General features: G+C 51.9%; 3 protein-coding genes and 1 long non-coding RNA gene across 11 annotated transcripts; 2 read left to right on the top strand and 2 right to left on the bottom strand.

Moving 5' to 3' along the window:
- The first annotated feature begins 2,551 nt into the window (after positions 1-2,551).
- NDUFV3 (NADH:ubiquinone oxidoreductase subunit V3) lies at positions 2,552-12,867 on the top strand. 2 transcript variants are annotated; one of them, XM_060010266.1, is made up of 4 exons: positions 2,552-2,709; positions 3,933-4,053; positions 9,011-10,102; positions 12,624-12,867. In XM_060010266.1, exons 1-4 carry the CDS (start codon positions 2,656-2,658, stop codon positions 12,785-12,787), a joined length of 1,431 nt encoding a protein of 476 aa, XP_059866249.1. In that variant the 5' UTR covers positions 2,552-2,655; the 3' UTR covers positions 12,788-12,867. The 2 variants fall into 2 exon arrangements, with proteins under 2 accessions (XP_059866249.1, XP_059866250.1); XM_060010267.1 differs by lacking the exon at positions 9,011-10,102.
- A 10,732-nt stretch (positions 12,868-23,599) lies between these two features.
- On the bottom strand, positions 23,600-42,273 carry LOC132424530 (uncharacterized). 3 transcript variants are annotated; one of them, XR_009519211.1, is made up of 6 exons: positions 42,044-42,273; positions 41,375-41,428; positions 28,202-28,331; positions 26,467-26,777; positions 24,159-24,303; positions 23,600-23,969 (listed from the first exon to the last, which is right to left on the bottom strand). It is a non-coding gene; the product is annotated as an uncharacterized lncRNA (long non-coding RNA). The 3 variants fall into 3 exon arrangements; XR_009519212.1 differs by having other exon boundaries at positions 42,053-42,273; XR_009519213.1 differs by lacking the exon at positions 28,202-28,331.
- A 62-nt stretch (positions 42,274-42,335) lies between these two features.
- PKNOX1 (PBX/knotted 1 homeobox 1) lies at positions 42,336-93,926 on the top strand. Of its 3 annotated transcripts, XM_060010262.1 has the most exons (12): positions 42,336-43,175; positions 62,215-62,283; positions 63,236-63,342; positions 66,830-66,957; positions 68,970-69,141; positions 70,932-71,102; positions 74,825-74,924; positions 75,811-75,908; positions 81,833-81,961; positions 85,623-85,699; positions 87,846-88,018; positions 90,360-93,926. In XM_060010262.1, exons 3-12 carry the CDS (start codon positions 63,292-63,294, stop codon positions 90,569-90,571), a joined length of 1,311 nt encoding a protein of 436 aa, XP_059866245.1. In that variant the 5' UTR covers positions 42,336-43,175; positions 62,215-62,283; positions 63,236-63,291; the 3' UTR covers positions 90,572-93,926. The 3 variants fall into 3 exon arrangements, with proteins under 3 accessions (XP_059866245.1, XP_059866247.1, XP_059866248.1); XM_060010264.1 differs by lacking the exon at positions 42,336-43,175 and having other exon boundaries at positions 62,151-62,283; XM_060010265.1 differs by lacking the exons at positions 42,336-43,175; positions 62,215-62,283 and having other exon boundaries at positions 63,117-63,342.
- Positions 93,927-109,042: 15,116 nt separating this feature from the next.
- CBS (cystathionine beta-synthase) lies at positions 109,043-139,363 on the bottom strand. 3 transcript variants are annotated; one of them, XM_060010261.1, is made up of 16 exons: positions 139,266-139,363; positions 135,423-135,630; positions 132,135-132,241; positions 130,048-130,182; positions 128,602-128,681; positions 128,388-128,522; positions 127,778-127,847; positions 126,432-126,523; positions 125,538-125,663; positions 124,813-124,897; positions 124,402-124,507; positions 116,605-116,682; positions 116,307-116,441; positions 115,491-115,599; positions 111,779-111,863; positions 109,043-109,890 (listed from the first exon to the last, which is right to left on the bottom strand). In XM_060010261.1, exons 2-16 carry the CDS (start codon positions 135,620-135,622, stop codon positions 109,745-109,747), a joined length of 1,689 nt encoding a protein of 562 aa, XP_059866244.1. In that variant the 5' UTR covers positions 135,623-135,630; positions 139,266-139,363; the 3' UTR covers positions 109,043-109,744. The 3 variants fall into 3 exon arrangements, with proteins under 3 accessions (XP_059866244.1, XP_059866242.1, XP_059866243.1); XM_060010259.1 differs by lacking the exon at positions 139,266-139,363 and adding an exon at positions 136,928-137,031; XM_060010260.1 differs by lacking the exon at positions 139,266-139,363 and adding an exon at positions 136,928-137,031 and having other exon boundaries at positions 132,144-132,241.
- Between the last annotated feature and the right edge of the window lie 910 nt (positions 139,364-140,273).

The following is a 140,273-nucleotide window of genomic DNA, read 5'->3' as shown; positions in this document are numbered from 1 at the left end:
ACTGTACCCAGCATTGCTACATGTTTTGTAACCCGAGGGTTCTTCATTACGTCTCGTGGCCACATACTGCCAGAAATAGAAGTCATTACATATGTTTTAAAACACAGTTTTAGGTACATCCAGTATAACTTCAACTTTATTTTCTTATTTTTTCTTTATGTAAAAGCTTTTAAATTTACTTTTCCTGTTTGCTGAGCAATCTGTTTTTTTATTCGATTATTAAAAAGAAAATTATCTTACTAACTTAGGCATACTATGTATGGTCATTCTAAACAATAGTTTTAAACTACACTGTTATCATATACACACTACTATACATAAAATAAACAACAAGGACCTACTGTATAGCACAGGGAACTATACTCAATATTTTGTAATAATCTATATGGGAAAAGACTGAAAAAAATATATATATATAACTGAATCACTTTGCTGTACCCCTGAAACTAACACAACATTGTAAATCAACTGTACTTCAATAAAAATAAATTTAGAAACTACACTGTTACTGAAAGCTTTGTTTTAAAAAAATCTTAATTTAAGACGTAATTAAATCATACTTATTTACATAGGATAATGCCATAATACATTTCCTTTGGGGCTTACGAAGTATGTACATATTAGCCCAGGATGCAGAGTGAGGTCATGCGTATGGAAGGTGTGATAGCTGAGTATGTTAATTTTCCTCTTTGGCCCAAACACCTTTGAGTTCAGGACCCATCACTGGGTCCAAGTGATGCCCAAGTGATCCAGTTATCTTAAAAAGAAGTTTAATTCACCCTTGGTTGGGTGGGTGGTGGATTCCTAATAGTTTAGACAGAATTTTATGTGATTCCTTAAGGAATATAGACAAACACAAGTTTTTGAGGTTTTGCCTAAAAACACTGGATCATCACTTGCTAGAACCTCAGGCACAGGTGACGGTGCCTGCAGAACGACTAGGGCAGAGAATTAACAACTGACGAACAACCCCCGCTGGCAGCAAAATCTAGCCTACACTTTTCCAGCTGACTGTGAAATAAGATATAATCTCCTCTCCACAAATACCTGTGAAACCACCGGCCCTTTCTCTGGCCCCTGCTTGATTTTTCTATTTCCTATTTGCCTCTTGCACTTGGCACTGTTGCTTCTGTTCCTTCTGGCCAAATGTCGTGTAGGCCTGCTTAACCTCCCCACCTGACTGCAGCAGCGTCCAAGGAGGTCCTGCTCCCCCCAGGCTTAGGTGCTGGTGCCAACTACAAATTGTCCCTTGCCATCTGCCTCTACAAAGATGAGGTCATCCTCCGCTGCAGCCACTCACCTTCAACACCCCCTGAAAGGAGCTCAGGGTGGAGATCAGGAATGAGGCCCTCTGTGCTCTGGGAGAAACTGGCAGAACAGGCCCTCAGATAGTTAGAGATTTGCAGCAGATGTTATGAGCCAAATATCTAGAAAAGCACTAAAATTACTCACGGTGACATCTGTTCCTCCTGATTAGCAGGATCTGAGGGTGGAGTTTTCCACCCTCTGATCTCAAAAGGTCATTCGTCCGACACCTGGCACGGGCCCAGTTTTAGGGTTGGTGATCCCAACCAGTCTTAGCCGGCTTGAACTGGACAGGAGCCCACCCCAAGTTCCTGAAAAACGGCGCTGGCGGCCTGGGCGCTGGGTCACAGAAGTGGTCATTGAAAAACCACTAAAGTTCTTGAAAAACCACTAAAGCCTCCATTACTACAGTGACCCATAGGTCAGAGGTGTTATCTTTAGGCGTGACTAAGGAGTCAGAAGTAATTAAGGTGAGCTTGGTCAGTGAAGGCACGTTAGAAGCAGAGTTTTTAGCGAGCTGTTCCTTTAGCTGCTGTTCTGTCAGACAAGCGCAGGTATTTCTGTTAGTCACCAGTTTCTGTTAATCCTATGGGGATGCTTTTTTTTTAACCCTATGGGGCACGGTTTCACGGGGTATCTGTTTTACCCATTTATCTGGCACTTGTATGAGTCTCCAGCCTTAGCCACGGTGGGGAGCCTCTCCCGGGTGGAGTTGAGGTGTGGGTATGCTCCTCTTGGTTGGAATGCTTCCCGGCACCGGGCATGGGCAGGAGTGGGGAGGCACGATCAATGGGGGAGAAGGAAGCCAATAACTAACTACACCTACTCCATGTCTATGCCTAACTTGGGGGGAGTCTGCACCGCAAGTTATAAACACTCAAGTAAACTAAAGCTTGCACTTCTGATCTGTTTGGCTACGGGACTAGTGCGGTCACAGGCCAAAAGAGCGTCCACGGTCCCACCTGAGGCTGCCCTGCAGGGTGACCACAGGTGACCACTCCGGACGGAGTACAGGAAATGGCACCCACAATGATCACTTCGGTGACCCAGCGCCCAGGCTGCCGCGCCGTCCGGGTCCGCGGGCCCCAACCGCCAGTGATTGGTGGCTCTTCCCGGGGGCGTGGCCTCGAGGCGCAGCGCGGGGAACCTGGAGGCCGCCAGGATGCGCGCGCAGGACCTCGGCCGTGGTGCGCGCGCAGCAGCCGGAGCCCCGCCCCGCCCCGTCCCTGCCTGTGATTGGCGCCTTCATCCTAGGGGGCGGACCCTCAGGTGGCAGAGGGCGCGCTGCGGCCGCGTCTGTTAGGTGTGACCTTTTTCCGCCCGGCCTGTTCCCCGGCCCGCGCTCCCGTCATGGCCATGGCGGCCTCGTTTCTGCTGCGGCAAGGACTAGCCGGGGGGCTGAAGGTAAAGGGGGGCCGGGCCGGGCCGGCGCCCGGGAGCCCGCGGAGGGCGGGGCGAGGGCCGCGGCCCTGACGGTCACCTCCAGCCGTCCGGGGACGCCGCTGACCCCACTTCCTGGGCCGAGGAGAGGACGTCTGGTCGGGGGCCGGGCTCGGGGAGTGGCGAGGGTCCCGGCGACCCCGGCCACCGCTCCCTCTGGTCCTGGATCACCGGGAAGCTCCGGTGTGCGGTCCGGGCCTCCGACAGACGTGGGGGCCGCTGGTGCCCCGCGCCGAGCCCTGTCCGAACCCTTGAGGACAGTGTCTCTACTGCTTATTTAACCCGCGAGGAAATAAGGGCACTTTCAGGCACCTGGTTGACCCGGTAACTTACGAGGCAGCCATGTGAAGCCAACTTAGGTTACCTCATCTGTGAAAAAAAAGGAAGAAAGAAGGGCTTTCTCCATATAGGAAAAGCGAAGTCCCCTTCACTATCTTTAAAATTAAAAGGGGCTCTTATTACAAAAGCAAGAACTATTCGTGGCAAAATAAAGTACAGATGGTTGGAGGGGAGATCTGTTGTCAGAGAGGCCACTATTTACCTCTGCATATCTAGTCCCAGTTCATTTCGGGTTTTGCTTTCATGTATACATATACGCACGTGCTGACGTCATGACCATAGGAAGCAAATGTTTCACTCTCGTACATGGGCTGTGGGCACCTCTCTTCTGTGTCCAGCATCTGGAACAGTGCCCGGCACATAGCAGGCCTTAGTAGATGTATGCTGAGTGAATGAACGCTCTGTAAAATGCTTTCCACTTACGACATATGGTAGGCAGTTTGGAAGCAACTATTATTCATCTACATTATTTTTCATGGCTAGATAGTGCTTCTACTTTATATTCTAAGTACAGGAAAACATTTTATGAAAAGAATCAGTGCTTTGTAGGTTGATAGGTAATTGGAGAGTACAGAACAGTACGCTCAGGAGAAAGTCTGGTTGGAGAAATACCCAAATGCTAAGCGTGACTGTCCTTGAACTCAGGTGTTTTTTCCTTGCAGCTTTTTTTGTATTTTCTCAAATTTCCATAATGCACATAGGTTAAGAGAATTGTAATAACTGCTAGAAATATGCCATATGTATGCAAAGCATTTATATGTCATCATAATACGTAGTATTCGTGTCGTAATAGCTGTTAAAAACGGTATTACTCTAAAATATTCGTATTTGTGCCGTTCTTTTGTCAGACTGTGCTCCTAGAAGCAGGAGTGTTTCGAGGACTTGCTTCTACAGTTTCTCTCTCTGCAGAATCAGGAAAGAAGGAAAAGGGATTGCCACCGAATCCCAAGAAGCAAAGTCCACCAAAAAGTAAGATTTTAGTGGTCGTTTTAAGGGAGACAGAATACAGAGTAAATCAGTCAGCTTCCCAAGCAGGAAAAGGAGTTTACTAGCTACATAATTGGACTCTTTGTTTCTAGCAGTGTCCAGGTTATAATCAGACATAGGATCTGTAACAGGCTTTAGACCAAACACATCAGTAACATAAGTTAACTCTGTTAAGGCTGAACTCGACGATTAGCCCTGAACTGTTCTCTCTGCATTTTCTAAATGCCAGACTCCACGGATAGCAACGGGCTGCAGCGTATGCAGGCTCTGTGGCATTTAGGTGGCCCTAATACCGATCCCATACTCCCGTGAAGTAGCTGTGACCCCTCCTCTTTTTCCTTCCCTGATTGTGACTTTTCAGTGGCTCTGGGACTTATCCGTAGTCTCCCAGGCTTTGCCTGGGCATAGCCCAGGACTGCAGGCACCCTTTTACGACTGTGGAGAGAGAGTTAGGAGTAGGTACCGTCTTCCATTAGGACTCTGGGGAAGCATGATTCTAATCTGCTTCCAGCTCTGTCCACAGTCATTTTGACTTTTATCACCAGTTTTGACTTTTCCCTCTGAATCCAATGTCGTGTATCCTCATAGGAGGAGAGCAGGAAATGCAGCAGTGTAAACCTGGTTATAATCCGGGTCCACCGCGTTTAGTCTTAACTGATGAAACCCTAGTTAACTCTTAATACATGCATATGATATATACAGTCTCTTTATAAAGCTTTGACTGTGTGGGGTTTAGAAGGATAATTGGAGTTTGTCTTGTTTTCATCAAAATATCATTTACTCAGTTTGAATGCTTGAGAAGCGTGTAGACACCTGTCCCCCTTCATCTGCCCACGGAGACATGGGCAGCCTATGAAACGTGCGCGCGCTGTTGAGAGAGCCAGCCGCCCACCGCCTTTCACACGCCATCCGTCCACGCTGAGCAGGTGTGCCCTCCCCGTGGTGTCCACGCGCTCCCGTCCGAATGCAGCAGGAGCGTTGTTTTGTGTCCTGTGCCTGCTGTGTTTTTAGAGCCAGAATTCCATTTTCATTTTAATCTGTACGTTTCTAAACAGGTATCTTAAACATAAGGACTCTTCTTTTTTCCAAAGATCCCCCTTTTTACAAACATGCTTCTGCATATGAGTGGAAATGGAATACTTCATCCTGTGGCGGTTTGGGGTGCAGTTACGAGAAGGGAACACTGAGCTGGGAGTTGGCCTCGGGCTCATGTAGCTTCTGCCTCTGGGCGTGGCGGGCCCTGCCGCCCTCAGCGGGATCAGCATGCCAGTCTTGGCCTGGTCGATGTGAGACTGACGACCGGCGTGTCATGTGTATGTGCTGTCAGGTGGGAGGACAGTTTTTAGAGCTACACCGTCTTTAATGCACATTATGTTTGTATCTCAGAATTTAAAAAATAATTACAGTCCCTCCATGAAGAAAAAGACATGATGCTTCTAAGTCAACATGTGCAGGCCTCAGTATTTCTCCCGAAGTGTCAGTGATTGGCGAGCGTAAGATACAGAAATGCTTTGGCCCGCCAGTGGCGCATTGCCACTGCGGGTGGTTCTGGAAGCTCGAGGGAAAGCTCCCTGCGTGCAGACCGGGCCCCGAGCGCTCACCCTTGGGTTCACATCCAGTCCGGGGATCTGCATCTGGGGTGAACACGCTCTCCATTGTTCCACCTGGGGCGCAGCTCATCGTAGCCAACGCTTCCTTCCTGAGGGGAGCTGCCAGCATGGCGAGCACAGACATCAGAATCCGGGTCTCCAAGTGGGTGCCTCCCCTGCACAGCTGCCTGGCTTGCCAGCTTTGATGTTCTGGTGAATTCCATCACTAGGCTGAATTTTGCAATAATCAGTAATAAACCATTGACAGGATAACTCCTATGTGGCTTTCTAAAGACTCTGTCAGGAAGCCAAAGTTCATTATCTGCTTCAAGCCCCTGTTCCAGTTTGAGAAACGAGGAATCTCCGGAAATAGGGATTTGATGTATTTAATTCTAACCAGTGTTGCTAGGCACTGTTTTAAGCACTCCGTATCTCCCCTCCACACCCCGTGAGAAGGTACCATTAGTATCCCTGGGTTATAGATGAGAAAGTGGGCGGGGGACTCCTGGGCTGCCCAAGGTCACACAGATGTCGGTAGTGGAGCCCAGTCTGAGCCCAGGCAGTAAGTCCCCACAGCCCATATTTATAAACAATGTGCTGTCTTGCCTCTGAAAAGAGTCTCGGTTCTCGCATGTTCATTAAAACCAAAACCAAAAAAAACAAAACAAAACTTTTTTAATAGTAAAAAACATGTAAAAAGAGGTTTTAGTTACCATACAGAATTTGAATAACTAGTCTTTCACATCTTGTTGAAATGCACCTTTGTTTCTGAATGTGCTTTGTTTCTGAAATTAGTTTTGTGACCCACTGACAAGATGTGGCGGTATTGTAAGGCTGCTGACCTGTTTCAAACACCAAAGGCGTTTTTCCTTTCAGTAGGGGACTATTAAAAAGTTGAAGGTCATGCCCTCCCTTGCTTTTCAATGAGCAGGAAAGAAATTCAGGAAATTCAAATTGAGAGGAGATAGAGAAGCAATAAGAGAACTCCTGTCTCTGCGCTGTCACTAGTGTTCGTAGACCTTTATTTACGTGGGTTGTGATGGTCTCTGAGGGTTCGAAACCGTGCCTGAAAGCCCCCCTCTTGTGCTGGGAGGGGTGTCTCCATGGCTAGTCTTATTTAAGTAGCTTTGTGTTTTCGTATATTTATCTTTCAAGGAAAGTCACACTGAAACTAAAACGTTTTCAGAGTATGCAGGCATCCCGCCTCTAGACACGCAAGAGGTTTCATGAAAACAAACAGGTAAAGTCATACTTACATTCAAAGTGAGAGCCATTGTTCCTGTACCCGATGGTTGTGTCTCCAGGTGACATCCTGCACTGTGAATGCAGGTGTGGTGTCCACACTGGCACTTTGGCACAGAGGTCACTGGTGGCAGCTACAGATCGTCGTGGCAGGCTTCCTGCTGAGTCACAGAGGACGCTGGGCCTGTGCTGCAGCAGGTCAGAGGTTGGCTCTTAATAAAAAGCAAATATGCTACTGAGGCTTATTCTATTAGCCTTTCCATGGAATTGTCCCAATAACTAAGCCTGAATAAAAGATATTTTAAAACATTAATATTCTTATTAACATTATATGTTAATGTTAATAAGAGCATTAATGTTCTTATAACATTAAATAAGACAAGTTTCCTTTTTCAAACAAAATAAACTATATCATTTGAAGTCTTCTTCCTGTTTTCAATAGGTGATAAACTCTAACGTTTTAATAACTTATTTACATTTTTAAAAATCTCCACAATAAATTTTAGAAGATTGAGGCATAATAATTAGATAGCAGCCTATCTAAAATAAGCCTTACTTTTAGTTAATTTTTCACACTGGAAAATTCATGCTCAGCCTAAAAGTGTATTAATGATACAGGTGAGCAGGCTAGCAGGGTTTGTAGACCAGCCTATGTTACCCATTGCTTATAGGAATTTCTGGGCTATATCAGGTATGGTTTAGAAAGACAGAGAGAGAGTTCAAGTGCATGTGGATGCCTTTGCCATGCTTTATGTTTAACACGATCCTGGAGCTCTGTTCTGCTCCTGTAGTCAGAATGCAGATTCTGGGGTGGCACACGGCCACAGAATCAGACAGGGCATGGCAGAGGAGGTGGGGGGGGTGGAGGTGACACGGTGATGGTTTTTTTAAGCAGTGACCCACTGCTCCAGCTGTTCAGTCATATCCTCTTACACTGCCCATTAACCTCTCTCTGGCCCATTTCTCATTATTTCTGGTTATTCCTCAGTTTTCTTTGACCATTTTCTATCATTCTGTTTTAGAGAGAGAGAGAGAGTTCCTGAGCTCAGAAAACAATTAGAAACTTTTTTGGATACCAGTAAGATGGTAAAGTTAGAAATACATTTTTTTCCACTTTAAAGAAGTAGTATACTCTTTAGTATAAAGTAGACTCCTAGACTTGAAAGTAAGGAATGCATTTAGCGTTTGCTCATCTGAAATTCACTTTATAAAGTTTTGCTTTAGATTTGAAAAGTAATTTTAATTTATAAACACTTGTCCTGTATTTTTCTTCTAATCTGTATGGTTAAAAGAGATTTAGCACCTGAGAAAACTGAATGAAATGAGCTCTCATGAATGTACTGTGGCGGGCTTTCTGACTCTACAAAGTCTAAGACGTTTATATCAGCATCTTTTTGTAACAGCTTAAAACTCATTGTTTCCCATGATATATATGATACTAAATTATTTTAGACTTTTCTGGTCTTGTAATACTTTTCCTTGGCAGAGGAAATCCCCAAATGGTATGATTTTGCAGGACTTCCCATCCTCTCCAGCATCTTCACTTGAATCACATTACCCCCTCCGTCTGATCTCCCACTCTTAGACTCATGCATATGCTCACCCCAGGCCACTGTCTCTACTTCTGCTTTGCCGTTTTGTTCAGAAAGTTCAAATTCATACAATACGGGTAATTTTTTAAAATATTTGAGGTGCACCAGTTTTTTTAGGGATTTAAGAAATGATACATTTCTAAAACTTCATTATCTGAAAATACCTTTATATTATAGTTTATCTTAAATTTAGATGAAAATAGTAGCTTAAAAAATTACCATCCAGAAGCTCTCGCTGCAAAAAAATGGAGACAAGATTGTTACTTCTATTGGTAAAAATCCCATCTTAAAAAGTTTCAGCTACCAAGAAAAACATCTACGTTTTTTACTGTTCTCTGTCTTGTGTGGCTTGCCTTTCACTTAAGAATGGGTTTCGACGGAACAGTTCCTAAGATGATTATGTTGAAGATATTATCAGTAACAAGGTGATATGTAATGAAATGTCTGTGGCCTTGGTGAATTTTCACTGTTTTACTAAATATTAAAAATAATCTTCCTCTTTATGCCATTTCCTAGATGTAGTGGAGCCAAAGGAGAGGGGCCAGCAGCTAGCCACCCCAACAGCAGATGAATTGTCTAAAAACGTACCTTCACCCACTTCTTCCCCACCAGTTGTGAAGCAAGGCAGGGTGCTAGCTGGCCCTAACCCCGATGCCAGCATGCCGCTCACAGACCAAGGGGTTCTGAAGTTTTTGCCAAGAAAGACTTTGGTAGAGTTTCCTCAGAAAGTTGCACCTCCATTCAGAAAACAGGGTTCTGATTCAGAAGGAACCCAGCAGGGCAGGAAAGGGACAGATGATTCATCTTCGTCTTCATCTTCGTCCAGCTCCTCTGATTCCGAGTCAGATGAGGAGGGTGACAGCTCAGAAGCGGGTCCTCAGGCAAAGAGCAAGCTCAGAGGAGGGTTCCCCGTAGCACAGGCCTCCCATTCCTCTGCAGGTGGGGCCCCCCAAATTGAAATATCCGCACAAGAGAAGAGTGTATCACAGCAGCCGCATCCGGACCTCGTCTCTGCACAGAGGCCCCACGGGGCGAAGAAAGGGGCCTCCCGTCAACCATCAGAGGACAGAAAAGACCCCAAACCAAAAACCACAGCACCCAAGTCACACGCAGGTGGAAAGTTTATGGAGCAAGATGTAAAGGAAAAACAGTGGCAGGAAGTATCTGCGTCCAATGAAATAGATAAGGAAAGCCAGAAGCCACTGGAAGTTAAAAAAACCTCATCTGACCGTACGAAATCAGGATTATCCACGCGACCGCATGGCAGCCCAGCGCCCACTCAGTCTGCGGAAACCAGAGCAGGACGACGGCTGCCAGCGACTCCTGAGACCACAGAAAGGCTTTTGGAAAAACAAGTACCAGAGCCTGATGGGGAAGTGGCTCTTTCCCTGTTCCAAAAGGAAAATCTGGGAAAGCAAGTAGCAGAAGGAATCTTGAAGGCTAAGGAAGAGGTTTTGGAAGATCAGTTACCAGTGAAAAATTTGAAGCCAGTCCCTGTTCACAATAAAGACGTTTTTGATGAAAAGACAGCAGTACTAAAGCTTGAGGAAAAGGGCGGAATCATCGAAGACTCAGCAACTCAGATGGAAGGCCAGGACGGCACACAGGGTATACCTTGATTTGGGGCTGAGAGCTCTTGTCCTGTGGTGGTGGGTGAGACTGAAGAGCTGTGTGATCTGAAGAAGCCTTACGCTTGATCAGATTCTGCAATAGGAATATGGCCTAGAGCACTGTCTCAGATAAGCTGAGGGATATATGTTAGTTATGGATAAAAATTCCTGAAACATTTGAAATTTATATCACAGTGGAAGAGTATGCCCTTGGCACTCTTGGACTGTCCCTTAACCAGTGTAACTTATGAAAATAGGCAATTTAACGTCGTCACCCTTAACTTTTGAGGGTGTTTAAGTGTTCATTTCTTGAACCTGCAGAGCATGTCACTGAGTGGAGGGGGGGGGGGGCTGTCCTATTAAACTCCCACAGGTGAGGAGCGATAGTTCCAGCTGTACTGATGGTCTTCAGGTGAGCCAGACAGGCTGTGGCTTTCAGCATCTTTATGCCTAAGGGAAAATCGCATTTTAGGGAGTAAAGCCGTGACATGGAGGCAGCCATGAAATGCACGAGTCTAATTTACACTAGACAGTTCCTGCTCCTAAAAAGCACAACGGGCTGCTTTTTCTATATTGAATTTTTATGAAGGGCTTTTTTGCTACCCTAAATTATTATTATTATTTTGCGGTACGTGGGCCTCTCGCTGTTGTGGCCTCTCCCGTTGCGGAGCACAGGCTCCGGACGCGCAGGCTCAGCGGCCATGGCTCGCGGGCCCAGCCGCTCCGCGGCATGTGGGATCTTCCCAGACCAGGGCACGAACCCGTGTCCCCTGCCTTGGCAGGTGGACTCTCAACCACTGCGCCACCAGGGAAGCCCTGCTACCGTAAATTTTTAAAGGGAAACTTTATTCCTATTATTTTACCATTTTCTTGCCCTTTGAACTTCATAAAATGCAGTGTGCTCTAGGTGGATCATGGCAAAACTGTAAAGCAGGTCTCCTGTCTTAGGATCTGTGGCCCTTGAAAACGCATCACTGATAAACCCCGCTCCTTCCTGTTTGCTCTCTTCTTTTTAAAGCACCCCCCTTGCCTAATTTACATTACCTGTAATTATACTTACGGGTTGCACTATGTTGACAGGATTGATGTGTTTTCTTCCCTCTCCATCTTCTCTTTCATAAATGTGCGAAGTACCAGCCCCTGCCAGACTTCTCCAGACGTCAAGAACCACTTTCCTGATGCTGCTTTAGTCATTCTGCTGTAAATTTGTAAAACCTTCAGGATGATAACATGGAGAGTTGGGGGTTTTCAGACTGCAATCCTTTTGAAAACAATTTGCCCCTACTTTTTCATGGTTGTGTTATTTTTCCAGTGTTCTCTTTGCCCTTCAGAGGCTAAAGACACTGCCCAAGAGTGCAGCTCACTTGCAGGGGCAGCGTCTACAGGGGGGCCGACTTCGTAGCTCTCCCAGCCCAGCTGCCTGGCTCCTGGCCCTCCCGGGGGATTGGTGTTGGACAAGCGTTCTCCAGACCCTCGTTCCCTCCAGTCAGCACCTGCCCCACCTGGGCTGTAAGAGTGCATCTGCTTGGGATGTCCCTGGACCACATCGAAGATACTCTGCGTGTTGAGATTGGAAAGACAATCATTTATTTAAATAAGACATCATTTATTCTAATACAACCAAAAAAATGAAAACCAAAACTTTTGGTATGAATCCAAATAGTGGAAAACTGTAGTTATTTTTTGTGCCGCATGAGTAGGAGTGGCGAGAGTCCCGACGGCAGTGGTTTAGGGTCAGTAAGAACTTAACCAGGCTGAGCCGTCACCCACGCCAGCTTCGCTGTGCCTGCATCGTGTCGCGTGTCATGTTGCAGGAGAGCCGGGCGTCTTGTGCTTCATCCACGCTCTTAGTTCTAAGATCAGCAGTTGTGTAGGCGTGTGGATTTTAATTCTTCTTTCCACTTAGAGAAATAAGGCTAAGTATTAGTCTGTGAATCTAAAGTATACCAACAACTTCTTCAAAAAAAGTTAAACAACAGAACTTACACATCTCATTTCCAGTTCCCCTTAACTGTGTCATTATTATTATAACCACTGGGCTTTATCTAATTTTCTTGCGTTTAGAGACTTAAAAGGTTCACTTAGTTTCTGCTTTTAAATTTCTCTTCTGTGAATGGTTTATTTCTATTAGAGACATTTTTTAATAGATCTGCTTTTTTTCTGCATCTTTAAATGACCTGAAAGTCCCTCCATAACTGTTCTTGGCATCTTCAAGGCTAGAGGTATACAAAGTTAAGATGTTAAGGCACGTTGTAAAAGCTATTCCATTTCTTACATTATTGAGGCTGTATGTTTTAGGATAAATTTTCAGCTAATTTCTTTATTTTGCTTTTGAAGACAGTGTTGCTTTATGGGCTTTTCTAAGTAGACAGTGCATTCAGGAAAGGTTCATGTAGCATGCTTGGTATGTGAGTGTGTGTGTGTGAGTGAGCGAGTGAGTGAGTGTGCGCTGACTCACTCAGAAGCTCCCTCCCTGCCGGAGGTCCTCACCTGCGCTGTGTGCTGTGTTTCCCCCGCAGAGTCCCCGCTGGCCGCCACCCCCGCTGAGCCATTTGACAACACCACCTACAAGAATCTCCAGCATCATGACTACAGCACGTACACCTTCTTGGACCTAAACCTGGAGCTCTTGAAGTTCAGGATGCCTCAGCCCTCCTCAGGACGAGAGTCACCTCGCCACTGAGAGCTCAGTTTAAAGATTAACCTTTCGGTGTCTTTCTGCATTCTTGCATGCGAAAATAAAATCTGCTCAGTGGTCATGCGGCCTGGTGTGTAGGATTGCTTTCCCTTCCACACCATTCATAGTGAGTTGTGAATTGGCAGCAGTCCTGCTGATGATTTATTCACCATGTGTTTAGATGCATCTATGTGCAGGGAATTTTTCTTTTTTTTAAATTAAAATTTTTTTTAATTAATTATTTATTTCTGGCTGTGTTGGGTCTTCGTTGCTGTGCGCAGGCTTTTCTCTAGTTGCGGTGACAGGGGCTACTCTTTGTTGCCCTGCCCAGGCCTCTCATTGCGGTGGCTTCTCTTGTTGCGGAGCACGGGCTCTAGAGCACGGGCTTCCGTAGTTGTGGCTTGTGGGCTCTAGAGCTCAGGCCCAGTAGTTGTGGCGCATGGGCTTAGTTACTCCGTGGCCTGTGGGATCTTCCTGGACCAGGGTTTGAACCTGTGTCGCCTGCACTGGCAGGCGGATTCTTAACCGCTGTGCCACCAGAGAAGTCGGGGAATTTTTCCTTAATTATAAAGTATGGGTCACTGGACAGATCCACACAATTAGAGAACTGCAGGTGCTTTCCCTCTGTGATTCTGCTGTGCTGGGCCCCTGGTCAGTTCAGCGTTTTCTGGTTCACCAGCAAGGTGTTGATAAGGGCAGCAGGGCCTTCTGATTTGGGAGACCTAGTTCTTGATGAATTGGAAATAGGAGTTTTACACATGTTAACTACCTGCTGCATTGCAAAGAAGTTACTAAATCATGGCATTTTATTATCAGAAGGATGGGAATTCTTTTGCTCACTTGAATTAGGCATGGGATGTAAATCGGGGAAGTTTTGAGCGGCGGCATTACAGACAGGTGAAGGTCGTATAGGGTCCAGCAGCAGCTGGGTTCCCAGGTGGCCTGGCAGACTGAGCTCATTTAGCCACAGAGGGTTTCTGGGTTGGCCGAATAACTCTGTCATTTGCGGGAACATTACCCAGGCTTGGGGACGTGCACTGTGTGAGCAGGCTCCCGTGTGTCACTCGGTGCCTGCACCAGGCCCCTGTGAGGCCGGAATAAACAGTCCGCTCTGAGAAGTTAACAAATCCGGATGAGGTGTTGCTGGGCTGAGAGGCTGCACCCATCTGTTGGGGCCTCGCGTCCCCCCCTGAAGCAGAATGTCCGTCTGCACACCGGGGACGTTTCCTGGTTTGCCTGTTCTCACACTTCCCTGATGTTTATGTGCCCAAACTCGTGGGCCTTATTTCATTTCAATTCTGGTTCTTGGCCTCTAGGCAATTTATAGCAAACAGTACAGGGTATTATAACTTCTGACTCACATTTCTGTAATCCTGCATTTCTTAAAATGAGTCCAAGTAAGGATACCAGGACCGAAAACATGGTGTTGAAAACTAATATCGTGATCACATGTCTCAGACTTTGTTACCACCCTGGAGGCTTAGCAACTCTGCAAGATTCTTCTAATCACGTTTTTTATTATAATAGCACTAAAACCCCATTACCAAAAGAAAGAAAACGGGGTTTCCCTGGTGGCGCAGTGGTTGAGAGTCCACCTGCCAATACAGGGGACGCGGGTTCGTGCCCCGGTCCAGGAAGATTCCCACATGCCGCGGAGCTGCTGGGCCCGTGAGCCACGGCCGCTGAGCCTGCGCATCCGGAGCCTGTGCTCCGCAACGGGAGAGGCCACGACAGTGAGAGGCCCGCGTACCGCAAAAAAAAAAAAAAAAGAAAAAAAGAAAGAAAATGGAAAATACTAAGATTACCTAAAATCCCCTCTGCTAACCCAACCATTATTAACACTGAACAGGTTTTCCTGGTGGTGGTGGTGGTTTTGTTTAGATATGACCATATAATGTATGTACAGTTTTCTATCCTTCTGGGGCTTTTTTTCATTGGATAGCTTGCTTCTCACACTGGCCCACAGAACCCCTGTGCTCTGTGGTGTTGGGGGGGTGGGCATGGACTCTGATGCCACGGAGTGTGTTTCCCTGGGCTGTTAACACCACGGAGAGTTGAAGTTCTTTTTACATAAAAACCAGTCCAAATATATTTTAAGTTGCATGAAGCTTTCCCTTGGAACCAGTGCTGTCGGGCTCATCTCTCAGTCTCTCTGGGAGTTTGGTTCCCTCTGCCCCGCCCCCTGAAAAGGCTTCCTGCGGCCACGATAAACAGCACCGGGTGTGGCTCTGTCTTCAGACCCCCTGGTCCTCCATCTGGGGGCAACACCGTGGTTACCCGCCAAGTGCAGCGTTTTGGATTTGTGTAATTTCCCATGTTCTCCTTTAAAGAGTGCTACCAGAAACACCTTTGTGAATGTAACTCATTTTGTATTTTGTATTGTTTCTTGACGATGAATTTCCAGAAGCGAAGCTGATGATCATAAGTGATTCATGAGCACAAGCATTGCTCTCATTTCTGTGAGATTTTTAAACCGGCTTAATATGCTTTTGAGTTCAATAAGGTAACGATTCTACCTCCTTTTATATTTTTCCCATCACGTCACCTGAACTCTGACATCTTCCTAGATGTTGGTTCTCTTACACCCGTTACAACACATACCCTGGGACCGCAGGAGGCTGTACAGAGACCCTAAGTCCAGGCCCTGCTTATTGTGGACCCTGGTTCTAATGCTTACTGGCCTCTGCTTAACCTGAAACTCAGCAGGTTATCGTGTGGCTTTTCTGATGCTGCTTCCAAGCCCGAGGTTTGTGTTTTGATAGTTTGTACGTTCTGTTTGTCTCCCAACCCAAGAAAGTGCTCGGCGCTTCCTCGCTCACCCCCAGTGCTGTGTGACCGTGGCCCCGTACCCTGCGTGCCGGATGCAGGCAAAGGTTTGTAAAATGAGTTCGCCAACGGCACGATGTGCCTCACCCTGCAGGGAGGCTGCATGAGCTAGAAACGATGCACACCGACCCAGTCTGTTAAAGCAGGGGGGGTGGCACGCTTTTCCAGAAATGGGCCGGATGGTAAATATTTTTGGCTTTGACACATACAGTCAGTGCGGCTCAGTCATTCTTTTTTTTCAACCCTTTAAAGATGTTAAAAACCATTCTTGCTGTGGGCCTTACAGAAAGACGCGGAGAGCGGGGTTTGTCTGAGGGCTGCAGTTTTAAGTGTTAATACCCCAGTGTTATGCGGCGGCCACAGATCATTTGATTCAGTGAAAGGCCAGCTAAGTGGCGTTCTCCACATGCTCAGCGCCCCAGCTCTACTGCCCTCTCCCCTGCCCTCCTTCCCTCCGCCCTCCTCTGGCCTTTATTCTAGAAGGGTCTGAAACAGAGACTAAGGTGTAAAATATTAACCACCGAAGTGATGCTCCTTTGGGAGTAGTTTTCTCTCTGGCAGGCCTGGAATCCACATCAGTCTAAATGTCTGCTCCACGCTGGGCTCGGGTCCGGGCCTCGGGTTCACAGATGGTAAAGGCCGCCGGCCTCTCCCGAGTTCACAGCCTGAGAGAGAAAGGAGGCCTGTGAGGCACATTGTAGGCCACGTGCCGAGTCTCACGACATGAGTCAGCTGTACGGAGAAGAGATGAGGGTGGGCGTTCATCAGAGGAGGCTCTGTGGGGCGTGATGTCTCACCTGAATGCTGGAAGGGGGCCAGGGACTCACCGGTGCAGGTGTAGCTGGTGGAGGGAGCCCTTGAAGGTCGGTCTCCGAGGCACGGGGGATGGGGGGTGTGATGCACGGGCCTGGATGCTGGAAGAGCGTTGTGTTTTCAGGAAGCTGTAAGTCCTTTGGCATTGCTAATGTGGTAAGTGCTGGTGCTGAACCAGGCAGCCAGGGCTCCGCCTGCCACGGCAAAATGCAGCAGGTTCAGTGGCTAAACCACACCCATTCACTGTCTCACAGTTCTGGAGGCTGGACGTCCAAGATCAAGAGATCTGGTGCCGGCTGATTCAACGTCTGGTGAGAGCCCTCCTCCTGGCTTGCATGTGTCCGCCTTCTCCCTGTGTCCTCCCATGGCAGAGTCAGAGAGTAAGATTCTGGTGTCTCTTTTTATAAGGGCACTAATCCCATCTTGGGCCCCCCTGCCCTCCTGGCCTCTCTAGTCCTAATTCCTCCCATCACATCGGGGGTTAGGGCTTCAACATATGAATTTGAGGGGGACACAAACATTCAGTCCACAACAGGCTCTGTCCTGTAGGAGAAGAATTTCACTGTCTGGTTTTTTTTTTTTTTTTAACTGGTAATTTGTTTGAAATATTCTGACAAAAAGTATGGGAAGGGCTGAGCTGCAGAGATGATAAAAGAATGGGAAAATGATAATTGCTGAGCCTGGGTGATCGACGATTCTGTTCTCTGCAACTTATTAAGTCCTTGGGAACTTTCATAATAAAAAGACTTTTACAGGGCTTCCCTGGTGGCGCAGTGGTTAAGAATCTGCCTGCCAAGGCAGGGGAGACGGGTTCGAGCCCTGGTTCGGGAAGATCCCACATGCCGCGGAGCAACTAAGTCCATGTGCCACAACTACTGAAGCCCGCGTGCCTAGATCCCGTGCTCCGCAACAAGAAAAGCCACCGCAGTGAGAAGCCCGCGCGCCGCAACGAAGAGTAGCCCCTGCTCGCCGCAAATAGAGAAAAGCCCGCACGCGGCAACGAAGACCCAACACAGCAGCAGATAAATAAATAGATTTATTAAAAAATAAATAAATACATTTCCTTTTCTCTTTCTTTTCCATGTGTTTGGACATCTAGCCTTCGGTGATAGCACTTACGTCTGTCCCCACGTCTACCATCTTCTAACTCCTTTCTCCAGACAGCATATCACCCCGCACCCTTGGTGGGAAAAAAACTAGGCAGTGAAATCCAGCTGCTCGGAGATGAATGAGCTTGTTTCCGACCCAGGGATTGGAGAGCGTGGAGGGGGCCGGGCTGACCACACAGCCCCTCTGCACAGAGCTAGGACAGAGCACGGGGTCAGGGTGGCAAGACAATGGAACTGTCAGAAACCTCGACTAATCAAACAAGTCAAGGGGTCTGGAGGAGGCAGGGGGGTCGGGGGGAAGCCTGAGAGGGTGACTCAGCTGGACCTTCAGAGCAAGTTGGCTGGGGCCTAGAGCAGAAACCCGGAGAACAGCCACGGGGCTCTGCAGGGCTCGCACGGGCTGTTTCTGGATCCAGTGGGATTTTTAGGAACCAGTGTGTCTTGAAAAAAAATGTGTTTCTGACGTTTAGGCACTCCTTTTTTACTTCAATTTCTTTCCATCTGTTAAAATTTAATAATTTAATGCTTTTTATTTTTGAAAGTGTCAGATGAGTTCTTTTATGTCTGACAGATTCTTGTACAGAAGAGACTTTTTTAATTAATATTAAATTTTTAAAAAAATATTTTAAAATTTAAACAATTTTTTGAAAACATTAAAGTTTTTAAAATACAGTATTCTTAATAAAAACCTAATTTTTCTTAAAGCATTTTTTTACAAGTCTCAGTAACTTACTTATAAAGTCCAATTTTAACAAACATTTCTAAACTTATAAAGTAAGTTTTTACTGGATACGTATTTCTTAGTGACTTGTATTGAAACTATTTTTTTCAATTAGTTCCTATATCCATGAATGACTAGTACTTAAGGCTAGAAGAGATTCAATGAAAATTAATGGAAAAAAAAAAAGAGAGAAAGTATAGCGCACTCTTGAGGATTGATTCAGGTTTTGTGGGGCCTAAATCTGACAGAATATGGAGCGCTCTTAAATAAAAATAATGCACAATTATGAATTCAAAATTAGGTATGAAGGTGATATTATTGAGAATGAGGAAAAACTAGCTTACAAATTTTAAAATTTGGTAGATACTGTAAACCTCGCAAAATCCAGAAAAATAACATGATCTTTTGATTCATGGCTTGACATACCTCTTTATGTGTCAAGCAGTTAATAAAAAAATAATTTTTGGTCGCACACTTTTTGAATCCTTCTTCACATGGCATTTTTATAGTACTATTTTGATAGAAGAGAAAGATAATTCAGTCTTTCCACCTGCAGGCTTGATCAAAATTTGTTTTTAGTCTGGACACATGAAAATTGTGACCGCACACAGACATCCTCGCTGTTTGTAGCACTGCTTCAAGCACAGGAATTCTGATCAATATAATTTCACATGATTCCCATCAAAAAAGAGAAAGCAAGGCCTGTGTTTAATTGCATGTACTGTATTATGGAGTTTGCTCCCCACAGAGAGAAGTTCTGTTCGTCTAGGTATGGAGGGGAATCAAATCTGATGCCGTATTTCATGATGTAAAGAATTTTCCACGACTAGTTTCTGGCTCCCTGCATTTCAAAATTTGCTTCTCAGGACTTCCCTGGTGGTCCAGTGGTTGAGGCTCTGCCTTCCAAAGCAGGGGACTCGGGTTCAATCCCTGATCCGGGAACTAGGATCCCACATGCCTGCGGGGCAACTAACCTGTGCGCTGCAATTACTGAGCCCACGTGCTCTGGAGCCCACGGGCCACAACTGCAGAGAAGCCTGTGCGCCACAAGGGAAGATCATGTGTGCCGCAACTAAGACCCGATGCAGCCCAAAATAAATAAATAAATAAACGTTAAAAAAGACAAAAATAAAAACTTGCTTCTCCTCCTTCCCCACCTACCGCTGCTGCCAAACCTCTCAGGACGTGGTCACAGCTTACGTTCACGTCACATGTTTGTAAGCATGCTACATGTTCACGGTCATGGGACACGGTCATAGCACATGTCCGTGACGCTCATACTGCAGTCTCCCCTCTGGTCACCACCTTCACATCCGCGTGCCTGGCGGGTCGGCTCGGTGGGAAGCAGGAGTGTCCCCGGAGGCCGTGCCCACGGCAGACAGCTCTCAGTAGCTCGGCCACACAGGAAGTCGGTGTGAACCCATAGACATGCCTCTAAACCCAGACAAAGTGTGCCCCGACAGCCACTCCAAGCCGGCCAGGAGCGGAAAGTGATGGAGGGCCCTGCAGTGGAAAGAGGCTGTGGCTTGGTTTGGTTTTTTTGGCACGTGGGATCTTACTTCCCTGATCAGGGATCGAACCCGTGCCCCCTGCAGTGTGAGTGCAGAGCCCTAACCACTGGACCTCCAGGGAAGTCCCAAGAGACTGTGGTCTTAAGTGATTGTGGTCAAATACCCTCCTTTCGCAAGTCTGACGCCACCTGACTGTGTGAAGCCTTGGCCGGCCCCTCCACTGCTCCCGGGAGGGGCCTGAGGCTTGTCCCCTTAGCCACGGGGGAGCCGCCCCTGGGCTGGGGTCAGCGTCCAGCTTGCACACGTGCCATGATGATGGCTGAGTACATCTTCACACAAAAGCCTCAGCACTTCCCATTAAGCTCATTTAAATGTAACACACACATTCGTGCAGGCAGGAGTGAGTGAGAGCAGGCAAGATTGCCCCATGTCAAAAAGAAAAATAAGAGTGTGGATTTATAGTAACCAGTTACCTTTTGGCAAAAATCAGTGACTGTTTTCCCAAGTCTGGAGAACACGTGAAACATTCAGTTTTCTCCGGTATCTGCTTCTTTTACTTGAGGATGTTACCTTGATCTGTCAGAAGTGAGGACTTCTCCCCGCCTCCTTGAAATCATGAAAACTGTGCAGCTGAACCCCAGTTAGTGAGAGCACGCACCACACACTTCCTTGTGGGAAACGTGCAGCAGGTGCCCCTGTATCCCGCAAATACTGAGTATCCCAGCTCCGCGACGCACACACGGCTAGGTGGGATCTCCGACCTGCCAAAGGTTATCGCCTGGATGAAGCCGGGAGTCGTACCCTCGAGCCAGGGGAGGGGGTCTGACTTTGAGTCTGCTCTGCTGTCTGAGGACCCTCGTCCTTCTTCCCTAATCGGAGATGGAAGGGGCACAGCTACATGGGACCACTGCTTTCAAGCCCACCACCCCCCTCAAATACCCAACGTCGTGACACAGGCCAAAATGTCTGTGTCTAATGCTACATTTTGTTCATAACAGAAATACACATATAAGCCCAGGGAAGATGGGAGCCCCACTGTGCGGTCCTAGGGCCTTGATTAGTGGGGCGTCCTCTGACATTGTGAGTTGCTTCTTTGAGGGGTGCCCCGGAGATTTCTTTTTTTTTTTAACACCTCTGGGATGATGTATCCGAGCAGTCTCCCAGATGAGTGAGAAGCCAGCCTTTCTTCTGTGGGGGGAACAGGGTGCTGGTGAAAGGGGAGGTGGACAGGGCAGGCACCCACCACAGGCTTCTCCAGACATCAGGGCACAGGAAGACCCAGGGGAAGGTGAGGGGTGCAGACTCTGCCCTCCAAACCACCCACGCCCTATGCCCCAAGCGGTCCCTGCTGCCCAGCGCATATTAAAATACCTTTCATTTATACCGGGTTGGACACTTACAAATCAAGTCTTAACCTAAGTAATACCGGAAATGAAACAGTAAAACCGAATCAGCTCCTCGGCCACTGCGGGGCTGGGTGGTGGAGTACCTCAGCCGGGCGGTGGGTGAAGACGGAAATGGGTCCCAGAAAGTGGGCTGCTCGGGACCCGGTTAAGCAAGGTCTACGCACACGCAAGGAGAGGACCTTCCACAAAACAGATACTAGGGCAGCATGAACGATTAGGTCCATGTTAGAACTATGCCTGTGGCAGATGGAGACGTGGGTTGGAACACAAATTCTCCACGTATGTTCCTTTTATCCATTTGGATTTTTGAAGTATGAGAATTTATTACTCAAAAATAAAATTTTAAATCTTTGGAAAAAAATTTTTAAAGAAAGAAAGAAGCAACTCTTTTTACCAAATGAGGTTGAAGCTATTTCTTCTGTTGACCCCGCCTGCTGAATCCCCAGCTGAGCAGGGACGTCATGGGTGGAACAAATCAGGGACAGAATATGGCTAGGCATAGCCGTGCCAGTCTAACGTCTAAAACAGGCAACCCGGCAAACACATTAAAGGGGCAAACGTGGGCAGCCTGGAGAGAAGCTTCTTTGCGCTTTCTTAGGTGGTCGAGGCCGACCGACCACCTGCACCCCCTTGGCAAGAGCTGCCTCCAGGCTCTGAGGGCCACGGAGCGGCTTCCTGGACCACCACGCTCTGTCCTGGGATGCCAGTCCTGCCCCGGAGCGGGACCAGCCCTCGAGGGGTGGAGTCCGACCTGTGGCCCGGGCTCCCCCAGTCCTTTCTTCTCTCTTTTAAGCACTGGTGTTAAAACCTTACAAAATCCAAACTACTCGGGGCCCAGGTTACAAGTGTATCTTGATGTCTTTTGTTCATCAGAAGTCTTGCCAAGGTTTTTAAAGCGTGGGGCTTAAAATACATCATCCTCTGCTCCGAGCCAGCTGGGGGAAGCCAAAGGAAAACACCGTCTCCCTCTGAGCATATGGCCAGTCGCTGCTGCCAGCATAGGGAGAAATCAGGAAAGAAAGGACGCTCTGGCATGAAATTAAAATGTGGGTTTACTGCATGGAAATAGACAAAGCTTCATGCCACCAAATGCTGTTTGCAGAGCGAATTTTTAAGCTGAGATTTCTTTTTTTTTAATTTATTTATTTTTGTCTACACTGGGTCTTCGTTCCTCCACGTGGGCTTTCTCTAGTTGCGGCGAGCGGGGGCTACTCTTCGTTGCGGTGCGCGGGCCTCTCATTGCGGTGGCTTCTCTTGTTGCGGAGCACGGGCTCTAGGCGCGTGGGCTCAGTAGTTGTGACTCACGGGCTTAGCTGCTCCGTGACATGTGGGATCTTCCTGGTTCAGGGCTCGAACTCGTGTCCCCTGCATTGGCACGCGGACTCTTAACCACTGCGCCACCAGGGAAGCCCTTCAGAGTGAATTGTTAAATGACAGAGTTAATGAGAAACAGCAAGGGGGAAAGGCATTGCTGAAACCTCACTTGGGTGCTGGCGACCTGACCGTCCTACCTGAGATGGCGACCGGGAAGGGAAGGAGATAGATCTGGATAGAGTTAACATGTGCTCACTGCACAGCGAGGTTTGTGGGCAGGACGAGCTCCAGCCTGGGCCTCGTGGTCCTCCAAGCAGATCCTTTTCTTTCTTTTTTTTTAAAATTTATTTTATTGACGTATAATTGATTTATAATGTTGTGTTAATTTCTGCTGTACAGCAAAGTGACTCAGTTACATTTATATACACGTCCTTTTTCGTATTCTTTTCCATGATGGTTTATCCCAGGAGATTGGATATAGTTCCCTGTGCTCTACAGCAGGACCTTGTTGTTTATCCATTTGAAATGTAATAGTTAAGCAGGTCCTTCTCTGGCTCACGGCTTTCGGTTCCCACCTTCCCCGTTCTCACTGTGCCACCAGGTCCTTTAAAGCATCGTGATGGCATCGCCAGGTGTACTGATGCAAACGAAGGTCACCTGCACGCGGGGCGCAGCTTAAAGAGCTTGTGGTGCTTCAACCATATTTAAGGTTTATTTTTTTATTTTTTATTTTTGCGGTACGCGGGCCTCTAACTGCTGTGGCCTCTTCCGTTGCGGAGCACAGGCTCCGGACGCGCAGGCTCAGCGGCCATGGCTCACGGGCACAGCCGCTCCGCGGCATGTGGGATCTTCCCGGACCGGGGCACGAACCCGTGTCCCCCGCATCGGCAGGCGGACTCCCAACCACTGCGCCACCAGGGAAGCCCTATTTTTCAGCATCTTTTGACCCTGTATTTCTGCTCAGTCTTTTGGTTATTTAATCTAAAACGCATAATTCTCTTTTCCACACTTTTAGCATTCCTGGGGTTTCCACCTCGCTCTCCTCCTTTCACTGAATGTTAGACTTGTCATTGTTATTAAGGATTTGACAACACAGAAGGAGGAAATTTTATGTAGTGTCACTGGAGTCAACGTTTTACTATTGGAGTTGGAGCGTCCTTAGGAAAATATGTGTGCAACAAAAGACTGCTGGTGGTGTAATTGTAGAGGTATTAGGTTAATATATCATGCATACGTCTGTGTCATGGATCGTTTTTATTCGTCATAAAATTTTCAAATGACTCGAGGAGGTGTGGCCCTCGCAGCTGTTCCCCCGCGCTAATGGCCTCGGGCTCCGACTCAGAGAGGAATTCCGTGCCAAAGCGCCTGGCAGCCACCACAGTTCTTGGGATCCTCCCAGGGAGATCACTCGTTGTCAGCAGGGGTGATGATGGCAAACCAATAAAAGGCTGCATGGGCAGGACCTGGTGAGCATAGAAGTCTGGGTCCCTGGGGAGTGAAGAGGCTGTTTTGACCCCAAAATGCTTACCGTTGATTTACTTACTTCAATCAGTTTCTATTTACAAAGTCCAATTTTTGCCCCCTGGAGCAGATCAGAGAGGCCCGTGAACACGAGTCCGAGGACACACCTGCATCTGGAGAGCGGATCCCCCAGCCTGACGCCCGCGTGCCCCTCACCTGGCTGTGCACAGTGTCCGTCTGAGGTCAGACCATGCAGCCCTCGAGATGCTCTGATGCTGCTGCCTCTAGGGCTGAGCTGCTCAAACTTGACCCCGTAGGAATCACCCAAGGGTGCCGGTGACTCGTGGGCCCAGGGTGGGAGCTGCGGGGACAAAACAAACGAGAGTGGAGATTGATTTTATTCAATCTAATAAAGGTAAGGGGACGCCCAAGATCAGAGCTGCTCAGCGGAGGGGGCCTGCCTTGGGCTTTACAGGCAGGGCCATCGAGAGACGGCTCAGTTCGCTGAACGGAAATGTTTGTCTCTGTGTCCAGCTGGTTTCACAGGGACAATTCTAATCTCAGCTCACCCTTCACAAGACAAAGAACGGGACATTGGAGGGCCTGTGTGTAAAAGGGCATCTTCTAGAAAAAAAAAAGGGGCATCTTCTGCGAGTCCTACGGGGTCGTGAGGAAGCGCGGACTTACCTAAGTCGTGTGGGGCAGGGGGTTTCCTGGGGCTCAGCACCAACGATCCGCACCTTAACAAACGCTCAGTGACTGAGAGGCAGGTGGGACTGGACCAGACGTTGAGAAACTCCCCCTGGAGCACCTGAGAGAGGCTGGAGGGCCCGTGTTGCCCTGGTAACACCTTCGCCATCTCCTGGTCCTGTGACAACCTGAGACACCGGGGTGCAGGTGTCCCAGCCTCTCCAGCGTTTGCTGCTGTCGGCCCATGAGGTGGGTCTCCCACGTCTGACACTGGGGAGACCCCAGGCCCACGATGGAGGCGGGGCCTCCCCGTCCCCGCTGCACAGAGGGTCTGCCAGCCTAGGGTACCTGCCCTCTGCCCTCTGTCCTCAGTGACCTTTGCGGGCCTGCCCGCTCTCACCCCAGCCTGGTCGGACCAGAACCACCCGGGCTTCCCCGCCATGAGCCTCAGCGCTGGGCGGACGGCGGCTGCTCCCGCGGGGCGTAGGCTGCTTTCTGGGCCCCTTCCCTGTTCCCAGCGGGACACAGTCCCAGTCATCTGAGGACACTTCCTGCGGGCACTGGCTGCGAGCTGGGGCCGAGGGATGAGGCACCGCTGGTTCCTCACATGGGGTTGGTTATCGAGAGCTGAGAGCCCCCAGAGGGAGGGCAGGGGAGGGGCGGTCCCAGAACTGGGAGGCAGGCGGATGCCTGGGGCTGTGACAGCGGGCGAGGACCCTGCACCCACGGTGACCCAGGCATGACCCCTCGCTTTCTGCCGACCCTCTGCCTTCTGAAGGTGCCCACATCGGCCAGCCCACCCGGGAGCCAGAGGAGGATCCTGGGGGCAGCCAGTGCGATGGCCCCTCAGGGCACAGAGCAGGAGGGGGCAGGGGGAGGGTTGGGGGCGGGTGCGGAATCCCCGCCTTCCCTGCGGGAACCGGGCCGGCTTCCTCCTTCTCCCCTGAAAAGGGCACCTCTTCCAGGGCACGGCGACAGCCCATGGGGACACTGGGGGTATTTTCATTTATCGGAGTCTATATTTTTGTTTGCTTCCATATTTGAGCTTTCAACGACGTGTGTTATTCGATAACAAAATCTACTACAACTGGTCCATTCCCAAACGTACACGAAGCGGCGACGGGGGGAGACGTTAGGGCAGCTGGCCCATCCCCGCCCATCCCCGCGCTCGCGGTGAGGCTGGAGGTACTGCCTCCTCTTAGGGCGTGGCCCCCAGGCCCCCGGGGTGCCATGCTGAGACCTGGGGGTGGTCGCAGGACAGATCCGGACCGGGCGCCTGGGCCCAGGGCGAGTGCGCTGGGGTGAGCGGTACGACTCTGACACCAACTCCGGGCTCAGCGCAGACCCTGCAGGTTGAGGACACGGCCCCCCACAAGACCGTCCTCACTCCGGACACCAGCTGCACTTTGGGGGTTCCAGGCCCCTCGTGCTTCTGACCAACTGGCTACAAATTTGGGGGTTCCCGGCACCCCCTCCAGTTCCATGGTTCGCCAGAATGGCTCACGGAACTCAGGAAAGCAGGTCCCGATGACTACAGGTGAGGTCCGGGAGGGCCCTTGGGCGCGCCCTCCGCCCATCAGCACAGCCACGTGATCCAGACGCCCATCTGAGTTTCCAGCGCCTGGAGTTATTAGGGGTTTGTTACACACGCGTGATTTAACTCTGATCCTGTGATTGAATCCAGTTTCCAGCCCCCCCCCCTCGCTCTCCCTGGAGGTCAGAGGTCAGCCTGATGTCACTCGACACCAGGTCCCCACCCTCTAAACCCAGATCTTTCTGGCATGATGGGCCCCCCGCCCACACCTGAAGCTCTCAAGGGGCCACGGTTAGTCACCTCATTAGCATAAACTCAGGTGTGGTCTGAGGGGTTGAGCCGGAACCGGAGACAAAGACGGCTGAATTCTTGTCGTACGACAGCTGCCCAGGGGGTGCCTCGAGGCGCCGAGGAAACTCCCGAACTGGCCTTCTAGCCTCTGGGAGCTGCCCCGGAAGCCCCACCCTTGTGGGGAGGCCGGAGGGGGCGACGCGTCTGGCAAAGTTTCCTGGATGCCACGGCATCCAAAGCTCAGCAGAAAACCCCACACACTCAAGACGTCTTGGCGGGAGATGGTGTTTGCTGTCATCCTCCTCGCAGGAACGTTGGAGCTGCCAGTGCAACAACAAAAATAAGTATTTTTAGGGTTGCAGTTAAACAAAAGGTCATACATTTATTCTTTATGACTCCATATGTTTGGATTTTAAATAACATTCTTCTGAGTAAATGCAATTTGGGGCGTTTAGCTTCCTAGTTATTCTTCAGAGGGACTCTGATTTTTACGTTCTGGAAGTAAGCTCTTAATTTATTTAAATAGTTGTGGGCTGAGATAAATCTCTCCATGTGATGGATCTGGTTGAAGACCTCTGTCCCAGCTGACACTGTGTCGTGGGTGACATGCTCTCTACATGCCCGAGTCAATCTGTGTGTGGGATGGCTGCGTCAGTTTGCAGGAGCACAGTTAGGACGGGGGAAGTTGAGGACGGGGGCAAGTTGGCTTCTGGTGCCTACCTTCCCCCACAGACTCAGTGTATCATTCTGGGCGATACTTTTCAGTGCTTCTATTTTCCCATAAAGTGGAATTATTAACACTTGCATCCTAGTGCAGTGAAACAGCATGATCTCTGGGATTTGCTTTAAACTATGTAAGGGGAAAAAAGGATGGGAAATAGATGAAACAAGATTGGCAAAATATCGACAGATGAATGAAGAAAGAAGATGTGGTGTATATATATAATGGAATACTACTCAGCCATAAAAAAGAATGAAATAATGCCATTTGCAGCAACATGGTTGAACCTAGAGATTATCATACTAAGTGAAGTAAGTCAGAAAAAGAAGGACAAATACCATATGCTATTGCTTATACGTAGAATCTAAAAAAATGATACAAGTGAACGTATTTACAAAACAGAAATAGACTCACAGACATAGAAAACAAGCTTACGGTTACCAAAGGGGAAAGGGTGGGGAAGGGATAAATTAGGAGTTTGGGATTAACAGATACACACTATATACATAAAACAGATAAACAACAAGGACCTGCTGCACAGCACAGGGAACTATATTCAATAACCTGTGATAAACCATAATGGAAAAGAATCTGAAAGAGAATATATATATATATATATACGTATAACTGACTCACTTTGCTGTACACCAGAAACTAACACAACATTGTAAATCAACTATACTTCAGGGAATTCCCTGGTGGTCGGTCCAGTGGTTAACACTCCAAGCTTCCACTACAGGGGGCATGGGTTCGATCCCTGGTCGGGGAACTAAGATCCTGCAAGCTGCATGGAGCGGCCAGAGAAAAAGAAAAGAAAAAAACCTGCAATAAAGGGTTGTCTGTTTGGGGGGAAAAAAAGAAAGTCGTAAAAAAAGATTGGCAAAATGTTGGTAGTCTTACAGCTGAATGATGAGTCCACACAGGTTCATGATACTCTTCCCTCTACTTCTGCGCATGCAAAAAATTTTGTGAATTTTTGTGAAAATTTCCGAAATGAAAAGGTTAAAAAGATAACAGTAATACCTGCCCCTGTGTACCGCACATGAGCTGTCCTTAGAGCACCTTGCTTCCCTTGGAGAAGGATGCCTCGTAAATACAGGACCGAGTCACTACTCCGTGGCCCTCAGATTACTGCATCACACCTTGAGGTATTCTTGACAAGGAGACAGAAAATAGATTAGACCCCACGGGAAGCATGGCCATGAAAGAGGAAGATAAACTTTCAAAGCATCGGATGCTACGAGGAAAGAGCTCATCTTCAACTGACAAACTGGAGGGCCATCTGGGCAAATCGTTGACGTGGGAAGTACATTTGCAATACATCAAAAATATGTTTCCTGGTCGCTGACAGTTTATTTCTGGAGTTCCATAAATGTAACATTTCCGAACTTGTAAATAATAAATGTTTATTTATAAATCACTGGTTCCCAGAGGCAGATGAGCACACAGAATAAAAACAAGCTGCAGCAGCTGGTTAATTCCCAGCAGCCTGACTCACGGTGGGGATTCAAGAGCCCGCGGGAGAGGCCAATACATCCAGGAAACTGCGCTCATCTCAACACCAAGGCTACCAAGCGTGGTCGGCGACACACAGCATCAGCGTGCGTGCAGCAGAGGAACGCGTGTCCTTGCAGATCAACAAACCTGCCCCTGCTTGGAAAGATGCGGACAGGGGCACGAACCCGTGTCTGCTGCATCGGCCGGCGGACTCTCAACCACTGAGCCACCAGGGAAGCCCCCTAATTTTTAAAAACGGCTAACATGCCTTTGGGAATGCAGGATGGCTGAGGATTGGAACAAGGCATGAGTGAAAGCTTATCTTAGTTCGCAAACCTTTTGGCCATGAGATAATACGATGGTGTAGATAAGCCTATAGTGGAATCAGAATAAGTAAGAAATGCTTTATTAAAGCCTTTGAAAACTTTTACGTACAATTGGCAAAAGCTTAGCTAATTTTAAGTGATTCCACCCCACTGCTAAACAAGCCTTCTGAATCCTTACTAGGGAAGCGTTTGTATTCTTCGTTCACTCTGAAGGCAGTAAAAGGGGACGCCCAGTTAGTTAAGCCGTGAAGACCACTGCCCGGGATGAGGGCCCGGCCGGCTTCATGGCCCTTCGGGACTGCTGGGAGCCCTCAACTTGTCCAGTTTTCTTCCCATGAAAGGACCCCGGGTTTCCTTCCGGGTCTCTAATTACATGAGCACTTTCTGTTTTCGGGTAACAAATCTATTCTTTAATCTTTCCACTGATCCTGACTAATATTTGCACGTAAGAAAAGTGCATTTACATCGCACAGGGAGATCAGCTCGGTGCTTTGTGACCACCTAGAGGGGTGGGATAGGGAGGGGGGAGGGAGACGCAAGAGGGAGGAGATATGGGGACATATGTATATGTATAGCTGATTCACTTTGTTATACAGCAGAAACTAACACACCATTGTAAAGCAATTATACTCCAACAAAGATGTTAAAAAAATAAAGTAAAAAAAAAGTAAAAGTGCATTTAGATAATGTCATACATGGTGACACAGCCAAACATGGGGCCACCCAGCCCGACGGGCAGCGGGAGGGCGGCACAGCCCACCACCCAGCCAGGCTTGGTTCTTTCTTTTCTTCTCATTGAAAATATGTTGCAGAAGCAGCAGCTCTGTTCTCTGACGTCTCAAGAGATGGTAAACATTCATTTCAGCAAGATCAGGAAGAGAGCCAAGAATGAGGCGGCAAGAAGAAAGAGAAACGTTTTCTCATTTTCATGCTCCTTTCTGTGCTAATTTCGTGCTTTCTGGGGGGGGGGGGGGCAGGAGGACAGCATGCCAGCTCCGCCTCCCTCTCCCCTTGGGCCTCCATCATCAGCCTCCCCGATGAGCCACAGAGACGCCAGGCCCTGCAAAGGCCAGTGCAGCCAGCCGGCGGGCAGGGGTGGGAGGGAGAGGGGCCCGCAGCTAGGCCACCATCTCTCTGTCCCCCCTCATCCTCTCTACCCGCCCCCACTCCTCCTCAGGCAGGAGGGCACCCTTCCCAAGGACACGGATGGCTGTGGGCAGAGAGGAAGGAGGACTTGAAAGCACGTCTTCTGAGGCCGAGCCTCAGCTGTATCATTCCTGTAGGAAGAACCTGGAGCTGAGCCTCCCAGGGTCCTCCCACGGCCACCTTGCCATCCACGGTAGGGAAGGACGAAATGGTGCAGCGAGTAAATGGAGCCTGCCTGTTCTCGTGGTGGCCTCAATGTGCCATTCTCAGGGCCTAACTAGAGACAGAAAGGGTACTTGTCTTAGGGGTCTCCAGAGAATCAGAACCAATAGGATGGAGAGACAGACAGATAGGTAGATACAGACACACACATAGAGAGAGACAGACACAGAGACAGAGAGAGATTGATTTTAAGGAAGTGGCTCATGCCACGTGGGTACTGGCAAGCCTGAAGTCTGCAGGCAGGTTGGCAGGCTAGAGATTCTGGTAAGCAGTCGGCTGGGAGAATTCCTTCCTCCTCAGGGAAGCTCAGTCTTCTCTCTAAAGGCCTTCAGCTGGTCGGATGAGGTCCACCGCATTACGAGGGCGCTTGGCTTTACTCCAAGTCAGCTGATTCAAACGTTAATCACATCTGAAAAATACCTTCACAGCAATATCTAGACGGGTATGTGACCACACAACTGGGCACCCCAGCACAGCCACGCTGACACAGGAAACTAACCATCCCAGGTGCCGAAGCCCAGGAAATCCTGTCCTGACCCAATGCAGCTGAGCCCATGCCCAGTGCCAGCTGCATACACTGGGTCATCTCACAGCTCTTGCCTCTGTCTTCCTCCGGCCTGAGGGCGTTGTCTCTCTTTTAAAATGAAGCACAATCGGGCTTCCCTGGTGGCGCGGTGGTTAAGAGTCCGCCTGCCAATGCAGGGGACACTGGTTCGAGCCTTAGTCCGGGAAGATCCCACATGCCGCGGAGCAACTAAGCCCGTGCGCCACAACTACTGAGTCTGCGCTCTAGAGCCCGCGAACCACAACTACTGAGCCCGTATGCCACAACTACTGAGACCGCGCACCTACAGCCCGTGCTCTGCAACAAGAGAAGCCACCACAATGAGAAGCCCGTGCACCGCAACAAAGAGTAGCCCCTGCTCGCCACAACTAGAGAAAGCCCGTGCGTAGCAACGAAGACCTAACGCAGCTAAAAATAAATTTTAAAAAAATAAAAAATAAAGCAAAAGTATTACTCAGCCTTAAAAGGGAAGGAAATTCTGACCCATGCCGCAACACAGATGAACCCTGAGGACACCGTGCCCAGTGACATAAACCAGTCACCAAAAGACGAGTCCACTCAGATGAGGCCCCCGAGAGGCAGAGACAGAAGGCAGAGCTGTGACGCCCAGGGGCTGGGGGGTGTGCGGGGAGCTGCCCTTCCAGGGCCCAGCGCCTCAGCCTTGCAAGACGACAGAGCGCTCTGGATGTGCGGTGATGGCAGGACTACAGCGCGCGTGCGCCAGGCCACTGACCTGGACACCTGCACACAGTCGGAAAGGCAAACCTTGTGTTATGCGTATTCTACCCAAGCGTGTAATACGGTGTCCAAATATTGGGGGTTTCCCACTATCTCTCTGTTACTGATCTGTAGTGTAGTTCCGTTGTGGTGGGAGGACGGGCTTTGTACGACTGGAATCCTTTTAAATTCCCGGACACCTGACCGCACTTGCTGGCTTGCTCCGTCCTGCTGTTGTTGCCATGTTTCCACTGCTCAGAGACCTCCTCAGCAAAGGGTCTCTTACAGGATTACAGAATCGAGTGATACGCAGAACGATTGGAGTGGACACGATATGACGATATTTGTACGGTTCCCGGCGTGTGGAGGGAGAGGCCCTGGAGGGGTGTATGAAACGTGGGCTCCGCTCAGAATAAAAAGAGGGAGGGTCACACCGATCACTGAACACCCGCACGGGACCTCACACCCCGCGGGCTCTCAATTACAGGACAATAGCAGGTGAACGATGGAAAGGAGGAAAAGACGATGCTGAAGAGGTCCTGCGGGGAACTAACTAGTCTTCCGTGCGGCACGCACGTCTAACCAGCTTCTCTCAATGTGTGGCCCATGGGCCCCAAGGGCCCCCAGACCCGTTCAGGGTTCAGCAGTTTAGGGTCAAAGCTACTTTTTTTTTTTTTTTTTTTTGCAGTACGTGGGCCTCTCACTGTTGTGGCCTCTCCCGCTGCGGAGCACAGGCTCCGGACGCGCAGGCTCAGCGGCCATGGCTCACGGGCCCAGCCGCTCCGCGGCATGTGGGATCTTCCCGGACCGGGGTACGAACCCGTGTCCCCTGCATCGGCAGGCAGACTCTCAACCACTGCGGCACCAGGGAAGCCCATAGCTACTTTTAAAAATTAGGAGTTTGGGATTAACATACACACTACTATATATAAAATAGGTAAACAGCAAGGACCTACTGTATAGCGACTATAAGTAACTTATAATGGCAAAGAATCTGAGAAAGAGTAGAAATTTGTATGAGTGAATCACTTTGCTGTGCAGCAGAAATTAACACAACATTGTAAGTCAACTATACTTCGGTAAATTTTTAAAAATCTGAAGAAGAATATATATACGTATAACTGAATCACTTTGCTGTACACCTGCAACTAACACAACAGTGTAAATCAACGATACTTCAATTAAAAGATAACTGGTATTAATAAAAAAACTACTTTTCTAATAATACTAAGACGGTCCTTGCCTTTTTGCGGGGACACAATGGTACATATATATATATATATCACCATCTTTATCCATTCATCTGTTGATGGATACCTAGGTTGTTTTCACATCTTGGCTATCGTAAATTATGCTGCCATGAACATTGAGGTGCATCTATCTTTTGAAATTAGTGTTTTTGTATTCCTTGGATAAATACTCAGATATGGACTAGCTGGATCATATATGGTAGTTCTAGTCTTAATTTTTTGAGCAGTCTCCTTACCGTTTTCCATAGTGGCTGTTCCAATTTACATTCCGCACAACTGTGATTTTTAACATTGTCTAGTGAAATGGGTCAACATTTGGAATAACTGCACCATTCAGTGAATTAATATTTTCCAAATGACCAAATGGCCATGTTACAAAATCATGTGTGGGTCATAGATCCATCCAAAGTGCCAGAGAGACCAGTGGGTTTTAGTCTAACAGCAGGAAAGGTACATTGCAGCGCTGCTGGAGTCCACATTGCAATGAACCTGTAAGGAACATCCATGTGTCAGTTTTGGTGGAGAACCTATATAAACGCTCCTCCACTTTCCTGCTACACATCCCTGCGAGGTCAAATTTTCTTCACAGACATCAACTAAAACAACATATTACAAGAGACTGAACACAGAAGCAGCTATGAGAATCCAGCTGTCTTTTATCAAGCTAGACATTAAAGAGATCTGCAAAAATATGAAACAAGTCCCTTGTTCTCACTCATCATTTTTTGAAAATAATGATTTTTCATAAAATGTTAGTTATTGTTGAGTAACATGGAATCGGTTTCTTATTGTAGGTTTAAATGAATGAATAAAAATCTTTTAAAAACAATCTTTTAGTCTTAATTTCTAATATTGTATGTGTTTTCATGAACCCAAAGACAGCTGTGAAGTGAGACAGGGCAGGCTCTGGCTGGGAGAATTCGGGGTGGTAAAAAGGGACTCATTCTAATCCCTCTGGGAAATGTAAGTCTAAACTTCCCAATTCCTCATTTTTGGGAATTTCCTTATCTTATACATTTAACCTCTTAAGTATTTCATAAGGTAGGAGGGGAGAGAAATTGGGAAGCAAAGGAGTCTTAAAAATCACAGATACCGGGCTTCCCTGGTGGCGCAGTGGTTGAGAGTCCGCCTGCCGATGCAGGGGACAAGGGTTCATGCCCCGGTCCGGGAAGATCCCACGTGCCGCGGAGCGGCTGGGCCCGTGAGCCATGACCGCTGAGTCTGCGCGTCCAGAGCCTGTGCTCCGCAACGGGAGAGGCCACAACAGTCAGAGGCCCACGTACCACAAAAAAAAAAAAAAAAAAAAATCACCGATACCGCCTCACGCCCACGAGGGTATAGACCCAAAAGAACCGAAAGCAGGAACTCAGACAGATATTTGTACGTCCACATTCAGAGCAGCATTACTCACACTAGCCAAGGGGTGGAAACAACCCAAGTGTCCACTGTAAGGTGAATGGATGAACAAGATGTGGTCTATCCAGACTATGGAATATTATTCAACCTTGAAAGAGAAGGAAGTCCTGTCACCTGCTACAACATGGAGGAACGCTGAGGACATTGTGCTTGGTAAGATAAGCAGGGGCCTTCGAGCAATGCTTAAATCAGATCACTCTTCACAGCAAACAATAAAGAGAAGTTGTATTCTGCTTATTAGTTCTGTTTCTCAGACCAGGACGTGGATGCACAGCCTGGCTGGATGCTTCGGGCAGAGGTGGGCTTCATCCACCCACCGCCCTGGACCCCCTACGCCGGCGGCAACGATCAAAACGAAGCGAGCTCGGCCCTGCGAAAGCTCGTGTTGCCGTTACTTTTGTAACCTCAACGAGAAACAGATTTTTAAATACGTGACAGCACAGACCATGCCTCTTGACCGTTACCCAGTTTAGAAACTGGCCCGATCACAAAGGAAGCTGAAGCAGCTGCTGGTTTGGGAAAGTCGCCGGCTGCAAGCGAGCAGCTGGGCCACGGTACCACTTCCAGCTGCACGGCCCGAGGAGGCCTGTTCTGGTCCCGCTCAAAAAAGTCGCCACCCGCTCTCCTCGGGGGCAGCCAACTCCAGCACCTGTGGTCCCTCTGAGGGGTGGGCAGCCATCATGGTGCGACGCACAATGAGGCCAGGGACAGGGACCGCTGGGAAACAGGAGCTGCGGAACGAAGCGTCGTGCCATCAGCACGGCTGCGCTGGGGCAGGTGGTTGGAACAGAGCTTTCACTGGCAAAGTTGTCCAAAGGCTGTGCAGTCAGGGGACAGCCAGGAATCGTCCTCTACCACGGTGTTTCGTACTTTGTTTTTTTAACTGGACAATACAGTTTAATGTAGCAAAAATCTAGCGAACGATCCGGTATTTCAGTTAAGGCTCCGGGTGCCTGAAAATGATCAAGAGAAAATTGATTTCACGGCTTAAAAACGTGAGGTTGCATCAGGGAACGTGTTTATGTAAGAAGACTTAGTTTAAAACATTGGTTAATGAAAGGTCAGGATAAAACCAAGAGGAAGCTGGCTTTTCCCTGTAGCATCTGCTGTTTGTTTTGACTGGTATTTCGTATCCTTGGCTTCATCTCAGGGGAGCATGCCTGGCCAGGAGGCAAGCCTGGGAGACAAGGACCACTGCAGCGCCCCTGCCCCCAGAATGCCTCAGGAAACATTTTCCTGATGAGCAGATTTTCAGTTAGTGACAGAGAGTCACCCCAATAAGCCGAGTCGTTCTGGTGCCAGGGCTGGAGCCCACTGGCCAGGAGAGGCCACGGGACCACGCTGACCTATCGTGGGGAAGGGACCCACACAGCACAGACCTGGTGCGATTTGATGCTGTGACCAGAGCTCAGGCCCTAGTCTCCCTCACAATTCTGCCTGGCCAGTTGTGTTTCCAGGGTAGGATTTCCTGGTGTGAGGGTTGGATTGCGTCCCCCCAAAATTCATATGGTGAGTCCTAACCCTCAGGGCCTCAGAATGTGACTGTATCTGGAGATACGGGGTCTTTATCAAGTTACAGTGGGGTCACTGGGGTAGGCCCTAATCTAATATGACTGATGTCCTTAAAAAAGGGGGGAAACTGGGCACCCAGAGGCACACGGGGAGAACACCACGAAGGCAGAAATCAGGGTGAACTTCTACAAGCCAAGGAGTGACACAGCTTGCCAGCAAGCGACCAGAAGCTGGGGGAGAGCTTGGGACAGATTCTCCCGCTCAGCTTCGGAAGGAACCAAGCCTGCTGACACCTTGATCTCGGACTTCTGGCCTCCAGACTGAGAGAGAATAACTCTCTGTTGTTTAAACCACTCAGTCTGTGGCACTTTCTTACGGCCGCCCTAGCAAAGTAATACACCTGGTGTAAGGACACCTGGAATAAGCAGAAACGTTGCCTGGGCGTCTCCAGTGGGCAATTGCGCATTCTTTGGAGCTCACCCTTCTGGGTCATCTGATTCTAGCTCTTCCTTGCCTTTGAGCTATCTTATGGTTGTAGCGAACGAGTGACGATGCAAATTATTTTTGCCTCTGGACTCTGTGATGGAGGGACAGCCCTCACCCCATGGTCCCCAAATCCTCCCACCCAAGGCCAGATTTGCACAATTTGCAAGTTCCCCCAATATTCCTGCCTATATAGGTGTGTGTTCTTTGCATTTTCCTTTGAACTGGCTGGAGCGTCTTACCAGTTCCCTCGCTCAACTAACAAGCTCAGGAAGCTGCTGGCCACCTGCTGATTGCACGTCTGCCTGAGAGTCAGATTCCTTCTTTGGTCAACATTATCTTTTGACATTGGCCGTGGCTGCCACGTCCCTGTTGCGCTGTGCTGGGATCCTTGAGGAGGAGCCGTCACAGCTGGGGGCAGCGTCTCCCACCCTGATCTTGTAGGGACTTAATTGTTGGAATTGTCCCCTTTAGAAAACCCGGGCTCCGGGGGGGGGGGGGGGTGGTGGGATGAACTGAGAGACTGGGATTGACATATATACAACTAACATGTATGAAACAGATAACTAATAAGAGCCCGCTGTATAAAGTCAATAAATAAATAAAATAACCAGTGGCAAAACACTCCCCCAAAACAAACAAACAAAAAACCCCAAATTGCTGACACAGGTGAAAGTAAACAAATAAAATTATTGTTAATTTTTTAAAAATTTAAAAATAAAATAAAAACAAAACCACGAGCCATGAAATAGAGAGAGACACAGAGAGAGAGAAAGTAGATAGATAGAAAGATAGGAACGCACATCTTTCTTCGGCGTTCTAGTGACTGATTCCTCTCCCTTTCCCTTCAGCCTAGGAGTTCACAGTGGTTTGCTGTTAATTAGTCCCCTGGATACTTAAGTATCTTTTTAAAATAGTACTTTTATTAAACCGCTCTTGAAATCTTCCTGATTGATACAACTCCCAAATTTGTATCTCTACCTATAACCTCTCTCACAAACTCCAGATTTGTTTACAAAACACTCACTTGTTATTCTCAGAAGTCATTTTGAAAATACCTCAAAGTCAGCATGCACAAAACTGAACTTTCGCATTTCCCCCAAATACCATCTCTGCCAGAGCCTTCCCCGTGTTATTCAATGGCAACTTCATCTGGGAGTTTCTTTAGCCACTCATTATATCTTATGATCCAACAATTCTTTTTTTTTTTTTTTTTTTTTTGCGGTACGCGGGCCTCTCACTGCTGTGGCCTCTCCCGTTGCGGAGCACAGGCTCCGGACGCGCAGGCTCAGCGGCCATGGCTCACGGGCCTAGCCGCTCCGCGGCATGTGGGATCTTCCCGGATCGGGACACGAGCCCGTGTCCCCTGCATCGGCAGGCAGACTCTCAACCACTGCGCCACCAGGGAAGCCCCCAACAATTCTTTATTAGATGCACACCCCTGAGAAGTTCTTGCACGTGTACCCCAGGAGACATGCAAAAGAATATTAATATCATGTCTATAATCCTTGCAAAGAAAGAACAGTCTAAACCTCATTAAGAGTAGATTGGATAAAATGCTGGAGAGGGTGTAGAGAAAAGGGAACCCTGTTGCATTGCTGGTGGGAATGTAAATTTGTACAGCCAGTATGGAGGTTCCTTAAAAAACTAAAAACAGAACCACCATATGACCCAGCAATCCCACTACTGGGCATATACCCCGAGAAAACCATAATTCAAAAAGAGTCATGTACCACAATGTTCATTGCAGCACTATTTACAATAACCAGGACATGGAAGCAACGTAAGTGTCCATTGACAGATTAATGGAGAAAGATGTGGCACATGTGTACAACGGAATATTACTCAGCCATAAAAAGAAACGAAATTGAGTTATTTGTAGTGAGGTGGATGGACCTAGAGTCTGTCATACAGAGTGAAGTAAGTCAGAGAGAAAAAAACAAATACCGTATGCCAACACATACATATGGAATCTAAAAAAAAAAAAAAAAAGGTCCTGATGAACCTAGGGGCAGGCCAGGAATAAAGATGCAGATGTAGAGAATGGACTTGAGGACACGGGGAGGTAAGCTGGGAGAAGTGAGAGTGGCACGGACATATATACACTACCAAATGTAAAATAGATAGCTAGTGGGAAGCAGCCGCATAGCACAGGGAGATCAGCTCGGTGCTTTGTGACCACCTAGTGGGGTGGGATAGGGAGGGTGGGAGGGAGATGCAAGAGAGAGGGGATATGGGGACATATGTATACATATAGCTGATTCACTTCGTTATACAGCAGAAACTAACACAACATTGTAAAGTAATTATACGCCAATAAAGATGTCAAAAAAAAAAAGGGTAGATTGGATAAACAGTGGTTATACAGATGGAATAGTAGACAGCCCTTAAAACGAGTGAACCTCAGTACTGTGCAGACTCATAAATGGATGTCTCAAACCAAAGATTAGGTTAAAAGAACAAGACTCAATAAAATTCAAATATTGTTTTAAAACAGTGAAAAGTAAAATATATATATTATTTGAGATTTCAAATCTAGATGGTAAAACTATAAGGAAGGGCAAAGGAATTACAAAACAAAAAACAGAAGTCAGGATATGTTTATTTCTGGTTAGAGAAAAAGAAAAGCATTTAAGAAAGGAGACAGTGGGTTTGAAAGGTAATGGCATTGTTCTATTTCCCAAGATTGATAAGTATATTTATATTCCTTTTATTATTATATAAATGTACGTATATGCTATCTGCTCCCTTGCAGATAGATAATGTTTCATAATAAAAAGTTACACAATTAAAAAAAACGGGGCTCAGGCATGAAGAACCGTGGTTCCTCCAGTCTCGGCCCTGGGCACCCACTGTGTGCTGGGAGCCTTCCACACGCAGCTCATTGCCTCCTCTGCAGAATCCCCTGAGAGATGTACGAAGTCCCCACTGAAGGCAGGGAGCTGGATCTCAGGGAGGTCAAGCGCTCTCATCCACATTCACACGGCAAGTGGCAAAGCCAGACTCCACCCCCAGCACTGGGGACTGCAAGCCCAGGGCTCTTCTGACTACACCACAGTGCTCTCTTTTACACAGAAAAAGAAATACCACTTGGGTGGGCCCTAAGATGGTCCTGGGGGATCCTCTCTTCCTGGTGTTTGTGTCTTCCTGTGATCCCCTCCCCTTGTGTGTGGGCAGGACCTGAGACTTGTTTCTAACCAATAGACTAGACAAGGGTGATGGGAAGATGCTTCTGGGATTACCTTACATAACAGTGTGACTTCTGTCTGCCTAGCAGACTCTCTTCCTTGCTGGCTTGTATAAAGCAAGCCGCTGTTTTCCTCTCTGGACAGGTCCATGTGGCAAGAAACTGAAGGGGCCTCCAGCCAAGAGCCAGCAAGGACCTGAGGCCCTCAGTCCATCTGCCCACGATGATGTGCGCTTGGAAATGGATCCTTCCCCAGTGAAGCCTTCAAATGAGACCCCAGCCCTGACGGCCACTCGTGACAGGCCCTGAGGCAGAGGACCCAGTCAAGACACGCCCAGATTCCTGACCCACAGAAATTTGAGATAATGTATGTTGTTTTCAGACACTAAGTTTGGGATAATTTGTTATGAAGCAATAGCTAACCAATACACCATGCCTCAGAAGCACTCATTCATGCATTCAACAAATATTTCCTTGCCAGGCACTAGTACAGGTGCTCGGTATACATCAGTGAACAAAACAGAGTAAAATTCTTGTTCTCCTGGAGAGTAGATTCTAGTGTTTATGTGTGTGTGTGTTGGGGGTGGGAGTGTTGGATGATAGACATAACAAACAAGCTACATAGTTATACAGTTACATCATATGTTACATGTATCTACACAAGTACCACAGAGGAGGAAGCAGGGTGAGGACAGGGAATGGGAGTTTGCAATTTTAAACCTCTTCTGAGAAAGTGATGTTGAGAAAGATTTCAGGGAGTGAGGGAGAAAGCCATGCAGATATCTTTGGGAAGAGTGCTTCAAGCACAGGGAATAGGCAGTGCAAAGGCCCTGAGGCTGAATCATGCTTGCAGAGAGCAAGGAGCCGCAAGGTGGCAGACTGGAACACAGTGGGTGAGGGGAAGGATGGTGGGAGCTGAGGTCAGAAGTGCAGAGGGGAGAGAGATCCGGGAGACCCTCAGGGGCTCTGCATGGACTTTGCTTTTGCTCTGAATGAGATGGGTAACACTCGATGGGTTGAGCACAGCAGTGATGAGGTCTGACATATTTTTAAAAGGATCATCCCCTACTCATCGCTGGTGACTTCCTGCTCACCTATGCAAACTGAAGCAGCTTACACACATCAGCCACACTGGCCGCCATAACAAGCCAAGAGACTTGCCCTTATTTTTAGGTGTTTTTCTCACTCGCTTTTCTTACCAAAGCCCCAGATCCCAGCCATCCTGTGAGGATGGCCCAAGCCCTGCCTGCCCCCGTCACCTCCTCCAGCCTTCACCCCGTACTCTCCCCCACACAGTGCAGCTCCCTGCACCCCATCCAGGCTGCCACAGGCTTTGTGCACTGGCTCATAAGCTCCGCCAGGCAGGGTCCAAGGCTCGCCTTTCTCCTACGTTCTCCCCAACCCGCTCCAGCTTGAGACAGCGCTGCACAGGGGCTCTGTCAGGCTGGCCGGCGCCTTGGCAGAGTTCTTTCTGCCTTTCCTGTGGGTCCCTCAAAGCGTTCCTCCCCCTCCCTGCCTGTGCCCACCTACTGTGCCCTCCCCTCCCGGCCTCACAGCACCTACTGTCATCTGGACAGTTCTAGAAACAATTATATGAGGGTTTTCATTTCACACACCTAGACGTGGTCCTTGGGAAAACAGTAGCAAATTTTTATAAAAAAGAAATTGGAAGGAAAGTACTCAGAAGAGCTGCTGGTGCACAAACGTTCCTTTTCTGTTAGTAAACCACCCTGGTGCCAATACTAGGGGGCAGGCTGTGGAGGGAGGCAAATGGAAGCAAAGGAAGCCTTGCCCTCCGTGACCCCACTTCTACCTCATTTTAAATTATTTTTCCTAAAGAGGGCCCCCAAATGTGTGAGCCTCAGAGCCGCAAACCTGGAGGGGATCACCGACGGCACCTGCAGCTCTTCCTCTTTTCTGGAGATGGCCCTGTAGAGAGAAGGAAAGAAAGAGCGGCCAGATCATGGGGGGCACGGGTAGAGGAGACCAGGCGCAGAGGCCAGACTGGCGTGCAGGGCCTGGGCCTCAACTGCCTGGTGACTTGTACCTGGCTATCAGGGGGCTGCACACCCCCAGGTCTTCCTGGTCCGAGACCCCTGCTGCCTCACACACTTGATGGGAACCAGGTGAAAGCTTCAGCCCTGGGCCAGCACTAGGATGAAGCCAGTGAGGCCAGGGCTGCTGCACCGCGCCTGTGACCAGTGCAGACGGTTGGGCCCGAGCTTCGTATAATGCTCTGCTGTCCCTGCCTTAAAATTCTTAATATCCTTTGAATAAGGGACCTGTATTTCCATTTTGCACTGGGCCCTGCACATATAGGTAGCTGGTCTGCATCACTGAGATTCTGGGGTCCCCTCCCTCCAACTTTCCACTGGTCAGTGGCTCACTGGCCTCCCCTGAGCCCAAGCGCTGCTACAACCTACTCTCTGGAAAACAGAGCCGTTCTGCAGGGCCACACAGACTGTCTGTGGCTTCCTGGTGTTGCTGGAACCCTGAAGACTTAGAGGAGGGATGTCCTGACGAGCTGTTCACAACTGAACCCACCCCAGGCACCTTTCAGCCACGTGTTCCCGTCCTGGGTCTGCTTCTTCCCGGAGCAGCGCGGGAGCCCTTCTCCAGACAGCGATCCCACACAGGAGGAAGGTTTCTGCAAAAATGGACAGTCAGCCAAGCCCCGTGCCTCTGCACTAGGGAAGGCCTGCCCTTCCCTTCACGTCTTGGAGCGCACGGCCACCGGCGGGGCCCGCGGACGCAAGGCAGCACCGCCTTTGAAAGTCCACCTTGAAATACGACCACACTTTCCGGGTCGCTCTAAGGGAGGCCACTTCACCTACAGACTGGGCCTTGCGTGGATCACCGGGGGACAGGTGCCTGAGGGCAGAGCGCGAGACCAGAGGCGAGCGTGCTGCAGTGGCTGGAGCCCGGACCAGGGCTAAGGGCGCTCGGGGTCAGGCGGGTCTCTGGGCACAGCCGCCGCGCTCGGGACGCACGTGCGCATCCGCGGGGAAGAAAGCGGGGGGCTGCCGCGGGCCTGTACACAAAGAGGGCGCTGCGCAGAGTAGGGGCCTGGGCGCCAAACGCCCGCGCGGCCCGGCCTCCGAGGGCAGCCCGGGGGGGCCGGGCCCCGCGGCGCCCTGGCGCGCGAAGAGGACCCGAGGCTCCTCCCGCGGATGGTACAGCCCGCCCTCCCCGCCGGACCATCGCGAATGGTCTCGCCCACCCGAGCCCCACCACACACCTCCCCTGGCCGAGGAGGGGCGAGCGGAGGGGGCATGGCGAGATAAGGCCACGCCCCCATCTGCGTAGTAGTGAGGCGGGGCTCGCGGCCAGCGGGGTGGGCCTCTCCTCGCGCCGCGGCGCAGCGGTCGTGGGCGGGGCCCGACTGGGGAGCGAGGCGGGGGTGGGGCCGGCCGCCGCCAGCCCCCGGCTCACTCTCCGCCCCCGGCGCCAGGCCCCGCCCCCGGCCGCCGCGGCGCCGGGACGGGGCGGGGCCCGGGCCCGGAAGGCCCCGCCCCCTCTGTGAATATTGATGCGGCGCGCGTCGGCGTCGCCCTCCTCCCATTGAGCGAGGCTGTGTCGCGTGGCCCAGCGTCGGCGTGACGGTTGGACGCGGGCGCGGCACTGCGGGTCCCGATTGCTGCAGCCGCTTGTCAGTGTGATGAAGATTGGCACCCAGGTAAGCTGTCACTCAACCGCTCTGCCGCCGCCGCCGCTCCGCCGCCCCGTCACTATCAATCACGCCGGCCTGCAGGCGCCGCGGCCACCGCCCCGCCGCCGCCGCCGCCGCCCGGGTCTCCGCGGGTTGCCGCCGCCCGGGAGGGCCGCGCCAGACCCGCCGCCCGGGGCAGGGGGCGGGGAGGGGGCGCGGGTGGGGGAGGGGAGCCGCGGCAGCGGGGAGGGGCGCTGTCCGCCGGGCCGGCGCGGGGGCGCGCCCCGCTTGTTTTTCGGTGTGGGCTTAGGGACGCGGAAATTTCTGGAAGGCTCCGCCGCCGCCGCCGCCGCCGCGCGGGGCCCGTGGTGAGGCGCGCGCTCCTAACCGTCCCTCTCGGAGCGCGGCGCGCGCCCCTGCGCGGGCGGGGCGGGGGGCGCGGGGGCGCGCGGCGGGGGCGGGGCCCAGGCTGAGGAGGCGCGCGGGGGCGGGGCCTGGAGCGGGCGCGCGCGGGGGCGGGGCCGGCGTCGCGGGGGCGGCGGGGGTGCTTCGGGGGGGTCACCGAGGCACTGCGTTGGCCGTCGCCGAGTCCGAGGCTGGGAGGGAGCCGGGTGCCCGGTGTCTGGAATGAGTGACAAATGCGTCGCGAGTAATAAACAGCCGATGTGAAGTAGAGGCCTGGGCGCGTCAGGCATGGTCCGGCCACTCGCTGGAATTCCACATTCCTTTAGAAAGAGATCGTGAGTCACTTCAGAAAAGGCAGGGAGCGTTAGTCTGCTTTATATCATCGTCAGGGCTGTTGAAACGCCGTTTTGTTAGCGGTTACGAGGCTCGGCCAGCCAGGTTCTCCTTCTTGAAGTTTGACTCCTAGAATGCGTATCAGCGCGTGCTGCTGGGGTCGGAGTCCCGGACGGGGGCGGCGCGGGGCGGGGCGGACTGGGGGCGCAAGTAAGGGCAGAAGGCAGATCCTTGCGGGGGGGATACCTATACATGCGCGAATATGCATTTGGTAAATTTGATCGCACACCTGCAACCATCCAGGATAGATTTGCCATTCGTAAGAGGGTTAAAATTAATTTTGATCCCAAGACTTAGGTTTTTTTGTTTTTGTTTTTTTGCGGTACGCGGACTTCCCACTGTTGTGGCCTCTCCCGTTGCGGAGCACAGGCTCTGGACGCGCAGGCTCAGCGGCCATGGCTCACGGGCCCAGCCGCTCCGTGGCATGTGGGATCTTCCCGGACCGGGGCACGAACCTGTGTCCCGTGCATCGGCAGGTGGACTCTCAACCACTGCGCCACCAGGGAAGCCCCAAGACTTAGTTTTTAATAGAAACTACTGGTTTTTCCTTAGGAAGGGAGTGCTTTCTACTTTATGGTAAATGAAACCCTCAGCTTTCGTTGGGTATACTTGTATGATTTTTCCTGACATATTGAAAAGGGATTTATGTATTTATATAATACATAATTTTATATGAAGTATTTTGAATATTGTATGGAAGAATCGCAGTGAAATGTAAGCATTTTGCCAGTCAGTTACTGGTGATACTCTCAAGTCTAGTTGCACATGCATTTGGAAGATGGCTCACTGACTCAGATCTGCCTTACATCATTTTTTTTCTTAATATACCGAGCGTGGAGAGTGGTATGTAGATCGTTCAGTTACAGTATTTGGTTGAATCAGCGATGCACGGCTGTGTGATATTGACTGACACAGGGCTTTCGGAAGGCAGCAGTGGAAGGACTCTTCCACTTCAGAGATTTACAAGTGGGAATTGAAATATGGTAGGTGAAGTACGATTCGGAAGATTAACGTTCTGTGCTGAGGATTTAAGTGTCAGCACTAATGGAACTGGGTGCAAACAGCTGTCCTCAGTGTCCTGCATTTACATTTCCGTATCAGTGTCTTGTGACTTTAGGAAAGTATTACTTAGGATTAGTGAAAGGTAACATTCTGGTTGTAACTTTCGCTTTTGTTTCAAACTAATTGAAACTGTTTAGAAGAAAACCTTGAAACTTCTGGACTGATGCAAATCATGCGCCCCAGGGGACCTTTCCCTGCGCTCTGCTCGTCTCCAGACTCCTCCTCTCCTCCTACAAACGGTTTAGAAAAAATAAGAGAGGATCAAGAAGAGAACCTATTACACTGAAAGACAGTTATCAAAATACTGAACCGAACTGGTGATAAATCTCTTTACATGCTTTTTAGTAGCTCACTTAGTAACAGATTGAACACTGGCTCTAATAGCTTCTTCTTGAGTATATGATGCTAATGCTTTGTGCAAATACCTGCGGTTTCTGTTGGTGAAGAGTCACAGGTGCTCTCCAGGGTTTCACGTCTGCCGGTGGAATTGAGTGAGTGTTAACTTTCAGCCAGATGTTATTGCAAATAAAGATGTGATTTTTTTTCTCATTCAGGTTCACAGAGACCAAGTTAAGAACCTCTGCACTGGAAGGCTGTTTCCTCTCAGCCCATCCCTTAGTAGGAATATGTATGTGCCTCCTTCCTTCTTCAGATGCTTATACTGATGGCAAGGGTGACGAGGAAGTAAAAACAGTGCAGCGAGGGAACCCAAAGCTTCACAGTATGGGGTCATAGTGGGGTGAGGCCACGTGGGTTTACTGCCTGACACCAGTTGTGATGACTCACAACTGTGATGGGTTACTGTTCTGTCTTGTACAATCTGTTTAGGAAGACGTGGAAAGTGAAATATAGTGTAGAAGAGGTTCAGTTTGGAAATTGTTAGAATAAACATTCAAGGGCTGGGAGGCATGGTTGTTTGGTTGGAAAGGCCTGGCTGCAAAGGGCCGCATCAAATGAGGCCCCTCCGGCCGTGCTGTCTGCCCTCCAGCAAGTGGACAGGGCGCCTGGCTGCTGGGTGCCCTCGCCAGCAGCCGCGCCTAGTGTCGGTGTGTCAGCCCCGCTGGTCTAGTCACTCTTTCTGGGAGTTTCACTCACAGAGGGCCTGGTACTGACCCAGCAGACCTGCCGTCTGACGAGGTGGTTTTAGACTCCTGATGCAGAAGCACTGTGGCCCTGAGGATGCGTCTGGGGGACTTGGGGAGGGGACAGAGCGGCTGCTTCTTTCCATCTAGGATTCCTTGGGGAAAGGGTCCTACAGCTTTGTCAGAATCTTGAAAAGTACTGATCAGTCACGTTGCAGGATTGAGGGCCAGTGAGTTAGTGAACCTTTCAGACGCCCTTTGTCTTGAGTCTTCCCTTCAGTGTTGGCGTGTGCTCGTCCTGACGGGTCCAGCAGCAGGCCTTGTCATCCCTCCCCTCAGGGTGAGCTGCTCAGTATGGGGTGATGCGCTCCTGTCTGGGGGATTATTTCTGTTCAGGGCGACCCTGCCACCCAAACGGTGTGTGTCATTTGGTGTAACCTCTGGCCTAGCAGAGCCTTGTTGGTGGCAGGCTGCAGGGCACATGGTGGGAATTGCCTTTATCGTTTGTGTCTGTCTTTGATGGACACCTGGCTGTTGTAGTCAGGCCCCAGGACGGCAGGGAGCGGGCCGACTTCAAGTCCGGGGGTTTAGGGTCACACAGGAATAAGGAAAAAAGGAATCCAGCGGCGTCCAGGGACCAAGGTAGTGCTGGGCCTTGGGGCTGATGGAACTGCGGCTTGGGCCCTGGCGGGATCCGGCTGCCACCCTGGTCTTGACCTTCCCTGTCCACTTCCACTGTTGCTCTTAACCACTGACTGCTTCTGCACACTGTCTGCTGCATGTTCTCTGTTTCCCAGCTCTGCCCACCTCATCCTCTTCCTGTTTCCCAGCGCACATCCTGGAGACAGGGTGACAGCTCTCTCGCCTTCCACCGTGTCCCCCAGGTGCTGACCTGGGCGCCAGGGGCTCCTGGTCCCCGAGCTCTCCCCAGGGAGGGGTGGGCTCCTTTCAGCAGGATCTGCAGTGGTGGGTGGGGTCACTCGGAAGGGACTGTGGATGGTAGGAATTGTGATCGCAGCTTCCTGAACAGTCTGATCGGACTTGCAGAGACAATGCCTTCACGAGAGTTTGGCAAGCCCTCACTATATGTCACATGTTGTCTGAGACATTTTACCAAAGTTTGTATTTTTTTTTTTTTTTGCGCTACACGGGTCTCTCACTGTCATGGCCTCTCCCGTTGTGGAGTCCAGGCTCCGGACGCGCAGGCTCAGCGGCTATGGCTCACGGGCCCAGCCGCTCCGCGGCATGTGGGATCTTCCCGGACCGGGGCACAAACCCGTGTCCCCTGCGTCCGCAGGCGGACTCTCAACCACTGCGCCACCAGGGAAGCCCCCAAAGTTTGTATTTTTTTTGCATTAAAAATCAGGAATTTAACTTTGCGATAGTCTAAGTTCAGTTATGTGTTTGTAAACAGTTTTTTTAAAAAACAAATACGTGGGCTTCCCTGGTGGTGCAGTGGTTAAGAATACGCCTGCCAATGCAGGGGACACGGGTTCGAGCCCTGGTCTGGGAAGATCCCACATGCTGCAGAGCAACTAAGCCCGTGTGCTACAACTACTGAGCCTGTGCTCTGGAGCCTGCGAGCCACAACTACTGAGCCCACGTGCCACAACTACTGAAGCCCGTGTGCCTAGAGCCCGTGCTCCGCAACAAGAGAAGCCACCACAATGAGAAATGAGAAGCCCACGCATCACAATGAAGAGTAGCCCCTGCTTGCCACAACTGGAGAAAGCCCGCGCGCAGCAACGAAGACCCAACGCAGCCAAAAATAAATAAATAAAAAAGAACCCTATAAAACAAATATTTATTTCAGTACAATTTATTGCAGCCTAAGTGAAACACCCCTGTGATCCTCTACGGCAGGCGTTCAAAGCTGGGGCCCCGCTGACATTTGGGGCTGGGTACTTCGTGTCCTGTGCGTTGTGGGATTTTAGCAGACACCAGAGGAGCCCCCACCCCCAGTTGTGACGACCAACAATGTCTTCAGATATCGCCAAGTGTTTTCTGGGGGACAAAAATCCCCCCTGGTCGAGAAGTACTGACCTAGAACAGCATTTCCCAAAATGCCTTGTGTGGAACCCGGGTTTCATGGGATGGGCATAAATTTTTACAAATTCATCAGTTCAGCTCCTTTGAGTTGTGTTTTTAGTCAGTGTTATTACATATGTTTTCATGTATTTACATAATTGACACATTTCTCATTTTAAATATTTGCCTACAGTCTCTTTATTTTCTGGCCGTGCCCGATGTTGTGAAGCCTTTCAAGCGTTTAGGTCTTGTTGTTTCCCATGTTTATTTGATCATCCTCTGGGCTGCCAAGCTGAGCGCCAGCCCGATCAGGATAGGGATGGTGCTGCCAGGCCGACGTCCACGGTGCTCTGTCCCTGAGCTCAGACGGTGCCCTAGGGAAAAGATGGTCCCAAGAAAGAGCCCTTGCCTTGAAGGGTGGGGGTTCCTGTTTTTCCTACAACATATTCATTGACCGTCAGTAGCAAGTATGTCATGAAAGTTTTAAATAGCAGTGTTTAGTGATGCCGGTGATAGTCATGGCCCTAAAGACAGAGCTGTGGTGTGAATCGAATCTATCAGCTGTGAAAGGCCATTCAGCCCAGAATTTACTGAAATGGGTTCTGAAACCATTAAACACCTTTGTTGTTAGAATTTTGCTGTGTCTCTTGGGGACATAGGTGGTTGGCTTGGAAATATTTTGGGGGGATAGATTTTAACAGGATTTAACGTCTGATTTTATTTGAATATTAAACTTCAAGTGGTACCTCCCAAAATCTTGCTTGAAAAATAAAGTGATATCTTGATAACTGTTTTCCTCAGAATGAGTTCTTGACTGAACACCGCCCTGGGATGGGACATGGAGCCAGGACAGAAAGCAGGGGACATCTGGCTGGTGTTCTCGAGTGGCCGTCACCTCAACCCCACACACAGGAGGAAAACTGATTGCACTGTAGTGACGTGCAGCTGGTGTCCTGCAAGGTGTCTCAGAAAGGATCTGGTGTTTTGAACATAGGATTTTGAGAGTCTTGGGTTCCTTGACAGCTTTCTTAGCTTTATTAGTGCACAGGTTGGTTTAGAAAAGGATCATCAATTGAATGTTTTGGGAAAGATAAGCAACTGCCCCCTAAAATCTAGAGATATAGTTTGTATTGTCTCCCAGCTCTTTTCTGGCTTCATAACCAGTGTCTCACAGCCACTAAGACTGAAATTACCCCAGAATTTCCTGTGTTTCTCGGTTAGTGGAATTGGTGGAACTCTTAGAGCAGCTTCTGAGAGCAGCTGGGGAGGTGCCCTGCTGGGAAACTGAAGCCTAGCTGGGTGGGCGTGGCAGCCTGGGAGGGAGGGAGCTGCCTGGACGCACCAGCATGTGTGTGGATGAAATGAAAAGTGCAAGAGACTTGACATCACCGAAACTGAGTTAGAGAGTGCGCTGTAGCTGGGGTTATATTTGTCAAGTATAACATGTCTCTTGGGACAGCTAAACTTTAGGCCTGGGGTTGGCAAACTGCAGGCCTATGGGCCACGTCCCACTGTGGCCTGTTTTTGTACAGCCCTAGAGCCATACATAGTACATTTTAGAGGAAAAAGAGGATGGGGACCTCCCTGGTGGTGCAGTGGTTAAGAATCCGCCTGCCAGTGCAGGGGACACGGGTTCGAGCCCTGGTCCGGGAAGATCCCACATGCCGCGGAGCAGCTAAGCCCGTGCGCCACAACTACTGAGCCTGCGCGCCTAGAGCCTGTGCTCCGCAATGAGAAGCCCGTGCACCGCAACGAAGAGTAGCCCCTGCTCGCAGCAGCTAGAGAAGGCCCACGCACAGCAATGAAGACCCAACACAGCCAAAAATAAATTAATAAATTTAAAACAAAATAAAAAGGGATATGACTACAAATATGAAAATTTTACAAGTGAGAACATCCATGTACAATTTGATGGCAGTAAATTTGAAAAGCTGTGGATAGTTTATGAAGAAGATATAAATGATCAGAATTGACCTTGGAGGGACTTCCATGGTTACGCAGTGGATAAGACCCCGAGCTCCCAATGCAGGGGGCCCAGGTTCGATCCCTGGTTAGGGAACTAGATCCCACATGCATGCCGCAACTGAGAGTTTGCATGCCGCAGCTAAGGAGTCCGCCTGCCACAACTAAGACCCAGTGCAACTAAATAAATAAATAAGAATTGAACTTGGAGGTAGAAAACTTGTACAGACCAGCAACTTTAGATGAAATGGAGAAAGGTAGTCAAGATTTATCTTTTTAAATTTTTTTTAGTAATTCTTTTTAAAAAAATTTTTATTTATTTATTTATGGCTGTGTTGCGTCTTCATTGCTGCGCACAGGCTTTCTCTAGTTGCGGCGAGCGGGGGCTACTCTTTGTTGTGGTGCACGGGCTTCTCATTGCAATGGCTTCTCTTGTTGTGGAGCACGGGCTCTAGATGTGCGGGCTTCAGTAGTTGTGGCATGCAGGCTCAGTAGTTGTGGCTCGTGGGCTCTAGAGCACAGGCTCGGTAGTTGTGGCGCATGGGCTTAGCTGCTCTGCGGCATATGGGATCTTCCCGGACCAGGACTCGAACCCGTGTCCCTTGCATTGGCAGGCGGATTCTTAACCACTGTGCCACGAGGGAAGTCCCAAGATTTATCATTTTAAAAAGGCACTGGCGTGAGTTAGGTCAGATTTTCATGGAACAGATACTTACTGTGTTACATGTAACAACCATTCACTAACAAAATGACTGTGCACCTGCTGTGTACCAGACATTGCCACGGCGGTGGGGAGTATAATGGTGAACAAAGACAGACACGGCTCCTTCCTGCCAGGAAGTAGTAAAGGCACAAGTTAATCCGAGGCCCATCGGAATAATGTAAGATTACAGCTGTAGGAAAGACTGTAAAAGGGAGGCATGTTTTGCTCTGAGATGTGGGTCGGAGGTCAGGGGCAGCTCTTCTAAGATGGGGATGACTGATGTGAATGGTCCAGGGGAACAGGAGTGGGCGAGGGGACGAGGATTAGGGTGACCAGTCCAGATGGGGGCGGGAACTGTGCTCAGAGGCTTTGGGGGTTGGGGGAAGCCCAGGGCTCTGAAGAACCTGGAAGGGCCTGGTATGCTTGCGGTGCGGAGAGTGGGGCGATGGGGGGCGGGGAGGGAGGAGCACAGTAATGACCCAGTCATGCTGCGTTACAAGTTATCATCTGTATCTTGTAGGCAGTGGGAATCCTCTGAAGGGTTTTAAGTGGGTGTGTCTTGATCAGATTTGGGTTTCCAGAAGATCCCTTTGAAGACTTGGAAACACACCCATGTCCACAGAGGGGCTGGTTAAATAACTGCACTGAGTCTGCTACACCTGTAGTACTCACTCTGCAGCTGTAAACAGGAGTGAAGGTGATGACAGCCTGCTGGGAAGCACCTTTAGGATGTGGTAAGTGAGAAAAGGAAGGCCCGGAGCTGAGAAGAGTGTGCACTCTTATCTGAGAGAGGATATGACTATTTGCTTATGATAAAAAAGCTTAAACCCCAGACTATTAAAATGAGGTTCCTTATTGGAGAGGGAGGGGACAGGGTTATAGATTAGGTTTCAAACGTATCTTCTATAGTAAAATTAAATCAAAAGGAGGGGGGAGGACTACCTAAAAATTAAAGCAAAATGAATCAAAGGAATCTAACTAGGGCTCCCTTGCCTCCTTGCTTCTAAGATGACCAAGAAAAGAAGGAAAAATGGTCATGTCAAAAGGGGCCGAGCCAGCTGTGCCCAATGCATGCCCAAGAATAAGCCCATTAAGAAGTTCGTCATTGGGAACATAGTAAAGGCCGACGCCGTCAGGGACTTTTCCGAAGCAAGTGTTTTCGACACCTGTGTGCTTCCCAAGCTATATGTGAAAGTACGTTACTGTGTGAGCACAGCATGGTAGTCAAGAATGGTTCTCGGGAAGCCGGAAGGTTGGAACACTCCCACCCTGACTTAGACCTGCGGGTGCTGCCCCATGGCCTCCACCAGAGCCCAAGTAAGGAGCTAAGTCCTTAAAGACTGAAGAAATACTATTCTCTGAAAACACAATAACATGGAAATTATACTTAAAAAAAAAAAAAAGAAAAGAGGACTTCCCTGGTGGTCCAGTGGTTAAGAATCCGCCTGCAAACGCAGGGGACATGGGTTCGATCTCTGGTCCGGGATGATCCCACATGTCCCGGAGCAACTAAACCCGTGCACCACAACTACTGAAACCTGTGCACTTAGACCCCGTGCTCTGCAGCAAGGGAAGCCACCACAATGAGAAGCACACGAACCAAAACGAACGAAGAGTAGCCCCCGCTCGCCGCAACTAGAGAAAGCCCACGCACAGCAACAAAGACCCAGCACAGCCAAAAAAAAAAAAGAAAGAAAGAACAAGAACCTAACTAGGAATTGAATTGGTGGCTTAAGTACACAGAGAATTATTATTTCCAGTGACTTCAAAACAACTTGGATTGTACATCTATCCTAGTGGGATAAATCCTAAAGACAAAGAAACTACAAAGAAATCTTAAACAATTTTTAGTACTTGTATTGTTAGTAGTAATATTCATATTATTTTGAAACTATATATATATATATATATACACACACACACACATATAAAGTGATAAATAGGTCATTATGTTACTGTCATTTGGAAATTATTTTCAGGGTAAGAAAAGAGATATACAAATATTAATTTGAAGTAAAGTAAATACCCTGTAATCCCAAATTTGAATTGGAGGTATCAGTGTTATTTTGTTTGTACAAAATTTTTATGAGAAAACATTTCTTATCCCTGTCCATTGGAAAGGCTAGAAACAGTGACCAACCAATAGCAATGAGCACACAGCACCTGGATTGTGGTTTCTACGTATCATTTCCCATTGGAATCAAAGCCCCTTGGATCAATGGCAAAGTCTGGGTTTGACATAGAAAATAAACAATATGAGCCTGGAGTATCTCGTTTTACCTGAAAGCAAGAAAGCTATCAAGAATTACTAGAGGGCTTCCCTGGTGGCGCAGTGGTTGAGTGTCCGCCTGCCGATGCAGGGGACGTGGGTTCGTGCCCGGGTCCGGGAAGATCCCACATGCCGCGGAGCGGCTGGGCCCGTGAGCCATGGCCGCTGAGCCTGCGCGTCCGGAGCCTGTGCTCCGCAACGGGAGAGGCCACAACAGTGAGAGGCCCGCGTACCGCAAAAAAAAAAAGAAAAAAAAGGGCTTCCCAGGTGACGCAGTGGTTGAGAGTCTGCCTGCCGATGCAGGGCACACGGGTTCGTGCCCCGGTCCGGGAGGATCCCACGTGCCGCGGAGCGGCTGGGCCCGTGAGCCGTGGCTGCTGGGCCTGCGCGTCCGGAGCCTGTGCTCCGCGGCGGGAGGGGCCACAGCGGTGGGAGGCCCGCGTACCGCAAAAAAAAAAAAAAAAAAGAATTAGTAGAGTGCGTTAAAAGCTGTAGGAGGTAACTGAAGGGGCTTACATTGGAAAAAGATGGGATAATTTGGAACATCAGAAAATATATACATATATAAAAAAGCTGTACTTATTATTTTTTTTTTTTGCGGTACGCGGGCCTCTCACTGTTGTGGCCTCTCCCGTTGCGGAGCACAGGCTCCGGACGCGCAGGCTCAGCAGCCATGGCTCACGGGCCCAGCCGCTCCGCGGCATGTGGGATCTTCCCAGACCGGGGCACGAACCCGTGTCCCCTGCATCGGCAGGCGGACTCTCAACCACTGCGCCACCAGAGAAGCCCTGTACTTATTTTTTACATGTTTAAACCCGTGGATCACAGCCTCACTGGTCACTATTTGAGAACGCTAGGGAACCAGCACGTTACTCTGAAAATTGATAGCAGAGGGAAAGCAGCAAAGCCTTAAGAAACCCCATCACTGGGGCTGCAGTGTGGAGAATGGACTTGGGGGACGGGTGGGGTTGGGAAGAGTGGCCATGGGGGAGAGGTCCGGAGGCATTACGGGGAGCTCAGGGGATGGAGGTGTGATGGTTGGTGATTGTTCTGTAAGCTTAGTTGTTGGATCAACACCACCAGATGGCTCTTCTCCAAAGTGAAATTCTGGAAAATAAACTTTACGGTTGCAATTGGGGTCTTCATCGCCCAGCATTTCAACTCTTACATGCTCATGGGTAGTATCGTTACCATGTGCTGGCAACATACGGTGGCTGCATCATGTCTTTCTCATACATGTTGATCGGGCAGGAAGGAGGAGTTCCTTTCCTTTTCAGTAATTGTTACGATATTTTGGAGATGTCTGACTTGCAAACCTTGGCTGTTACTGGGAGATGCCACTTGTACACTTAGCACCGGGCCGTCATTTTCTTTAGACTCGTTACTGTTTGCAAAGCAGAGTTACCTGTGTGTGCAGCGTTGAATGTTACATGACTGGAGGTCATTTGTGGTGTGTACCTGGTGGTTCACCTTCTTCATCCGTTCTCTTAGTGTCTCCCGTTTTGAATGACACTATAATTCATAGATTGACTTGAGGTAATTAACATCTGTAGGCATCAGAGCTGTCAGATTGTCAAACATTTGCCTGATTTCCTTGTGAGTTCTACAGTTATCTTAGAAACGGTTGCCATAAAACAGATAGACTGCTGGTTACTTCTCCAGCAAAATGGGTTTATTCGGGACCAACGAAGAATTGAAATCTGGGGTCTGCAACCATGGGGCGCCCGTGCAAGTCCCTGCGTGGCCAGGAGAGGAGAGCTCTTTTAAAGAGCTTGACTCTGGAGTCGAGAGTCCGCCGGAGGAATGGGTCCCTCCGGCGGCTTTTCCCTGCTGGGCTGGGCTGGGGCAGCGTCTCCTGGGCTGAGGCCTTGCCAGGCGGGAAGAGGAGTCTGTCCACTTTCTGTCGGGTGGCCCTACCGTCGGGGTGTGGGAGTGCGCCTGCTGGCCTCCCAACTCTATTTTTTTTTTTTTTTTTTTTTTTTTTGCGGTACGCGGGCCTCTCACCGTTGTGGCCTCTCCCATCGCGGAGCACAGGCCCCGGACGCGCAGGCCCAGCGGCCACGGCCCACGGGCCCAGCCGCTCTGCGGCACGCGGGATCCTCCCGGACCGGGGCACGAACCCGCGTCCCCCGCATCGGCAGGCGGACTCCCAGCCACTGTGCCACCAGGGAAGCCCCCAACTCTATTTAATTAAGGGTTCTGTTTATTAATTTTTACTAGACAGAGTTCTGTTGTGTTCTCTGAAATAGCACATAGGGGAATGGCAGGGCCTGGGAGCCAGGCAGATCGGCCTCTCAAAGGCGCTCCACCTCTTTGCACCTGTTCGCTCATCAGCAGGGCTCCAGAGACTGCCGAGCGCTCCGGTCCCTACTGGCGGGGGCACAGGAGGCTGCACACCTCACTGCTCACGGGCCTGGGGGCCAGGAGTTTGGAAGGGCTGCGGTGGGAACGGCCCGTCTCTGCCCCACAAGGTTGGGGTCCTCAGCTTGGAGGGCGCCGGGCCGTGGATGGCTGGGTGGCTGAGGGCTGGAGTCTTTTGGAAGGGTTTCCTCAAATCTGCAAGTTGCTGCTGCCTGTTAGCTGGGACGTGAGCTGGGCTGCTGAGCACAGCACCTCTGCGTGGACTCTCGCTGTGGCCTGGGCTTCCTCACAGTGAGCGCAGGGGGCGCTCTGTTTAGTCAGACTTCTTACTTCTCGGGGCTCCGGAAGTGAGTGTCCCGGTGAACATGGCGGCGGGAGCTTCCGCAGCCCTGGAGTCACACAGCGTTGCTGTTGCTCCGGATGCGCTCTCCTGCTTCCCAGCAAGTCGCTGAGCGTAGGCCACGTTGAAGAGGAGGGAACAAAGACCCCCATCTCGGGAGGAGTGTCGCGGTTTGGGGATGTGCTCTGAAAGTGCCTCCCTTAGGTCTGCACATATATAGACCCTGGGAGATAGCTCCTCCCTCGTTTTCCTTCCTGCCCTCGCTAAGCCCCGCTGTGATGCTGGCAGTGCAAATGCAGATGGACCCTCCCGGACCAGTTCTCTGTGCGTCTCTGCGTTAGCGTGGGCCCCGTAAACAGGACTCTGATGCAGAGCTCTGATCCTGCGGGAGCTTCTGCTTGGCCCGCCCAGGTGGCCGAGAGTCCGCGTGCCCGTGGCTGAGCGGGAGCGCGTGGTTGATCACGTACAGTGTGTGTGTGGAGCAACACCGAAAGCCCACGTTCACCAGCACTTCGCAGCAATTGATGAGTTCAGAGAGGTGTTTGTAAAAGCATCAAAATTCCAAAGCTTTTTGCATCTTTGGTACTTTTCCTTCCAGCCCTGACGAGTCCAGCGTCTCAATTCTGCTGTTCCATTGGCCTGTTTACCTGTTCTTGTGCCGTTAGCCACTTCTTAGTTGTTACCTGTGGCCTTGTAGGATGTTTTCCAATTTTTTGCGTTTTTCAAAAACAGCAGGAATCTTGATTGGGATTGCATCTGCGTGTGCTGAGAAACACCAGCAGCCTCTCCACGAGCTGTTAGGAATGTTGACGGGTACAAGGTTAGCCTGCGCAGACTGGGGGCATCTCTCACCCAGCAGTCCACCAGAAAGTCGAGTGACAATGAGATACTTTTGACAGTAGCAAGAAAAACCATGATGTGTTTCAGGATTAATTAACCAGGGCTACAGAAGACCTCCACAGAGAGGACCATCAAACTTTCTAAATTTTATTTTATTTTTTAAATAAATTTATTTATTTTTTATTTTTGGCTGCGTTGGGTCTTCGTTGCTGCACGCAGGCTTTTTTTAGTTGCGGCGAGCAGGGGCTGCTCTTGGTTGCGGTGAGCGGGCTTCTCATTGTGGTGGCTTCTCTTGTTGCGGAGCATGGGCTCTAGGTGCATGGGCTTCAGTAGTTGTGGCTCGAGGGCTCTAGAGCGCAGGCTCAGTAGTTGTGGTGCACGGGCTTAGTTGCTCCGCAGCATGTGGGATCTTCCCGGACCAGGGCTTAAACCCTTGCCCCCCGCACTGGCAGGCGGATTCTTAACCACTGCGCCACTACGGAAGTCCCCGGACCATCAAACTTAATAAAGGATGTAGGAGAGGACCCCACGCTCTTGGTCCTAGAGAGCTGTCTCTTCTCCCCACATTAATTTCCAAATACTTTTTCAACATTGTTGTAAAGTTGTTTCTTTTTTTTTTCCCGGTACACGGACCTCTCACTGTTGTGGCCTCTCCCGTTGCGGAGCACAGGCTCCGGACGCGCAGGCTCAGCGGCCATGGCTCACGGGCCCAGCCGCTCCGCGGCATGTGGGATCCTCCCGGACCGGGGCATGAACCCGTGTCCCCTGCATCGGCAGGCGGACTCTCAACCACTGCGCCACCAGGGAAGCCTGTAAAGTTGTTTCTTGACAGCAGGGACTGTGTTTGGTTTGCTGCTCCATACCCAGCATTTAGAACAGAGCGTGGGCCAGAGAAGACTTTCAGTAAACATTTGTGGATTGAATGAAAGGCACAGTTCCGTGCACAGCAGATTGTGTGCCCTGCTTTTCCACTTGACAGCACCCATGAGACTTTTCCTTGGCCTTAACCTTCATGTTCGTGATTGATGGTGGGAACCGTAATGGATTTCACCATCCCCTATGGATGACTTGCACGTTCTTGTTCTCTTTTCTATCAATGTGGATAAGAAACATTATTTGCCTCTGACTTTCTTGCCATGAGTTGTTTTTTTTTTAAACAAAAGGCTTCATTTTTTTTTTTAATTAATTTATTTTATTTTTGGCTGCATTGGGTCTTCGTTGCTGCGTGCGGGCTTTCTCTAGTTGCGGCGAGCGGGGGCTACTCTTCGTTGGCCTGCCCAGGCTTCTCATTGCGGTGGCTTCTCTTGTTGAGGAGCACGGGCTCTAGGTGTGTGGGCTCAGTAGTTGTGGCTTGTGGGATTCAGTAGTTGTGGCTCGTGGGCTCAGTAGTTGTGGCGCACGGGCTTAGTTGTTCTGCTTGCCGTGAGTTTTTAATGCCCTTTGAAATGAGGCTTTTGAGCTTTTCTCTTTTGAGAAGAGATTATTTGAGGTTATTTTTATTTATTTATTTTATTTTTTTATTTTTCTCTTTTTGCGGTACGCGGGCCTCTCACTGCCGTGGCCTATCCCGCTGCGAAGCACAGGCTCCGGACGCGCAGGCCCAGCAGCCACGGCTCATGAGCCCAGCCGCTCCGCGGCACGCGGGATCCTCCCAGACCGGGGCACGAACCCGTGTCCCCCGCATCAGCAGGCGGACTCTCAACCAGTGCGCCACCAGGGAAGCCCTGAGGTTATTTTTTTCTTTTTTTTGCGGTACGCGGGCCTCTCACTGCTGTGGCCTCTCCCGTTGCGGAGCACAGGCTCCGGACGCGCAGGCTCAGCGGCCATGGCTCACGGGCCCAGCCGCTCCGCGGCATGTGGGATCCTCCCGGACCGGGGCACAAACCCGTGTCCCCTGCATCGGCAGGCGGACTCTGAACCACTGCGCCACCAGGGAAGCCCCTTGAGGTTATTTTTAAATCAACATTTATTAAGGCTACAAAGCTACAGCCCTGTTTTTCTCTCTATGCTTTTACGTTAGAATTTATAGATTTCATTTTTCTCTTTATAAGTTTAGTAAATTTTGATCTTTCACCCATAAGACAGCCTTTGATCAACTCAAGATGATCAGACTACATGCACCATTTTTAATGATCAGTCCCATATACAACTTAAATCTCCTTATGCATTTTGAACCCTAGTTTTAAGTTTAGTAGATACACTTTTTGTTTTAAGCACCTTAAATATCTGACCAAATAAATAAAACCTTCTCAGTAGATCTAGTAACTTAGAATTGCACATGTAGTGAATCTCAAGTTCTCAAACTTTCCAGACCTTCTACCAGGGAGTGACGTTGGTCGGATGAGGAACTTGGTTTTGCTCACTGCTGCACCCTCAGGACCTAGAATAGACCCTGGCAGTCGGTAAACTTGCATAAATGAAGTAATGTTTACAATCTTAGTAAATTTCTTGTGCCTTTTCACTAAAAAAGAAATGTGTAAAGCCAGTAACTCAGTTATACTTTTAAACTGGAATCAAGGCTAAAACCTAAGATTAATTTGCCAAAATTTCTTGCGTACTGCACACAACTTAAATGTCAAATACATAGATTATTCTGAAGCTAAACACAAAAATATTAAAATCTAAATCTCCCACAGGCCTTAGAGACACCACTAAGGCAGGAAGGAAGTCATCTCAGGCGAGTCGGGCTTCTCATCTCAGGGACCACGTGGGCTGGGATGAGGGGAGCTGGGGTGCTGCTGACCTGGGGCCCCCTCCACCATCTGACCCGCATGCTGCACCTCCTCTTCCTGTCTCTGCAGACTGAGCCGTCCTGGACCTTCCCGGACTCACCGTCTGCTCTGAGCAGGAAGGCCTTCTCCACCTGGTGGGACTCAGCCAGTCTGTCTGCCTCTGGTTCTTCCCTGACTTGTCAGTCGTCCTTGACTAGATGCTTAGAGATACTAAAACACCTGCCTGTTAGATTTGGCTCACCTTTCATTTTTTTGTCTGCCTTTCAGGTTGCAACACTAATGCTGTCTTCTTAGCTGAGTTTGAGAAGAGTGTAACTTTTTTTTATGGGTAACTATACATGTGGTCAAATCGCCTTCCAAACCAATTGTGAGACCTAGGATTCCTGCAGGGTGCTGGGTTTCACTTCGTCTTTGCTAGCAAAGTGGCGCACTGTTGTTTTAAAGTTAATAATTGCTAGCTGAGAAAGGATGTATAATTTTAAATTTTGTATTTCTTTAATTACTTTTAGTTTTAACGTTTCTGTACATGAAAATTGGAAAGTTGTGTTTTCTTCAAGTCTGGCTGGAACTCTTGAAAGGGTACCAAAGTGACAGTGTCCATAAATGTGTTCTTTTTTAGCTGGATGAAACTTGTAGCAATAAAATGGACAAAACTGTGTCTCGCCCTTCAACACCATGGTGTTGTTAAGTCTGTTGGGTTGGCAGTTCTTTGACTTGGATTTTAGAGCCTTGCGTGACGTTAAGAATTGAAGACAGTTGGAGGAAAGGGAACCCGTGTGCACTGTTGCTGGGGATGTAAAGTGGTGCAGCCACTATGGAGAACAGTATGGAGGGTCCTCCAAAAACTAAATATAGAGCTACCATATGATCCTGCAGTCCCACTCCTGGGCGTATATCCGGAGAAAATGAAAACACTGATTCAAATGTTCATAGCAGCACTGTTTCCAGTAGCAAAGATATGGAAGCAACTGAGGTGTCCATCAGCATATGAATGTATAAAGACGTGGTATATATTTACACGATGGAGTACGACTCAGCCATAAAAAAGAGTGAAATCCTGCCGTTTGCAACAACATGGAGGGACTTGGGGGGTGTTACGTAAGTGAAATAAGTCAGAGAAAGGCAAATACTGTACGTTTCCTTTATACGTGGAATCTAAGAAATAAAATAAACTAGTGACTATAACAAAACAGAAACAGACTCAGAGATATAGAAAACAACCTAGTGGTTACCAGGGGGGAGAGGGAAAGGGCAGGTAGGGGTAGGGGATTATGAGACATAAACTACTAGGTATAAAATAAATAAGATACAAGGATACATTTTACAGCACAGGGAATGTAGCCAATATTTTTTAATAATCATAAATGGAGTATAACCTTTAAAAAAAGAAGTGAGGACACTGTTGTTGAGTTTGAATATAATAGAAGCTTACTTTTCTATGTAATGGGGGAGAGAATTAGGGATTAATTGATTGTTTAGAAATCTCAAGTTAACCTTGGTTTTCATATAATGCCTAAAAGAAGAGTTTTTGCTAAACAAAGATGAGCCTGCTGACCTTTCATCCTTGGGTTGGATGCTTTATTTCCCAGTTAATGGTAGGTTTCCCTTAGTCACTCAGGTTCTGTCTTGGGCCTTCCTTGGCCAGGGCTGGGAGGGCCTGTAGCTGAGTAGCTGAGGTTGCCAGAGGCCTGGACCAGGGCACGCGCTTCCTCCCAAGCCCAGGCAGCTCTGCGGGATGTGTGAGCCTGTGAATTCTGCTGGGGGCTGTTTGCCCGCTTGCAGGTGCCAGGCTGTGTTTCTGCCCCAACATGGAGGACCATTTTGCTGCAGCCTGGAATTGAGCACCTGAGGACTTTGCAGATAGATGGCTGCCGGCGGGCCTGGACCACCCTTTCAAGCGGACGGCGCCATCTGCTGGCAGCTTCTTCCAGGCGCCTTCGGTGTCCTGCGGGAGTGGGACCTTGGCACTCTGTCCCCACCTTTTTACTCAACAAAATGTTAGTCATATGGAGTTGCCTCTTTTTCCTTATTTTTCCACTTCTTGCGTGGTGTTCCATTGTAGAGGAAGTATGTATTTTCAAAGCTTTTGACGCAAATTTCAAATTTTTTCCTTTAGAACGGTTGTACCAAGTTATGTCAGATATTGAAGTTTCAACCAGGTTGGTGGAGAGAAGGACTACACATCTATATGTTTTTAAAATGAAACGTTGACTTGTCCCCACTATTTATTATGGGCATTTTGAAAGCCCCCAGAGTTGGAAGAGTGATCCGCCACTGCCTAGATCCCGCAGCTGTGGGCTCGACCGCAGTGTCATCTCGTGGGGCGGGCCGGCCGGATGCTGGAAAGTGACCGTGGAGAGTCGGCCCCCAGCCGAGACCCACGTGGCTGTGGCTCTGCCTTCTTGGTCGAGGCCCTTCCAGGGCCTCTGCTGTGCATTTTGTTCAGGTCAGCTGTTGGGAAGCCACTGTCAGGTGGACGCCTGTAGGTGAGCAGCTCGGGCCCCTCCCGGCACTGGGCTCAGGACCGGCTCTGGGTGTCCTCGGCCTGTGTCAGCACCACTCCAGGCTGCTTCGGATTCACACAGGTTCACGTGGCCACGCCCTCGGCGCCTCTCCCCTCCCCCTCTCGGCAGGACACGCCTCTCGAGACCCCTAACGTGATTACCCCTGTAAAGACCCTGTGTCTAAGTAAGGCCCCACTTGCAGGGCCTGGGGGTCAGGACCTGGGCTATCTTGGAGGACACGTTTACACCGCTGCATGTGCTGGCCACGCCCTGACGATTACCGGGCTGGTACTGGTGGCCCAGACTCGCTCGTCCAGAATTCCCTCGTGGGTATTGAGAAGCGTCTCAAACCTTCAACGTCCCATCTCTCGCTTTCTCCTCCCAGGCCGCAGACCCCGCTCCCCGCCGTTGGCTCCACCTCGGGACATGCGGCTCTGCTCTGCTGGTGGCTCAGGTGGGAACTGTCGACCCTCCCCGGACCCGCCCCCCTGCCCATCCCGGGCCATCTGCACGCCCTGTGCTCCCATTGGCCCCGGCCACACGGCCTCCGCCCTCCTCGGCCCTACAGTCTCTCACCTGCCCTGCACACCGTCAGAGGGACCGTCCCGAGCCGGGAGCCTCAGGGCCCTTCTTGTCAGACTTTCCTGGGGCTTCCCTCCCCCGCCCCAAGAAGGCGCACAGTCTCCACGTGGCCCATGAGTGGGTGTGACCTGCTCCCGTGTCCCCCACTGCCCCCCAACTCTGCTGTCCCACTGCACGTGGCTCCACTGTCCTCCTGTCTGCGGGGGGCACGGGTGGCATCCCCACCTGGTTTCTCTCGTCTCATTTACCTGTGTGCGTGGTGACAGGTGAATGACAGCGTTCCCACCTTTGCATCGCGTGCAGATGTGAGCCGATGCCCAGCGCAGCCTCCCTGAGCTCACCTGTGTCCTTCCTGCCTGAGGTCGGCCTCCCCGGGCTCAGTGTCAGTGCACCTGCCCCGTCACGCAGCCGTGTGACCTGCCAGCTGCGTGCTCACCCTCTGTCGTGTCACCCTGCCTGAGCGCCCCTACGCCCTCCGTGTGCTGCCTGGCCTTCCTCTTCCTTGTGGCCCCAGGAAAGCCGCAGGGCCCAGGACAGTGTCCCGCACGTGTAGACATTACTAGGTGTTTGCTGGGTGAGTGAAGGAATAAACCCAAATGCCTGGAGACGTGATAACGTGTCCGGGCCTGGGGCAAGTGCAGACACGCAATCGCCAGGCAGGTGCGGGGCTGCTGAGTAGGATTTGGCTTATACCGTAGTGTGGAGGATGGCTTTTACTCTCCGTGTGAAGATATGTATTTAAAAAGGTATACGGGTGCTGTGGAATAAGGGACAAGAAATGCTCTGAGTTATTAACCGATGCTTCTCTGCTTTTGTCTTCCCAGACACCGTTTGCTTTTGACTCAAGATGATTTGATGTTTTATAAAGAACTCACTCACCATGATGGCTACACAGACGTTGAGCATAGACAGCTATCAAGATGGGCAACAAGTGAGCACGGGCGTTCTGTCCACATCCTAAGTAGTCAGCCGACCTAGTACTGAAACACGAACAGTGCCCTGTGTATTCGCAAGCTAGTTTCCGTGAGGGTGCAGGTTCAATGTTGAACGTTTGGTGCATTTATTATATCTTGGTGCTCAGAAAGATTAGGGGTAGAATTGTTCAAGTAGTTTCCTAAATGACACCGAGATTGCCAGTGATTTTGAGTCCCCTAAGTCATAGTTTCTTGGGAATTTACCTTTCTAATGTCAGTGTTAGTAAGTATCGTTGCTCTTAAAGGTTGTGGTGATAATCATAGACTCCCGTGTTGCCCAGTTGCTGGCCTGGGCGGGAGCTGTGCGGTTTCGTTCGCCTGCATGTGGGTGGCAGAGGGGACCGTCCGATGGCACGTGGGGTGCAGCTGCGGTGCTGTCTGTACGTCTCCTGCCCCTGCAGGAGACGGTCATGACGCCCGGCTCCCTGCTCAAGGGTTTAGGGACACCCCCCCACAGGCCTGGGGCGCCTCGCCCACCTGTCACTCCCCACTTGGTGAGACTCGGGGTGTGTAGGACCTGAGCTGCGACCCTGTCCCCTCCTCAAGTCGGGTCTTTCCTTGATGGACAGTTTTGTTCCATTCCTGGAATGTTTCCTGTTGCAGTGATTTTGGTTTTGTTGATTTAAAAAAATGTTTTAAATGTTTTTGCTTCTTAGAGGTAGGGAACTCTATTTCAGGCTGCTCTCTTCACCAGGAAGTCCTCTGATATTTCCAAGAGATTTTGTTTCTCAAATGCACATCTAACGATGTCCTCGCTGTCCCTGGGCCCTGCGGTGGCTCCTCGTGGACTCCCTGCCCGGAGGGCCCTACGACCTCACAGGCTCTCACCTCTGCCTGCCCCGGGGCCCTGGCTCTGGTTGCCCCTTGGCTCTGCTCCGCTCCGTCCTGCAGGTCTTTGCTTCGCCCCGCTTTCTGCGAGGACCCCCCACCGGCCCTGGTTACCCCCACGGCCTGCTCCCCACCTGCCACCCGCTTCCCGGTCCCTTCCTCTGATCTTTGTTCTCCATCCGTGGCAGTGATCACCTTCTGACACACCCTGTTACGTGTCCGTCTCCCTCCAGCTGGTCCCTGCCCTGATGCAGGGAGTCCAGGGCAGGGCTGGGCGCAGTGGGGGAAAGGCCTCGCTTGTAACAGCTCAGCACTTCCCGTGACGTGGAGAACCGCTTGTGAGCATTCCTTTCAGTAAGGATTTGATCTCCTACAGTACAGACAGACCGCATTTACTTAGCCGGTCCTCTGAGGTTGAACATTTAGATTTCTCTTTTTTCACGATCATTTTTTTAAAATCCTGAAATAAATCCTTTAAGGCTTTTTTTTTATAATACTGTCAGACTTCTCTCCAGAAGGACTGTGTTTGATTGGGCTTTAGTCAGTCACTTTTGTTTGTTTGTTTGTTTTTTTTTTTGTCTGCACTGGGGCTGGGGTGAGCAGGGTCTACTCTTCGTTGCGGTGCACAGGCTTCTCATTGCGGTGGCTTCTCTTGTTGTGGAGCACGGGCTCTAGGTGTACAGGCTTCAGTAGTTGCAGCACGCAGGCTCAGTAGTTGCAACACGTGGGCTCAGTAGTTGCGGCACGTGGGCTTTAGGTGCGCAGGCTTCAGTAGTTGTGGCACGTGGGCTCAGTAGTTGTGGCTCATGGGCTCAGTAGTTGTGGCTCGCAGGCTCAGTAGTTGTGGCACATGGGCTTAGTTGCTCCACGGCATGTGGGATCTTCCCGGACCAGGACTTGAACCCATGTCCCCTGCACTGGCAGGCGATTCCTAACCACTGCACCACCAGGGAAGTCCCACTCAGTAGTTGTGGCGCACAGGTTTATTTTTTTAAGAGAGAAGCAATTCCCAAGTATACTGTTCCATCTAAAGGCAGCAGAATGGAAGTAACCTGCTCGCTCTGGCCTGCTGGAGAGTTGAGAACAGGGCCCGAGCCCGGACCTGCAGGGCTGCTCTCTCGGCTGCAGCCCCGAGCACCAGGCTGGGTTCCTGGCAGGATGCAGGCTCTCCCATCTCCGTGGATGAGCTTCCCCCCACCCCACACCCCACCACAGGTTCCCCAACAGGCTGCTTCCCTGAGGGGCGGGGGGTGGCAGTTGTGGGCGGGGCAGGTGCATCCCAGATACCCCAGTCCTGAAGAAGCCGAGGAGGGCGGTGATCTACTCAGGGATAACAAGAAGTTTACTGTAGCGATTTTGTTTTATTTGTAAACTGAATTCTTTATGTTGAAGGATTTAGATACTTTTCCCCGGATGTTACAAACAACACAGCCAGCTTAAAGCAATTTCAGTGGTAATATCTTTAAGGCTTCCTCTTACGTTTAACACTGTTTCTTTAAACACAGCTGGTCTTTGCTTTCTGGATGCAGTGACTTTCCTTAACATTTTTTAAAAAAATTTTATTACTTTCGGTTGCATTGGGTCTTCGTTGTGGTGTGTGGGCATCTCATTGCGGTGGCTTCTCCTGTTGCGGAGCGCGGGCTCTAGGCGCGCAGGCTTCAGTAGTTGCAGCACGCGGGCCCTAGAGTGTGCAGGCTTCAGTAGTTGTGGCTCGTGGGCTCTAGGGTGCACGGGCTTCAGTAGTTGTGGCACGTGGGCTCAGTAGTTGTGGCTCGTGGGCTCTAGAGCGCAGGCTCTGTAGTTGTGGTGCACGGGCTTAGTTGCTCCGCGGCATGTGGGATCTTCCCGGACCAGGGCTCGAACCCATGTCCCCTGCATTGGCAGGCAGATTCTTAACCACTGCACCACCAGGGAAGTCCCCGTAACATTTTTATAGCTTGTGTATTCCTGAGTTTAAGGATAGGTAAGGGAGAATTTCAGCCCTGTCACAAATATGGAGCATCTTGGGTTTGAGTTGTTTTTGTGACAAGATAAGAAAGCTTGGATTATTTGTTTATTCTTCTCTTCCTGCAACGTTACTCAGCATGAGGACAGATAACAAGGAGAGGCAGACGAGAAAGACTGCATGTGTACCAGTTCCCTTCAGGGATGAAGAGTTATTACGGTTTTGAAAATCATAAGCATTTCACAGATAGCGGTCCTCTCAATTTTTAAATGTTTTGGAAATTTGACCTTTGTTTTAGCCGTTTAGAAGTACATTAAGTTCAAAGGACTTTGTTGGTAGTATTCTTTCCGTATTATTGCCTGTCATAACCGTCTGGCAGTTTACCATTCCACTGCATTTCTGTTTGAGAATAGAATACAGCAAGTCCCCTGCATACAAACGTGTTCCTTTCCAACAGCAAGTGCGTGTCCAATTTGTTCATAAGTCCAACAAAGTTAGCCTAGGTATCCAACTAACACAATTGGCTATATAGTACTGTACTGTAATAGGTTTATAGTCTGTTCGCATCTTTGAAAGTTCACAACTTGAAGGTTCGTACGTAGGGGACTTACTGTACTTGGTAGCAGCTTATTTTCTTTCTAGTAACAAAAGTTCTCTTCCTCCTTTCACAGATGCAAGTAGTAACAGAGTTAAAAACGGAGCAAGACCCCACCTGCTCTGAACCAGATGTGGAAGGAGTGAGCCCTCCCCCTGTGGGGTCCCAGACCCCGATGGACGCAGACAAGCAGGCCATTTATAGGTAGCAATGCGATGTGAAGCGTGTGGGTGTTCAGAGGAGTAAAGAGAATGGAAAATCTGGTTAAATGGAACGTGAGCTATTAGCCAGACAGAGCAGTGAGGCGTGATGTGATAACTACTGGTGTAAAAGTTTTCTCAGATTACAATGTTATTCCTAATATCTTTTAAAAAAAGTTTTGGAATGTAAATCTACATTTTAGTCAACCTTACAAAAAGCAATCTTCAGGCCCAGATAGTTGTACTGGAGAATTCTACCAAAAAGAAGGAAAAGCAGTAAGTCGACACAGTCTCTTCCAGGAAGTAGAAGAAGAGGGAATGTTTCTGAACTCATTTTATGAATTGAACATCACTCTGATACTAAAGCCAGACAAAGACAATATAAAAAAAGAAACAACTAAAGACTAGTATGCCTCATGAACTTTGGCATAAAAATCATTCATAAAATATTAACAAGTAAAATCCAGTAACGTGTAGAGAGAAGACTATTTAGTGACCAAATGGAGCTCATCCCAGGAATGTGAGACTGGTTCACCATTCAGAGATCAGCCAGTGAGACGCACAATGTGATCATGTCAAGTGATGCAGGAAAGCATTTGACAGAAGTCAACAGCCAGTTATGATTAAAAACTGTCAGTGAAGCAGGAATAGAGGGGAACTTTCTTGGCCTGATGTAGGGAAACTACAAAAGAACCCTGCAGCTCGCATCATACTTAATGGCGGAAGACGGAATGTTTTCCCCCAAGTTTGGGGATAAGGCAGAGATGTCCGCCCTGACTCCTCCTGTTCAGCTCTGTAATGGACGTTTAGCCAGTTCACTGAGGCAAGACAAAGAAAGAAAAGGCATATCAGGTTAGAAAGGAAGAAATAAAGCTGGCTTTATGCACAACTGACATGATTGTCCACATATAGAAAATCCCAGAGTGTACCAAAGAACTTCCAGAACTAAATAAGTGAGTTTAATTAGGTCACAGGTCGCAAGGGCAACACATGGAAACCAATCCTATTTCTCTACCAGTAATGTACAATTAGAAACTGAAATTAAAGAGAAAATACCACTTTCGAGAGCTCCAAAAAAATGTAGGTATAATTCTAATAAAGCACATACAGAACCTTTATGTTGAAAACTATAAAATGCCCATGGAAGCAGTCAAAGGAAACCTAAATGAAGGGCATACCATGTTCATGGATTGGAAGACTCAACATAGTAAAGATGGCATTTCTCCTAAAATTGCTCTATAGCAATTACAATTAACGTTGTAGCAGGATATTTCTGTACATATAGACAAGTTATTTCTAAATTTTATATGGAAGTCAAAAGAACTAGACCAGCTAAAACAATTGTGAAAAGAAGAATAAAGTTGGAAGAATCAGTCTACCTGATCTTCTCAGTGGAGAAAGGTGGAGTTTCCAACAGATTGTCCAAGTTGGAACAATTGGACATCCACATGCAGAGAGAAGATCCTTGACCTAATCTCACATCCTTTACAAAGATCTACTCAAAATGGAGTATAGATCTGAAAGTAAAATTTAAAACTGTCCAACTGGTGTTAACCATACAGTGAAATATTATGCAGCCATAAAAAAGAACGAAGTACTGTTATATGTTACAACACTGATGAGCCTAGGAAACATCACGCTAAGTGAAAGAAGCCAGACACCAAAGGGCACATAGTATATGACTCCTTTTATATGAAACGCCTAGAACTGGCCAATCTGCAGAGACAGAAAGTAGATTAGTGGTGGCCTGGGGCCGGGGTTTGCTGGAAAATGGAGAGTGACTGCTGGCAGTTACAGGGTTCTCTGGGGGATGAAAATAGTATAAAATCGACTGTGGCGATGGTTGCACAACCCTGTGACTATGCGAAAATCCGCTGCACTATAAACTGGAAATAGATGAATGGTGTGGCGTGTGAGTTATATCTCAGCAAAGCTGTTACAGAAGACATTGCACATGTGCATGCTAGAACATTTTCATGGAAGTGTAGAACACATCTTTTAAATTTTTCCCCCCAGGCATCCGCTGTTTCCACTCTTAGCTTTGTTGTTTGAAAAATGTGAGCAGTCCACACAGGGCTCGGAAGGCACAACTTCTGCCAGCTTTGACGTGGACATCGAGAGCTTCGTAAGGAGGCAAGAGAAGGAAGGAAAGCCCTTCTTTTGTGAGGATCCAGAAACTGACAACTTAGTAAGTAACATACATGGTCTTAATTTTTATTTCTTCTAAATTTAATCTGTTCGATAAATTTTAAATTTCTAATTAGAACTTCAGATTGTCTGTGGCTCTGCCGAAGGGGAGAACTGTACAATTCGTGAGATAATTTTCCGTGTGTGACTTGAATGTCGCCAGGTCTCCAGCCTTCTCTGTTGACCCCTTCCTGTAATAATCCAACAGGATGGCTTGAGCCTGCATCCTGAGTGGGCTGGGGGTTCAGTCCCTCCTGTATGTTCAGGAAGGTCCACTGGGGTCGGCGTGCCCTGTGTCTTGCTTCCTGGGAACGTGTCTGGGCCCAGCTTCAGGTGTTGGCTCTTCCCCGATCGTGGACCACAACTTTGTTCTCCAAGACAGCTCTGTCTGGAGGCTGGCACTGGTGGTGGGTGACAGACTGTGGATGACTCGGAGTGGCCTGTGAGCACAGAGCAGGGACGGGCCTATCAAGGGACCGACACCCCTTACGGCCTCCCTTAGGCTTCCTGTCTGAAGCCAGCCTGGCTCACGCGGGTGCCCCCCTCCCAGGTCCAGTGCTCCAAAACCTTGGGTTCTCTGTGCTTCCCGACAGCAATGGAGAGTTCGTTGGGCTGACATCACTGCTATGCCCAAGGGGAGAGGCATCCTTCAGCACCGGGCAGCCCTGGCAGCCTGTGTCTGGGGCTGGATTCCCACTAGAGTTGGCCAGCTCCCAGACCAGAGCCCTAGGCCCCTCATCAGCAGGAAAGGGTCTTTGGAAAACTTTTCCCTGAATAAACTGCCTTGGTCTTAGGTGTTACTGTTTTTAATTTTTCATTAATATTCCACCCTTACAGCCAAATAGATTTTATAGGTGAGTTGTCTGACTTTGAGTCTGTCTCCTCGTCTTCGAAATGGGACCAACAGTGCCTGCCTTTTGGGGATGAGGGCCTGATGCTCTCTCTGCCTCCGCATCTCCGTATGCGGCCATCAGCAAGGAGGGAACGGGCGTAGCCAGCATGGGCCAGGCGGGCAGGGACCAGGGCTCTCCTGCCTGGTGCCCTAGCACAGGGCCTAGCAGAGCTTGGTGCTTAGTAGTCATTCTCACTACTCGCTGGCTGACTGGTTGATTCCACAGAGATGTGTGCACTGTCACCAGCAAGGTCACGGGGAAGGAGCTGAGTCTTAGGTTGCTCGTTCACAGGAAGTGGTGTTTATGGTAATGGTTCATCACTAGTGTCCGTTATCTACTGCTGGGAGACGAATTACCCCCAAATGTAGTGACTTTGTATAAAACGGAAGAACTTTTAGAAAAATTGTAAGAGAAATTCTTTAGGATCTGGGGCTAATCTAGGGGTAGGCATAGTTCTTAGACTTGATGCCCAAAGCAGAGTCCATTAAAGGCAGAGTTGGTAAGTTGAACTTCTTCAACATTAAGAACCACCCGGGAGGTGCGTACGGACTCATCCCCATTTACAGATGAAGGAGCAGTAGCGGGGAGAGGGTGAGTCGCTAGGTGAGGCCAAGGTCGAGGCCCGGCGGCTCCAGAGCTGTGACCGCCTCTGTCCCTGCAGCCACGTGGAGCCGAAACAACAAGCCACAGGTTGGTGGGGCTGGAATGCTTGGTGGTTCTGCGTAACATCTGGTGTCTTTCTCCTCCTGTTACTGGCGGTACAGGTGGCCTTGGCTGGCTCATAACCAAGCTGAGTCATTACCAAGCTCATAACCAAGGAGAGTCGTGTGGTGATAATGATAACTTACCGTCATGCTCCCTTTTTCTGGTCTGAAAGTCTTCATTTTCTTGCTTCTAGATGGTAAAAGCAATCCAGGTTCTGCGTATTCATCTTCTTGAGCTGGAAAAGGTTAATGAACTCTGCAAAGATTTCTGCAGTCGCTATATTGCTTGTCTAAAAACGAAAATGAACAGTGAAACTCTCCTGAGCGGGGAACCTGGCAGCCCGTACTCCCCTGTCCAGTCCCAGGTATTTACGGCGGGCCCTGTGCTCCTGCTTGGTCCCTGCAGCGTCGGCAAGGGTGAAACGTGCTGATGTCTGAGGCCGCAGCCCTTTCAGATTGTGGGGCTGCCCTCGGCTCTCCTGCTCTGAGGATCCTCTGGGTTTCTGAACGTGGCCTGTGCCGGGAATGTGTTCCCTCAGGCCAGAGAGAGAGCCCACCTGGGCTTCCTGGGTGAAAAAGGGAGGCTTCACTCTGTGTCCTGGATCCTGGACCCCATGTTTCTGGAGGCCAGTGTACCAGTCATTTCTTTCTAATTCTTTTTTTTTAATGAATTTTTAAGATTGTGGTAAAACACAACTAACACAAAACTTACCATTTTAACCATTTTAAAGTGCACAGCTCAGTGGCATTAAGCACATTCACATTGTTGTGCAACCATCACCACCGTCCTTTCCAGAACTTTCTCACCTTCCCAACCTGAGACCCTGTCCCCCTGCAACACTGACTCCTCACTCTCCCTCCCCCTCCCCCCGGCCCCTGGACCCCACTATCCTGCTTTCTGTCTCTGTGACCTTGACTAGTCTCGGTACCTCATGTAAGGGCAGTCATACCATGTTTGTCCCTTTGTGTTTGGCTTATTTTCCTTAGCATAATGTCCTCAAGTTCATCCATGTTGCAGCACTGTAATATTTAGCCATTCTGAAGGGGTGTAGTGACATTTCCTTGTGGCTGTGATTCGCATCTCCCTGATGGCCAGCGGTGTTGACCATCTTTTCATGTGCTTATTTCCCATCTGTGTATCCTCCTTGGTAGAAGGTCTGCTCGTGTCTTTTGTCCATTTTCTAATTGGATTTTTAAAAATGGTTGACCTTTGAGAGTACTCTAGATGCAAGTCCTCCATTGGATATATGGTTTGCCAGTATTTTCTCCAAGTCTCTAGCGTATCTTTCCATCCTCTTAACAGGGTCTTTTGCAGAGCAAACCTTTTTCATTTTGATAAAATCCCATTTATCAAATTTCCTTTTATGAGTCATACTTTCAGTGTCAAGTCGAAGAACTCTTTGCCTAGCCCTAGGTCCCAAAGATCTTTCTCTTATTTTTTTCCTAAAAATTTTACATTTAAATCCATGGCCCATTTTCAGGTTTGGGTTTTTTTGCCTAAGTTCGTCCATTTGCTCCAGCACCGTTTGTTGAAAGGGCTGTCCTTCCTCCGTGGAATTGCGTTTGCACGATTGTCAAAAACTAGTTGGTCATACTTGTAGGCCCTGTTGCTGTGTTCTCTGTTCTGTCCCATTGATCTGTGTATCTAGACCATATAGTCTTGATTCCTGTGGCTATAAAGTCTCAAAATCGGGTAGACCGATTCCTCCTACTTTATTATTTTTCAAGATTAGTTTAGTTATTCTAGTTCCTTAGTCTTTCCACATGAATTTTAGAATAATCTTGTCTATATCTGCAAAAAAATGTTCCTGAGGTTTTGACAGGAGTTGCCACCCAGGGGAGAGTTGACACCTTTACTGTGTTGACTCTCCCAGCCCACAGTCGCGGCGCTCTCTCCACTAATTTACTCTTCTGTGATTTCTTTCATCAGTGTTTTCTCGCTTTTGACATAAAATTCCTGCACACGTGGTTTTAGAATTATACCTAAGTATTTCACTCTTTTGCACAATCGTAAATTTATTATATTTTTAACTTCAGAATCCATGCCAATATGTAGAAATCCAGTTGATTTTTGTATCTTTATCTTGTATCCTGGGACCTGGCTGAACTTCCTTATTAGTCCGAGGAGATTCTTTAGGATTTTCTACCTGTTTAGTCTTGTCATCTGCAAATAGGGACAGTTCTGTTTTGTCCCTTCTGATCTCTACACTTTCTGTTTCCTTTTCCTGCCTTACTGCTCTGCTGGAACATCCAGGACTATCTGGAATGGGATTCAGGGGACATCTTTGCCTTCTTCCCAGTGTCGGGGGAATAGTGGTAGGTTTGTTTTTTTTTCTAGATGCTCTTTTTCAGGTTGAGGAAGTTCCCTTCTAGTCCTGTTTTTCTGAGAGTTTTTATTATGCTGAATTTTGACAAATGCTTTCCTGCATAGATTGATATGTGATTTTTCTTCTCTCACCTGTTAATGTGGTAGAGTTACATTACTTGATTTTTTTGAATATTGAGCAAGCTTTGCATTCCTGAAATAAACTCCACTTGGCCCTGGCATGTAATTCTTTTTGTATAGATTCCTGAATTTTGTTAAGCATTTTTGTGTCTATATTGAGGGATATTCGTCTGTAGCTATTTTTTTTTTTGTACAGTCTTTGGCTAGGTTTGGTATCAGGATAGTATAAGCTTCATAAAATGAATTGGAGAATGTTCCCTCCTCTTCTGTTTTCTGGAAGAAATATGTAGAATTGGTTAATTGTGTTAATTCTTCTTTAAATGCTTGGTAGAATTCTCTGGTGACACTACCTAGACCTGGAGATTTCTTTTTTGGAATTTTAAAATTACTAATTCAGTTTCCTTATTACTTAAAGGGCTATTCAGATTATCTGTTTCACGTTGGATTTTGTCTAAGACGTCAAATTTACGTGTGTCGAGTGGTTTACAGTAGTATTCCTTTTTCATCTTTTGATATCTTCAGGGTCTGTAGTGATCTCCCCTGTTTCATTCCAGATATCGGTAATTTGTTTTTTTTCTCTTTTTTTCTGTCCGTCTTACTAGAGGTTTGTCACTGTATTGATCTTTGCAAAGAAGCAGCTCTTATTTCATTGATTTTTCTGGTTTTCTGTTTTCAGTTTCATTGATTTCTGCTTTCATCTTTCTTATTTCCTTCCTTCTGCTTGCTCTGGTTCCATTCGCCTCCTCTTTTTCTAGGTTCTTAATGTGGGAGCTTAGAATACTGATTTGGATTGCTTAATTTTTATCCTGACCAAGTTTATGTAGCAAGCTTCACGTAGACCTAGCAAAGCTTATACGTTCAAGTGGATGTGATAGCCCACAGGGTAATTGTCTTTGAAGGCTCTCTACTTAGGCTGTTTAACCGTTCAAGCATCTGGGTGCCTGCTGTGTGCCAGACCCCGTGCTGGATGCCGGGTGCGGAGGTCCGCCCCTCGCCGGCTCCCAGTCCAGCCGTCACAGGAAATGGATACATTGGCCCATTTGCATCTGACTTCAGATGGGTAGATTCTCCGACATGGTGTTTACGGACACTTGCATGGAGCCTGCAGTAGGCCAGGCCCAGACCCAGCACCCCACAGACGTGGACACTGGGGGCTCCGGCGTGCTCTGTGCTGTGGGAAGGGCAGGTACAGGCTGTGCCCCCAGGGGGGCTCCCCAGCCTGTGGCATCATCTTTTGAATAGCTCATCCTGTCCAGGAGGCTTTGGTTCTTGGAAAACTCTGAGCCAAGTTGAATGGAGAAGGTGTGTGACTCGATCAGGTGATTTTAGTCTTCCTAGTTATACCTCCAGGGCTGTAGGGTGTTTAGTATGCGGAGGAGGTGAGAGATCATCTTTGGAAGCTAAGCTGAAACTAATACCTCAGTGTTGATCACATTTAACACGCAGTCAGTTCGGCACCTCTTGCTTCCAGATACGTCTGTAACGCAAGCCTTACGAAGGCTTGTCCTCTGATGATGCTCTTTGCCTCAAGCGTCTTTCCTTTACTGATGATGCCATTATGCCACGTGTTTTGGAGTTTTAAACATGGGTTTTCTGTCTTCTGATAACATAACCCGTTCGCTGTGTGTTCATGACTTACAGCAGGTTCAAAGCGCCATCACAGGCACTCTCAGCCCCCAAGGAATCGTGGTACCAGCATCCGCTCTGCAGCAGGGGAGCGTCACCATGGCAACAGTGGCAGGTATGACGACAGAAAAAGGGACACTTGCCTCGAGCTTTTGCAGAAAGAAGGCCTTTATATTAGAATGAAGAAGTGCATCAGCGTGGTTTCTAATTAATGCCAGTTCCCGATACAGGAGTGTCAATGTCTAGAGCTCCTTGAATGCCTGGTTCTTGTTCGTTCTCAGTAACAAATATTTTATACAAATTGTGTTTCCCTCTCAAAAAATATTGGCAGGAAAGGTTTTATATGGGAGGTGAAAACATATAGCAAAAACGAACAGAAATTTTCAAATAACATAGTTTTTAATTGTGCTCTTAGCAGCACCTGGAAAACCTTAAGCAGCGTCAGAAGTCGATGATAAGCAGGTGGAAATGCAGCCTCAGCGTTAGTGTTACTTGTCTCGGATGCACCAGGGAACTCTGGAATCCGTCCTCTTCCTGTGATGGTTTTTCTTGTACGTTGCACATACAGAACCATCATGAAAATGGAATGGGCACAGAAGGAGGGGGAGAAAGTAAACTAAAACCCTCCCCATAATCACACAAAGGGAAACCTCCGCAGGAAGATGAAAGCACGTTGGATGGAAAAAATAACTAGAATAAAAATATTTGTTATCTAACACCTTTGGCCAAGTCCTTTAATACGTGCCAGGAAATGGAGGCGAGCGAAGCAGGGGACTCACAGACCACCCCCAGCCGCCCGCCCTGTGCTGTCTCACGAGGAGCCCTGGCTCACGCGCCCCCCACCGCCCAAGTGAAGCGTCAGCCAGCCAAGTGCTGCTGCCGTTCGAAATGATTTTCAGAGCTCATCAGCTACAGATTTTGTTCTTCGGTGAGCACACCGAGAAGAGCGGTTATAACCGTTAGGACTGGAGAGTGATTCAGCTTTTCGTGTTCCTTTCTAGGGGGCACGGTCTATCAGCCGGTCACAGTCGTCACTCCCCAAGGCCAGGTGGTGACACAGGCGCTGTCGCCCGGCACGATCCGGATCCAGAACTCCCAGGTCCGTGAGCTGGCCCCGCGGGGTGCTTGGGGGTGTGTTAGCACAGGGACGGGGGCACAGGCGGCCCGGGCTCCAGCCGTCCCCTCGGCGTGAAGGCCATGCGGGCGGTCTCCAGTTAACCTGAATGTCGGTGTCGTGCGTTTTCTTCACGGTTCATCTTCCACATTGTTGCAGAGTTCAGAGAAGCCTAAGGAAGGAGGAAAAGGTCCCTCCCCGCGAGGGGCCACTGCTGTCCCGTCTAACGCGGGGCTGTGTGGTTGTCTCCGCTTCAGCAGGGCGGAGGCTGCGTAGACGCACCCTGCCCGGACCCCCGGACGTTCACCCCGACCCAGGCCTCCAGCTGAGGGGGTGGGCTTGGGCCGGCAGAACGCCAGCGCTGGCAGTGCCGCGACGTGCCCCGACCTGGGGGTCGTCTTACCCTCCCTGTGCCTTTGTGGTAACGCGAGACCAGTCCCCTCTACGTTCTAGGGATATACACACACATTTTTTTAATGTTTTACACTTAGCTAGGTTTAAATCAGAAGCAGTGTTTTCGCCGTCAGTTCTTACTGAGACCATTGATTCATTCTTTATGTTATTCTTTGTCTTTGGCCTGCACAGATGCTTGGTACATCCTCCTTAACCACTTTGAGGCCCGGCGTTGGGGATGTCAGTGTTTTCTTAAATCAGAAGCAGGTGTGAGAGGGCCTGGGGCAGGGGCCGCCTGGGCACACCTGAGGCCAGGACACGAGGTGGCCCCCAGGCCCAGCCACCCAGCGCCGGCCCGCCATCCCTGGCCAGCCCGCCGTGCCTGAAGTTTTCCATTTACAGTGGCTGGAAACAGAAAGCTGGTTTTCAGAGCGTTTCCTGGCCTCACAGTGAACTGTTTTTAGCGGAAGGAAACACTGTGAAGTCCAGTGCTTGCTTGTACAGTGGAGGCTCATTCGTTCTGCTGTTTAAGGAAGAATTTACATAGCAGTTTACATAGCAGACGTGCAGAGTTTGGGTCACGTCCGCGGAGCCCCTGCTCCCTGAGGCTGCTGGCCAGGAGCCGCCTCTGCTCTGGTCCTCAGTGACCCCGCAGCCCACCCTGCACTTGTCCCCTCCCAGTCACAACCCTGGTGTCTGTCCCTTGCAGGGCGGCAGGGCTGGGGAGCTGGAGAGACAAGCCCCGCGCAGGGCGGGCGGGGGGTTTCACAGAAGAGTAAATAGACAGGCTGGGGCCCGGCTGGGGCCTTCTGTGACCAGGGAGCCCACGTGTGTAGGTACGTGATCCTGCAGAGCTGTTGTGGTCACTCCGGGCGTTTTTCCTTCTCATTTGGCCGACGTCTGGGTTCTTGCTGGGCTGCAGGTAGTTAGGGTGAGTCCCTCAGCAGTGACGGCTTCTGTGTTCTAGAAACTGGAGGTCAAGAGAGCGCGCGGTTGTCTCTGACGCGCACGGCGGTGGCCGGCCCCTCCCCGCGCCGGGCGCATTGGCCACGGGGGCGTTTTCTGACCTGGCGCCGGTCACACGGAGGAGCCGGACGCTCTTCCTGGGCTGCGCCACCTCTACAGAAGGGTCCCCCGTTGTGCTCGCAGTACATACTCATTTAAAAGCATTTTTTTCCGAGAAAATAAGAAGTAGCCAGGGCAGTGAGACTCCACTGATTTCTCCTCGCCCCACCCTGCTCCCCTTTCCCGGGTTAGTCTTATTTGTACAAAACCGTTATTCGTATGGGTCGGGGTTGTGCTGTTGTCTGACGTGTGACAAGTTTTCGCCTCCTTTTCGCGATTTACAGTGATGCTTGACTCTCTGGTATCAGGTCGCCCTGTGCCCGCGTTGCTGAGAGGCCTGGACCAGACTCACAGCAGCCCCCACCCTCACCTTCGCTCCCCTTGGGTGACCGCTTTCAGGCCTCCTGGCCATTGCTTCTGCTGTTCCCTCCGTGTTTGAAATAAAATCCCCTCCCCTAACTCACCCGTACAACCTGTAGCTTGGGCTTTCTGTCCTGCTGGGGGCTGTGCTCTCTCCCGTCCCCTCCCTGGCCAGGATGCCGTCCACGTAGACACAGTGCAGCTGATGCGTTTTCATTGTGAACATCCTCATGAGCGTGTAAATGCTGGTTTCTGCTGAGCTGCGTGTGTAACCGTGACCACGCTGCGGGAGGTAGCAGCTGGGTTCTCCCCCACCCACCCCTGCACAGTTTCCACGGCGTCGGCGGCTGAATCCTCACGGATGCCTAGCATGCTTTCAGTGTCCCTGTCAGGTAGCTGGTCGGGGCCGCGTGGCCTCGGGGCTCTCGGCCTCCTGGTCTCCACCTCGGCCGGGCGTCGTGCGTCGGGCATCCGGCGCGTCACCCTGAGGAGCCCCTTCTCCGCGAGCCCACGTCTTCTACTTTCTAGGCTTCACGGCCCCTTCGAGAACTTGCAGAGAAAACATGTGTGGGAGGTGCCTCGTGTTGGGACTTAGCAAACCTAGAAGTGACTTGGTCTCATCCTTGACACGCAGTTGGTTTGCATGTATGATTCCAGGTCGGGAAGGGGCTCCCCGGGTGCCGTCAGTGTGTCCTAGCAGCCGTGCTGCCTTCGAGGAGGTCAGCGTGGCTCCGCTTTCCCGTCTTCGGTGTTTTCTCCTCTGTCAGATGCGTCTCTTTCCCCTGAGCTTTTGGCGCGGGTCTTGTTTGTCGGCTGCGCTGGGCACTGCCAGGGACCTCGTGTCCTTGAGGCTGGGACATTTTCCTGACCTCTCTGTGACAGCCCCGCCCCCGCCCCCAACCTGCACATTCTCTCCTTCCAGAGCCCTTACTGATCGGACGCTAGACCTTCTGAACCGAGTCTCTTGATTTTTCTGTATTTTTATATTTGTATTCCCATTGTCTACTTTCTATCTGCTTTCGAGAACTTGCCTTTTATCTTCCAACGCATCTGTTAGGTTTTACATTTCAGTGTGGTTGTAATTTCTGAGGCTCCTCTTTGCCCACTGTGCTCTCCTACCCTTGGTTCACGGATGGTTTATCTTCCAACGCATCTGTTAGGTTTTACATTTCAGTGTGGTTGTAACTTCTGAGACTCGTCTTTGCCCACTGTGCTCTCCTGCCCTTGGTTCACGGATGGTTTATCTTCCAACGCATCTGTTAGGTTTTACATTTCAGTGTGGTTGTAACTTCTGAGACTCGTCTTTGCCCACTGTGCTCTCCTGCCCTTGGTTCACGGATGGTTTATCTTCCAACGCATCTGTTAGGTTTTACATTTCAGTGTGGTTGTAATTTCTGAGGCTCCTCTTTGCCCACTGTGCTCTCCTGCCCTTGGTTCACGGATGGTTTATCTTCCAACGCATCTGTTAGGTTTTACATTTCAGTGTGGTTGTAACTGCTGAGGCTCCTCTTTGCCCGCTGTGCTCTCCTGCCCTTGGTTCACAGATGGTTGGCACGTGCTTTGCTTTCTGCACTTGCCCTGTTTCCCCCACGCACGTCATACCATTCATTTGCTTTGCTGTTGGCTTTTTGTGACGGAGGCGTTCAGGTGTTTGGGGGCAGTTGGCTGTCCTTCTAAATGTAAACACAAGGCACTGGAATGCTCTTTGGCGCTCGTCAGGTGCTGCGCTTTGGCGGGCCGGCTCCTCTGTGGCCTGGCCTCCAAATTCTGCGCTCCCTCGGCCTTTTCTTCCTTCATTTCCCCGGAGCAGGACTCTGATCTCTTGCTTGGGGCGGAAGCATAGTTGCAGGGGCAGGAGTGGGCGGGGTCTCCCACCTTGTGTGCAGATCTTCTTCACCCTCGTTCTGGCCTCGCCCCTCCTCCCACCCTCGAGCTATGCTCGGTCTTCAGCCTCTGGTCTGTTTCTTTGGGAAAGAGACCCCGAGTCTCTGCAGGGCTGGGGGCAGATCAGTCACCCGCAGAGAATGATGGGGAGTGGTATGGGGGCCCCACTGCTCCTTAAATGGGTTTTCACCCAGTTTCCTAGGCTTTAAATCCCCCTGCCACGCGCAGGCTCAGCTTTGCTGGAGGGCGGTGGGCCGGTTGGCCGGTCCCCCCGCAGGCCCTCGGCTTCGTTGGCCTCCCCAGGCCCCCTTGGTGGCATCTGTGAGGTCGAGTCATGTGGCCAGCTGTCACTTTCCCTGTTCATGAGTCCACATTTGTTTTAACCCTGCACAAAAAAAGCAACACTGAAAATGAAATACATGTCACATTGCATGAAGAAGGTCATGTATTAAATTGAGGCAAACGCAGCAGACAGGTTCCATTTTGGCCCTAGTGGAACTAGTTTTAAAAGCCCATTTTTCATTCTTTTTCCCGTTGCACACAAGTGTGAGCATACAGGCATTTGCTTAATACTGTTCAGTCCTTGGGGCTTCCCCGGCGGTTCAGTGGTAGAGAATCCGCTTTCCAGTGCAGGGGACACGGGTCCGGTCCCTGGTCGGGGAACTAAGATCCCACATGCCGCGGGGCAACTAAGCCTGCGCACCACAACTACTGAGCTCACGCATCGCAACTAGAGAGGCTGTGTGCCGCAAACTACAGAGCCCACGCACCCTGGAGCCTGCGCGCCACAACTACAGAGCCTATGTGCCCTGGAGCCTGCGCGCCACAACTAGAGAGAAGCCCGCGCGCTGCAACGAAAGATCCCTCGTGCCTCAACTAAGACCCAACGCAGCCAAAACTTAATCAACCTTTAAAAAAAAATACTGTTCAGTCCTTTAATGAACAAACACATGCATTCCAGAAAACAGTTATGCCCTTAGTAATAATCTTAGGTTTTAAGAAATTTTAGTTAGTGGTTGTAATGTCTCCTTTAAGTCATAAATTCTGTCTGTTTAGATGCTGGTGTTCAGTCTTTTAAAGAATTATCCAAAATGATGTAAATCTAGAGGAAGAACAAATAATAGATACCTCTCCAAAATAAACTTCCAAATCCTGTAAATGATGTTTATGACTGTATTATACTGAAACTGACCTACAGAAGTTGATGCGTATTTATTGATTTTTCTTTTTTTTTAGTACATCTTTATTGGAATGCAGTTGCTTCACAATGCTATGTTAGTTTCTGTTGTACAACAGAGTGAATCAGCCATATGCACACATGTACCCCCATATCTCCTCCGTCTTGAGCCTCCCTCCCTCCCACCCTCCCTGTCCCACCCCTCTAGGTGGTCACACAGAAGTTCTAAGGTAAAGCATGGATCACAGTGGAGAGGTCCCGATGTGTCTGTGTGGAGGCCCCAGCGCGGGGTGTTGGTTTTCTCCCTGGTCTGGGGGATGAACGCCACTGGCACCATCTCTGCAGCCCCTGGCTGGACGCCTGGGGCATGATGCTCTTTCCTCGTGTTTGTGTGAGCGGACGGACGCTCATCTAAGGGGACTTACACACGTGTCCTCTCCTTCCGAGATGGAATGAACAGGCTGTATCTCAGGCTCTTCTCAGGGTGAGGGGGGCAGTGTCTTGAGTGGCCGTGGAGCCGTCTGGGCAGAGGTCATCGCCTTGGCCCCTCTGCTCTGTGGTCGCTCTGTCTGCACTTTGTGTGTTTCTTTCTCTCCTGGCTGGGCTCCTCTAGTTAGTGGCCCTTCCAGCTTCCCTGTCCATCCTTGTCGGTTGCTTGAATCCTGCTCCAGGCCAGGAAATGGGCTGTTGTCTCATCTGTCGCCAGAGGAGACAAGCTGAGGACAAGTGTGTGCGAGGGCGGGGCTCGGCTGCGTGCAGGGTGGGACACTCGGGGCTTCTCGGTGCCTGTCCCACCTGCATCGCCAGACAGGGGGCCCCTGCGCGGCTGAGACGCGAGTGTAAAGGGTTACAACGCGAGGGGCCACATCCTCGGAAAATCAGCCCTACGGGGTCCCAGTGTTTATGCCTTTCCTGTAAATAAGACGTAGCTGTAAGATCCTTGGTTATTCTCTACACCTGCACTCATAAGCTACTTGGGTATGTCATCATTTTCTATGCTTTCTAACGTTATTTTTCAATTGTTTAAAAGCTTCAGTTACAGTTAAACCAGGATCTCAGCATCTTGCATCAAGATGACGGTTCATCTAAGAACAAGAGGGGGGTCCTGCCGAAGCACGCCACCAATGTGATGAGGTCCTGGCTCTTCCAGCACATCGGGGTGAGGACACACGTGCTCTGCAACTAGCCAGACCTCCGTGATGCTTTCTTTCTGGCTTATTTTCTAGAAAAAATGGACTTATGTGGGCTGGTAGGCCTGGGTTTAAGAATCGGTGTTCTGTTGACTGTCCATGATGGGTCGAGCACAGGACAGAAGGGAGGGTTACCCAAAAGCTGGTGACAGGGAGTAAGTTCAGCCGCTGTTAACGGTACGCGCCCGTGAGAGAAACTGCCCGTGGAGGGTGCCTGCGGGGAGGTGAGGTTGATGAGAGAAGTGGGCAGAGGAGAGGTGCTCTAGGGCAAAACCTTGGAAAGTAGCGGTTTGATACGTGGGATTTGGGAGGGAGATGAGGAGTCGAGCTTGTGGACGGAGGGGCGGCACGTGGCCGTGACCGTGAAGGGGAGCTTGGTGTGCCTTAGGCTGCGCGCCCCCTTTCCTCACCTGGACCTCGGCACGTCCCCCTGAAGCCGTCCTGTCTCAGGGTGCACGCTTGCCCACCGATTTCTGGGGAAGGCTGGCTGGTTCCCCGCCTGAACCCAGTCCCCACGCCCCCGACCTCGGGGGAGGGTGTGACCGCGAGTAGCTTCCAGGAGTGACAGCCTTCTCGCTGCTGCTGTGTTGGGAAGGACCGGGCTGGCCCCGGGGGGCGCGGTAGGATGGAGGTGGGAAGGTGGGCGCACCGCTGGGGTACGGCCTGTGCGGGCAGAGGGAGGGGCCCAGGCGGCGTGCGGGCGGATGCGGAGGTCCAGAGGGTCTGGAGGGCCGGGAGGGAGAAACCCCTTTCCGCGGACATGTCCATCCGCAGCCCCGGCCCGGCCGCTCCTGAGGGCTGAGCTGGTCGGCCCGGACCTGCGCCTGGGCGTCAGCGCTGCCGTCACCCACTGCGGCCGCGTCCTCACTGCCCCGGCCTCCCCGCCTCCACCCCGTGCGCCGTGGTGCCCTCGGGTCTCCGCAGCGCCCCTTTGCCCCTGGGGGCGCCCCCCGCCCGGGCTGCGGCCGCGTCCGTGCCTGGGCGCCCGCCTCCATCCTCACCCGGCTGTTGCCTCCAGTCCCCCTGGGGTTTGGCCCTGGTCGCTGCTGAGACCCCTTCCTCTGCCCGGAGCTGGGTTCTGCGGGCTGTGCCCCGGCCCGGAGGGGGCGGCTCACGTGCCGCGGGAGAACGCGGTCGTCATCGGCAGTGCGACCCCGCCTAGAAGCTGGTCCTAGCGAGGGTCACGCGCAGTGGAGACGTTTAGGGACAGAATGTTACAGTGCTGTTTGCTGCCATGATGGGAGATGGGCTGGTGTGCGCGTTAGGGAGGTTGTACAGCGAGTTAGCACGATAAGCGAGGGCCAAAAGCACTAGGAAGCTGTAGGTACGTGGACGTAAGTGGAAAAGTAGAACGTACGTGTTTCTAAATACATTGTGAGTATTACAACTGATAAATGTGTCTGTAATGTAGTGATTGGACTACAACACAAGTAAGTGGTGGAATTGGCTATTTTCCTGTTAAGTTTCCTTTAATGTTTTAATCATTTCTAAAATAGACCCTTCTCAGAGGTTCAATTAAAATGCCTCTTTTTTTCCTATGAAGCATTTCCTGTGTCTTCTTCTTGACCTCATTTCTCTGAAATACTGTCCTTTCCTTGTAGTTTTCCTGACACTCTAGGCAGCACTCACTACTGTTTTGGTGGGTTTTTGTTTTGTTTTGTTTTGTTTTGTTTTCTGGTTTGTGTACTTGCTTCCTGCCCCCTTTTTATTTTACGAGCCTTTTTTTTTCTCAGTACGCAGACCTCTCACTGCTGTGGCCTCTCCCGTTGCGGAGCACAGGCTCCGGACACGCAGGCTCAGCAGCCATGGCTCACGGGCCCAGCTGCTCCGCAGCATGTGGGATCTTCCCGGACCGGGGCATGAACCTGTGTCCCCTGCATCGGCAGGCGGACTCTCAACCACTGCGCCACCAGGGAAGCCCCTATTTTACGAGCTTTTTAAAGGACAAGAACAATATTTCTGTTTCCATAAACTCTCCCTTGGGGCCAGATGCTCACCTATAGAATGAAAGTGAGTCACTGTGGGTTAGTGTGAGGAGTGGGACCACTGCTGTTGAGATAAATGCGGTTATATATCCCAGAAGGCATAGTGCCCTTCCGGACACACGGAATGTTCGCTTAAAAAGCAAAAGAGACCCCCACCTCCTTACTTTGTCGGTGCCAGTCACTCCCTGGGGTCCTGCTCGGTGCAAAATAAGGGCCTTCAGTGCGTGCACGTTTTAGAGTGAATGTCGTACTGGTTTCTACAGGCAGATGGTAACCGGCCTTGGAGAAGTTGTTTGTTACTGCAGATAGAAAGTGTTTTCCTCTGGTTCGTCTGTGAATTTTGGTACAAGCGTACTGCACTTTATTGCACTTCTCAGATGTTCGTTTTTCACAAACTGAAGGTTGTGGCAGCCCTGCGTGGTCACATCTATCGGTGCCATTGTTTCCAGCAGCGTTTGCTTACGTCATATCTCTGTGTCACATTTTGGTAATTCTCTCAATATTTCAAACTCTTCCATTATTATTATATTTGATATGATGATCTGTGCTCAGTCATCTGTGATGTGACTTTTGCAAGAAGGCTCAGATATGGTTAGCATTTTTTAGCAATAAAGTATTTTAAAATAAGGTATGTACATTGTTCTATTAGATGTAATGTTACTGCACACTTCATGGACTACAGTAGAGCCTAAACATAACTTTTATATAACATTTTTGGAAACACAAAAATTCGTGACTCGCTTTATCGCAATATTCTCTTTACTGAGGTGGTCTGGAACTGAACCTGCAGTATTTCCTAGGTGTGTCTGTATTTATTATACTTCTGGCTTTTTCTGAGTGAAATATTTCGGTCATACGTGAAATGAAGAGTAAATAGCAGACACCCCGTCCCCAGCCCTCAGTTCGGTTCTCTGCCAGCCGCACACGCGAGTCTAGTGACGCCGTAGGTGACACCCGTGCATCCGTGTCAGCTCATGCTGGCGCTTCCCGTGACGGAAACGTGTCGCCTGAATGTGGCGGCCTGGAGCAGCCCCATCCGCTTCCTGCCTCCTCTTGTTCAGCCGGCCCAGGATGCGGGGAGGGTGTGCACTGCCCTGCTCAGTTTCCTCATCGTAACATCACGGTGGCGGCAGCTCTGTGTCCGTGAGGAATCAGTGAATCTCCGTAGGATGTACAGGGGTGACCTGCGCGCTCTGTCTTGCTGTGGGTCGAAACTCAGCCATTTATCTGCTTTAAATGGATGCGGTTTATGGTCCTTGAATTACACCTGTAACATTGATGCAAAGCCATAGATTGTGTCGGGTGCTTAGGGCAGCAGCTGGTGCAGCCCAGGAGCCCCTCTGCGTGCCCCGCGCCCTTCCCCTCGCCGTGGCCTTTGAGTGTGCGGACTCCTGTCTGCGTCACACCTCTGCCTGGGCTTTCACTAGCTGCTGCAACACCTGTGTTCTGGGGCTGCTGGGAGAAAGGCTTCATTTGCTTTAGGCATTTCTGGGAAACATGATGAGACTGAAGCTAGGTTTTAGCTGCGAGCACCCTTGACGCCGGTTTTTACTAACGATTGTTTGTGTGCCTCTGTTTCACCAGGATGATCTTGAGTTCCTTTTTAAAAGCTGGAGCTCACGGTGACCCTTCTTTTTATTTTCAGCATCCCTACCCGACAGAAGATGAGAAAAAACAGATTGCTGCTCAGACAAATTTGACGCTACTCCAGGTGAACAACTGGTAAGCTGCCCCTGCTTTCCGAAACGGTGCCGTCCGCACGGCGGAGCGCCTGCAGGCCTCACGCCAATAGGTAGTAGATTTTGGTTGAAGTACATGAGTTCTTTTAACTAGCATTCCTGTGTTATCAGAGTCTGGAATCGGGGGCAGCCAGGTAAGCGTAAATCACACACTTTCACCTTAAATTTTCAATGCTCGGGACCCCACTAAGGGCCTTTGGCCGACATCCCCCTCCCTCGATTAGAAATGGGTTTCTCCAGGGCATTAGCCAGCGCCCCTCACCCCAGCCTCCACTCACAAACACCACGTTTCTGTGGACGAGCTCCTCTGGGCGGTGGACGGCCGAGGTGCGTTCCCCTCACCCCGGTGGCCCCTCCGCACCCCTCACACCTTTTGAAACCCGTGTCACTTGTTCAGCAGTGACTGGGGGAGGGAGTCCCATGGCCGGCCGGCCGCGCGGTGGTCCTGCCCCACAGGAGGCCTCAGGGTCCTGAGAGGGAAGCGTTTCTTTAGGAAACACCCTGTTCTGCTTCTCGTGTCACATGGCAGTGTGGACACTTGGACCCTGACCGTGACGGTTCCCCTCACACAAGAGGCGCTCACATCACTGAGCGGCGCTGAGGTGTGGGTGTGCGCTTGCGTTCTGCTTGCAGTCATTGGCCTCATTTTTATTTACTTCTTATTCAGATGTAGGAATTGATTTCAGGTTAATGAAATTGGCTCGCGTAAAAGAAAAGGAAATACAGATTCTACCACTTGTAAACATTGTTATCTTTTCATTTTAACTGTTAAAATTTAAACTTGAAGGTCAGGTGAGTTCCAACATAAATGATAAATTCTTCCGTTTTGGGCAGTTGTGTATGCAGGAGGTGTGCTTTGGCGTCGCATCAGGTATTTCCAGTATCTTGCACTTGGGCCAGTACTTTTTACTTAGCTAGCCGTAATAGACCATACCCTTTGAATCAGCTCCTGTTAGACCTTTTAGATAGAGTGTTAACAGGAGTTCAAAAGTTTCGAGTACTGTGTGGCTGTGAGTTTTGTAATGTCTTAACATGTTCTCCGTTATTTTCCTGCGGTCCCACGTAGAGACTGTGTCTGGTTTAGTGATGGATGGATTGAGGGATGAGAGACGCAGAGGTGCGTCTCTGGATGTTCTGGTGTGTTTATCGCCAATCAGCCTTCTCCTCGCTATTTGTTCCTCATTCGTGGGCTCCCTGCCCTTCCCTAAGTTGCTCCTCTGCTGTCTTAAGAGAATTGTCTTATCTAGAAGGTTTGACCTCAACTTTTAATTTTGAAATTCATCACAGTTTAAAACATGACTTTTATAAATTCTAAACTTTCTAAAGTCTTTTAGTTAATATTTGAAGCTATTTTTACCTCTTCTGACTTTCTTTCCTTTTATATTTGCAAATATTATATCTTGGAGCGAGATTGGACAACACTCATCGTTAGCTTAGGCCTCTGCCTCGTAGCAGCTTTGACAAAGATGGATAAAGAGACAGATTGAAAGGTAGCAGCGGGTGCCCCTTCCCAGGTGGCGCTGGGGTCGGCGGTGAGCTTCCGGGGAGTCCAGCTCACGCTCAGCTGCAGGGACCAGAGATCGACGCTGAACGAAGCTCTGAGGCGCCAGCCCGGTCATTTGTATTTTTAGAATATGTCCTAGTGCAACTGTAGATGTTTTTGAATCTTAGGACTTTGAAGTTAGGCAACCTCAGAGCCAGACATCTGTCCACACTCAGGGCTTGGCCGGGTGGGACCCTCAGATAGGAGACGCACAGCCTGCAAGGCCTCGGGCGTCACGACTGCAGGGCGTGTAGTTTTGCTGCTTTGACCTTCCTCTTCCTCAGAGAAAATCATGCCGCATTCACAACGTTGACAGTATCATCAGTGTCATTATGAATAGCAGTTTCACCGACAGGGAGACGTCGGTTACAGTGGAGGAAAGGCCCCATGGAAGAGCTGGTCTGTATTCAGATGAATCACTTTAAAAGCAGCCCTGTTCTCTGGACATTTAGATAATATGCGTGTCGTCACCGAGTGCTGCTTCTAACAGGGAATACGTGTTCCTGCTCGTGTGGTTCGTCAGGCGGGCCTGTGACTGCCTTGGGCGACCTCGGAAAGGCCGTTTTGACCTGTTTCCTGCTCGCAGGTTCATCAATGCGAGAAGACGAATCCTGCAGCCGATGTTGGATTCTAGTTGCTCAGAAACTCCAAAAACAAAGAAGAAAACTGCTCAGAACAGACCCGTCCAGAGGTTTTGGCCCGATTCCATCGCCTCAGGAGCCGCACAGCCAGCCGCCAGCGAGCTGACCGTGTCCGAAGGTGGGGACCGGGCCCGGGCCTGTGCCCTTGCAGCCGGTGGGCGGCCGCTGTCCTGGGGGCTGGGGGGGGTGTGAGGCTGTGAACCAAGGGCAGGCAGTGGTCGTTCTGCATCTGACCACGAGAGAGCGCTGGTCCCGGTGCTTGTTAGGGGTGCAGGTGTGCCCGGGAGAGCCGGGTCCCAGGCCAGTCCCCCGAGGTCCCTCCCGCCTCTTTCTGTCCCTCCTGCTTCGGTGCAGCGAGTGGACGTGTCGTGCGCTCACCGCCTGGCGCTTCACCCTTTCTGTCCCTGCGGCCCTCACCCAGCTGTTCTTCTTCCCTTTGCCCCGCGTCCCCTCATCACGGGCCGCTGCTTCTGTGTTTAGTTGACGAGCATCTTCTGTGTGTGTGAGTTCCTCACACTTAAGATGGTTGTGTGTGTGTATTTTTAAATGTAATAAGTTGTGTTATTATCGCATTCTTACCTTCTCGTTCTCCTCTTACGTTTTCCGCTCAGCAGTTTACTGTTACTCAGTTGGGAAAGTTTGGGGCCATTATTTCTTCAAATATATTTTCTGAGCTCCCCTCCCCCAGGGGCTCCAGTTGCCCCTATGATAGGGCGTTACAACTCACACAGTTACTGCTGCTTTCTCCAGGATTTTGGATTCTTCTTCTCTGTTTCGTCCTGGATAGTTTCTCTGTTTCTATTCTTAAGCTTCCCCAGTCTTGTGTTCCGCGATGTTTGACCTTGCGCTAATCCCGTCCCTGTGTCTTTCATGTGGGACGTTGTCTAGAAGCTCCGTGGGAGCTTTCGTATCTTTCACGGTCTACTGAAGTTTTGAACAAACAGCACACAGTCTCCAGTGACTGTTTTGATGACCTCCTCTGCTACTTGTAACATCTGTCAGCTCTGGGCTTGTTTCTGGTGACTGAATTCTCATTATGGGCTGTTTTCCTGCCTGTTTGCGTGCCTGGTAATCTTTGACTAGAGGCCAGACATTGTGGGTGTGACCTTATCGGGGGATGGGTGTTTCCGTGTCGCTCCGGGTCTCCCTGAGCTATGTTCTAGCGGTCAGGTTACTGGGCACTCTCTGATCCTCTTGGGCTTTGCTTTTGCAATTGGTTCTTGCCTGGTGGTCCCGGCAGTGCTGGGTCCTGGCCTGCTTTTCCCCCTCGACAGAGGCAAGACCTGTCAGTGCCCGGCCCAGGGCCTGTGCTCCAGGGTGTGTCCAGTCCAGCTCTGCCAGCTCTGGACACTGTGCTCTGTGATCTCTGGGGCTGATTCTCTTCCTGGCCTCGGTTGTTTCCTGCGCACATGCACTCATCTGTCCTCTGCCGATGCTCAGGGTGTCCCAGAGCCGGGCTGGCCCTGGGCTCGGAAGGGGCCCCTCACGGGATGTTTCTGTAAAGCCTTGGCTTCTTTATTTGGGTTTTGATAGGCAGTGGCTTTACCTTCATACTTAGATCATTTGTATTTTCCATTTTTGTTTTCCTTTTTAATTCAAGGATTAGTTAGAAAGGTTTTTTTCCTCTCTCTCTCCCCCTCCCTTGCCCCGCTCCTGGAAAAGGCAATACCTATCCACTGGGGAAGAACTTCAGGCAAGGATATCCAGTGAGAAGTACTCTTTCCTCCACCCTGGCTTCTTATCTTCTCCAGAGACAACCCTTAGTACCAGTTTCCCGTGGAGGCTCCCAGTGCGTGTCTGATGCCGTGGTCTGTGCACAGACAAGAATGAATGCATGAATGAATCATTTTTAGAAGTTTCCTAAGCGTAACGCTACATGAATTATGTAAACCCCAGATGACACCTTCTTGCTTTCTTCACCCGCTGGTGCTGTGCAGATTTTTATGGACGGGCACGTGTGACCCACCATGTGGGGTTCCCTAGCGCAGCGCCGTCCTCGGCCCAGCGTGTCTCATCGGCGTCCCGCTCGCGGGCCCTTGGTGCTCTCCCCCCTCCGCTGTTGGCTGGGGGAGCAGGAACGCGTGTCGCAGGTTCTTGGTCTCCGTCTCAGACCGGCCTGCCTTCCTCTGACCCAGTCCTCCCGCCCCGTCTCCCCGCTTTGTTGTCTCGAGGCCTCTCCCCCGTGTCCTGGGTCTCTTGTCCTCTGTGTGGCGCTCGCTCTGCACCCCGGGCATCTGTGCCCTTTACCGTCCTGACCCTCGGACCCTCTGTAGACTGAGAGCTTAGCCGCGCAGGGTCTGGGGCCCATCCTAGAGACACGGGTCCTTAACTCCCTGCGGATGGTCCCAGGAATGGGCAGGGGGCTTCGCGGGAGGTCAGGCAGCCCGGCCCCACAGGTCGAGGGGTAACAGTTGGCATCCGAGCGCCGATGGTGTGGTGACAGCCGCCTTGTGCCGCAGGAGCCGTCGTGACCATCACCGCCCCCGTGGGCATGAACGTGGACAGCCTGCAGTCCCTGTCGTCGGACGGGGCCACGCTGGCGGTACAGCAGGTGATGATGGCCGAGCAGAGCGAGGACGACTCGGTGGACAGCACGGGGGACGGCGGGGCGGCGCTGGCGCCCGGCCACCTGGGCGGGCTGGTGCTGGAGAACAGCGACTCCCTGCAGTAGGGCCGCCGCCCCGCCTTTTATAGTTGGCACAGCAAACATTTTACACAGTTTTATTTCTAATATGTTTTATATGTAGGCATAGAAGAGTGCACTTTTGTATTTCCTAGTAAGCTTCCAGGGCGTCTTTGCTGGTGCAGCGACTTCTTTCAAGGTGTGTGTGTGTGTGTGTGTGCGTGCGTGTGTGTGTTTTTAAGGAAATTCTTTCAAGGTTTAACGCTAAAAGTATGATGAATGACAGACCCCCTCCCCCGCCCCCTGAACCCCCGACTAGATTAAGGAATAGTGCTGCCATTCTCTAGAAGATCATGCAGTTTTAATTTAGCTCTGTGGCGAAGGCAGGTCTCAGTGGGCTGCTTTATTGACGGAGCCCGCGGACTAGGAAGCAGCTTCTGGCCCTGAAAAGTGCCGGTGTGAGGCGGATGACAGCACACAGCAACAAACCGCGTGCGACCTGGCGGCGAATGTATGGCGAGTTAAATGTGGTTCCGTTCGCTCGTGTTCCGTGAGCCTGTGTCATTTGCTGTATGTGAAAAGAAACTCCTATTTTTACCTTGCTGGAATTATTGGATAAAAAGCTATTTTTATAAATTCGTTATGAATTGGATTATGACTATATCGAGGATAAAATTTCTAGAGGAGAAACAGTACCTGCTTACTGTCTCAATTTGGAATGTTCTGAATTGACCAAATTTGACGAACCTGCCCAAAGTTAGCTAGCATTCCATGGCTCTCTGCTATCCCAGGGTAGCAATTTACATTTACTCCTATAAAAGAAACACCTATTTAATGAAGGTTTGATATCTTCAAATTTTAGTCTGTCCGTACGTGCTCAGATTGCATCCCACACTTATCTTAAACAAACGTCTAAAGGTACTTGCTAGGAAGAGCTTAGGTAGCCAAGAACTGGTAGCCAGTGGTCAGTTCAAAGCTCTTACTGACATATTTCAGTCTAATTTAAATTTGACCACAGTTAAATGGTTAGTGTACCATGTTAGCTGGGTGTTGTTTTAGAATTTTTTAGTCAGCCATATGTTACGTGTAGAATGTTTATGATAAACTAATATGAAGTGTCCTCTATCCCGCTGGCTCAGAGCCGGGGTAAAGAGCAAGCCCTCGGCTTTGTTCCACGATTAACAAACATCCCCTGCGGGACGGGAACGAGTGGGGCCTGGAGGACGGGGTGACGGTGGCCCTCCTGCCGCCGCGTCTCACGCTGGTCCTGGGTCTGTGTTCTCTCCTGCACGTGGTCCTTCCCTCTGACTCGATCACATCAGATCTGGAGTAGTGTTGGGACTTCGGTTCCTGGTGACCAGACGAACCGCAGAGCAGACTGGGTTTGTTTCCTTGGGTTTTGATTTGTTTCTGTTGGTTTGCTTTCAAGTGGGGCTTTTCCTCAGAGAGGAAGCAGAGGCCCTGGTTTCACGGAGGAAATCTTCGTGTTACCGTCAAGCTCAGCGCACTTCTCAAGGACAGTCTTACGGTCGGGAAGGTCGTCAGCTCCTGAGAAGCAGTGACAGTAACTGGTTGTGGACCAAGGCTACATGGGGGTATTCTGAGCTGGTGCACGTTGTTTTCTGGAACTGACTTTCCCCCCCCGAAATTATTAATAATTAAAGTTACTCATAGGAGAGCACTTCCTAGGTAACTCAGAAGGAAGCAAGAAACACACAGGAATTTCTTTTAAAATATTTCAGGAGGTTTAAAAGAAAAACTTGATTCTCGACTCTTTTGGGGGAGAAAATAACATTATAAAGCAGCTATTGCGTCCCTCATTTGTAAACAATTTCAAATATTTTAAGTCAAGTCTACACCAGTTTAAAAGATCATTTGAAGTCCAACGAAGTTAGAATTTAAGACGAGGCCCTGTGGAAACCGGCCAGCCCCGCCCTCCCACCTCCCTCCCTTCGCCTCCCCCCCCACCCCCCCCGCGCCCCCCCATCCCTCTGCCCTTGGGCTCAGATCAGTGACAGGGGCAGGTGGTCGCTCCAGGTCCCCGTTTCCCTGCAGCAGAAATCCTGTCCCGGGATGCGTGCTGCACAGGCCACGGCAGTGCTCACACGGGGCCGCGTGGGGGTCCAGCCGTCGGTGCCCGGGGTCTCGGCCACACTCCCTCCAGCCGAAGTCTGCGTGCTGCTCGCCACGGTCAGAGGACAAGGATGAAGCCCACTCGAGAGAGGGCGCTCTGGACACAGCCTGAGGTTCCTTTAAGCCCTTCCCCTGAGTAACCAAGGGGATTTGAAACAACCCGACAGGCAGACTGTTAACCGCTGCCCGGCGTATTGGTGGTCACTTGGTCCCTAATAAATACCCGTTTTCCAGCCCTCGGATTTTTGAGAGCATCTGTGAGAGCACGACCCGTTGAGCTTTCATTTTAAATGAACAAATTCGACCTTGACTTTGCTTTTGTTAAATTCTTTCCCTGTGAAGGATGCTTTTGACGGTGGTTTGAGACCCAGGTTAAGCGTGGTATGTTACCTGCGGCTCAGCTTGCGAGCCGGTAGCGGATGGCTGGTCCGTGCCCTGGCCACGCTCCAGCTGCTGCACTAACGGAGCTTTCCGTGTCTTGATTCCAGAAATAAGACAGTGTAAGCATTTATCCAGCATGCAAAGTGAGATGGGCCCCGGCCCCAGCTTGCTCACAGACCACAGAGCCCTGATGCTGGAACCTCAGCCCCAAGGGTCCCGGGAGTCATCTCTGCATAACCTGCCCGTGACCCGACTCTTACCTGGGCGACAAAGTGTTGGAGCACTTTTTCTTTTAGACAAGCTCAGACATCCCCGGAAGGTGAGAACGGTCCACCTCTGGCAGTTAGGGACAGGAATAACTCCGCCGTCCTCCCGTTTCCGTTGTTTGGTCTATGAACTGACAATCTTTAAATGTGAATACTGTAACAATTGTTTTCTCGGATTGTTGTCTTTGAAAGGGATTTTTGTGAAGCAACTGATCTATCAAAGCAAAAAAATTAAAAACAGAAACATGCTTCATGGACGTTTTATTTTCTAGAGTCCGTGTCACCGCAGCTGCTTTTCCATTTTGAGAACAACGTTCAGATGTTGGCGTGTTTGCTGGTGGCGCTTGGGGTCCGCGGTGAGCCCCGCGCATCCTTAAAATGAGGGCCGCACCGCCCTGGCACGTTCGGGCCCGGTTACATTTTCAAGAATCTTTTCTAAGTTTCTTCAGGTCGTCATTGGTTTTCCAGGAGAAAAACTGGAAAGTTTTTACTTGTTTTTTATTGTAGTTCGCCACAAATCTAATTACTTTGATAGTAATGAGAAAATGATTCATTCGTAAGGTATTGCCTTTGATGGTTCACGTTGTCACATTACCCGCCAGAGCAGTTGCCGGACATACTGAAGGGGGGTGTCCACTGAAACACTGGCAGAGAGTTTTAACTCCCAAACCGTTTATACTTACAAGCTAAAGTCAGCAGACTTAAGTGATTTTGTAAAGTGCATCTGAAATCGTGAACTTGGCTGGAATGAGGAGTGACAGCTATGAAATGTGTTGCTCCCAGACATTGTTCGGATCCATTTGACGGAAAAAGGGAGTCACCCTCCTCTCTCTCCAACTCTTTTGAGGTCAGAGGTGAGAGGGTAGGCGTGAAATTTCACCAGGTGAGACCTTGGCTCAGCCCTGGGCCCCTCTGGGCTTCAAGGGCTTCATTTGTAAATGGGAAGAAGTTGGTTTATCAAAGGAAGAAATTGGTTTATAAGATTTGGTCTAGCTCAAGGTAATATTTGATGAATAAAATTCTACCTAGAGAGAGGTGAGTGAATAAGTAATGAGCTAGCAAATCGTGAAAATAAGAACTGAATTTGGACCAAGTGCCCAGTGTTTCTGCGTCCTGTTGCAGTAGGAGATGTCCTGAACAATGTATGTAAGAACTGAATTTGGACCAAGTGCCCAGTGTTTCTGCGTCCTGTTGCAGTAGGAGATGTCCTGAACAACGTATGTAAGAACTGAATTTGGACCAAGTGCCCAGTGTTTCTGCGTCCTGTTGCAGTAGGAGATGTCCCGAATAACGTACGTATTATGTTTAGCCCACGTGCTGTTATACACACTCTTAAGAAATTCTTAGCACAAGCTAGTTTTGTCCTTTTACAAACAGATCCTCTTATTTTCACTAAGACCTAAGGTCTCCGGACCATTTTAAAACTAAAATTTGCAAAACAGTAGAGCCATAGCTTAATCACTTAACGAATGCTGGTCTAGGGGGCGGGCACCTCCGCCCACGGCTGGGAGCCTGCTCCGCTCATCACACTGACCCCCAGCCCAGGCCCGGCCTCTGCAGAGGAGGGTCCAGGGCCATCTCAGCTCAGCAAGATCTCTTCCGGCTCTTCCCTGTTAGTCTATAAAGGACTAGTTAGTGTTGCTTAATGAGATAATTTGGTAAGTATTTTACATACAAATAGTATTGAGAAGGCATTTCTCGCACAGATGTTTCCATTTTTTTATGTCACTGTTTAAACGAACCCAAGAGAGCACCCTATAAAAGCCAGTAATGGCTTTAACATACAGGGATAAATCAGGAATTCTTTTATCCCAGTGTCTTTGAAAAGGAACATTTTAGTGATGTTGATGGCTCTAGTTGCTTATACAACTTTAGAAAATGGTTGGGAGAAAAAAATCAGGTATATTTAAAAAATATTTTGCTTTATGTTAACTCAGTTTTGTTTTTTTTTTTTGATATTAACACTGCAGTCAATCCAAGTAAGTGGTGAAGCCCTTTGTAGTTTATGCTCTGAGTGTAGACCTGAGTTTTCCAGCCAGAGAGTTCTGTTGCAGGAGGACAGCCCTGGAGCTGCAGGAAGTGCTCCCCGGCATAAGCCAGAGAAGCCAAGGAAGGGGTGTTTCCAGGAGGAGCGGAGTGTGGGGACGAGGGGCGGGGCCCCAGGCGCCCAGCCTCAGGGACGCGGGGCCCGGGCCGAACCGGGCGGCCGGGCTCCCAGGGCTGGTGGCCACGGAGCCAGCGGAAGCTAATGGAGGAGCTCACCGTCATCACCACAGGGCGAGGAGGACCTACGAGGCCAAATGCATGAGTCAGAGGACGAGGCCTGGTGGATGCGGCCAAAGCAAAAGGGCGGCAGCCTGGCCGCCGACAGGCGACACTCGGGGAGAAACGCGGCTCCCTCGCTTTCCTTGTTAGCATCCAAAGCTGGCAAGGAGTTCATATTGAGGGTAAAGGGAGAATTCTCGGAAATCAAAAGAAAAGGGCAGAGGATCGTAAGTCAGTTCACTGAAGGGAAAACCCGCGCAGCCAACAAGCACGTGAAGACGTTCTGGGCCTCACCGCCACCAGAGACTAAACCAAGACCACGAGGAAACTCTGCCCCTTGCCCGGCAGCGGTTCGGAAGGTGGCACCGAGTGTGGGAGCTTCACCGGGATGGCCGTCCCCAAGGAGATGGAGCTGGACTCTGGTCCTACAGGCTCTGCCAGAATTCCTCTGCAGGGTCACGTCAGGACCTGCAGAGGTGCCCGCGGCCGTGCTGTCCGTGGCGGCAGGAGTCAGGGAAGCGCCCTGGGGGTCCCTGCCGAGTGGAGCGGCTGTGCGGTCCGGGCTCGGACAGCGACGGGCGGCACGAGGACACTCTCGGGGCTGGTTCTGAGGACGAGGGGTTGTCTTCTCTTCGCCGCCTGTCTCATGCTACGTGGCCGAATGCCGGACACTTTTTGTAGAAGGGCAGAGACCAAAGCCGAGAGGCCTCGCGCGGAAGTGGGTGCAGCCAGCGGCAGGCTCGCGGTGCGGGGCTGAGTCCGTCTGTTGGGCCCTCGTGCTGGGTTTGGGGTTTAGTTTGGTCGCTGCTTTCGTGGCCTCCGTCCGTGTTCCTGCCCGGCCTCCAGCTTTCTGCCTGCCCACTGCCGGGGGCGGGGGCGAGGGGGGCGTGTCTCTCTGCTTTGTTCCCCCCCCGCCCCGCCCCCCAGGTGGAGGCAGGTGTTCTCCTAGTCCAGGCTCGGTCGCAGGCAGGTCCTGCGTCCTGGGGCCCAGGGGTCTGCCTTTCCAGCCATCCTGCCCCCTCCCGCCTCTGCCGCTGCCTCTGCCTCGCGTCTGGGTGTGGTTCGGGGTTTGGGGGCGTGTCCCTGGGGCGGGGCTGAGAGGCTCCCTGCTCCTCCCCAGAAGCAGCAGCCTTCACCTGGGTGGGGTCGGGGGGTTGTCCCTCCACCGCTGGATTAAGGCTTTGCTTCGAAGGAGGGGAGGGTCAGGGTGGTGGGTGGCGTTTCACGCCTGCTCCCCCGGGGCACCGGGCTGGGGGTGTGGGGGAGGTCTCCAGCCCCTGCCCTGCTCCCCGGCACACGGGGGAGAGAACGCTCGCCGGCCGAGGCGGTGCCCTTTGCAGCTGGGCTGCCGGCTATGCCAAAGGGGAACCAGCCTGCAACCCCGCCTCCCGCCTTGGGGGGCTTGTCCCTCTTTCGGATTCAGTCACCTGCTCGCCTTGCAACCGCAGCTCTCTGAGCTCAAGCAGCATTAAAGATGTTGTAGATTATCCACTTTTAATCCTTGATAGGCTGCGAAGTGTTCTCATGGCCTCTACATCCAAAATGGAACTGGGGCCCCAAAATGATTACTGAAAACAAGATTTTACCATCGGTTTGAGTGGAGAAAAAGGAAGTGGGACCAGACCTGTTTCACCATTTAGGCACATGGGAAATGTACGAAACGCTGTTTTTCAAGGATACATATCTTTCTGAAGGTCCCAGGGAGGATGCCTGGGAGGGAGGGGGGAGGGAGGCGTTAGGAGTGGGTCCTGAGGATGAGCCCGTCTCAGATGAGGTGGGGCCTTGTCCAGACAGGGTCGGAGTGCACAACGAGCTCTCTGCACCACAGGTCAGGAATTAAAAATGGGAATCGGGAGTGGGAAGAACTGTGCCTAGAGACTGTTTTTATTGGGAATTGAAGGGGCTGTTCGGTCGCCTCCCACCTTACTGTTGAGCGACCTAAAGCCGTTCCCGTCTTGCTTCTTTGCCCGGCAATGCTGGTTCGCGGCAAGCCTTGGGGTCTCCACAGGTTAATTTCCCCGCAGTGGCACAGCAGTCTTTCCAGGCCCATGTGCTCTTCTAGAACTTTGTCCGTCGAGCAAGTCCCCTTCTCTAGAAACTGGCTGAGGTCTGGCTCCTCCGCCTTGCCGTCAGGCAGGATGCGTGTCTGTGACGCTGGTGACTGAGGTTAGAACAAAAGTGGACAGCGTCCTGTTGGCGCTGTACCACTCGGGACGCGTGCCCTTGTAAGGAAGCCCAGGCCACGTGCAGAGTTTCCAGGCACGGCATCAGCCTCCTGCCACGCACGGGCGGGTGGCCTCGCAGACGCTGGGAGCTGCGCTGGGAGGTGGGGCCGCTGCTCGACGTGGGAAGTGTGAGCAGGTAGATGTCGTCGTTGCCCGATGCTGCTGGGGGTGCCTACCTGGGCAGCCCCGGTGCCGGCACTCCGCGGTGCCCTGCCTTCGCGGTGCCCCTTCTCCTTCACCACGTCAGGCACTGGACCCAGGAGAAGAGAGTGAGCCGCGTCGATTTTGATGCTGGTCTGGATCCAGTCACTAACCTTCCCCCCACTTGGATACTGGGCCCGAGGAGAGGCACTGAGAGGGGCTCGAAGGGCCCGTCTTGCCAGGGACGCCGCCCTCCAGCCAGTCACCTGCCTTGTCCAGGGTGCGGAGCTTACGTTTGGCCCTGCGGTGGTGTCTTCAGCGAGGACAGGCATCCGGGGCTGTGCAGCGAGGGGCTCAGCTTCCCACCCGCTCCCTCCCGACTGGTGCGCGTGTAACTCAACCCTGCCTGCTGAGAGCCCTGGGGCTGCAGGAGGCCGGGCCTGCCTGGGACACTCCTGACCCGATGGAGGAGGTGGATGTGGCCATCCCCACGTGGGCCGGCCCGGCCCCACCGGGGGACATGGCTGGGCTAGATCACGGGAGCCGGAGGCGTCCATGAGAAGGCTGAGCCATAGACTGCCGAGAGACCAGTCCTGTCGCTAAAGCGCACAAGAAATGCGCCAGCGGCAAATCAGGTGTCCCTAGGACGGAGGCTTTAGGGCCTTGTTTAAATTACGGCCCGTCTGTAACGAGCAGCCTGCGCGTCCTGGCGATTAAGTGCCGCTGCGTTTCTGAAGCGATGATGCGTGTTCTCGAACCGCCAACGGCTGCACAAATGCGCACGTGGCCGCCCTCCGCGGACCCCCCAGTGCCTGCCTTGCCCAGGAAGCTCCACGTCCTGCAGTGGCAGCCGCAGCAACTGGGGCTCGTCCCGCAAGGTCACATGCCCGGCCGGGGACGTAGGCACCAAGGGCTTGCCCAAGCCAAGGCCCCTCCCCGGGTGGGGGAGTCACTGCCGCCCCCATCTCCAACGTCATGGCTGTAGGGAGGGGCTGGGGACTGGGGGAGCCCCTCAGCAGCGTCCAGGACCCCAGCTTCCTCCTCCTGTCCTGCCTTGGGGGCTCCCGCAAGACCCCGGCCGGGAAGCAAGGGGACGCGGTGCCTCCGCGGGGGCCACCCTGCATCGTATTCCCCTTGCTGCAGCGTCACACGTGGAGGGGGTAGATCTGATGGTCCCGCAGCACTTCCTCGTCTCCTCCCCAGCTGCCCCCCTTCGGGGTGTGTTCGTTCCCTCGGGGCTCATCAACTGGCCTTTGACGGTTCCCATAGTCTTCCAGTGGCACACGTGGTTCGTCCATCTCCCCCTTTCTTTCAAGTTGTAAACCTTCAAGTAAATACGTGCTCCAAAATACTGCACTCTACAATTCTACCCACCCAGTTAAAAATAGCTGACATGTATTTATTATTACACAATACTGAGACGCTCACTTAATTTTAAATTTCAAAAAAATTAGAGAACTTAAAAAGTTCTGAGGAGATCGACTCCCAAAGGCACGCCACCCGCCCGCCTTGCCATGGTGACTCAAGGGTGGGGATCCTGGATTCGAGGGAGGTGTGTCCACTGGCAGAGCCCACGCGAGCATCCTGCCCAGGGGACCCCGGGGGGCACACTGAGCCGTCTGGGCAAAGCTCCAGTTCCACGGCCAGCTTTTAGGGACCCCGGGCGGGGGGCAGTCTCTGAGGCAGGGCCAGCCTTCATGCAGAGCCGACCTCATCACACCCACTGGCTCTCCCCAGCTCCCAGACGCCGGGCTGTCTCTCCCTGCTCACGGCCCGACCTCCCTCTCTGCTCCCCTGCTGTCCTCCCGGCCATTCTGGTAAAGCAGCGTTCCCCAACCTTTTTGGCACCAGGGACCGATTTCGTGGAAGACAGTTTTCCCACTGATGTGGGGTGGGGGATGGTCTAGGTGGTGATGCCGGCGGCAGGGAGCAGCAGTGAAGCTTTGCCTGAATGCCCGCCGCTCACCTCCTGCTGTGCGGCCCGGTTCCTAACAGGCCGCGGCCCCCAGGGGTTGGGGACCCCTGTGGTAAAGGGTTGAGGAGGAGCTGGCGATGCAGCTCTGACGACGCCTGCCGGCCTGGACCCCTCCTCTGTTCTCGTGGTTTCGTGGCCTCTGCTGTAAGAACTGCATCAGGAGATGCTCGGCGAGACCTCTGCACACCGTGGACTTGCCCTGTCCAGAGCACCGGCGCACACGCGTGCCACACGGGGCTTCCATTCACCAAAGAGCCGACGTGAACTCCACCAGAGCCAGCCTCTGGTGGGTGCATGGCTCAGACCAGGGCAGACGTGCTCCTGCGGGAAACAGAGCACCGAGCCAGAAGCGACGGGCCACCTCAGCTGCGGGGCTGCCCTCTGACTCGGCTCTGAACCTGCTCCCGCTGCGCGCCTGGTCCTCGGCCCATGCCCTGACTTGGAGAGCATCTCCTGCCCCAGGGCCTTTGCACCTTCTGTACCTTCAGCTTGCTGGGCTCTTCCCCTGCTGTCCACCGGGCAGCCCTGCCAGTCTGTTGAGAAACGCGGCCACTCTGCCTCCCAGAGATCTTCAACCCTTTCCTTGCTTTTTCTTTCTTTTTAAAATTGCGCTGAGGGCCTCCCTGGTGGCGTGGTGGTGAAGAATCCACCTGCCAACGCAGGGGACACGGCTTCAAGCCCTGGTCCGGGAAGATCCCACATGCCATGGAGCAGCTGAGACTGTGCACCACAACTGCTGTGCCTGCGCTCTAGAGCCCATGAGCCACAGCTACTGAGCCCGCGTGCCACAACTACAGAGCTCACGAGCCACAACTACTGAGCCCTGAGCCACAACTACTGAGCCTGTGCTCTAGAGCCTGCAAGCCACAACCACCAAGCCCGTGCCCTAGAGCCCATGTGCCACAACTACTGAGCCTGAGCCACAACTACTGAGCCCATGAGCCACAACTACTGAGCCTCTGCTCTAGAGCCTGCGAGCCACAATTACTGAGCCCATGTGCCACAACTACTGAGCCTGAGCCACAACTACTGAGCCCATGAGCCACAACTACTGAGCCCACGAGCCACAACTACCGAGCCCACGCTCTAGAGCCCACAAGCCACAACTACTGAGCCCGTGTGCCACAACTACTGAGTCTATGAGCCACAACTACTGAGCCTGCACTCTAGAGCCTGCAAGCCACAACTACTGAGCCCACGAGCCACAACTACTGAGCCTGCGAGCCACAATTACTGAGCCTGTGCTCTAGAGCCCACGCTCTAGAGCCCACGCGACACAACCACTGAAGCCTGCGCGGCTAGAGCCCATGCTCTGCAACAAGAGAAGCCACCACAATGAGAAGCCCGTGCACTGCAATGAAGAGTAGCCCCCACTTGCCACAACTAGAGAAAGCCCGCACGCAGCAACGAAGACCCAAAGCAGCCAAAAATAAATTAATTAAATAAATTTTTTAAAAATTGTAGTAAAATACACATATCATAACATGTACCATCTTCACTATTTTTAAGTGCACAGTTTATTTCATCTTCCCAAACGGAAACTCTGTCCCCGTTAAACACTCGCTCCCTGTCACTGCCCCCCGCCAGCCCCGGGCCCCCACTATTTTCACTTTCTGTCCCTATGAATCTGACTCCTCTAGGGACCTCTGTGAGTTAGGGACTGTACAGTACCTGTCCTTCTGTGACCAGCTGATGTCACTCGGCGTAATGTCCCGCAGGCTCATCCACGTTGTGGCGTGTGTCAGATGCCCCTTTTCGAGGCCCAATACTATTCTACCGCGTGCATAGACAGCGCTTTTTATCCATCGTCCATAGGTCTCTTGCTTTTTCCTGGTGGCACAGATCGCCTTTGCAGTTGTTTTATTTCTTCTTTGATTCTTCCCACGAGCAGGGAGGCCCCGGTGCCTGATCAGTGGTGGGACCTCAGTGGCTATCTGGTGAGCGAGTGAGCGAATGAGGGAGAATTTTAAGGCTCCTGCTCTCAAGCCGCCCTCCCCGGGGGTTGTCCCGGTTTGATCTGCCCTCATCGGGAGCTGGTGGAGGCCCACGCCGGGTGGGCAGGGATGCCCAGCACCTCCCACTGCTTCCTCTCTAATGCTGACCGATTTGGTAGATAAAGAAGAGCCTCGCTGTGAGCCTGCAGGTCTCTGTGCGCACGTGGAGGCACGTCTCCTAAGGAGCGCGGGGCTGCTGACAGTATTTCAAGCTGAAGAGCTCTATTAATGGGGGCAGGAGTCTTCCCAGCACTACCGAGACCACCACGGAGAACAGCTGCTCCTTTCTCCAGCTGGCTTGGCTCCGGGAAGCGGGAAGGGTTCTGGAACCCACTGTGCGCTCAGCTTGAGAGAGAATGAGGGCGGGATGAAAACCCAGCCATCCCTGGCAGCAGTGGAGGGGACATGTCCCTGCTCAGGGCTCCTGCTGCAACCGGCACAGCCCGCGGCTTGTTCGGCAGAAGGGGAACTGTCAGGGGGGCCTGACTGATGGCCACGAAGTGGGAGGGCCAGGCTCAGGCTGGCCACCCACCCATGGCTGGTCACACCAGGGATGGGGAGGGGGCCACGCTGCTGCCACCAGTGGGTGGGACGGCACTGCCCTCTGCATGCCGGCCGGACCCTGCAGAGAGGCTCGCCGTCCCTCCTCCCTCCTGGTGGCCCTGGCCCCGGACCTGGTCGGGGTGGCGAATCTCATCCTCCAGGCATGTCGGGGGGCCTGCACCCTAGCTGCAAGGGATGATGCGGGAGTGGCTGGCGCTTCCGGTCCAGAGGTTAGGAGGTGGGCTTTGTCTCCCCCCAGGACTTGAGTCATGAGACGAGGCAATCCACAACCCAGGAAGACCCCCTTCCTGCTGAGCACGTGGGCTGACCATGGGTTTGGACCCAAGGAGCTCCATCAGTTTGCTTGCTCTCTGGGACACCAGTGTCCTGAGCCAGCTCTCTCTGTCATTTGGGTTTTTATTAAAAAGGGCACCTTGGGAAGGTGTGAGGGTATGGCAGAGATTGAAACCGGCACCCAACTTTTACTTTTTCTTCTTCCTTAGGACTTCCTTAGACACCCCCCCCCCCATTTTAAGCTGAGCCTGTGGCCACGGAATAAATGTTCCACTGCCCAGCCTCCCTTGCAGCTAAGGTGGGACACGTTCCCACATTCAGGCCAGTGGGCAGGGCAGCCTCCTGTGCTAACACTGCTGTGGCCAGAGCGAGGGTGTGGAGCAGAGACGGTGAGGCTAGCTGACTCCAGGCCCACCTCTGCTCACTAGAGGGTCCCCAGCACAGGCCTGCATCCTGGGTCTGCCTGGAGAAATGGCAGCGATGGACTAATTCACCATTTTTCCAATTTGCACAAAGGCACTGTCGCCTTACCAAGCTGTGTGCCCTCAGGGCTGCATCTAGCAGAGGGATTGCCTTTTTCAAATTCACCCAAAGGTACCTCATGTGCTGGCAGCTGGATCAGCCAATAGGATCCAAGTGGAAGTGTCGTGTATGACGTCAGAAGTGTCAACAAAGGGATGAGGGCACTCTTCTTTTTTTTTTTTTTTGCGGTACGCGGGCCTCTCACTGTTGTGGCCTCTCCCGTTGCGGACCACAGGCTCTGGACGCGCAGGCTCAGCAGCCATGGCTTACAGGCCCAACCGCTTCGCGGCATGTGGGATCTTCCCCGACTGGGGCACGAACCCGCGTCCCCTGCATCGGCAGGCGGACTCCCAACCACTGCGCCACCAGGGAAGCCCAGGCACTCTTCTTTATCCCCTTCTCCTCCCTGCTTGCTGGAGCATACACATAATGGCTGGTGCTCCAGCAGCCATCTGGGATCATGAGGTAGAAGCCTGTGTTGAGGATGGAGGAGCAGCAAGGTAGAAAGGTCTTGGGTTTCTGCTGCTGATGGAACTGCTGGCCTCTGCACTGTGATTCAGTGAGAGAGAGAGAATCTCCCCTAACCTGAATGGAGCCATTGTCATCTGGGTTTTCTATCACTTGCAGGAGAACCGAATTATAAGTGATACAGAGAGTGTTGATGTCATCAGCAAACTGAAGGCTCTGAGAAGTCCTGCAAAAAAAACAACTGTTTCCCCAGTGCTTGCCAAACAGTCAACCACAGAACTCTCTCACCACCCAGCTCTTTACCCCTTAGGAGTCCCTTTATTTAGAGGAACAGCGTTTGGGGGTGACAGCTCCACACAAATTATGACTCAATAATGAACACATGTCAAAGCACACATTCTAAAGACTTAATCCACAGTGATTGGTTGGAGACCTTCCGGGCTCCTGGGATTCCATTTCTCAATAATGGGTGGGAGAGGGAAAGAGTCAACTGTCTCAGGCATAGATACGGTGAGGTTTCAGGCTCTCAACTGTGTTTAAAAACATCTGTCCTCAGGCTTCCCTGGTGGCACAGTGGTTGAGAGTCCGCCTGCCGATGCAGGGGACATGGGTTTGTGCCCCGGTCCGGGAAGATCCCACATGCCGCGGAGCGGCTGGGCCCGTGAGCCATGGCCGCTGAGCCTGCGCGTCCGGAGCCTGTGCTCCGCAACGGGAGAGGCCACAGCAGTGAGAGGCCCGCGTACCGCAAAAAAAAAAAAAAAAAAAAAAAAAAAAAATCTGTCCTCAAATAACTAGCTTTTGGAACTGCTCCCTGCAGAGTCTGAATTTAGTCCCATCGCATAGTGATGGGTTGATGTAAGTCCCAAGGGTGTGCAAGTTCTGGGAAGTGAGTGCATGGAAGCACAGGGGCATGTCCCACAAGGCAGTGCCCTGAGGAGGGGCAAACGGGGAAGTGGGACAGGGGGAGAGGGATGGTAATATTACCATGATTGAGGCTTACCATGACCGTGGGTGGACCCTGATCTAGTTTGATTGGATTCCAAATACCAGTGAGGTCGAACTTACCTCCTTCTTTACAGACACAGAAATCAGGGCAATCTGCCCAAGAACCCCGCACTGATAAGTGGGAGAGTCAGGATTCAAACCCAGATTGAACTGGGCCCAGGACGCTGCTCTCTGCAGGACTCAATGCTTGTTGGGGTCTAACAGTCCCAGCACAATTTGCACAAAGGCACTGTCGCCTTGCCAAGCTGTGTGCCCCCAGGGCTGCATCTAGCAGAGGGATTGCCTTTCTCAAATTCCCTCAAAGGTACCCTGTGTGCTGGCAGCTGGATCAGCCAATAGGATCCAAGTGGAAGTGTCGGGTATGATGTCAGGAGTGTCAACAAAGGGATGAGGGCAGGTTATGTCGGGGGAGTCAGGGGCTGACTGCGTCCCTTCCAAATTCATAGGTTGAAGTCCTAACCCAGCACCTCTGAATGTGACCTTATTTGGAATGAGGTAGTTATAGATGCAGTTAATTAAGATGAGGTCATTAGGGTGGCCCTAACCTGATGACTGGGGTTCTTATAAAAAGGGGTGACTTGGAAACAGACACATGCAGAGGGAGGACGCCGTGTGAAGATGGAGGCAGAGGTCAAGATGATGCTTCTGCACCCCAGGGAAGCCCAAGAGTTACCAGCAAACCCCTAGAAGTTGGGAAAAAGCCTCCGGACGGAACCAACGCTGCCCACACCTGGATCTTGGCCCTCTTTTCTCCAGAACTGTGCGAGGATTAATTTGTGTTGTTTAAGCTGCCCAGTTTGGGGTACTTTGTTATACCAGCTCTAGCTAATGCGGGGTGGGGGGCAGGTGGCCGTCTATCTCTGGAGAAACTGAAGACACCGTCACTCCTAGCAGCCCCCCTCCTCCTGCCTAAGCATCCCAGAGAGGGTCGGGCCCACCTGTAAGTAGCACAGACCCAGAGTAACAGTGGCCTATGCAACAGAGGAATGAGTGTCTTTCTCTCTCATAGAAGTCTAGAGGTTAAATCACGGGACTTCAACTGAGTGAATACACATGAAATGCTTAGAGCAATGGCCAGTTCATAATAGCGATCCGTAAGATTTAGCCACTGCGTTCAGAGATGTTTGTGGCCGCACCACGTGTCACAGTAAAGCACTGGAAACAAGCCCGTCCGTGTGGGTGGGCGAAGCGGTCTGACGGAAGGTGACACGGCCGGAAGTGGGTGAGCCGGTGCGGCACCGTCAACACACACCATCCTGAGGGCGCGGAGCTGAGCAGAAAAGGCTGGCGGCACAACGGTACCTATGATACCGGTAACGCACGCCATCTAGGGACACACGCGTGTGTAGCGAGACGACACAGGCGCCATCAGAAAGCCACGCGGGGCTCCAGCTGCCGTTGTGAGGTTTTATTTCTTCAGCGGGGCGGTTACTGTTCTTTCCACCTGTTTGTATGTCTGAAATTTTCCCTTAAAATCAGAATATTACGCTGAGTGAAAGAAGTCAAATACAAGAGTATAATCTGATGATACACTGGGGCTGCTGAAACAAAGCACCACGAACGGGGCTGAAAGCAACAGACCTTCATTCCCTCCCAGTATGGAAGCCAGGAGTCTGAGATCAGGGTGTCACAGGGCCGTGCTCCCTCTGGAGGCTCTGGGGGCGGGTCCTTCCGGCTCTTCCAGCTTCCGGGGCTCCAGGCATCCCTGGCTTGCGGCCGCATCCCTCCCGTCTCCGTCTCCACGGCCACATCCTCCTCCTCTTGTCCATGAGTCTCAGGTCTCCACTTGCCTCTCCCCTAGAGGGACCCTGTTGTCACACACGTGAGGGCCTTTAGGCCTACCTGGATGACCCAAGATAATCGCCCCATCACACCTGCAAACACTTCCAAAGAGGGGAACATTCTCAGGTTCCAGGGATTAGGACCTGATATTTCTTACTTGTCCTACCACAGTTCTACTGAAAAATACTTTTTTGAAAAAACTTCCCCATCCTCAGTCAAATCATCAAATGAGCCCCCCTGAGGTCAGAGCACATCTCCCGCCAGATCTGTGCAGTCCCAGGCCCTCCTCGGACCTGGTGGGGAAGGCCTCCGCCTGCCAGGTTGTCTGTGGGGACCGGGACGGCTTCCTGCACAGCCCCCGGGGGGACAGTGGCGTGTGGCCTGCTCGCGGCTGCCGGGGGCCCAGGGCTGCAGAACACCCGGAAGGAGCCTCGGTCTTAGAGACACATAGCTGATGACTAAGGAACTGGCCATTCCCAAAAGGCACACCCAGCTGTACCTGGGGCTCTTTACAGAGGAGTGAAGCCGAGTCCACGACAGGAGGCCTTTCCCGGAAGATAGATGGAGCGCGGCAGCCGGGACAGGGTCAGGCAGCTGTGAGCACCCCCTCCACACAGCCCAGCCCCGCCAGAAAGCTCCCAAGGGACGGTGGCCTCTCCCGTCGAATCTTCGGCCTGCCCACGTGGTCTGAGGCCTTGGAAGGGGCTCCGGCGTGTAGGAAACAAGAGTGGGCCCTCAGGGCTGCGTCTTCAGCATGTCCTGCACGCTGTGTCCGTCTATTGAAATATCTATGGCTGCCCAGCCCTGTTCCCCGTCACTCTGGGGGTACCTGTCTTTATGGCCTGCTGGGGCCCTTGTTTTCCCCCTTCATTTTGGTGGAGTGCATCTTCCAGTGCTCCCCTGGGCCCGGAGGCCACCTGCCTCGGGGGAAACGTCTACATCTTCCCTCCAGGGTTAAGGGAGAGCGTGCCTGCACCCAGGATTCTGGCCCACGTCCCTTCTTTCAGATGTCTTGAGGCTTCACTCCCTTGTCTCCCAGCCTCCACATTCTAGAGATGGAGAAGCTGGATCCCTTTCTCATTCCCTGGACTCTCTCTGTGAGCTGGGTTTCCCCACCCCTAAGTGGAAACTTTTTCTGATCTTCTTGTCCCTGTGTGGGTCTTTCTCCATCTGTTGCGCTAAGTACTAGGTGGAACCTTTCAATCTACAAACTCGTGTCTTTCAGACTGGGACAGTTTCTTGAATTATTTCACTGGTGATTCCTTCTCTGTTGTTTCCTCTTTTCTGGAACTCCTACAAACCAGATATTGGAACCCAAGAAGCTCAAAGAATTCCAAGCACAAGAAACATGAAGAAAGATAGATCACGATTTCCAAAACAATACTGAACATAAACAAAGCCAGAGGACTCACACTTCTTGATTTCAAAACTTACTACAAAGCTACAGTAATTAAAACAGTGTGGTACTGTCATAAGGACAGACATATAGACCAGTGGAACAGAACCAGAAGTTCAGAAATAAAACCATACATCTATGGCCAACTGATTTTCCACAAGAGTGCCAAGACCATTCAATGGAGAAAGAATGTCTGTTCCCCAAATGGACAGCCATATACAAAAGAATGAATTTGGACCCCTGCCCTGCACCATGTACTAAAATTAACTCAAATGGATCAATGAACTAAACGTAAAAGCTAAAACTATAAAACTCTTAGAAGAAAACATGACCTTGGATTGGCAAGGATATAATACCAAAAACGAAACAAAAGAATAATTGAACACCATCAAAAACAAAACACTGTTGTACACCAAAGGTCATTATCAAGAAAGAGGAAAGCTACCCCACAGAATGGGAGAAAATATTTGCAAATCACATGTCTGATAAGGCTCTAGTATCCAGAATATATAAAGAACTTCTACAACTGAATAACAAAACGCAAACAACTCAATTTTAAAATGGGCAAAAGACTTGAATAGACATTTCTCCAAAGAAGATACACAAATGACCAAACAAGCACATAAAAAGATGCTCAATATCATTAGTCATTAGGGAAATGCAAATCAAAACCACAGTGAGATAACACTTTACACCCACTATCATGGCTGTAAAAAACAAAACGCAGAAAATAAGTGTTGGTGAGGACGTGCAGCAACTGGAACCTTCATGCACTGCTGGTGGGGATGTAAAATGGTGCGACCGTGGAACACAATTTGGTGGCTCCCCCAAAATTCATCATAGAATTATCACGTGGCCCAGCAATTCCAGTCCTGGGTATAGAACCGAAAGAACTGAAAACAGGTGTTCAAACAAATGCCTGTACACGAAGGTGCATAGCACTACTAGGCTCAACAGCCCAAGAGTGGAAACAACCCAAATGTCCATCAACGGATGACGGATAAACAAAATGTGGTCTGTGCGTATAAGGAATACTGATCGGCCACAAAAATGGAGCAGATTCATGCGGCAGCGTGGATGGATCTCAGAAACATCAGACAAAGTGAAATAAGCCAGACACGAGGTCACAGACTGTACGATTCTTTTTATATGAAATATCCCAAACAGGTAAAGCCGTGGGGATGGAAGGCAGAGTAGAGGTGCCAGGAGAGGAGGGCAGAGGGGAGTGACAGCTTAATGGGGGATGAAATGCTCTGGAACTCGACAGAGGTGGTGGCTGGACGACCTCTAATAAACGCTAATGAATTACACTTTGAAAAATTGATCATTTTAGGTTAAGTGGATTTCACCTCAATTAAAAAACCCCAAACACTCAAGCCACTCCAACCAAGCCATCCCCCAGTGGACCACGCTGCTGGGAGAAGGGCCACAGCGCCGACGCATGCTTCCTGGGCCCCATTCTCCTGCTCCCCCCTCTGGACTCCTGGGAAAGGCACTGGCCTCTGTCTTCAGTCCCCCTACCCCAGTCATGGCAGGGGTCCATCCGCCTGGCTGAGTTCTCTTTGAAAAGATTTGCTTGCTGAAACATCTTAAGGGAAAGTTAGTTAAAGAAGAACACATCTAATCGAATAAATCATACATAGATTCATTTAGGTGGCCAGGTATTAATGACGGGGACCTGTAACATCTCTGCTGGGCCCCGGCTAAGCCCTAAGCATCCTTGACACCCACTGTGACAGTGACGCCCAGTGCCAGGTGGCTAGAATCATGTGTGTGTTTGTTTAGTGTTTATGAATGCAAAGGAGAACAGCCGCACAGCCCTGGGGGGTGGTCAGAGCTGGGCTGCGGCCCCGGCACCTCCACTTCCCGAGTTTGTCTTCTGGTTCCGCTCGCGGGCGGCCACGAAGTTCAGCAGGTCGATGGCAGTGACGACTCCGAACACCATCTGCCTCTTACTGGACTCCCCGTGGCTGTGGTCTGAGGGGGGACAAGGCCGCAGGTTCAGAGGGGCCTTCATACGGAGCGGATCTGAGGCACAGGGTGGGGGGGGTGTGCGGGGAGGATGCCCCGTGTCCACGGGCACCTGTGTGCCCTGGCGGCCCAAGCACAAGTGCCGTCCCCTCCCAACGCAAGCCGCTTGGGTGAAGCTGCAGAGAGCAGGGCCCTGACCCCGCTGAGCCACGCCCACCAGGGACGCCCGAGGGCCACATTCATTCAGAACAGCCGGGGGTCGCCCCTGGTGCCCAAGGCCCGAGTCGTGGCACGAAATTCCAATCCTACTCACACCCAACACCACCGGCTCACATCTCTGGCCTACCGTTCTGTGTTCAAACCCATGCCTTTCTCTCAGGCTTAGAATGAGTGCAGGCCGCTGGCCCCCTGCCCTGCCGCCCAAGGGCAGAGAGGGGGATGGAGACGGTATATTTTACATTTCAGCTCGACTGGGCCATGGAGTGCCCCGATACTGGGCCAACATTCTGGGTGTCTTTGGATGAGATCAACTCTTGACTGGATGGACCTAGTAAAGCAGATCGCACTCCCCAGTGTGGGTGGGCCTCACCCAGTCAGTTGAAGGCCCGAATAGAACGAAAGGGCTGACCCAACGCGAGTGAGATGGAAACGTCCGGCCTTTGGACCCGGAAGCATTGACTCTTGGGGCCTTGAACCTGGCCACTAGCCCCGCAGGTCTTGGGACTTGCCAGGCTATAAGCCGTTCCTTAGAGCAAATCTCTGTATACACACATCCTACTAGTTCTGTTTCTTCGGGGAACCCTGACTGACAGCTGTTGTGAAGCACACATTGGGCCGGGCAGAGCTGAGCAGCCGGTGGCAAACGCCCAGGTCACACCCCGTTCCACCAGACCCCGCTTCCCTGTCTGTCCCTCACGCCTGTGAGGGCAGAGGTCACACAGCGTGGGCTGCTGGAGACACAGAGAGGCCAGGCACCCTACTGGCCGGCTCGGAGCACCTCAGGAGAAAGCAAGGGGCACCCAGAAGAGATGAGGGGCTTCGAGGCAAAGGGGCAGCTTTGGAGCGCTGGGCCCCACGAGGGCGGGCAGTCGGAGCGGTCTCCAGGTGCCCCGGGAGATACTGGCCAGAGCTGGGTCAGCAAACTTTCTGTAAAGGGTGGTAGGGTCTCTGTTATGACCCCTCAGCTCCGCCCACACAGCACGAAAGCGGCCGCTGACCGTGCTTTCTGACAGGGCGGTGTCAAAGGAAACTTTATTTACAGACCCTGAAACCGGATCCCACGTCAGAGTGTGTAGATGTTCAAACACGAGTGTGCGACACAAGAAGGGGAGCCGGGGCCTGGACGCCCTCCTTGGCACTTGGGGGCTGCGAGGCTGACCGCAGCGCCGCTCCCCAGCTCGAGGGCTGGGCGGGGCGTACACACCTGCAGGTCCCCCCCATCCCCAAGGCCAGGTCCCGCGCCGAGGAACCGAGGACGGGAGAGGGTTAGGTGGGGGCGCCCAGGCCCCGGGACCAGCCCTCGGCGGGCGGGAGGGCAGGCTCCAAGGCCCACCCCCCCACCGGCCCCAATTCTCGGGATCTGTATAACCCTCGTCCTCTCCCGGCACCAGAATAACATCCCGGGCCTCCAGAGATGCGGCCAGGAGGTCCGGGAAGGGCTTTGTGAGCAGGCTATAAAGCCCTGTGATCTCACCGTGAGCCGGTACCCAGGTTGGCCCACAGCGGGGTCCCTCTGAGATCTGCACCCAAGGCTGGGGATCAGCTTCTCCAGCTCCCAGATGCCCTGTGCGCTCACGGCAGGAAAGCGCACACACAAGCCTGGCCCGGGGGCCCGGCGGCCAGCACCCCACAGGGCTCCCGCCCCCGCCCCCAGCCCGCAGAGGGCCCCACTTACACTGGATCTGCTCGTGGACCACCAGGGCGAAGTGGTCCATCTCCAGGATGTGTGAGAGCTTGCCCAGGGGGTCCGTCAGGTGGATCTGGAAGGGAAGCCGCGGTCAGCGCTCGCCAGGGCAGCCCAGCTCGGCTGGGGCCCGAGGAAAGGCGCACAAGGCAGCAGGAGGGGCCGGCGTCCCTCCAGAAGGTTCTTCTGGAGCCTCTTGCTGACTTAGAACCTGAACGAGCCCTGACACACGGGAAACGACACTTGGATGACCTGGAAGAGTCCGTACGTATCACTCTGCAAAGAGCCAGTAGGACGGCTTCCCACAGTATGATTCCACCTCTGAATTTCCGGAAAAGGCAAAACTAGTCAGATTGGCGGTTCAGGCAGTGGGGAATGGGTGCAGGGATCCAGGGCACGTGGGGCACATACGCTACTGTGTGTGATGCTGTAATGGGTACAGGTCACTGTACATTTGTCAAAACCCGCAGAGCTATAGAACCCAAAGACTGAACCCTCAGTAAACTAGTGACTTTAGTTACGAACAGCGTAACATGCGCCATCCATCGGAACAAATCCTACATCAGTGCAAGATGTGACAGGACAGGGCGTGATGAGGGGCGGGGGTACAGGGCCTGGTGAGGGGCGGGCAACGTGAGCGCCCACTCTGGGCCATCTGCTCAGTAGACACACGATGAGAGCTTCCAAGAAAAAGAAGAAAAGGACACTTAGGTCCGTCTTTCAAACCCCAAGGTGATCTCCAAAGCTGTGAGCCCCACTGGAACCCTTTCTAGTTCAGCTCCGGCAATGGAGGCAAGTTCCCTGGGAGAGGACGCAAGCTCGGGGGTGGGAGGAAAAGCGCCAGCAGTGCCTTAACCTGTGTAAGGAGGGCTGGGCACCACTGCCCGCCAAGCACTAGAGCAGCTGAGCGGTACACAGCACAGCGGCCCGGGCTGCGGAAGCAACTTCCCCCACGCTTGCCTTTATGAGGTCAGACGCTGGGTGTGGTCAGTAGACCACGGGGGTCAGGATTCCTCCTCTCCGCCAGGAGAACAGGGCGGAAAGGGGGCGCCACAGCTCCATGGGCACCCTGCTGCTCACTGCCGGCGGCCAGACCCCCGTGGCGGCAGGAAGGGGCAGCCCTGGAGGCGGAGGGTGTACCCAGGAGACAGGACCCACCCAGGTTTCCTCGGGGCCGCATTCTCCTCGGGACACTGTCTGCACCAGGGATGCCGGGGACCCTGCTGAAGGACGTCCTGTGTCCGCTTACACCCACCGCTTGGTTCCTGGAGCCACTAAGGGGGGTGACCGAGTGGAACAGGGAAGAGCCAATCCTGACTACAGGCTGCATCTGTTTCTTTTACTTTAACTTTTGCTTCCGGTTGCTTTTGTTCGCTAAAAGGACAGCCTGCCTCGGGGAACCCCGCCCCTCTGCCTGAATGTTAAACCCAAGTGCCTTTGTTCAGGGAAACGTCCTGACCCTGCCCACCTGTGGATGGCTGCAAGAAGAAACGAACACATCCCCTCCCCCACATCCCCTCCCCGAGGCTGGCCATTCCAGGGGACATTTGCATATCTTAGGGCCTTTTTACTTTACTTCCTCACCTCCTCCCCCTCTCTGTTCTGTGAAAGAGACTGGCATCCAGACCCCGGGAAGATGGTTCTTTGAGACATCAGTCTGCCATCTTCTCCGTCTGCTGGCTTTCCAGGTAAAGTTGTATTCCTATAGCCTCGACACCTTGTCTCCCGATCTACTGGCCTGTCGTGCGGCAAGCAGAGCAAGCTTGGACTCAGTAACATTAGAGCGCTCGGCTCTTCCCTGGGGGAGGGAAGGGCACACACAGCAGAGAATCAGCAGGAGAGGCCAGAGACACAACAGGACTGGACTCAGGCACGGGAGGGGGTGGACAGCATGCACACCACACCTCGGAGGGACCTCAAAACACTCTGCTGGGCTTCCCTGGTGGCACAGTGGTTAAGAATCCACCTGCCAATGTAGGAGACACGGGTTCAAGCCCTGCTCCGGGAAGAGCCCACATGCCATGGAGCAACTAAGCCCTGCGCTCTAGAGCCTGCGAGCCACAACTACTGAGCCCGTGTGCCACAACCTCTGAAGCCCTCACACCTAGAGCCCGTGCTCTGCAACGAGAAGCCACCGCAATGAGAAGCCTTCGCACCGCAACAAAGAGTAGCCCCCGCTCGCCGCAACTAGAGAAAGCCTGCGCGCAGCAACGAGGACCGAACGCAGCCAAAAATAAAATAAAATAAATTTATATATAAAAAAAAAACACAAACCACTCTGCTGCATGAAAGAAGCCAGACAAGGTACACACGGTGGGGCTGCACATGCGCACGAGCCCGGGGAGGGCGCACAGTCTACAGGACAGGACAGACGTGCGGGGAGGGGAGAGGAAGCCGGGGTAGAAGTGGGGGAGGGGATGGAGACGCTCACTCTTGACTGTGGTGTCGCGGGTGTGTGTTCATTTCAAAATCATCAAATGCGACACGCTATGTTCAGCTCCACGCAGGGAAGCGAAGGAGGGGCAGAAACTTCCAGAAATGCTGGTGGGCAATGGCATGGGCGGAAAGGTTGCCCCTGCTCAGCCTGGCTGGCCACCCACATGCATGTGACGCCGGGCCCTGTGCTCCCCACTCAGGGCCCACGGGGGCCAGGATGGCCTCTTGGAGCCTCCACTGGACTGGGGGGCAATAGTGCTCCAAGAACACACCCCGTGTGCTAGGTGCTTGGGCCCTGGGGGTCAGAGAGGCCGAGAGGAGGGGACGGGGGGTGGGGGCAGGAGAGCAGAGACAGCGGTGCCAAGGCAGCAGGAAGGGACCGGCCCGTCTGAGAACCAGGGCGGGTGGACGGCAGGAGTGGAGGCAGCCGGGGTCGCAGGGCCGGGACCCTCCCGGCTGGGCTTGGCAGGAAGGGGCAAGACCCCACCCACGTCTCCGGTGGTCTCTCCAGCCGCAGAGAGTTAGGGCCAGGAGTGAGGGGCCATGCAGGGACCACGCCAGAGGCGATGGCAGCGCGGTGGATATGGGGAGAAACGCACAGATTCTGGCGACATTCCGGCTACGTGTGAGGTGGGGAAAAAGGAAAATCAAATCCATTCCTAGATTTGGGCTCCACCGCTAGCCTTTCAAGCGGGAGACAGCCAGCGACCCAGCACTCCCACTCGCTGGGGGTCCGAGGAGAAAGGGGTTGTGGAATGCCAGGAGACCAGGGAGAGGGGCTGCCCTGACCCCAGGCACCCTCGGGGACACAGAGTCGGCTCTGCCCTGGCCCATCCCAGGGTGGCCATCATCTCAGGATGACCACGGGGTCTGACCAGCCCCGGCTCAGCCCCCAGAACGTTCTAGTACTTACTAAATACTTAGGCGTGCCAGGTGATCTTAAATGAGGTGTGCACAGGACAAAATCAGGCCCGGTGCCCTGGGAATGGTCGTGCTGGCAGGTGCCCGGCTCGGCTGGGATGACGGTCCCTGGGCTCGCCAGTGACCACAGGCATTGCCAAAGTTACAGGCGTGGGTGAGCCCTCACCAATGCTGGCCTTACCCACCGGGGGCTTCTCGCTTTGTGAAGCTGGGGCGAATTGTCAGATTTAGGGGTCTGATGGGGTCTGGGGTGGTGTCAAGGGTCAGGGCCGAGGGACGCGTGGTCCTGCCTCCCGGGACAGAGCTGGTCTCAGCACTGACTGCTCAGGCCTCACGAGGCTCGTACCTGTTTGAACTGCTTGTAGATGACTTTTCGAACTTGGTCTGAAGGCTGAACCTTCCCCGCGAGCAGGGACGACAGCATGTTCCCCAGGGTCACCATCCCCAGGATCACCCTGGGGAAGCAGAGGCGGTGCAGGAGTCAGCACTGGTGCCTCTCCCGCACTCTCCACGCCCCACCCCACCCCACCCCCTGCCAAGACAGCAGAGTCCAGCACAGCCACCCTCAGGGTCAGACCCAGAACTCCTCTTAGAACCAACCACTATCTACCCAGGGTCTCCGTGTGGCAGGAGCCGAGCAGTGACCAAACACCCTGCCCTTGGAGCTGACCGTCCAGTGCAGGCAACGGGAAACCAGTGAGTCCTCTGGGCATCTCCATTCTGACAGATGTCAAGGGTGACCAGCTGGCCAGTGTCCTGGGACATGGGGTTTTCGGTGCTAGAATTGGGACAGTCCCGGGAGAGCCCTGATGGTGGGTCACTGTCACCAGGGCACGTCTGTCACGGCCTTCCACTGTCAGGCACATGCCCAGAGCCAGGGCAGGACCCCACACCGGCCTCCTGTGCACATGCTGGGTGCAATGGGCTGGGACCAAGGCATTAAAGCCCAAAGGGTTAATATAAGCAGCCCCCATCCTGGCCGGTGCTCAGGGACCAGCCGTCCAAGACTCTGAGCATCTGAGTGCAAAGTGACCAAGGCCAGCCGGCCAGCTGTGGGGTCCCCTGGGCTGCCCCGTCCAGCACCGCGGACACAGAGCAGCGTGGAGCACAGGCTGAAGGCGCCCGGCAGAGGGCAGAGCTCTGGATGGAGGCTGAGACTGACCCCGACTCGTCCACCACGGGCGCCTGGTCGAAGCCCTTCTCCCGGAGGATGTCGATGGTGTGCTCACAGGTGACCGTAGGCAGCACCGTCAGCGGGGCCGACAGGCTCAGCTCCTGAACTCGGAGGTGCCACCACCTGCAGGAAGAGAGTGGGCCAGGGAGGCTGAGTCCAGGACAGGGAGACCGCAGGGGCGCCCAGCCAGGTGCAGGACAGCACACGTGCCCTGGGTACCAGGAACGCAAGTCCCGAGCCACACGCGTGCGGGTGGGGAGACAGCTCTGCTCAGAGGCGTCCTTACCATGGCTTCTTCACCAGGAGGTCCTCCTCCTTCATGAAGCCCTTCTGCAGCATCCACTTGTCGCTCAGGAACTTGGACCTGCGGCACCACGAGTCACCAGGGGCTCACCACCACCTCTGCCCACACTGAGGGTGGAGGTTCTCAGAGAGGGAAAGCCCAGCATCCCTCCCCAGGCCCCACGGTCCAGCAGAGACCCCAGAGGGGCTGGCCGGAGGCTCCACGAAGAGGCCTGAGAGCCGGATTCCAGAAAGACCCCCCAGGGAACTGTGGTCTATGGGGGCATCTGGTCAACCAGGGCTGAATGAGCTCAGAGCACAGCAGAAGGTTCTGTGGTACGCTGGGACCTGGGACCTGGGACCCTTTTCTGCAGTGCTTGCACCTGGACAAACGTCTTCTCAAGCAACAGATACAAAGAGACTATGAGGGACTAAAAATAACTGCATGCACAGCACAGCTGGGGCAAATTAAGGACAAAACAAGATAGAAGAAAACCAAAAACCAACTGCCACTTCTGAGTTGCTGGGAGCAAAAGCAGGGTCCTGCAAATGCCCCATGTACACAGTACCACAAAGGGGTGGGCAGACCACCTAAGCCACCCCTCCTGACCCCTGGACCCACCCCTTCCCTCACCCCACTTAAGGGACCAGCTCACCCCCTCCTCAGCGAGAGAGCAAGGGAAGCTGTTACTTGTTTCCACTCCCGCCTGCTACAGAATGAGTCCCAGTAAAGCCTTGCCTGAATTTCTCGTCTGGCCTCTTATTAATTTCTATTGATTAAAGAGTCCGAGAACCCAGGTGGGTAACAGTTCTGTCCCGGATCCTGCGCCATCATGTCCCCTCGGGGCTCCTGGGTGGCCTCTTCCCTGGCTGTCCTCATGTCTGCTCTGGCAGAGGGGCATGGGGGACCCCATCCCACCTGGGCTCAGAGGACACCAGACCAGGCCTTGGGGTCTGCCAGAGACCTGCCTTAAAAAGGCAGATGAGAAAGCACCTGACAAACAGCTGCTTAGGCCTGGAGCTACAGGGGCAGGCTTGGAGGGAAGACCACTGAAAGCCCAGAGTGACTTCAGTCCAGGGGTGAGGAAACTGAAGCCCAGAGGGCAAAGCAGAGTTGTTGACCCTCACCAGCCACGTGGCTGACAGGGTCTGGTGCTCTGGCCGGGTGTCAGGCCTGAGCCTCTGAGGTGGGAGAACCAAGTTCGGAACAGTGGTCCATCAGAGACCTCCCGGCCCCTCGTAATATCAATCGGCAAGAGCTCTCCCAGAGATCTCCAGCTCAACACTAAGACCCAGCTCCACCCAACGGCCAGCAAGCTCCAGGGCTGGACGCCCCACACCAAACAACCAGCAACACAGGAACACAACTGCACCCATTAGCAGAGAGGCTGCCTAAAATCATAAGTTAACAGACACCCCGAAACACACCACCAGAGGCAGTCCTGCCCACCAGAAGACAAGATCCAGCCTCATCCACCAGAACACAGGCACCAGTCCCCTCCACCAGGAAGCCTACACAACCCACTGAACCCACCTTACCTACTGGGGCAGACACCAAAAACAACGGGAACTACAAACCTGCAGCTTGTGAAAAGGAGACCCCAAACACAGTAAATTAAGTAAAATGAGAAGACAGAGAAATACGCAGCAGATGAAGGAACAAGGTAAAAACCCACCAGACCAAACAAACGAAGAGGAACTAGGCGGTCTACCTGAAGAAGAATTCAGAATAATGATAGTAGAGATGATCCAAAATCTTGGAAATAGAATGGAGAAAATACAAGAAATGATTAATAAGGACCTAGAAGAACTAAAGAGCAAACAATGATAAACAACACAATAAATGAAATTAAAAATTCTCTAGAAGTAATCAATAACTGAATAACAGAATAACTGAAGCAGAAGAATGGATAAGTGACCTGGAAGATAAAATAGTGGAAATAACTACTGCAGAGCAGAATAAAGAAAAAAGAATGGGGCTTCCCTGGTGGCGCAGTGGTTGAGAGTCCGCCTGCCGATGCAGGGGACATGGGTTCGTGCCCCGGTCCGGGAGGAGCCCACATGCCGCGGAGTGGCTGGGCCCGTGGGCCATGGCCGCTGGGCCTGTGCGTCCAGAGCCTCTGCTCCACAACAGGAGGGGCTGTGGCGGTGAGAGGCCCATGTACCACAAAAAAATAAAAAAATAAAAAAAATAATAATGAAAAGAATGGAGGACAGCCTCAGAGACTTCTGAGAAAACATTAAACACGCCAACATTCGAATTATACGGATCCCAGAAGAAGAAGAGAAAAAGAAAGGGACTGAGAAAACATTTCAAGAGATTATAGTTAAAAACTTCCTTAATATGGGGAAGGAAATAGTCAATCAAGTCCAGGAAGTGCAGAGAGTCCCATACAGGATAAATCCAAGGAGAAACATGCCAAGACACATATGAATCAAACTATCAAAAATTAAATACAAAGAAAAAATATTGAAAGCAACAAGGGAAAAGTAACAAATAACATACAAGGGAATCCCCATAAGGTTAACAGCTGATCTTTCAGCAGAAACTCTGCAAGCCAGAAGAGAGTGGCAGGACATATTTAAAGTGATGAAAGGGAAAAAAACCTACAACCAAGATTACTCTACCCAGCAAGGATCTCATTCAGATTCGACAGAGACATTAAAACCTTTACAGACAAGCAAAAGCTAAGAGAATTCAGCGCCACCAAACCAGCTTTACAACAAATGCTAAAGGGGCTTCTTTAGGCAGAAAACACAAGAGAAGGAAAAGACCTACAATAACAAACCCAAAACAAATAAGAAAATGGTAATAGGAACATACATATCAATAACTACCTTAAATGTAAATGGATTAAATGCTCCAACCAAAAGACACAGACTGGCTGAATGGATACAAAAACAAGACCCATATATAGGCTGTCTACAAGAGACCCACTTCAGACCCAGGGACACATACAGACTGAAAGTGAGGGGATGGAAAAAGATATTCCATGCAAATGGAAATCAAAAGAAAGCTGGAGTAGCAATTCTCATATCAGACAAAATAGACTTTAAACTAAAGACTATTACAAGAGACCAAGAAGTACACTACATAATGATCAAGGGATCAATCCAAGAAGAAGATATAACAATTGTAAATATTTATGCACCCAACAGAGGAGCACCTCAATACATAAGGCAAATGCTAACAGCCATAAAACGGGAAATCGACAGTAACACAATCATAGTAGGGGACTTAACACCCTACTTTCACCAATGGACAGATCTTCCAAAGTGAAAATAAGTAAGGAAACACAAGCTTTAAATGATACATTAAACAAAATGGGCTTAATTGATATTTATAGGTCATTCCATCCAAAAACAACAGAATAGTCTTTCTTCTCAAGTGTTCATGGAACATTCTCCAGGATAGATCATATCTTGGGCCACAAATCAAGCCGTGGTAAATTTAAGAAAATTGAAATTGTATCGAGTATCTTTTCTGACCACAACGCTATGAGACTAGATACCAATTACAGGAAAAAATCTGCAAAAAATACAAACACATGGAGGCTAAACAATATACTACTAAATAACCAAGAGATCACTGAAGAAATCGAAGAGGAAATCAAAAAATACCTAGAAACAAATGACAATGAAAACACGATGACACAAAACCTATGGGATGCAGCAAAAGCAGTTCTAAGAGGGAAGTTTATAGCAATACAATCCTACCTCAAGAAACAAGAAAAATCTCAAATAAACAACCTAACCTTACACCTAAAGCAATTAGAGAAGGAAGAACAAAAAACCCCCTAAGTTAGCAGAAGGAAAGAAATCATAAAGATCAGATCAGAAATAAATGAAAAAGAAGGAAATGAAAGAAGCAAAGATCAATAAAACTAAAAGCTGGTTCTTTGAGAAGACAAACAAAATTGTTAAACCATTAGCCAGACACATAAAGAAAAAAAAAGGGAGAAGACTCAAATCAACAGACTTAGAAACGAAAAAGGAGAAGTAACAACTGACATTGCAGAAATACAAAGGATCATAAGAGATTACTATAAGCAACTATATGCCAATAAAATGGACAACCTGGAAGAAATGGACAAATTCTTAGAAAAGCACAACCTTCCAAGACTGAACCAGGAAGAAATAGAAAATATAAACAGACCAATCACAAGCACTGAAATTGAAACTGTGATTAAAAACCTTCCAACAAACAAAAGCCCAGGACCAGATGGCTTCACAGGCAAATTCTATCAAACACTTAGAAAAGAGCTAACATCTATCCTTCTCAAACTCTTCCAAAATATAGCAGAGGGAAGAACACTCCCAAACTCATTCTACGAGGCCACCATCACCCTGATACCAAAACCAGACAAAGATGTCACAAAGAAAGGAAACTACAGGCCAATATCACTGATGAACATAGACGCAAAAATCCTCAACAAAATACTAGCAAACAGAATCCAACAGCACAGTAAAAGGATCATACACCATGATTAAGTGGGGTTTATCCCAGGGATGCAAGGATTCTTCAATATATGCAAATCAAACCATGTGATATACCATATTAACAAATTGAAGGATAAAAACCATATGAAAATCTCAATAGATGCAGAAAAAGCTTTTGACAAAATTCAACACCCACATATGATAAAAACTCTCCAGAAAGTAGGCACAGAGGGAACTTACCTCAACATAATAAAGGCCATATATGACAAACCCACCACCAACATCATTCTCAATGGTGAAAAACTGAAACCATTTCCACTAAGATCAGGAAGAAGACAAGGTTGTCCCACTCTCACTACTATTATTCAACATAGTTTTGGAAGTTTTAGCCACAGCAATCAGAGACGAAATAGAAAGAAAAGGAATCCAAATCAGAAAAGAGGAAGTAAAACTGTCACTGTTTACAGATGACATGATACTATACATAGGGTATCCTAAAGATGCTACCAGAAAACTACTAGCGCTAATCAATGAATCTGGTAAAGTAGCAGGATACAAAATTAATGCACAGAAATCTCTTGCATTCCTACACACTAATGATGAAAAATCTGAAAGAGAAACTAAGGAAACACTCCCGTTTACCATTGCAACAAAAAGAATAAAATACCTAGGAATAAACCTACCTAAGGAGACAAAAGACCTGTATGCAGAAAACTATAAGCCACTGATGAAAGAAATTAAAGATAAAACAGATGGGGAGATATACCATATTCTTGGATTGAAAGAATGAACACTGTGAAAATGACTTTACTACCCAAAGCAATCTACAGATTCAGTGAAATCCCTATCAAACTACCAATGGCATTTTTCACAGAACTAGAACAAAATATTTCACAATTTGTATGGAAACTCAAAAGACCCCGAATAGCCAAAGCAATCTTGAGAAAGAAAAACGGAGCTGGAGGAATCAGGCTTCCTGATTTCAGACTATACTACAAAGCTACAGTAATCAAGACAGTATGGTACTGGCACAAAAACAGAAATACAGATCAATGGAACAGGACAGAAAGCCCAGAGATAAACCCACGCACACACGGTCACCTTATCCTTGATAAAGGAGGCAAGAATATACAATGGAGAAAAGACAGCCTCTTCAGTAAGTTGTGCCGGGAAAACTGGACAACTATATGTGAAAGAATGAAATTAGAACACTCCCTAACACCATATACAAAAATAAAGTCAAAATGGATTAAAGCCTAAATGTAAGGCAAGACACTATAAAACTCTTAGAGGAAAACATAGGCAGAACACTCAATGATATAAGTCACAGCAAGATCCTTTTTGACCCGCCTCCTAGACAAATGGAAATAAAAACAAAAATAAACAAATGGGACCTAATGAAACTTAAAAGCTTTTGCACAGCAAAGGAAACCATAAAGAAGACAAAAAGACAACCCTCAGAATGGGAGAAAATGTTTGCAAACTAAGCAACTGACAAAGGATTAATCTCCAAAATACACAAGCAGCTCATGCAGCTCAACATCAAAGAAACAAACAACCCAAACCAAAAATGGGCAGAAGACCTAAACAGACATTTCTCCAAACATATACAGATTGCCAACAAACACATGAAAGGAGGCTCAACGTCACTAACCATTAGAGAAATGCAAATCAGAACTACAATTAAATATCACCTCACACTGGTCAGAATGGCCATCATCAAAAAATCTACAAACAATAAATGCTGGAGAGGGTGTGGAGAAAAGAGAACCCTCTTGCACTGTTGGTGGGAATGTAAATTGATACAGCCACTATGGAGAACAGTATGGAGGTTCCTTAAAAAACTAAAAATAGAACTACCATATGACCCAGCAATCCAAATACCGGGCATATACCCTGAGAAAACCATAACTCAAAGAGTCATGTACCACAATGTTCACTGCATCACTATTTACAATAACCAGGACATGGTAAGTGTCCACTGACAGATGAATGGATAAAGAAGATGTGGCACATATATACAATGGAATATTACTCAGCCATAAAAAGAAACGAAATTGAGTTAGTTTTAGTGAGGTGGAAGGACTTAGAGTCTGTCATACAGAGTGAAGTAAGTCAGAAAGAGAGAAACAAATACCGTATGCTAACACATATATATGGAATCTAAAAAAAAAAAAAAAAGTTTCTGAAGACCTAGGTGCAGGACAGGAATAAAGATGCAGACGTAGAGAATGCACTTGAGGATACGGGGAGGGGGAAGGGTAAGCTGGGACGAAGTGAGAGAGTGGCATGGACATATATACACTACCAAATGTAAAATAGATAGCTAGTGGGAAGCAGCCGCATAGCACAGCGAGATCAGCTCGGTGCTCTGTGACCACCTAGAGGGGTGGGATAGGGAGGGTGGGAGGGAGATGCAAGAGGGAAGAGATATGGGAACATATGTATATGTATAACTGATTCACTTTGTGATACAGCAGAAAGTGACACACCATTGTGAAGCAAGTATACTCCAATAAAGATGTTAAAAAAAAAAAAAAGGCAGACGAGGATCAAGAAAGTGGGGAGCAGGGAGGACCCCCAGCCCCCCAGCCTAGACGTGTGTGCCCGAGACATGATCATTCAGTCACACTCTCGCCATTTCTCTCTCACACACACAGGCAGGAGTGCGCACGCACAGCAGGCCGGCCCAGCACACGGGGAGACGGCCGTTCTCACGCACCGTGCGGTGCGAGCGGACGGCCATGCTCAGGGCAACCTGGCAGTGGACACCCAGACGTGCCTCACCCCCTGCTGGAACGGGCGCCCACCAGGGGCAGCGGAGCTCACCCGAGGTATGTAACCTGCCACTCCTGGGCCAGGGAGGAAGCCCACGGGTCCGTGGGGGAGGTCTCTAGCCCCCCGTGCCCTTGTTCCCGCACAGCAACCCTGGCTCTTTCAGCCGGTGGCCCCAGACGGGCGCCATCGGCCCAGAGGACGGGAACTGGAAGCAGGAGGCTGCAAGCTGCCACCTGGGCAGGTGTGCAGATACTCAGCACCATCGGACTCGAAGGGGCCTCGGAGGCCAGCAGGCAGGCATCGCACAGCCCGTCCCCGGGGCTGCCGAGCCCAGCCTGGGTCTCGCCAGGTAGGGGCTGCAGCGTGAGCGAAGCAGCAGAGCCGCTGCTCCCTGCAGCGGGGGTTGCGGAGGCGCTCTTAGGGCGGCTGCGTCCTCCTCCGCGTCCCCCGCGGCCTCACAGACCCCCATGCCGCCTCCCTCCTGCTGCCGCGTCTCGGGGAGGCCTGGCGGGCAGCAGAGCCGGCACAGGCGCCTGGGGGCCGGAGTGCGGGCAGCTGCGGGGCCGGAGGGACTGCTCCTTACATGTAGTTCCGCACAGAGTCCGGCAGGATCACCACGCAGCGCTGCTCCTCCCTGAGCTCCTGCGCGGCCTTCACGGCCACCGACATGGCGCTGCCGGCGCTGCCGCCTGCCGGGAGGGTCGGGGTCAGACCCGGCGGGGGCGTGCGATGCGCGTGCGCACGCCCCAGCACGCTCTGGAGGGGTCCTCGGTGGAGGGACCGGGCTCGGGGTGCTGGGAGGACCCCCGATTCTCACTGTCCACCCACATTCTCCTCGTTACCACCGACTGTCACGACCAAACCCTCCTCGCACAGAACCTCCAAGCCCTGCAGCAGATGGGGTGCAGGTGGGCCGGGCAGCCCCAGAGCGAGGGTGTCCTTCCGGCGCTGGCCCAGCAGCTGGCAGAGGCCGAGCGCCCGGCGCCCCACTCACCGCACAGCAGCCCCTCCTGCGCGATCAGCATGCGCGCGAAGGCGAAGGCATCCTCGTCGTTGCTCTTGAACCACGTGTCCACCACCTGGGGGGCCGAGGGCAGGCGGTCAGGCCGGGCAGCGCCGGGCGCTGGGCAGCGGGGGTGTGGTGGGCGTGGGCACCACCGCCCAGGTTGCAACCTCACAGAGGACCTCGGTCCAGGAGGTCGTGACCCTCCAGGGATGCAGCCCAGCCCCTTGTCTGGGATCCAGGACTCGCATCTGCAGACCTAGGTCGCGCCCCACCCCCTCCCCCCGGGTCCAGCACTCTGTGCACGTGGCCAGTAAAACCGCCCAGCAGCCCCGCTGAGGGCCACACTTCTAGTCTAGGTCTCTGACCGAAGCATCCTTTAGGGTCCTTAAAAGGAGCCTTCTCTGGGGTCCTTAGCTCTCCCACGTCGGCCTGCTTACCCGCTCCAGCCACCCGGCTCCCTCCCCCTGCCGGGGTGGTCTGTGCCACCTGACACCCCCCAATGGCCTCTGTGTCTGCCCAACAGGGCCGTGGTACATGCTCCTCAGGTAAAGTACCGCGAGTCACCACGTCATGACCCCCGAGACTACTGCCCCGTGCAGCGCGGAGCTCGCGTCTCTGTTCCCGCTCAGCCAGGCCCGCCCCCACCCCCCACCGTGCCCAGCTAGGCAAGGCTGTGGCCTGAGGGCGGGGCTTGTCACTGCCGCCCCGCCTACCGTCCGGTCCAGCACGGTGGGGATGAAGTCGTAGCCGATCCCTTCCACCTCGTAGGCCGTCTGCTCCGTCTGGTTCAGCTCCTCGGGCTCTGCGAGGATGGAGCCTTCGGGGTCCACCCCGATGATCTGCAGAGTGGGCAGCCTTAGGGCTCAAGTCTCACCTGGACGCACCCGGCTGTCATCCGGGCGCGGACCCTGTTCCCGGACCTCGGGCACGAGGCTCGAAACCCACAAACCCAGGCCCGGGCGCTGGGAGATCGCAAGGTAAATGAATGTTCAGCTCAGGGCACTCGAGGGGCAGCACGAGGCTGGGGGAGGCGGCGTCCTGGAAAGCTTCTCCTGCGCGGGGTGCCCGAGGACAGCCCCAGGAGACGCCCCGGGACAGCGGGAGCCTGGGGCGAGGGGGCTGCTAGGACTGACCTCTCCTGGATGGCGGAGAAATGGGCAGAGAGGAAGGGTGCGCTCGGCACCTCCAGTGGGGGTCTCTCTGAGCCCCTCCCCAGGCTCAGGTGCCCCTCCCCTACTCTCAGAGCCCCAGTGGGGCAGCGGTAGGACCTGAACCTGAGAGCTCTCGGCTTCTGGAATGACCCTTGAAGGCCACCCAAATGGACTCTCCCACCCCCAGCTCATCTGGGCGTCCAGGTTGCTGGGTCCTTTATGCCCGGGGCAGGCACAGGTACACCCCCCCCCCCATATAAGATGCAAGGCCATCTACGCAGAAGTGTCAGAAATGGGAACTTCCGGCTCTAAAGCAGAGGCCACTCTGTGGGCCCAAGGCCAAGGAGCCCGACAGTTAAGCCTCCAGCTGCAGTTCAGGCCGCAGGTGGGAAACGCGCACACGTCCAGGCCCACATCTCCTGGGCGGGGCAGGGTGGCGCCCTCGCAGCCGCTCACCTTGCATCCAGGGCACTTCTCCTTCAGCTTCCTGGCGATGCCCGTGATGGTGCCCCCCGTGCCCGCCGACGCCACCAGCATGTCCAGCCTCCCTGACAGGGGAGAAGGCATGTCAGGGAGAACATCCTCAGGCAGGAGCGGCCGACCCCCACTCTTTTTTTTTTTTAAGCATCTTTACTGGAGTATAATTGCTTTACAATGGTGTGTTAGTTTCTGCTCAGCCCTCCACTCTTAATAAGAAGCAAGAAGGTCCTCAACCACAATGAAGGCAAGTTATCAGAAAGGGCAAAAGCAAACCTATTCTCAAATTTAAAGCCTCTCATCACAGTCCTTCATCTTTGAGACACAGTCACAGGAACAGAGCCCCAGGGAGCCCCGTTTAAGGCTAAACGCAGCCAGTCCCTGAAATCCCTGTTTGTCATGAATCGTGAACGAGGTGACTTCCTGCAGGGGGTGGGCCCCAGCTGGCTGAGGGCTGAGCCAGGGAGGCTCTTCACGCTTCCTTAAGCTGTTTGGTTCAGACGACGTGGATAAGTGAACTGAATTATCAAAGGGACCAGAATAAACCGCTCAGCTTGGCTCAGACGTCGTCTGGGCTCTCTCAGTGCCCGGCGGCCAGCTCAGGCACCTGCAGACAGGTCAGCGCGGGCACCCGTGCGGAGGCAGAAAGGCTGTTTTTACCGAATGAGAGGATTCTCGCACATAAGACCTGGGTGAGCAAATGCCTGGACCTTGCTGCCTGGCTCCTGGGCACGGAACGAGGGCACTTAAGCCAACGCTAGGCTCCAAACAGGAAGCCAGGGGTGCCAAGCCCCTGGCAACTCTTCCCGAAGACCTCTTACGGAAACGGCCCGTCAGAAAACATCGCAACCCCCTCGGCCTTGGCACCAATGGTGCGGAGAGGTTCCAAGCAGCCTCATGTCTGTACAGAGTAAGCTAACTGCAGATGTCACCACCCCAGTTCTGCAGATGAGAAAACCCCAATGTTGAATTCAGTGCCCAGGCTGGGACTTGAGGCCAAGTGCCGTTCAGCAACGTGAAGCCCCAGCTGTGAGCCCAGAACCAGCCTGGGACACCCTTGTGCCCTGCACTCAGGAGCTCCTACAGGTCTGGAGGAAAGACTGCTAGGTAAACAGATACAACCACATGGTATGTTTGGCGCTATAGGAGAGGCACGGGCAAAGTCCAAGAGGGAGGAAACCGCTCTAGAGAAATGTTCTAGAAAGCACTTCACGGAGAGGGACATTGGAGCTGGGTTTTGAAGGATTAAAAGGAGTTTACGAAGGAGCGGGTAAGTGACTTGTACACTCCCAGTCAAGATGGACAGCAGGGTTAGAAGTATACACCGTCACACTGCTGCAGGATCTCCTCGGCCGTGATGTCATAGTGAGCGAGAGGGTTGCTGGCATTGCGGTACTGCAAGGAAAGAGAGCAAAGGAGTCGTGCTGAAGTCGAGGCACAGAGCCGGCAGCAGCCCCAGGGCACCAGGCAAACAGCTCAGTGCAAAGCCAGAGAGGATGCCGGCAGCTCGGGGCATGGCCCGGGCACCTCAACAGACACCAAGCACGAAAACCAGCTCTCCACAAGATGCGATTTCTGAATTAACCCAGACGTGGAGTGAGTGACAAAGAAGAGCTTCCAGTCAAAAGGTCTGCATGTATTTTATGCCTGTAGAGAGCTTCCCGGGTCCTCTGCAAAGGGCGTTCCAGCGCACTGAGCTGAGCCCTCGAAGCCGGCACACAGACAGCAGAGCCAAAGGCTTGGCCGACCCTGCCGGCCACACGCTGGGCTGGGAGAGGCCAGTGGCCGCGTCCCAGTGCGTCGGTCCCTCTGCAGCCTCTGCTCCTGCTGCAGATGTGACACCACCCCCAAGCCCCCGGGAGACATCCCCCAGGGAAGGCCCCACTTGGTCCCAAGCCTCTGGGCACACAGTTGCCTCCAGGGCCCGGCCCTCACCTGGTCCAGGATGTGAGAATTGGGGATCTCGTTCCTCAGCCTCCAGGCCACGCCCACATGTGACTCAGGAGAGTCGAATCTGGCGTTGGTGGGTGTCCTCACGATCTCGGCCCCCAGGGCACGCAGGACGTCCACCTGCAGAGGTACGTGGTGGCCTTCACCTCCCCACTGGGCCTACAGCGCAGGGGCAGGGGCCGGGGAGATGCCCGCCTACCTTCTCAGTACTCATCTTCTCTGGCATCACAATGATGCAATGGTAGCCCTTCACCGCGGCAGCCAGGGCCAGCCCGATCCCTGGGGACAGCACATGCAGTGAGAGGGGGCCACAGTGCCCCCGAGACCCCGCTTCCAGCCCCAAAGGCCCAGGGGAGAGGGCGCTGCAGAAATGCCCTACGTCATCCCCTTCTGCCCTCAAATGAGGGGATAAGAGGAGAATGCGGAGGCAGAGATAAAAAGGCAAGTGCGCCCAGAGAAAAGAGCAGGCTGCCCACCACGAACCCCAATTCCTCCAGCTCTTACTGGGCGCCTGGGAGGTGACGATAGCAGCAGACGTTGTGGAGCCCGCGTGTTCCCGTCCCCAGCCCCACCGCGGGGCCGGGGCACAGGCCCGGGCCGGACGCCTCCTCCCTGGTTCCAAAGGGGTCAGGGCTGCTGCCCAGGGCTGAGGGGAGGGGCCGCCCCAGTTAGTCTGAAGACAGAACACGGAGCCAGAGAGGAGGGTTCTGGAGCCTCAAGATCTCCTGGAGTTTGCCCCGCTCGGCTTCGGACCTGCTTGGGACCCACGACCCCTTTCTGGGTTTGGATGGAAATGTCTGTCCTGTGCCTGGCCTGCCACTGTGCTTTGGAAACACATAAATTGTCCGGTTTGAAGGTTCGCAGCCGGAGGGGAATTTTGCTTCAGGAGGAATCGAGCCTCAGGTCTCATCCGCCTCTGACTTAGGTGATCCTTACATGAGACTTAACGTCGGTGCTGGAACGGGTTCAGGCTTTGGGGGGTTGTTGGGATGGGGGTGAATGTACCTTGCATTCGAGAAGGACATGAATTCTGGGGGCCAGAGGGTGGAGTGTTATGGACTCAACTGTGTCCCTCCAAAATTCATCTGTTGAAGTCCTACCCTGCAACCCCCTCAGAACGTGACTCTAACTGGAGATGGGCCTTTGAAGACGAGATTAAGGTTAAACGAGGTCATATGGGTGGGCCCTAACCCTGTATGTCTGGTGTCCTCATAAGAAGAGATCAGGACACAGACACACACAGAGGGACGCACGTGAGGACACGGGGAGAAGATGCCCAGGAGAGAGGCCTCAGGAGGAACCCGCCCTGCTGACACCTGATGTCAGCTGTCCAGCCTCCAGACTGCGAGATAATAAATGTCTGTTGATTAAGCCGCCTAGGCTGTGGCATTTATTACCGCGGCCAAAGGAAACTCGGACAGATTTTTACTACAAGGTGTAAGTTGCCCACATAACAGACTCCAACATCACCAATGCAGCTGGGACGGCAAGATATCAGAGAAAGCTGGGCGCAGCCACACACCTGCACACAGGCATCAGGAGCCGAGCGAAGTGCGTGGAGGGAAGGGAAGGGCCCGCCGGACAGGCCAGCGCGTGCAGCCCCGGGTCACCCGGGCCGGGAGCTCTGGCCCGTGGCAGCGCCCACCTGTGTTCCCCGACGTCGGCTCGATGATGGTGTCCCCAGGCTTCAGGGTCCCCTCGCGCTCAGCATCCTCAATCATTCGCAGGCTGATGCGGTCCTTCACGCTCCCGCCCGCGTTGAAGAACTCACACTTGGCCACTGGAGCCAGAGACGCATCATGAGAGAGGAAGAGGACCCCGACCGCTAAGGGATGCCTGCCGTGCCGTCCCCTCCCCAGCACCCGATACGCCCAGGATGCAGGGACAAGCTTCGGTGGTCCTGAAAATCATCGCCTTTCCACTGCCACCTCCCACACCTGACGTGGGTGAGGGTGCTTGCCCACGGGAGCTTCTGCCACCTGCCCGTCCCACCCCCCATGGACCACGTGGCAACTCCAAGTGCATGAGACAGAGCAGCCTAAGGAGGATCCAGCTGGATGGATGGAGCAGAGCCACCCCCGTGACGCAGCACAGTCCCGAAGAGACTTGCTGGGCGTGCAGGGGGCGGCCGACTGGAGCCCAGGCTTAAATCAGGACAGCCAGCCCCAACGTACCCAGCGGATCATGACAGAGGACCTGATGTCCTGAAGCCACAGCTCGCTCGTCACACCCCCAGACCAGGACCCACACACCTTCCATACCCGCCTCCCGCCATCTTCCCCACCTAGCAGATACGACGTCCTCTCCCGTGCCTAAGCCTCTGCTTCTGCTCTTCTTCCCTTGGGGGAGGGCTCCCTCCCACCTCTCAAAAACACGCAGTGTTTGTACAAGGGGGAGAGTGGCACCAAATGTGACTGAAGGACCAGGCCGGCCTGCAGCACCCACAAAACAAGCTCCTCCTGCTTTGTCCTGGTTTCTGAAATCCACAAGACCCAGAGAGGGCCCTGCCGGGACAGTGAAGGAGGGGCTCTTGAATGTCTGACCGCTGAGGAGCCCTGCACCCCAGACTCTTGTAGGTCACACACTTGAATTACTTGTTAGAAAATTCTAATGAGCCCCTGGGAGAGCCAACAGAGACGCAGGGATTCAAGCTGATCAGCCGTGGGCAAGCCAAGTAACCAACCGGGGGCTTGGTTTTTCCATCTGTAAAATGGACACAGTAAAACCTACTTCAGGGGCTCCTGCCAAGTTGACGCGCACGCAGCAGGCCCATGCCTACGGGGTACTAGTTACTGGTCTCTGTTATCTGATGGAGGAGCACAGAGCAGACGATAGCTCTCCTGGGTTGTTCTGATACACCCCCAGCAGCGCCTGGGAGTGTGTACTGCTTGTTGCTTATGAGAGAATTCTTCACCAGAGGCGTGCGCGGGAAGCCTCTGATGGTGATGCCTCTGGGGTGAATCGACCACGTGGACTCGGTCCCTCCCCTAGGAGGTGTTGACCCCCAAGGACCCCCACGCTCTCCCTTCCCCAGCTCTCTCTGCCCCAGCAGCACCGGGCCTGGTCCGCCCCAGGGCCTCTGCACCTGTCAATTCCTCTGGGACAAGGCTGACATCTACCTGGGCTCCGAGCTGGGAGAACAGTGGCGGTGAAGAAAGGCCCCCACCCTCTTGTGTTCCTGGAAACAGCCTCCTGCAAAGAAGTCCCTTCTCCATAGGACTTGGATAAGACTCTCAGGTGATCCCCACGTGTACCAGACGCAGCTCCCAAATCCCCACTGTGTCTCCTGAGTGAGACGCGAACTGTCTGTCTGAGAACCGGGGCAGCCAGTTCCTGCCCGGCTGATGGCTGGGACCCTCATCACAAAACCCGCCCCGGCTCTCAGGTCAGCCCACCCCACCCACAGCATGGCTGCCCCTCCCTACGAGAGTCCGAGACAGAACGGCGCCGCTCTGCTCCTGCAGTTGCCGGCTTAGAGCACCGCATTCCCGGCTCGGGTTCTGCCCCCAACATTTGCCCGGACACGCTTCCCTCCACAATCCAGGCCTCAGCTCACAGGCCACGGCCCCCCTTACACCGACTCCGGCGAGGGCTCGCTCACCCTCCAGCAGCCCGCCCTGTCCTGTGTGCTTCCCGACCTCACCTGACGTGGTCAAACACCCCTCCCGCAGGGTGTGAGGGGCCCACCCGCGCCCCCGGCCTGCGAGCCGCGCGCAGGAAGCCGGCACTCACGGAGCTCACACTTCAGGCCGAAGTTCCTCCCAATCTTGTTAATCCTCACCATCGGGGTATCCCCAATCTTCTTCAGGATGTCTGGCAGGATTTTGGGAGACTTCTCCCTAAAACAGAGGAGTCCACGATTACTCAGAAAAACAAAATGGTACCAGCCTTGGCAGGCCCGCACATTCTTTTAAATAAATCAAGAAGTAAAGCCAAGAATTGCCTTTCATGAGGAACTGGGTGGCAAGTACACGAATCCACATTTGCTGAAAGGTCACACACACATGCACGGGCAAGTTCACCTCAAAACCTATGAAAACGAATGCAGTTTAGTGAACAGCTGCACCAACGTTTCCGGGGTTTGAAAACGCACTGTGGTAACACATGGTATCAGTGGGCAGCTGGGCGAACGTCCCCACGACCTCTCTGTATGATTTTTGCAACTTCATTTGAGTGTTATTTCCAAATAAAAAAGTTAAAACAAACAAACACTGATTTCAAAACATCACGTCCTGGTCCACCTTTTTAGGTTTTTTTTTTTTTTGGCATATGGGATCAAACCCGCGCCCCCTGCATTGGAAGGCGGAGTCATAGCCACTGGACCATCAGGGAAGTCCCGATCTTTTTAGGTTTTTGGTTTTCAATTCATCTCCTCTCTCAGCACCTGCCTCCTGGGATACCTCCCTTCCTTTTCTTCGATGAAAAAACTGGTGGGGACCCCTGGACAGAGACCCCCTCAGACGGTCTGGCCACCGGGCAGTGACAGTGACAGTGACTGCAAAGAGCCCACCCAGGCACCTGGCATCACTCAGAGCGTCTGGCACAGGTGGCAGGAAGCCTGATACTCAGACCAAAGAACAAAGGCCTCTGGCGGGTCATCTCTTGTCCTTGGGGCTAAGGTCAGGCGAATTCCCAGGTGGGCCTCCAGGCCCAGAACGGGATTCGCTTCTCATGGACCAACTGTCCCCCTTCACATTGGAGTGACTGCCCCCCCCTCCCCAGTGGTTCTTCCAGCTGAGCAGCCGGTGACAGGTGACAGGAAGGTGTGGGACAGCTCAGCTGCTGCTCAGCTGTGCACGCTGTGATACCTGCGTTTCCTGAGTGGCCCCCACGATGTTGCCTCCATCCTCATCCTCAGGGACCGACTATTCATCCCGGAATATGCAAAACTGACGTGAGTTCCAAGAAACTCAATGGCTTCCTACACCCTGGATTTCTCAGGTGCCATCCCCACGGCTCTCACGCTTGCGTGAGCCGCGGTCCCCACTGCAGGGACCCGTTAACCATGTAGATTCCTCCCCGCTCCCCGGGAATGCCGCCTTCCGCCCCGGGGCCCACACGGGCAGCAACACGGCCTGGCCAGAGCCCAGCTGCACCCTCCAAGGTGGCACGGACGCCCCGAGCCCCCCCAGAGGCAGGCTTGGCCAAGAGAGGTGCGGAAGTTGGGGTGAGGGGAGAGCCGGGGCGGGGGCAAAGGGCTCCTGACCCCAGACTTGGAGGGATACCAGGCTCTAGGGGCGACCTCGGGGTTGACTTATTAACTAGTTAAAGCCAGGGCAGGAGGGGTAAACACCTGGGAGGGACTGGAGGGCGGCTGAGTCATCCACCCCCAGCAGAGGTTGTAGCGGCCTGAGAACGGGGAGGCCCAGCCCGCCCCTGCGGAGAACTCAGGGCTCCTGACTCAGCACCGGGGGGTGGGGGAGGGTGGGGGGGGCGCAGAAAGTCACCTGGGAAGCTTGCCTGAGGTGATCGGCCGGGCCTGGGGAGGGAATTTAACACCTTATCTCAGCTGCTTTCCCTGCGACAGCCCAGCAGGCTTCTGGGAGCAGAGCCCTACAGCCCCCTGGAATAACCTGAAACCCCCTCGCCTGGCAGGGCGCCTGGCTCTGCTTCCCCTCCGCAGCCGCCCCCCCCGCGCTGCTCCCATTCTGTTCCCCGTTCTAAGCCCACCCTACCTGGGAACCGTCTGGAACCCCTTCCCCAGATACCCACAGGGCTGGCACCTCCTGCCCATGCAGGTACCGGCTCTGAGGTCTCCCCAGGCCACCCGTCTCATCACCCCTGTGCTCTCACCACCGGGATCGCCTAGGCTGCCTCGTCCAGGGACCCGGGTCCAGCGTCCTGACAGCGGGTGAGCCCCAGAACCTCAGGCCCGGGCCCAGCTCCTCATAACCTGAACTGGGACAAGCAGTTTCAGGATGGGACAGCAACCCCGCCAGGGCGTTTTAGGAGGGTCAGGCCACCACGTGAAGTGCAGGTGTGATGCTAGGTTGCAGCCTGGATAGGATGGTGTCCCAGCCACCCCAGGCCCAGTGAGAAGCTCACGGAGCCATTTCACCCCCTGCTTTGTTCTGGAAGCAGGGGCTCATGCCCTATGGCCGGCGGCCAACTTGGCCTCCTGAGCTCCCAGAATCGAGGTATGTTTAACGCTGGGAGCTTCTGGGTTTGTAAATGTTACTTCGGTCCATTGGCCCCAGTGAGGAGAACACCCCTCCCCCTCCCCCTCCCCAGTTCTGAATCGAAAATCAATAATCATAAACGTTGGTACAGCAGTGTGTGAAGGATAAGAACCAAACATCCAAAAGGCATGTTCTTCCGACTCCTTTGTTGTATTTCTGGGAGAGAACACTAAGGAAATAAAGATAATCCTAAGAGTTAGTAAACTCAGTTCGAGTTTCATGATGGCTCAGGGATTTTTGCCTTTTTTGTTTTTTTTTCCTTTCCCACTGATTGATCTGATTGTGCACCTAGAACAGGGCACACATATAGTAGGTGCTGTGACTAAATGAACTGCATTTTCCACTGCAGTTATTCATAATGAGATCATTGCAGACACACGAATACCCAAGAGAGGGCTCAAAGTCGCAGTTTATTCATCCAACAGTCTCAGTCCAACCACAAAGACCCCACTACAGAAAAATATCTCACAGCCTGGAGGTGAGCAGAGAAGGGCAGGCATGATCCTAATTACAAGAGTGTGCAACCGGACGGATCTGGATCAGAAACCTCCCCCCTACCTGTCACTCAGAGCGTGGGACCTGGGCACATCCCTTTATTTATTGAGCATCTGCTCTTGGGAGGCACTGAACTAGGTGCTGCGCTACAGCACAAACGAGCCTTGGCCTCTCTGAGCCTTGGGGGACTCAGCTATAAAATACCTCCCACCCCAGCTCACCATCCATCCAGAGCGACTGCAAGGGACGGGGGTGGTGGGGTGGTGGTTCACACCCCAGGTCCCTGTGGCTACCTGGCTTCAGGTAGCAAACTCTTCCCCCATCTTATGATCATAAAGGGACTCACAGAGCAGTGTGGCGATGTGGAGAGCTGGTGGCAGGCCTGCCCAGCTGCCAGGAGCACCTGCTCGGGGCATCGGGACGGATCCACAGGACCTCCTTGTCTCCCGGAGGCTCCTTTTCCAGGCTTCCTTTCCCCAGGTGCGCCCCTGAGAGGTGGGGGCACCCTGCAGACCTCTCTTCTGCTTGGGGTGTCTCAGAAGGCATGGTGGGATCTGTCAAAGGCAAGGGGAAGAGATGCCATCAGTTCGGGCAGTTTCCAAACACCTGCAGAAGGGCCTGCTTCTCTGTTGCCTGTCCTGGGAATCCTGCGCGCCCGGCCCCCACTGGGCGTGGAGCTCCATTCACTCAAGTAGCTCGGCAGGAAAAGGCATAACTACGCAGGCACCAGCTGCTGTGGACAACAGCTGGACAGCTTCTCAAAGGGTTAAGCATACAACTACCGTGTGACCCGGCAATTCCACCCCTACGCATATAGCCAAAAAAAATGGAAACATACAGTATGTGCCCACCGCATTCATAACGGCACTATTCACAATAGCAAAAACCTGGAAACAAACCAAGTGTCTGTCAGCGGATGAATGTATAAACAGAATGTGGTTTCCCCACACAGTGGAAGAGTATTTGGCCATGAAAAACCAATGAAGTTTTAAAATCTTCTCAACATGTGAGCGCATGCACACACACACAGACACACACACACAGCAACTATGTAGAGGTGATGAGTGTTACTCATCTTGACAGCTTGATTGTGCTGTCTTTTTGTAATGTATACATAAATCAAAACATCACGCTGTACACCTTAAATATATATATGACTTCTATATATCAAAGAGAACTCAATAAAGTTGTTTGAGAAAGACTACATTTAGGGACTCCCCTGGTGGTCCAGGGGTTAAGACTCTGCGCTCCCAATGCAGGGGGCGCAGGTTCGATACCTGGTCAGGGAACTAGATCCCGCATTCCACAGTGAAGATCCCGCATGCTGCAACTAAGACCCGGAGCAGACAAATAAATAAATATATATATTTTAAAAGACTACATTTATATGATGGAAATAACAAGAGGAAGATGAAGATGTTAATAAATATATTTTTACCCTAAAAAAGAAGGAATGAAACATTCTGCGAAGTCAAATAAGCCAGAAGAATATTGCATGACTCTACCTATGTGAGGTACCTAGAATAGGCAAATCAGAGAGACATGAAGTGGAACAGATTCCCAGGGGCAGGGGGAGGGGAGTCACTGTTTAATGGGTACAGAGGTATGATGAAAAAGTTTGGGGTACAGATAATAGTGCACAACATCGTGAATGTGTGTATTGCTACTGAATTCAGACACTTATGAATAGTTAAACAGTATATTACATGTATTTTATCAATTAAAAATCTCATGGAACCTTAAAATAGATGACAAAAAAAAAAAAAAAGAAAGAAAGGAAAGGGAATGGGCACACTCAAAGAGGCTGCAGCCCTGCCCAGCTCCTTCTGGTGACTATGAGCAAACGCCCACCTCTCATCTTCAGAAACCAGGACTGAGCTCAGCCGCTCGGCTGCCGCCCTGTGATTTCCCACACTGAACAGAGGACCGGTCCACGGCGGCGCGGAGCCATCACTCACCAGGCTGATGACCGAACACTCACCACGGCTCCAGCTCCGTAAGGAGCAGTGAAAACGAAATGGAATGAGGTGTCTTGGATGGAATCCCAGAACAGAAAAGGGTATTAGGGGAAACTAAGGAAATCTGAATAAGTAGGGACTTTAGTTAACCATCATGTTCATTCATTGTAAAAATCGTAAGATGGTAATAATAGGGGGAACCGTGACTGTGAGGGGGGAGGTACGTGAGAACTCTGCTCTCTTCTCAACTTTTCTGTAAACCTAAAGCTCCCCCCACCCCAAGTCTCTGTAGCCCTGTGGGTCTGGAAGGCCCCTGCGAGGAGCTCAAGGTAGGGGATGTGGCTCGGGGTGACCTCTGAGTGCAGCCCTCACCACTCCTCCAGCCCCCAGCCTTGCCCCTCTGCTCCCCAGGACATTTCGGCAGGCAGTTTGCTGTGAAAAGCTTCGGTGGCCCAGGCGGAACTGGGCTGAAGGTGCAAAGGGCCCCTCACTTGGAGGTGCACGTGGAGGCTCGTGGACCCGCTGGATTTCTCCTCGGGAGCGGCCCCATCTGGGTACCGCCACCATCAGCAAGGGCAGAGGCCGCCCCAGCTGGTTCCCTGTCTCCCAGCGCAGGGCCAGGTGCAGACCAGCGCCCAGCAGGTCGCCCCAGATGCCCAGGCCGGAGCCTGCGCGCCGGGGAAGCGGAGACCCCCACTCTTGGCAATCACATCCGTTTCAAATCCACGAGGCCCGCGGCGCACGGCTTTCCGGGAGAAACCAGCCTCCCAGCCGATCTGCCCCCAAACGTGCCTAGAGCAGAGGTTCCTTCAAGTCTTTGGATCAGCAAGTACTTTTTCAGGCGTTCAGTTCCCCTCGTGAAACCACGGAGGGACGTCCCGCGTCCTTCTTCCACCTTTCAAAAAGCCCCCGAGGTAAGCGGAACACTGCCTTCGCTCCACGGTGCGCCCGCGGGTAGGTGGTTCTTCCGTCGTGCAGAAGCGCCCCTGTCGTACACCTCTCTCCCCATCAGAGGCCGACAGGCCGGCAGCCCCCTGGCCAGAACACCCCGCAGACCCGCCACGCAGACGCAGGCAGCCCTGCGCCTCCTATGTGGCGACTTGCCTCGCCTGTAGCGACCTCCTGAAAGGTAAGGGGCTGCTGGGAACTCAAATCGAGACCGACAGAGCCTCCGTGGAACCCACAGGCACTCGGCGGGACCCTCGTTGGGCGACCCGGGTTCGAACCCGCGGATTCAGTCCAGTGCAGCCCGTCTCAGCTCCCAGCGGGCACAGCTCCCCGCGGGCACAGCGCCCTGCGCGCCGACGCACGTGCGTGCTGGGAAGGCGGGCTCCCCTGGCGCGGTCCTGCTGGCTCCTGCCGCACCCCAAACCCCAAGACCCTCCTGGGGTCACGCCCCCCGCGCCCCCCAGCGCCCTGCACGCGCGCACCAGTCGGCCAAAGGGGGCCAGTTAGGGCCAAGGGTGCGGAAGGTAGTAAACTCCCGTTTCAAAGGGAGACTTTTCAGGCGGGTAATTGAGACGCTACAGAGGATCTGGAGACCGCCCGGTCACCTGGCCTTTGGGGATACCGTTTGGGATAAACACCCCCAGGTAACTCTTGGGAGGCTAAGTTTTGCGCTCCCGCTCCTTCCCCACTACCCCTCCCCATTCTCCAGCTCAGCCATCCGCCTAGCCTAGGGCTCGAAGTGGGGTCTCAGGACACCCTCCCCCATCCCCTTAGTACGTGCTGGAGGCAGGGCCCTGTTTGCCCTGCGCTCCCTCCCACCGCGGGCAGCCACCTCCCGTGCAGCCTACGCAACTACATCAATATTTTACACCCCGCCCCCCCCGCCCCCTCCACAGAACTGGCAGAAAAGAGCAATTTTCGAGACAACCATTTCCCATCCAAAATGCAGCGAAAAATCAATGATGCCACCATTAGAGCGCATCTTCCGAAAGTCTCAGCTCGACGCCCCCCGGCTCGCGCCCCCTGCCGTCCCCTCCGCAGCCGCAGGAGTTGGAGTGAAGGCCCTGGGCCACGTGGGCGCGGAACCCCCAGCTTCAAGACAGTCTGGACTCGCGATAAGGGGAGGGTCCTGGACGCGGGGGTCGCGTGGCCAGCTCCGCGGCTGGCAGATGTAGATGATGCAACACCGGCCCAGCGGTTGCCGAGGCGGGGACCCCGTCCCAGACCCCGGCCAGATCCCTCCGCCTAGGGGTGGGGCGAGTCACGGTCCGGCAAGTGCTCACCTGGACCGAGACCGGGAAAAAGCGGCGGGCTGGGCGCGTCCGGGAGCGGCGAGCGGTGACCCGGAAAGCGCGACCCCGGGGCTGGGTGGCACCCCGGGGACCGGGCGGCCAGAGTGGAAGGAAGGCGATTGGCCGAGAGGAAGGGGCGGGGGCCGGCTTCCGGCCAATCCCGAGTTGCGGATCGCGCGGCCACCACCTCTCTCGTACCCGCCTCTCGCCACGCCCACCCGCCACGCCCCCATCCCTCCCCCACTGCCGCACCTTGGGTCAAGACCCCACCCCCATCACCTACTCTCTTTTGACGCAGCCGTGGGCCGGTGGCCTCTGTCCCCTCTTCTCCCTTCACTCCCGGGACCCCAGCACGCTCCGCCTACCCCTACCCTCTCCCTACCTCCCACCCCGGGACCCCAACCCGAACCCCGCATCCAGGGGTGTGCGAACACTGTACCCAATGTCCCGATTCTGTTTTACTTGGGTAAATCCTTGCTCTGCGGGAGTGTAATAAATAAATATTGATTGATGAGTTAAAAACGTGCGGTCTGGAGAGAAGAAGGACTTGGAAGGCCCTGAGGATGAGCCTCAGCACGCATCCCAACTGCTAGGTCCCCTCACGCTGGCCCGGTCCCGCGACCACGGGACACGGTTCTGTCTGGTCGCGGGACCCCAGGGGGCTGAAAGGTGCGGGCGGACCCAGCGCGCAGACAGTAGGCGCTCTGCACCTGGGCTTCGGATCCACCACGGCGGGTTTGTCCCGACTTATTTCCTGCCCCTCACGGTCCAAGGGCCCAGCATACACAGTGCTTCGCCGGCCGAGCCCCTCTGTCTGCCCAGCCCGGGAGGGAAGCTGAGCGCACGTGGACATGGGCAGAAGCCACAAAGCCGCTGGGAGCCGGGCTGCCGGCAGGCTCTCACGGGCGCCTAAGGCGCCAAAGGCTGACGGCCAGGATGGCCCTGGTCGCTGGGAAGGCGACCGCTAATAACAATATTCCAGACTGGGTGCTCTCGACT

Source organism: Delphinus delphis, chromosome 4, assembly GCF_949987515.2.
Source record: "Delphinus delphis chromosome 4, mDelDel1.2, whole genome shotgun sequence".
In the NCBI taxonomy this organism is placed as follows: domain Eukaryota; kingdom Metazoa; phylum Chordata; class Mammalia; order Artiodactyla; family Delphinidae; genus Delphinus; species Delphinus delphis.
This window is presented reverse-complemented; position numbering and strand designations above follow the sequence as displayed.

Excerpts from the sequence above, each read along its gene's own strand:
- PKNOX1 (XM_060010262.1), top strand. The coding sequence starts at position 63,292 with ATGATGGCTACACAGACGTTGAGCATAGACAGCTATCAAGATGGGCAA. Across the intron at positions 75,909-81,832 it reads TCCGGATCCAGAACTCCCAG|CTTCAGTTACAGTTAAACCA; the intron begins GTCCGTGAGCTG and ends ATTGTTTAAAAG. Across the intron at positions 81,962-85,622 it reads GGCTCTTCCAGCACATCGGG|CATCCCTACCCGACAGAAGA; the intron begins GTGAGGACACAC and ends TTTTATTTTCAG.
- CBS (XM_060010259.1), bottom strand. Across the intron at positions 124,508-124,812 it reads GCAGGAGGGGCTGCTGTGCG|GCGGCAGCGCCGGCAGCGCC; the intron begins GTGAGTGGGGCG and ends CCCTCCCGGCAG. Across the intron at positions 109,891-111,778 it reads GGTCCACGAGCAGATCCAGT|ACCACAGCCACGGGGAGTCC; the intron begins GTAAGTGGGGCC and ends GTCCCCCCTCAG.
- NDUFV3 (XM_060010266.1), top strand. The coding sequence starts at position 2,656 with ATGGCCATGGCGGCCTCGTTTCTGCTGCGGCAAGGACTAGCCGGGGGG. Across the intron at positions 2,710-3,932 it reads GACTAGCCGGGGGGCTGAAG|ACTGTGCTCCTAGAAGCAGG; the intron begins GTAAAGGGGGGC and ends TTCTTTTGTCAG. Across the intron at positions 4,054-9,010 it reads GAAGCAAAGTCCACCAAAAA|ATGTAGTGGAGCCAAAGGAG; the intron begins GTAAGATTTTAG and ends GCCATTTCCTAG.